The sequence below is a fragment of the Oryza glaberrima genome, chromosome 5 (genome assembly GCF_000147395.1).
Source record: "Oryza glaberrima chromosome 5, OglaRS2, whole genome shotgun sequence".
In the NCBI taxonomy this organism is placed as follows: domain Eukaryota; kingdom Viridiplantae; phylum Streptophyta; class Magnoliopsida; order Poales; family Poaceae; genus Oryza; species Oryza glaberrima.
The window spans coordinates 1,969,599-2,111,869 of NC_068330.1; the positions used below are offsets into that span (position 1 = coordinate 1,969,599).

At 41.6% G+C, this 142,271-nt stretch overlaps 11 protein-coding genes, 3 long non-coding RNA genes and 1 pseudogene across 29 annotated transcripts; 6 read left to right on the forward strand and 9 right to left on the reverse strand.

Annotated features, from left to right (window-relative positions):
* Window positions 1-34,186: 34,186 nt before the first annotated feature.
* On the reverse strand, window positions 34,187-48,742 carry LOC127773634 (uncharacterized). 2 transcript variants are annotated; one of them, XR_008017604.1, is made up of 4 exons: window positions 48,631-48,742; window positions 44,276-44,369; window positions 39,177-40,017; window positions 34,187-39,091 (listed from the first exon to the last, which is right to left on the reverse strand). It is a non-coding gene; the product is annotated as an uncharacterized LOC127773634 (long non-coding RNA). The 2 variants fall into 2 exon arrangements; XR_008017603.1 differs by having other exon boundaries at window positions 34,187-40,017.
* On the forward strand, window positions 40,725-43,509 carry LOC127773633 (transcription factor MYB61-like). Of its 2 annotated transcripts, XR_008017602.1 has the most exons (4): window positions 40,725-41,163; window positions 41,295-41,424; window positions 41,530-42,759; window positions 43,158-43,509. XR_008017602.1 is itself a non-coding variant. In XM_052299767.1 (3 exons), exons 1-3 carry the CDS (start codon window positions 41,031-41,033, stop codon window positions 42,548-42,550), a joined length of 1,284 nt encoding a protein of 427 aa, XP_052155727.1. In that variant the 5' UTR covers window positions 40,725-41,030; the 3' UTR covers window positions 42,551-43,073. The 2 variants fall into 2 exon arrangements, 1 of the variants encoding a protein (XP_052155727.1); XM_052299767.1 differs by lacking the exon at window positions 43,158-43,509 and having other exon boundaries at window positions 41,530-43,073.
* Window positions 48,743-52,746: 4,004 nt separating the features above from the next.
* LOC127774359 (uncharacterized) lies at window positions 52,747-55,121 on the forward strand. The gene is made up of 2 exons (XM_052300585.1): window positions 52,747-53,636; window positions 54,639-55,121. Exons 1-2 carry the CDS (start codon window positions 52,859-52,861, stop codon window positions 54,725-54,727), a joined length of 867 nt encoding a protein of 288 aa, XP_052156545.1. The 5' UTR covers window positions 52,747-52,858; the 3' UTR covers window positions 54,728-55,121.
* A 2,888-nt stretch (window positions 55,122-58,009) lies between these two features.
* On the forward strand, window positions 58,010-61,140 carry LOC127773851 (RNA-binding protein Y14A). The gene is made up of 4 exons (XM_052300049.1): window positions 58,010-58,383; window positions 59,578-59,714; window positions 60,007-60,152; window positions 60,807-61,140. The coding sequence occupies exons 1-4, from the start codon at window positions 58,104-58,106 to the stop codon at window positions 60,847-60,849; spliced, it is 606 nt and encodes a 201-aa protein (XP_052156009.1). The 5' UTR covers window positions 58,010-58,103; the 3' UTR covers window positions 60,850-61,140.
* A 44-nt stretch (window positions 61,141-61,184) lies between these two features.
* LOC127773850 (uncharacterized) lies at window positions 61,185-66,614 on the reverse strand. Its single transcript, XM_052300048.1, has 8 exons — window positions 66,442-66,614; window positions 65,675-65,778; window positions 64,899-64,971; window positions 63,840-64,102; window positions 63,299-63,415; window positions 63,022-63,070; window positions 62,123-62,427; window positions 61,185-62,027 (listed from the first exon to the last, which is right to left on the reverse strand). Exons 2-7 carry the CDS (start codon window positions 65,762-65,764, stop codon window positions 62,198-62,200), a joined length of 822 nt encoding a protein of 273 aa, XP_052156008.1. The 5' UTR covers window positions 65,765-65,778; window positions 66,442-66,614; the 3' UTR covers window positions 61,185-62,027; window positions 62,123-62,197.
* A 6,176-nt stretch (window positions 66,615-72,790) lies between these two features.
* On the reverse strand, window positions 72,791-74,227 carry LOC127775065 (glucose and ribitol dehydrogenase homolog). Its single transcript, XM_052301380.1, has 2 exons — window positions 73,871-74,227; window positions 72,791-73,800 (listed from the first exon to the last, which is right to left on the reverse strand). The coding sequence occupies exons 1-2, from the start codon at window positions 74,225-74,227 to the stop codon at window positions 73,015-73,017; spliced, it is 1,143 nt and encodes a 380-aa protein (XP_052157340.1). The 3' UTR covers window positions 72,791-73,014.
* Window positions 74,228-78,367: 4,140 nt separating this feature from the next.
* On the reverse strand, window positions 78,368-87,845 carry LOC127773168 (uncharacterized). 2 transcript variants are annotated; one of them, XM_052299200.1, is made up of 5 exons: window positions 87,556-87,845; window positions 79,838-81,887; window positions 79,584-79,652; window positions 79,034-79,482; window positions 78,368-78,666 (listed from the first exon to the last, which is right to left on the reverse strand). In XM_052299200.1, exons 1-5 carry the CDS (start codon window positions 87,792-87,794, stop codon window positions 78,618-78,620), a joined length of 2,856 nt encoding a protein of 951 aa, XP_052155160.1. In that variant the 5' UTR covers window positions 87,795-87,845; the 3' UTR covers window positions 78,368-78,617. The 2 variants fall into 2 exon arrangements, with proteins under 2 accessions (XP_052155160.1, XP_052155159.1); XM_052299199.1 differs by lacking the exon at window positions 78,368-78,666 and having other exon boundaries at window positions 78,964-79,482.
* On the forward strand, window positions 81,426-84,821 carry LOC127773170 (uncharacterized). Its single transcript, XR_008017521.1, has 4 exons — window positions 81,426-81,694; window positions 83,764-83,932; window positions 84,171-84,242; window positions 84,591-84,821. It is a non-coding gene; the product is annotated as an uncharacterized LOC127773170 (long non-coding RNA).
* Window positions 87,846-89,548: 1,703 nt separating the features above from the next.
* Window positions 89,549-100,593, forward strand: LOC127773171 (uncharacterized). Its single transcript, XR_008017522.1, has 4 exons — window positions 89,549-89,826; window positions 98,053-98,131; window positions 98,418-98,492; window positions 100,202-100,593. It is a non-coding gene; the product is annotated as an uncharacterized LOC127773171 (long non-coding RNA).
* LOC127773169 (uncharacterized) lies at window positions 91,223-99,099 on the reverse strand (annotated as a pseudogene).
* A 2,597-nt stretch (window positions 100,594-103,190) lies between the features above and the next one.
* Window positions 103,191-104,901, reverse strand: LOC127774815 (benzyl alcohol O-benzoyltransferase-like). Its single transcript, XM_052301107.1, has one exon. It carries the CDS (start codon window positions 104,874-104,876, stop codon window positions 103,542-103,544), a length of 1,335 nt encoding a protein of 444 aa, XP_052157067.1. The 5' UTR covers window positions 104,877-104,901; the 3' UTR covers window positions 103,191-103,541.
* A 2,074-nt stretch (window positions 104,902-106,975) lies between these two features.
* On the reverse strand, window positions 106,976-110,304 carry LOC127773307 (uncharacterized). The gene is made up of 4 exons (XM_052299356.1): window positions 110,015-110,304; window positions 109,787-109,891; window positions 108,691-108,817; window positions 106,976-107,714 (listed from the first exon to the last, which is right to left on the reverse strand). The coding sequence occupies exons 1-4, from the start codon at window positions 110,231-110,233 to the stop codon at window positions 107,497-107,499; spliced, it is 669 nt and encodes a 222-aa protein (XP_052155316.1). The 5' UTR covers window positions 110,234-110,304; the 3' UTR covers window positions 106,976-107,496.
* Window positions 110,305-110,562: 258 nt separating this feature from the next.
* LOC127773305 (putative E3 ubiquitin-protein ligase RF298) lies at window positions 110,563-115,621 on the reverse strand. 4 transcript variants are annotated; one of them, XM_052299354.1, is made up of 4 exons: window positions 115,440-115,621; window positions 115,165-115,233; window positions 112,944-115,031; window positions 110,563-111,587 (listed from the first exon to the last, which is right to left on the reverse strand). In XM_052299354.1, the coding sequence occupies exons 3-4, from the start codon at window positions 115,017-115,019 to the stop codon at window positions 111,057-111,059; spliced, it is 2,607 nt and encodes an 868-aa protein (XP_052155314.1). In that variant the 5' UTR covers window positions 115,020-115,031; window positions 115,165-115,233; window positions 115,440-115,621; the 3' UTR covers window positions 110,563-111,056. The 4 variants fall into 4 exon arrangements, with proteins under 4 accessions (XP_052155314.1, XP_052155312.1, XP_052155315.1 ...); XM_052299352.1 differs by having other exon boundaries at window positions 112,944-115,034; XM_052299355.1 differs by lacking the exon at window positions 115,440-115,621 and having other exon boundaries at window positions 115,165-115,416.
* Window positions 115,622-122,255: 6,634 nt separating this feature from the next.
* Window positions 122,256-131,157, forward strand: LOC127773714 (phosphoglycerate mutase-like protein AT74H). Of its 10 annotated transcripts, XM_052299858.1 has the most exons (6): window positions 122,256-122,499; window positions 124,122-124,218; window positions 124,861-124,976; window positions 127,457-128,611; window positions 129,114-129,863; window positions 129,964-131,157. In XM_052299858.1, the coding sequence occupies exons 5-6, from the start codon at window positions 129,323-129,325 to the stop codon at window positions 130,395-130,397; spliced, it is 975 nt and encodes a 324-aa protein (XP_052155818.1). In that variant the 5' UTR covers window positions 122,256-122,499; window positions 124,122-124,218; window positions 124,861-124,976; window positions 127,457-128,611; window positions 129,114-129,322; the 3' UTR covers window positions 130,398-131,157. The 10 variants fall into 10 exon arrangements, with proteins under 10 accessions (XP_052155818.1, XP_052155814.1, XP_052155816.1 ...); XM_052299854.1 differs by lacking the exon at window positions 127,457-128,611; XM_052299856.1 differs by lacking the exon at window positions 127,457-128,611 and having other exon boundaries at window positions 124,866-124,976.
* Window positions 131,158-134,664: 3,507 nt separating this feature from the next.
* Window positions 134,665-135,744, reverse strand: LOC127773362 (S-adenosylmethionine decarboxylase proenzyme 4-like). The gene has a single exon (XM_052299426.1). It carries the CDS (start codon window positions 135,742-135,744, stop codon window positions 134,665-134,667), a length of 1,080 nt encoding a protein of 359 aa, XP_052155386.1.
* Window positions 135,745-142,271: the final 6,527 nt, after the last annotated feature.

A 142,271-nucleotide genomic window follows, 5' to 3' on the forward strand; every position in this document is an offset into this window, starting at 1 on the left:
CTAGCTACTATACACAAGTACTATAGCTAAGCTAGCTGATCTCTCTTCAGAACTCAACATCATTCCATCATATCCATCCTATCAGTGTTCTTGTTGCAGGTAGGTAGTTCTTTTTTTTTCTTTTTTCTTCTGAAGTTGGTCCAATTAGTTCCTTCTGAAATTAATCACTGATCACTGTTGATTTGATGACACAATGCATACATCTGCAGTTAGGTTTTTGATTTGTGGAATGCATGGGCTTTTGAAGTTGTGTGTGTGTGTGTGTGTGTGTATATATATATATATATATATATATATATATATATATATATATATATATATATATATATATATATATATATATATATATATATGTATGTATGTATGTATGTATGTATGTATATGTATATGTAGGGTACAAGGACAGCTCTGAAATCCATTTGCTTTTAGGGCTTTTGGCGCCATGCGAGTAATGCCGTGGGCCTTTCTAGCTCTAGGTACAACATCGATGTGAGAACGAACTCTCATGGGGAATTGAAGGGACGACGGACCATTGAGCCATGCAATTAACCAGTAATATAATGTGTGATTGATAATAATATATGGTCACTAATATCTCAAATTATATTGAGTGTCTCGGCTGCACTGCTACAATAATGCTATATATTAATTATATGGTCCTAATTAATTCTCAGCTGGCGTCATCAGTATTTGGATATTTTTTTTGGGAAAAGAATCATGACCTTAATTTTCTAAATCATAACCAATATAAGTGAAATATTGTTCCATATTATGTCCTTCTCCATTAACCTAAAATTTCCAGTAAGTGTGTTATATTTATAAAACTCAATATGGTATCAGAGTTAATTAAGGTAGTAAATTGACTGTAATACAGTAGCATAATATACTCGCTACATTATTCTGGTATTTAATATTTTGTTCCCCCACCAAATTAAGGCTTGTTTGGATATTTGTATTAGGAATTAGAAATAAAAGGGTAATCCCTTCTGATGAGGAATAACTAGTTGTTAACTGATCAACGCCCTTGCATATGAATCTCGATCATCAGCTCGTAGGAAATTAAAATTATCCCCTTCTTATAACTAAGTTATTGCTGTCTTGTGATGAAATATTCATATATACAGTTCAATGGAGCTACTCCTACATGATATGGCCGGGAGGGGATCGAATCAATTATTCGATTCGGTGGCCTGACCATGCCTCTCTTGTCCGATGCTAATCCATGGTTTTGGTTGATGATGACGGCGACTAATTGGCCATTAGTATTGTTATGCCACTGTTGAAGATTCTCATGAGGGGATGGGGTTTTCAACAAAGCAAATGAGTAGCTGAGCTGGAAAGCAAAAAAAACCAACAATGGTCTCTCAATATAATGCAAGGATGAGTAGTATACTAGTGGTGTGCATGCAGGACCAATATGTACACTAAGGGCAGGCAGGCAACCCTATAGCATCTAATCTTGATCATCAGCATGCATGGATGGATGTGATTTTGGATTGGATTGGATTGGATTGGGGATTGGACTGAAGGATGGATGGCTCTTGAGGGCATACATACATATGCTAAAAGCTTAGCTAGCTGTTCATCATGCATGTTGTTAATGTGTAATATGAGAGGAGAGGGGTGTACAGTATAGTAGGGACACCATGGATGAGGAATTCTTCCTTGTCTGGAGGCTAGCCAGCTACTTGCAAATGCTTTGTGATCAATTCCATCCATTCGAGGGCACCATGCATGCACCATCAGGACCATTTCATTTGCATTGCATATATTGCATGCATGACTTTGATCTATCATCCTAACTTTATTTTTTTTTCTTTATGAGCTTGCTAGCTTGGAAGAAAGAAAGATGCATGGTTTTTCTTTTCTTTTCTTCTTCCTTTTCCTTTTCTTTTGGGTTGAGTAGTTGTAGTACTGTTATTTGTCATCGGATTTTGCAAAGGACCATGCATGTATATACTCCCTCCGTCTTAAAATAAATAAATCTAGTATAAAATGTAACATAATCTTGTATAACAAATCTGAACAAATTTATATCTAGATTGTAAATGTCTGTCATGTCATGTATAGTAGGGATTGCAATCAGATAAGGCAATGCAATGCACGCAATTAAAGTGTCCAAGTGTAGATGGGGAGATGATTATTGTGCCGGCAGCAAACTGGAAATTAATTAAAGTGTTTTTAGGCACCCCTGCATGCGTGTGACAGTACACATCTGGCACACTAAAAGATCAATCAGTTAGTAACTAGTACAAAATTCAGGCTTCGAGTTGCAATTTGCATAAACTTTTTTGTGGTAATTAAGCCATGACACAGGCATATGTTTTTTCTTTTTTTTCAGTGTGAGCACCCAGTGCATTCACATTACTAGTTAGTAGTAATTAACTTGCTTAGCTTGTCACTGTCTCTCACGGTTAGATCACTGTACATGCATTGCAAAATCAACCATAAATACAGTGATCGCTGCATTTTGGATTGATGATCAAGAAGACTTTTTTGTACGTGTACGGCACACTTGAAACGTGTGATCGATTTCGATATGATGATGCATATGCATGCCTGATAAACTTTTATCTGTCAGTATCAATAACACTGCGCCCTGGTAAACTCCTTCGAGTTTGACATGTGTACTTCTGAAAATTTTCATAGATAACCTTACTAAAACTAGAATCTGTTCATATGTACTGTAGTCTCAAATTAACCTTTCCTTTAATTTTGATCTGGAATTAGAAGGCGACAATTCATGCATGGCATGAATAATTAATTAATTGATATCAAGAGAGAAGCTGGTCCAGTTAACTTTCTTCACCAGGAGACTTTTGCAGTGATGGAACAGAAGAATATATCACACTCCACTAAGGCAAAAAAAAGCTTAGCTTTCCATGTAGCTAGGCCATATATATTTTTAATTTTTTGTGTGCAATGCAATGAACAGCACAGGGTACTGGGTGCCTACACATGCACGTAGGGTAAGGGACAAATCAAACTAGAAGGATGCTACCACATGATGCTTTACATACACACACATGAATTTCTCTCCCTTTTGATATGCATATCATGTCTGCCTAGTTAGTTATCTATCCATGCTTGTATGGTCCATACACATCTCTTATGGTATATATGGACAGGGATTCGAATTCTTTGCAGTACTGCACGTGCAATAGTTACCGCTGACATGTAGATCCATGTCTACCTATCAGTCATTATAATTACAAAGACAGTAGTACTGCAGAGGATCCATATTCGAATCATTGGTATCTATATATACACAGGAACAAATCTACATTATAAGAGGGGTGCTCAGAAACCCAGTCAAGAAAATTTTTTAGCTATAGTTTTATCGATTTTCACTATATGTGCACCCTCTAATCAGTGCAAACTTAATCACCCGCATCAGTCTAAACTTGGTACAATGCAAAAGTACAGCAAAAAGTGACACCTCCTTCGTTTTGTTCTAGCTTTACCCCTGCATACACATGCACATATTTGCAGCACAAACACACATATTCAAAGTGAATTTTGTGTCTTCTCTGAATATATATCACCATCTTTTTTACTTTATATGAGCGGAGCCCCACTTATATTGATCATATCAGAGATAGGGCACATTCTACAGATCGAATTAAACTACTAGTTGCATGGATAAAAGATGCTTTAATTTGTGCTCGCATGAATGACCAAGAGCTAGCTATAGGATGCATGACAAGGTATGGATGAGGGATACGTGTACGTATAGTATAGCACCGTCTTGTACATGCAGTATATACAGCTAGTATAGCGTCAGCTAGTATACGTACATAAAATGCATGTGCAGGTGAGGTCCATATATGCATGCAGAGGTCAACGTTACGACCGTACGAGTCCAAAACCTGTACCAACCGACCGAGAAGAGATCAAGATAATTATGCAGCGATTTGAAGTTAGTTAATGAATAATTGAAGTTAGTTATATGTATATTTTACAGAAGAAGATTCGGTACGTACGTCGTTTGTGCAAATTAATGGAGAATAGGCTTAGTTTTAGCTGCGGTTTGGTTGGACTAATAATTAATTGTCGTCGTCGAGATCTGCCGTGTCAGTTTTTCATCGATTCTGATTGAGCAAAGCAAAGCACGATCCTACCTAACACAACTACATGCCGGCTAGTATGTCTCTAGAGATGTGATTTGATTATTTCATCTCGATGATATCATCACACCTATGTTCTAGAAACACATGTTGATTACTCCTACATATTAGTGCTAACACAGTGACGAAATTAGCTAGAGGCATGCAGGCACCAAGTGTGTTAGCTAGCTAGCTAGCTAGGTCTGTTACTTATAAGTCAGATCAGATCGACCACTAAATATTCTCTGATCAGTTGTAGTTGAGAACACAATTGATTAAACAAAATGACTACTCCCTCTGTTTCAAAATGTTGGACACCGTTGACTTTTTAGCACATGTTTAACCGTTCGTCTTATTCAAAAACTTTCGTGAGATATGTAAAATTATATGCCTATATAAAAATATATTTAACAATGAATCAAATGATAGGAAAAGAATTAATAATTACTTAAATTTTTTAATAAGACGAACGGTCAAATATGTGATAAAAAGTCAACGGCGTCAAACATTTCGAAACGGAGCGAGTAATTAAGCCGCCCTCATTGACATCTCTTAATCCATCTCTCACATATTGTTCAATTTACACTAACCAATGTGAAAACAGAAAGAAATGGAGGAGTGCTATTCAACATGTATAATCGGGCAAAGCTTTTCCCAGCATATATAGTTTGGCACTTAAGAATTTCAGTGGCAGAGTTTTATTTCCATCACAGCACTTATATATGATTTTTTTTTCAACCACTATAAAAATGGGATTGCTAGCCTTCCTTAGACATAACATTGGTGTGGATTTTCGCATCAAAATCATTCACCAATGGAGATACGCGTCGCAGTTCGTGCTTTTACCCCTTCTCATCTAGCTCCGATGAGATAGCAGTGACTAGATCAGTTAGGCTCCCAGGTTAGAGACGTGTGGGAGGAGAAAGGGAAGCGTTTACTATCCTTAGAGGGATGACCGTAGGAGGCGACGGCTTGGCCGATGGTGCAGGGGCGGAGCCCAATGGACAATGGGGATTCCCAGACAGCCGACCCAATTTCTAAATTTACTGTTTACCGCTAAGTTTCACCATAGGGGCACCCCCTTGGCCCAACTCAGTGTACCCCCCGTTGGCCCATACGCAGAGGAGAAGGCTGAGAATAGGCTGCTCGCTGAGATCGCTAGCACTCGTCCTCGATGCCCTCGATGCCAGGACCGACGCCTCGATCGCTTCGCTCGCAGAGACCCATCTCTCTTTCTCTTCTTTTCCTTTTTTCTAATCGCCATCAGGACCGCTCGCCGACTCGTGTTAACGCCCTCAGGCAACAGATCCGCCATCATCCAATCACCGTCGACATCTTCTCTTACGTGTAGCTGGAGGAACCGATCGATCAGCATGGCAAGAAGCAGTTCAATCTACTTGCTAAGATTTGCTCATCTAAATATGCCACAAAAATTAAAGGTATCGATTTTTCTCCTCTTATTTCTGATCTAGTTAGTTTGATTAATTTGTTCCAAGCAAATCTCAAAGTTAAATAGCGTTGTTTGAACTAAGTGACTGTTTATAATTATTTTTTTTTCATATTAGGGTTTGAACAATTCAGGATACATTTATCATAGATCGATTGTTTTTTTTTATAATTTTTTATGTTTCCCTCCATGGCTTCCTTCATCTTTTATTTTGGTAACATCTTTTCCTCGCTGCTCACTGATGTTGTAGTTAAAAGTTGTCTAGGAATAGTTAAATACCATTATCTAGAGTGTTATGCCCCCCTCAATTGTGCTCCAGCTTCGCCACTGCGATGGTGGGTGGCGGAACGAGTGGGTGGCAATGTGGCGGCGACGCCGATGAATCTGTGGGGTTGGCAATGAGGCGGTGGGCCAATAACGACGATAGAGGCAAAGTGGAGCGAGTAGTTAGGAGACGGAGTTGCGGTGATGTTTCCACTGGTAAAAAAGATGACGGGACGGGAACACCTCACCACCGCTAGCCTGACAAGGAAGAGTGGCGAGGAGGGGAAGGGAGGTATATATAGCAGTGGCAGGCCTCGCAGGCGCCACGTTTCGCTTTTTGGTACTGGCGAGGCTGAACGGCGACGTGGTGGTGGCGGGGAAGTAGCTAGGTGGATCAAGAGCAGCAATTCAAGTGAGGGAATCAGAGGAAGAGTGAGTGAATTAGGTTAAGGGTTGTAAAAAATTTAAAGCAGATTCGAGCGGTCCAAATGAGGTGGGATTTTTTCGATCATGCTGGTCTAGACGTCGAAGAGGACGCACGTCAAGACCTTCGTGAACAACAGTCCGGGTCTCCGGGACCAGCCATGGAATTATTTAGCAACACTTTCATGCATCTCAATTCGTAATATAGTGTCATTATATATAGTGAACACACAAACTGTACATGTATGTACTCATTTTCGGTGGTAGAGAATAAGTTGTTGGGTAGTACCCATGCATCCATCCATCCATGCATTATCGACGACGATCCATGGTTCATGCATTTCAACTAGCTAGCTAGAAAGAGTACTGCTAACTAGACCCATAGAGTGTGGATGAGCGAGTGTGGTCGCCGGCCGACAGTCCAAGGCGACGGACAGAGACCGCCCAGCCGGCCAAGATCGTCGCCGACGACGCGCATGGAATCATTACACATGCATACATGGGACACACATTACTTATCCATGCGATCAATCAGAGGAAGACGTAGGTGTGGTTTCCGTTTAGAGCATAATTAATTGAGTTCTAATTATTGGAAACTTAAAAAATGAATTTATCTGGTATTTTAAGGCATTTTTTGTGTAGAAATTTTTTTAGACGAACTACACCATTCAGCAGTTTGAAAAACATGTTAATTAATAGAAACCGAGGTAAAATCTATTCTCTCTCCGTCCTATAATAATAGTTCATTTTTAACTTCTCTTGTTCATCCCAATATAAGTTAATTTTTTAAGTAACCATTGCATCTGAGTTTGTGAAAGTAGGAGACGAATGTATTGGGAATAGATAAAATGAAAAATAATTGGGTTTTGATTGTGTAGGGGTATTCTAGTCGTTTGGTGTTATATTAGTGTGTGTGCGCGCGCGCGCGCGTGTATATATGTATATATATATATGTATATATATATATATATATGAGATGAGTGAAATTTAAATTTATTTTCAGACACAAGGAATATTCTCTCTTCGGGTTGATAATACTTGTCCTACACGGTCTCCAAAAAATAACTTTGACAACTATTTTCTATTATAATATATGATTTTTATTGAAGTATTTTTTTAAAACTAATCTACACATATAGTTTTCATATTTTTAAGATAAATATTTTAGAAATTATTTATAGTCAAAGATTTTAAAGTTTGATTTTACCTTTGTTCAAAACGACTAATATTATCAGCCCGGAGGGAGTAGGTACCTTAATCAGGCAAGAACATGTCCTTACAAGATTGGAAATTAACTAACCAACCTACCTCATCATACATATACATCATACTCCGTATCATATCATATCTATCGTAGCTGGTCAAATGAAACGATCGCCCGGTTTTGCAGGGCTAGATACCAGCTTGCTGCCGCTTCACCTGCAATAAATCGATCGATCGTCGTCGTACAATATCTGAAATGATGATGATGCCATCCATGGCTAGCTAGCTAGGGGCATCTGATCATAGGCTGATCGATGACACGTCGGATAGATGCCGGAGGAGGAGGCCGGCCGGCGACCGTCGCTGTCGATCGGCGGCAGGACCACGGCGGCCGGCCGCGTGCATGCATGCATATGCATATGCTCGCTCACATGCATCGCCGTCGCCGGTCGCCGTCGTCGCAGCTGTAGCGACGTCGACGTCCGTACGTACCTGGCAGCTGGGCGCCCTCCCCACATCGATCGCCATCTTTTTAATCGGTCCATATGTTATTTCTAAATCCAATTATTGTACTAGCTTTTACTTATTACTCCCCCTCTGTTTCAAGTTATAATTAAGGCGTCAAAACTACTTTAAATTTGACTAAACGTGTAGAAAAAAATACTTCCTCCGTTTCATAATGTAAGTCTTTCTAGCATTGTCCATATTTATATAGATGTTAATGAATCTAGACACATTCATATAAATGTTAATGAATCTAGACAAACATATAAATGTTAATGAATCTAGACAAACATATATATCTAGATTCATTAACAATAATATGAATGTGGACAATACTAGAAAGTCTTACATTATGAAACGAAGAGAGTAATAATATTTTCAACCAAAGACAAATTTATTATGAAAATATATTTAATTATTGATTTAATGAAACCACTTTGGTATTATAAATATAACTATATTTGTATAAATTTAGTTAAACTTGAAGTAGTTTGATTTGACCAAAGTCAAAACGTCTTATAACCTGAAATAGAGTATTTGTTAATAGCTCTTGTTAATATTTTAGGATCCAGAGTATGCTATATAATATGATGGGGTCTACTCCCTCCGTTTCACAATGTAAGTCATTCTAGCATTTTTCATATTCATATTGATGTTAGTGAATCTGGATATATATATCTATCTAGATTCATTAACAATAATATGAATGTGGGAAATGATAGAATGTCTTACATTGTGAAACGGAGGAAGTACTAGATTTTAATTAGGCTCTAGAAATTTTTTTGATTTTTTTGTCACCTATAATTAATTATGCATGCTAAGCCTAGAATTTCAACACTATGCATGCAACATATAGTTTTAGTTTGTTTTAATTATAGTTTTATTATTCTACATGGTTTTACTTAATTTTAATCTAAGTTTGAACAGTTTTACGCTGCCCCAGTAAACCTCAACACTGTCGAGTTGTGACGAACATCAGTGTTAGTTTTAGAGCTAGAACTGATAGGGGAGTGAGGGCCATCAGTGTTAGATGTGAGAACGGGCAATGATGGGTTTCCATATATATAGTAAAGAAAGACACTGAGCAAGTCACAAACATTTATCATATTCAAAGAATTATAAACATTAAATCACAAATCCAACAAAAACTAAAGCCGCAACATGCCGCCAAAGGAGAAGTAGGTGCTAGAGGCCGAGGCCACCGCTGCTCGCGGTGGTGGTGCACCAACCTCTACATCCACCTAGGCATGCACACATGCATTCTGTACTTCCGCCCTATTAATGTTTCCTTGGTGCAACTATTGCTATTGTTGATAACGGTGAGATGGAGATTGTCGGATCGAGGTCTGGTAGCCCTCAAGCTCATCGTAGCTAGATTTGGGGAGAGGTGGCGCGCGGTACCTATCGCGCCAGGGAGAAAGGGAGGGAGTCACCACTCATTATAGAGAAGAGATCACCGCTTGCCAGGAAGAGGAGGATCGAGTAGGTTGAGAGCGAGAGGGAGACACAAAGAGAGGGGTAGGGGGAGATAGAGGATTTAAAGATCCCTTTTCCCTGCTCAATGCGGCTCGGCTCGATTTTCCTTTTGCCGATTCATTTACAAACCGGCATTGATGTGGGCAGCCCTAATGGGCGATCGATTGCCCTGCCAATGGGGGTAGCAATCAGATTCGCTACCCCCCTCCCTCCCTCCACCTTTTTCTTTTTTTTGGCACTTTATTACTTTCCTATTTTAGTAAATTTATACACTTAAAGTTTATACATCTCAAGTTTACACATCTAAAGTTTAGAGACTAAAAGTTTATAAGTCAAAAGTTTATATATCTGATTCAAACTTGAATTTAAATTCAAATATTTTTTTATATATAGTATTTCTATACATCTAAAGTTTATACACCTAAAGTTTATGTACCCGTTTCAAATTTGAATTTGAATTATATCCGATTCAAATTTGAATTTGAATTCAAATATTTTCTATATATATAGTATTTCTATACATCTAAAGTTTATAGACCTAAAGTTTATAACTCAAAAGTTTACATACCCGATTTAAATTTGAATTTGAATTCAAATTTTATATATAGTATTTCTATATATAAATTTCTCTAACTTTTTGTTTTTTAATTTTTTTTTTGTGGTTTACTGTAGTATGAAGAGAAGGGAGGAGAGGAGTAGTATAGAGGAGGGGGTAGGCGGGTGATCGCTGGGCGGACGGGGGAGCGATCACCCGTCCATTAGCATTTCCGCATTGATGTCCCTTGCATCATTGGTAGTTTCTTTTTATTAACAGGTACTAATATGGTCTCATTGGTACCTGTTTTTCCATCCGAAGCACGCACTAATCAACGCTGAGAAGTATGAAACCTCTATTTGGACCTATGTTTAATCTTAAAATCGTTTCATTTTTCTAAATTAGCATGGCGATTTTTAGATTATCATCAAAGTGAACATGATGATTTCTTTTCACCTCTCATAGTTGTTTGATACGATAGAATAATGTGAACATAATCCCCAAATTTTACCAAGCTAGCCACACTCCTGTTTATTTTTTTTTAAAAAAAAACTTCTTGTAATGTATCTGGATTTGCAATGGCACCACTGGTGGAGAAACCATTTTTGATCGGTTGACCAAATTCCACAATAGTCCCGGTTGCAATAAAAACCGGGACTAAAGATGATCTTTAGTCCCGGTTAAAAAAATTTTGATCTTTAGTCCCGGTTGGTAACACTACCAACCGGGACTAAAGATCATTTTTAGTCCCGGTTCAAAGAAGTTGGTGGGTACAGTTAAGCTCCAATTATCTTTAGTCCTGGTTGGTATAAACAACCAGAACTAAAGATCTATTTTTAGTCCCGGTTCTTTATACCAACCGGGACCAAAATAAACTGTCGATATCTCCTCGGTATCCCCTCCCCTTTTTTCTCTCCTTCGTTAAAAACCACCGAGACTTAGTCTCGGTATCCGCCTCCTCCCCTTCTTCCTTCTTCCTCTCCCCTTCCTCCCCCTTCCGGCCTTCCCCTCTCCTCCGATCCCCCTCCCCGCCTCCTCCTCCTCCTCCTTCCCCTCTCTGCTGCGGCCGGGCGGCGGCGACAAAGCGAGCCGGCCGCGCGGCGGCCGGGCGGCAGACAGTGGCGGCAGCCGTGCGGCAGTGGCAGAGCGAGGCCGCCGTGCGGCGGACGGGTGGCGGTGGTGGCCGGTGGGGCCGCGCCCGGCGGCGGCTGGCAGGCGGCCGGCGGCAACGGCAGCCCATTTGCACATTTGTGTGGATAATTTTGTGATTCATTGCACGTTTGTATGGATCTGTGATGTATTTGATATGTTTGTAATTTTTGTAGGATTTGTGATGTATTTGATTTGGGTGTATAAGTAACTTTAAGATTTATGATGTTACTTTGATTTGGGAATTTGGGTTTGATTTGGGATATATATCCCACTCAATTCGGGAGAAAATAAAAAAGAAAAAAAAAAGAAAAGGGGACCATCTCACTACCGCTTCCCTCTTTTTAGTCCCGGTTAGTGTTATCAACCGTGACTAAAGATCCCCTCTCTTTAGTCCCGGTTAATAACACCAACCGGGACTAAAGATCGATCTTTAGTCCTGGGTATTTGAACCGGGACAAAAGATAGCGATATTTAGTCCCGGATTAGTAGTCCCGGTTTAAAAACGGAGACTACATGGGGTTATAAACCAGGACTAAAAAACACTTCTCCACCGGGGCACGTACGGTGAGTCCGGCCTGGCCACTCGATATATATGGATGGTGTATGCAATTGCGTGCATGACGTCATGCGTGCGTCGTGCATCTATCGTTAATCATGCACTAATTAATCAATGAATGAATCATCCTCTAATTAATATATCCCTACCAATTTTATGAATATTAATCTAGATAAATGCTTAACTACATTTATTATCAGGAGTTGTTTTTAGTTGTAACTAACCAATTCAATCCTACCATCAAGTTTTGCTATTTAGTTCTCAAAAAAAGTTTTGTTATTTATCGATTGATCGAAATTTCAAATCCATCGGCTACGGGAGATTTTCTAAATCTTGATATCCAAATCCAACCGCTCACTAAGGTCATCATGGACGGTTCACTTCTTATTCCCACAACCCCACTCCAAACCAAATTTAAATGACAGTGGTACTTAAAGTATCATTTGAAAAATAAAATTCTTAAGTTGACCAACAACGAGGACGGGACGAAAAAAAATCCAAGTCCCCCCTCTCCCCTCCTCTCTTTCTACCTTCTCCTCCCTTTGTGCATGCCCTCACCTTCCCTCCATCCTTATCTAGCTGGCTCCACCCGCCACCACACTGCCCACTCTTTAAGAGTCCATCTTGTGCACTCTGCTGTTGTGCTCACTCGAAAAGGCTACCTCTTTACTAATAGAGAGGTCGGGGCAACCCTGGCCTCATTCCTGGTGAATTCAACTGGTCGGAGACAAGGAACCACTACTAGGAGAACGGTTTTTTACGGTCGAATCTGATTTTCGCGTGTGGGTGGGTGGCCCGCACGCATCCAAGGGTATGCGAAAATCGTGATTTTTGCGTGCAGGTGCTTACCTGCAAGGGAAAATAAAAATCCGAAAAAAAATAAAATTTCAAAAAACGAATCCGCGGCGGCGCCGCCGCTCCCGGCCGCTGCCACCTCCTCCTCCTCCTCCTCGTCGTCGTCGTCGTCGTCCTCCTCATCGTCGTCGTCAGCCAACGACGCCGCTCCTACCCTCGTCGACGTGGTGGCAGCCTCTGCGCCACCCGCCGCTGGCATCTGAGCTCCCCTCCGACCACACCGCCGCCGACGCCCCTCCCCTCCGCTGGATCTGGGGAGGGAAGGAAGGGGAGGGGAGGGGAGCCAGATCCGGGGGGGGGAGGACCGCATCGCCGCCGACGCCTCTTCCCTCCCCCGGATCTAGGGAGGGAAGGAAGGGAGGGGAGGGGAGCTGGATCCCGTGGGGGAGAGAGCAGCCGGCCGCCGGATCCGTGTGGGGACAGCCGGCGCCCCCGGATCCGTGCGGGGGGTGGCTGCCGCCCGCCGGATCCCGCTCGCTGTCACCGCGCGCCACCGTCGCCGCCTATGCTGTTGGGACGAGGAGAGGGGAGGAGAGAAGAGGAGAGGAGAGGACGGGGAAAATGAGGAGAGGAGAGGAGGGAAGAAAAAGAGATAGAGAGGAGAGGAGAGAAAAGAGGGGGAAAATTTAAAGTGGGTAGGAGGGAAAGAGAGGGTGGGTACTTTTGTGTGCGGCTCTCTTAACAGGTCCGCATGTGAAAATAAACTCATTTTCGCGTGCGGTCCAAAATGAGCCTATTTTTATAGACGCGACCAGTTATGGTCCGTCTGCAATCTAAATGAGTCCGTGTCCAGAAAAATCGTCTGTGTAATAGTGAACGCGAGATATTGTTGGATCTGCATGACAGAGGTGGCGGCCCTACTAGTTCTTTTAGCGATGATAGTGTTGAGGAGGCATAGAAGGCCAAGAGCGGGTGGAAGAGCGATGGCAAAGACGAGTGGGATAATTGACGATGTCCTCGAGCAGAGTAGGTGTGATCGGATCAGGCAATGGGGCCTCAAGCTCTACCGCAGTAGATAAGTTGCAGGGATTGATGTAAGCTAGAGTTAGGGATAAGCAAAATCATTTATATATGGTTGTGAATTAATAGAACTATAGAAGCTTTGATCTAAACAGTAAAATTTAGATTGAATTGTCATGAAAAAAATGATTGATAACTTAATTTTAAAATATCAACCGATTGAAAAATAGAAGAGCCTAATATATATCCATCCATACGACTATTATGACTTTACTGAATTTGTAATCACTTTAATGGAATGTCTTATAAAGTTTTATTTTTTCGCGAGGGGAATGTATATTAATTACGGTAACCAATTTAAGCATGGTCGAACCTAAACCTTGGCGACGATGAAAATAACATATTAATTGTAGGTAGAAAAATATAATTAAATACGTGGTGAAAATTAACGTGCTTTATTGCCTTCATATGTGTACGTTCCTGCATATACATGCATGGTTTATGGGGATACTGCTGCAGGATATATATACTGAAAGGGGATTGAAGGCGATACATATTAATTTCAACCTAAAAAATTGTAAGTTTTTTAATTTATTACAAATTTAGCTGTAATTAATTAATTTCGATAAATTTTTCAAGAATTTCTTTATAAGAAAATAATATTACTTCAGTGCTATGAGGAGACTGGGTCACTATCATTATATAGTTCCTAAACCATATCCACGTAGCACATATTTCGTTTTTCTAAAAACGAAGGGGAAATTTATCTCAATAAAAAAATATACTTCAGGACTTGAATTATTAGTTTGCACTGTAACTTTATTAAGGTTTTACAGTACTTCACTGTTCATACACGATCACGTGCTTCTTTATACATACATACATATATATATATATATATATATACATATATAGATATACTTATATATACATATACATATATAGATATATATACATATACATATATAGATATACATATATACATATGCATAATTAATTACTCTCTTCGTCTCATTTTAAGAGCGGTCGTGAGTTTCGTGTTCAAGGTTTAACCATCTATTTTATTTGAAAATCTTTTATGATTAGTATTTTTATTGGTGTTAGGTGATAAAACATGAATAATACTTTATTCGTGACTTATTTTTTTATACTCTTTCTCAAATAAGACGGACACTTAAATATGAGACAACTCATAACTGCACTTACAATAGGACGGATGGAGTATTAATTGCACGGTTGAAGCAGTTAGGGTCAGAGAAGGTACGTTGGCGTGGGCATTCCGTACACATGCATGCTGCCAGCCTAGCTTTAGGTTACACCGAAAGTTTGCAACTAATGTGACAGTACAAGTATGTATATACTGTATACGTACTCTCCGTGTCATAAAATATATGTATTGCCAGCAATCATAAATAGCTATATTTTAAAATGGAGTAGGACTACTTTCTCCGTTCTCAAATAAAAGTATTTCTAAAACTCAAATTTTATACATAATATAAATATTTCTGAGACATTGATCAATTTCGATGCACGATCGAGAATGCAAATAATTCTAACTAATACTAAGATATATATATATACTTAGGAGGAGAATCCAAACAATTCAAAATTTGACAATAAGATGACTGAAAGGATCTTCCCCCTTCCTCAATCGTTGAAACCTAGAAATGTTTATATTTAACGGACGAACGGTATATAATTCAACTTAATAAATATCGCCCATATTGGTCAATATATATATATATATATATAGATCACCGAACAGACAAACTATGTAAGAATATGCATGCATAATCCTTAAGAAAATGAGGTATTTGTTGTATTCTACACTATTTATTTTAAATACATACTCCCTCCGTTTCACAATGTAAGACTTTCTATCATTGGCCAAATTCATACAGATACTAATGAATCTAGTCATTATATATATATATATATATATATATATATATATATATATATATATATATATATATATATATATATATATATATATGAAAGAGCATTTATGCCCCTAGTCGGTTTTGGTTTATTGATGACAAACGATTAATGGACTAATGGATTTATTGAGTGTATAAGCAAGTGATTAGTCCGATGAAGAAGCTAGGAAATGGACTTATCGATGGATGAGAATTAAAGAGAAGATATTGAAGATGCGGGTATGAAGTGACTACCTATGGCAAGACGGTGAAGCGCAAGCGATGCTCAGTTGCGATGGACCATGTGGTGATGAAGGGCAAGCAAGGGGCTTGGCGCCGACGAACCAAAACCGGTGGTGAAGAGCAAGTGAAGACTGTGTTGTGATGAACCGTGCGAGGCCATTTGAAGCCATGGATTATCCACATCAATCATTTGAGAAATGGAAGATGAAATGTTAAAGATCAAGAAGATGAGATCTTCCCGATGATCAAATGACCTTGACGTTGGTAACCCTCCAAGTGAAGAAACAATATGGTGTGAAGGTACTCCTATTGGTATAACTTTGCCTTTCAAATTTGAGTTTAGGATGCCGTACTATTAAGAGGGATACCACATGCATATAATTGGTTGAATTCTAATGCTCAAAATGCTTCATCTTTGTGTGAGTTGAAAAACCTAAGCCAAAATTTCAATCCCGAGTTGTTTCACTTGTCACAACTCTTACACCGGGTTTCTTTGCAAGTTTTTCAACATCTCTTGAAGGTTTTGGACCATGTTTTATGTTGGGTTTGATAGCCCACAAAACTAGCTTTCCATAGAGTCCAAGATCTTCGAAATCGGAGTTCAGAGTAAAAAGTTATTGCTTTTTTTACTTGAGCAACATTAGACTATCTGATTTGAAATCAGACTATCCGATGTATCGGACTATCCGATTTTTCACAGAACTGCACTCTCTGTCTTGATTTGAAAAAATCCTATCGAGTGAGTTTTTCTAAGTATCGGAGCATCCGATGTCGGATCAGATAGTCCGATGACACAGAGACTCCGAAATTTCATGGAACTTGAATCTCTGTTTGAGGACGAAGTTTTTGCTTCTAAAATATCAGATACTCCGATTTAACATCAGATAGTCCGATGTCTCGGAAAGTCTGAAATTTCATGGAACTTCGTTCTCTGTTTCTCGTTGCCTTGGAGGTTTAACATATCGGACTATCCGATCTTGTATCGGACTATCCGACGTGGGCTGAAAGATTCCCCTCCAACGGTCACATTTTGGGGGATCTATATAAACCCCCCACCAACCCTTTTCTAGGGTTGCCCAAACTCATTTTATTAAAATCTTGTTTTGGGTTGAGCTTTGTGCTAAGTGCTTTGGATCTTTGAGCTCTCTCCCTCTCTATCTCAAATCCCCCTTGTTCTTTATGACTTGGATCTTTGTGTGTGGATTTAGAGTTTGGGAGTCTAGTGTGTGTTTCTCTTGATCTTGAGCACTAGGATTTGTCCAAGAGTAGTGTGGTGTTTATTACTCTTGGAGGTTGAGGACTCTTAAACGGCTAGGTGTCGTTCTTGGGGCACCGATCTAGGTGTGGTTGGCCAAGAGAAGTTTGTGAAGGCCGGATCTCGCCTCCGCAAGGAAAGAGATACCCTTAGTGGAAGGAGGAGTGCATTTGTGCAACCTCACGAGGATAGGGTTGAAAAATACCCGGCTCTTTGCGAGCCCCTCAACGGAGACTAGAATCCCCTCAAGGATTTGAACTTCGGGAAATACATCGGCGCATAAACCTCGGTGATATCCTCACTCTCTTTACCTTCTTGTTGCATTGCTTTGTGCCATGCTAATATTGTTATTGGTTGAGCTCACCTCTTTGCTTGTGGATTGAATCTAGATCTCTTAGGTTGTTCTCTTGTTTGTATTGTTGTTGTGCAGGTCAGATAGTCTGATCTCAGTTCAGACTATCCGATCACATAGGACTATCCGACCTGATATCAGACAATCCGACCCTGTTTAGTTTTAGCTTCCGTATTTATTTTAAAAAAAACGCCTATTCACCCCCCTCTAGGCGACATCAAGGTTCTTTCAATATATATATATATATATATATATATATATATATATTCATTAGCATCTATATGAATGTGGACAATGCTAGGAAGTCTTACATTGTGAAACAGAGGTAGTAATATTTAATGTGTACATTAATAATTAAAACACCACCATTTGTCCTAAAAATAAAATCGTGTAGGTGAAAATTAGTGATTTTTTTCATAAAACAATGATAAAACATATGCATCAATTGAATATTATGTTAATAATGTCCCAGTTGTACAAGTACTTGTAATATGCAAACAGCATACAGTTAATTAGTTTACCGTTATTATACCGTTAACTATATACGAATACAGGGATTACGTAAATTAAAGACATGTACGGATTACCAACTTCATAGTATCATAGTATTATACTATAAGCGACCTAGTTGTATATAGCTAGTCACCTTGCACTTAACTATACATAACTAACTGTCTATTTATTGAAGTGCCTCACTAATTTGGTTAGTTGCATTGCTTACTAGTAATTAATACGAGTTGGTTACTTAGCTTGGTTAGCTAGCTGTTGCTAGCTATATATAGACGTGTGCTAATTAAATGGCCTGCTTGATCAAGCTACAATCATGTCTCTCTAAGTGCAGTCACATGTGGATTGGATTATATGCATAATATTGTACTATCACCACCAACAATTTGTAGCTAGCTCTAGCTAGCATACTATCACCACCATCAGGGAAAATGTTTAGCATGCATGAAAGTCTACATATATAATCTGGGTGATCAGATTAATTGACAAGCTAGGAGAGCTTATATATGTACAAGCCTAGCTATTAACTGCTTGGTGGAACAAAAACAAAAAAGGCTATATAAACAGTGGATCAATTAGTGTACTATTTAGTTATACATCATGCTATTAGTAAAACTGAGTGGGCCATGAAAGGTTGTTGTCTGTCTTGTGTTTTTCCAAGGAAAAAACAACACAACATATGAGTGTCACAATAACTGAAGAAAGAAAAAGGAGGAAAGAGAGAGCCAGGGGACAGCATTGGACATTGGACATGAAAGATACATGGACCATCCATTCAAGTAGCTAGCTAGAGCTTGTAATGTACTACCTACGTCCTAAAATATAAGAAGTTTTAAGCTTGAATACATGTATTAAAATTAAAAAGTAGATAGAATTAAATAAGAAAATGTTATGATTCATTGAGAAGAGTAAGTAGATAGAGAATTCAAATGGCGAAATATTATGATCGGTTGAAAAAATTATAGATAAAGAGATTACCATATTTTAGATTAAATTTTAAATGACAGAAGTTATTATATTTTGAGACGGAGGAAGTACTAATCCTACCAGCTAGATCAGTCTGGCCTTTCATTTATGGAGTACTTAGCTTGTCCATGGAGCTAGGTTACCTAAACCGATCAGGCAATGCAAGTACATATATGCATGATAGACTGTTAAAAGTTTGGTTGTCTTTCCATGGACAATTGGACATGCATCCATAGCACGGCCGGCAGATGACCATGTAACCTGCTCCAAAGTACACGTACGCCAACTAGAACTAGACTTACTTGAAGGAAAATATCACGAGTTGGGTGCCAACTATAACTCTCACAAGCTAAGTCACGAGCTTGTACTCTCCTGCTGGCCCGGCCCACACCTCTGTAGGGTCAACTGATGACTCAACAGGTTTTCATTAGTACTGATCTCTCTTCAAACTTGCATTGAAATGAGCAATAATTCATTGAACTAACTAGCTATAGAGTACTCAATCTGTTAAAGAAGAAATTAAACCAACTTTTAAGAATGAACATGGATAATTGAGAAAATGAAGGAAGTATATATTTTAGCATAAAGTGTGAGAAAGATAAATACTATAGTCCTTCTCTATCAAATACATACGAGGCAAAGCTTTTATCCTTTTTTAAAAGAATAAATACTACTATAGTCCTTCTGTCACGCAAAATGTAAATTTTCAACACTCAAAATTTGTTGAAAAAGTTTATTTATTGGAGTTGTTACCCTACTCCCTCATTACGCAAGTCCACATGCATGCTCAATTGATGGTCACCAGCTAATTAAGGCCAGTTTAGCATGACTTCAGCTTCTCAATATAACTCTTAGAGTGAAGCCTTGGAGCGGTCTGATAATCTCGCGCCACACCTTTAGATTTTTTTAGACTACTTCAGTCCACTTCATTTCTTTTTCGATAGAGTTAAAATCATGAGGTTGGACTCTAGCTCTATATAAGAGATATAGCTAGAGCTAGAGCCCTCTCCCGAGCTGAAACCCTATCAAACAAACCACTTATCTCAATATCAAAGAGGGCAGGGTACTCAAGTTATTTATATTTAATTAGCACTAATTATATATCACAAATTTGTTAAAAACAAACTATTTGTGGGAGGGAGATAAAATACATTATTGCATGGGTCGATTTATGTATTGTATATGGGTGGAACAGGAGTTGGATAAGAAGCAACAAACTATAGCCGATGATGAATGAATGTACTGTTTGGGGGACGATATACATATCTCGAGCTGATCATCAAATGCATGCATGCGTATGATTGATCGATCGTCGTCCAACACGCGCGGTTGTTAAGGGATTTGTTCGCCGTCATTCCATCTCAAAGGGCCCACCCTGTATATATGCTGCCATACATGCTAATTAATTATATAATTCCTTAATTATTCGCCTCTGGAAGTTTATATATGTGACATAATAATGTCAATGTGTGTAGTATACTTGATTAGGATATTTTTTTTCTAGTTAAATTAGTGGTGAATAAAAAAATCACATGAAAGATAATCATAGAAGAACAAAGTACTGCTAAACATGTACTTTCCTAACAACCATTGCTATTGCGGACGCCGACAAACAGTTAGTAATTAACTATACATATATATGTAGCCGTATATATAGATGCATCCAAAGTTAGAGACAGTATGATAATTAAGAAATTAAATTAAGTATAGTTGATTAACAAGGCGTATATATCCGGATGCCGGCAGTGCACATGGGCATGGAGAGATTGGACATTGATCTGTTTGATCGGTCCAGCTACTCATGACAGATCAATTAGTGAGAGGTGCACTCGGCTTAATTAAATGGGTTAATTCGGTATTGATCATGCATTGTTGAGTGTTGACTGGATAATTAATGGTGGAAATGTCAATCACACGTACACAGAGACTGACAGACAGCAGACAACAACCAACCGGCTAAAATGCATGGTTCCATTGGATCAAATAGTGCAGCCGGCTGGCCATTATTAATTAAGGCTAGCTAGCTGTGATTATTGGTTGATGGACATGTAATAAAGCAATTAATTAGCTACAGCAGTGCACACTTAGCTACAGTGTAGGGCATCCATTGCTAGGTGGCTAGGGTATTAGCTTAGCTTAGGCTAGCTTGATTGATGTGCAATTTCCGGGTCCCTCTTCAATATTCATTCTCTCTATCGATTGAATTGAACCAGCTATAGTATATTAGAGAGATGCAACGTATTGCAAGTATATTTCAAATATTTGTTGGTATAAATAATGCATTGTGTAGAGGTTAACTCACTACCACAGAATCCCAATTAGGTGCCGGCCGGTTGGGAAACCCCTTTAGGTGCCAGTTTTTCCAACCAGCATCAGGAAGGCGGAACAGATTGGCACCTTTAAGGCGCAGACGAGAAAAAAAAAAGGGGGCAAAAATACCTCAAATCCATGAACACATGAACACATCTAGATCAAACAATACATATCGAGCTCTCATCAGATCAACAAATCACAAATCAGAAATCAAATATCAACAAATCACAAATCATCCGCCGCCCTTTCTCCTGCTGGATCTGGCGAAGGGAGAGCGCCTTCGGCCGACCGCTGCTCCTCCCGCCGCTGACCCACGCTGCTACAGCGGAGGGGAGGGCGTTGTCGGGCCGCGGCCGCCCTTCCTTCTGCCGGATCTGGTGAAGGGAGAGCGCCTCCGGCTGGCCGCTGCTCCTCCCGCCGCACTCCGGTGATGCTGCCCCACGCCGCTACAGCGGAGGGGAGGGCGTTGTTGGGCCGCGGCCGCCCTTCCTCCCGCTGGATCTGGTGGAGGAAGGACGCCTCCGGGCGGCCGTCGCTCCTCCCGCTGCACGCCGCTGCTGCGGAGGGAGGGCGCCTCTGGGCGGCCGCCGCTCCTCCCGCTGCACGCCGCTGCCGCGGAGGGAGAGCGTCTCTGGGCGACCGCCGCTCCTCCCGCGGTCCTACCACACGCCGCTGATGCCGCCGTATGCCGCTGCCGCGGAGGGAGGGCCCCTCCGGGAGGCCGCCGCTCCTCCCGCCGCCGGGAGAGGAGAAAGAGAAGAGAAGGTGAAGAGAAGAGAAAGTGCGGTAGAGAGAGAGACTGAGGATAAGAACAAATGACCGAGAGAGAGAGAGAGAGGCGCTCTCCTCCCTATCTGCTCAGTCAAGCGATGAGACCGAGAGAGACACGCCTCGGCGTCTCGGCTCACGTCTCGGTTTTTAAAAGATGTCGGTTTTTTTAAAAACCCAACCCATTTAACTTATTATAGGTGTTGGTTCTTCAAAAAATCGACACCTATAGTATAGGTGTTTTTGGACCGCGGATGTGGGAAAAGGTCTATAGGTGTCGGTTTTAGTACTTCCGGCACCTATAGTGCCAACACCTATTTGATGTTTTGTAGTAGTGACTGTTTTAATTAAAGTTAAATCTAATAAAGTGACAACAAGTTATTAGAAATGACAATCCATGTTTTTTTTAAAGAAAGTGTCGAATGATGTATAGAGAATGACTAGAGCAAGCTTTCCAAACCCACCTACACTTTTTTTTTAAAGAATTCTCTATACATTACTCGACACATTTTGAGAGGGAAATCACATGATTTTCCAATCGTTTGATATGCTCGAAAGCTCGTTCTTTGTGTTCGTCTATAGCAAGCTCTGAACTCTTGCAAAGAACATAAGAATTAGGTTTGGGGTGGTGACCATGAGGAGAGTTTGGGGGCGGGAAGTGGAGGGTGCTCCCCGGCTTATATATAGGGATGGCCATGGTGGTGGCGGGCTAGCTACCAGGTGAGGTGGTGGTGGCATTGCCTCAATCACAAGAGAGGACAGTGAGCCAGTGTTGGTGGACAATGGTTGGGGTGTGGAATCCAGAGTGGTTAGGCAACAAGGGCGGCAATGTTGCTCCTCACTGCTGAAGATGAGGAAGAAAGCGTGGCTGGGGCACTCGGCGCCGCCGCTTGGAGGGTAGCGGAGAAAGGGGAAAGAGAGGAAGAGGGAGGGGGTCTCACCGGTGTTGGTGAGGTCAGGGCCAAGGGTGGCACATGGGAGAGGGATGCAATGGCAACGCAGCAGGTGTCGAGAGGAAAAAGAAGATGGGATAGGGTTGAGGACATTGCACAAATCTTAATGAGTGATACGGCCATAGAATCTTGTTGTGGGGAGAAGAAGAAACACATAGAAACAACTCTATATACAACTTCCACATAAATCTCTCTATAATCTCTAGGACTTAGGTGTTTCCTAAGTTATTTTTCCTCCTCCTCTCTTCTTTTTCTCCACTCTCCTCCAAACCTATACCTTTCCATACATAGGTAGAACGTCAAAAACGGAGTTTGAATGTGACTTGGGCGACATTTTTAGAACAAACTTCTCTTCGAGCCCGAGGTAAACTCCAACTTGATATGTGTTGGGCCTTCATCTTGTCTTGAACACCCATGATGACCTTGTCCATCTCCTAGCATCTCTCTTTGGTCTTTTCCATTATTCTTAATCATAATTAAATCATTAGGTAGCATTTTATCCTCAAATACACATGAAGAAGTACTTAGAAACGAGCTCATCTATAAATGCAATTGTCAGACAATTATATCCTAGTAGATAGTGATTATACAAAATATAATTATGTCTATGACAATATTAGCTAATGTTTGTATGTCATATCCTATTCTACTTTAAATTCTATTATATATACAAAATAAATTTGTATCTGTACAAAATTTAATATTTCTATGCAAAATTATGTGGAAACATCCATTAGTTTTGATTCAACAATGGGACTAAGGTAGTACGACATGAATATAACAAAGGCAGCCATCATTGCTGATTCGCCGGTCTAGACTCCTAGTAGATCGGACGTACAATATATGTCTGGCTGTCTCCCTAGTTGTAGAGAACTTTTATTATTTTTTACCTTTTTAAATTTAAACTTTTAAAATATAAACACTCGAAAAACTTGTTTCCAAATTTAAACCTTATAATTTCTAGTTAAGCCATTTTAATTGGTGTGGTATAACAACATTGCTGAGCCGATATAACTTAAAAATGGAAAATACATAGTTTAATCTGTAGTGTAAACTACCGTTTGAATAAAAAAGGACGTTTAAGATTTATCCACATAATCATAAGTAAAACTTACTCTAACTTTAATTATGAGTAAAATGTTTATAAAATCATGACACGACAAATTAGCAATACAACTTATCACTCTAGTAAAAGATCATGATGTGACAAGAACTTTTTCATGGCATGCATGGCAAGTTAAATATTCCGATCCCATGCTATGAACAGTGCACAGTACTATAGTACTTGCCATGCAATTCTTTATATCGTGACAGTGTTGCCTGCTAGGTCATCTCGGTTGCTTGAAAAAAATACCTTGTTTAATAAAAAAATAGAGAATTTACTTTTAAATTTTAAATTAATAAAAGTTCAAATAATAAAACAAATTCCCTAGCTAGTGTTAATTAGAATCCCCACACACATATATTCATATGTTGTTTCCTCTTATAAACATCGATAACAATTATCTGCAATACTCTTTCTCCTTCAACTAGAAAAAGAAACTTTTTCTGATTTTATATATATATATATATATATATATATATATATATATATATATATATATATATATATATATATATATATATATATTCACCTAGAAAAGATAATCCAATGTGTGACGCTAAAAGCTGGCGTGTTGGCGTGGCCCTATATTATTGTACATGCCATAGGACGATTGACGAGGCCAATGGGCAATGGCACCTTTAATTAGCTGGCCGGCCGGCTAGGAAGCGTCCTATATATTGGAAGAAGCAGCACTTTGTTAATCATGCCTATCTACTTTGCATTTCTAACATGGCGGCTCTATAAAATTTAATTTCACGTAGCTAGCCACATATATCTAGATAGGATTCTACATCATTCTTATCCACACTTTATATGGCCGTTAAAAATTATCATAATTAATTCAATACATATTTAAATAGAGAGAGGATGCTAGCCGGCCTTCTGTGACCGGATGGCATACATATATAGCCAGGGATTTTTTAATTTTAAAAATAAATGATTTTAAAATTTATTTTCAAGATCTAAATTTTTTGGCCACACTAGCAGGACTGACGTGGCAAAACAATACTCTCACGCTACCCTCACTAGTGTGGCAAGACAAAAATGTCGCGCCCGCTGTATATAGCGTGTCAGTGTTGTTTTTCCAAAACAAGTGATAGCATGATCAAAAGGTTTATATTCTGTAGATAAGTTTTGGAAGGATCTATTTTTAAAATTTAAAAAGAAGTTCAAAAAATAAAAAGAATTCCATAGCTAGGTGTGTTTAATATGGTTTTACACCTAGTTCATCATGATTAAGTTTAGTTGTGAGACGTGGATGCTAAGTGTTAGTCTCTAGCAAAAAGTATAAAAGAATACTTAAGAGACCATGCCTGCTTTAGAGGCATATATATGGATTAAATAGGAAAAAGCAGCTGATTATGCTAGTAGCCTAGCTAGTACTGCTAGTGATCGATGGAAAGGCGATCAAATCGATCGTGCAAATATCGATCTGGTCTTTGCAAACGATGATGAATCAAGAGAATCGAATCGTTGAGCCCTAGATCGATCGAGAGCTAGCCTTTTTGCGATGATTGGAAGGCATTTGTAAATGGGGAAGCCTTTTTCTCCCTTTTCTTTTTTTTGTGACAGTTCGTTGCTGCTTTATAGCTCTTGCGCAGGTTCTTCCTGTCGGTGCACGCACACCTACGTCGTACATTACATTTTACAGCAAATCACAATATCGACATCTCCGGCCCCTGTACGTGCTGGGGCTCCTCATCGGTCGATCTCTCCCTTTCGTTAATCGCATGATTAACTTTAATTTGTTAGCAGTTTTCATATCCCCTTGTTGGCTAGCGAAAAGACAAGAATGTAATCCAGCGTCAACAGATTTCATGAAATGTGCACATGTGTATGCCTACTATGTGTTTGGATATTTTTTTTAAGATAATGGAAGCTTTATGCCTATGCGTGTGTGAGTTGGTTATGTGCATTTTAATTATACAGAGGCTGAAAGTATTAGTAGGTTAAATGTCTTTGGACTTTGGTGTGACGCTAAAATCAATAATTAATAATTCATTTTTGAACAATTAATATATTTTGAAAATATTTTGATGCAAATATATTATATACTATAAATATCGGTATATATATTTTAATATATTGGAGGTTAAGTTATAACTTTTTTAAAGTAAAGGTGAGTTATACAAGTTTGACAACACATTTTGTAAATAAATCATGTGTTTCTTCTCGGTGGAGAATCTTCAGTACAGCCCCCATTTTAAGCCCGTGAAGATCAAACGTTTGCTGAGAACAATAAAATACGTTCAACTCTAGCAACAACTTTTATTTCTTGTTCTCTTCAATTTCAATATGCATTATATGTTACGTATAGTTTGGCATCACAATAATTAAACATGAATATTTCCAATGCATGGGATTCAACTATATTGGAATTTGTAATTTCAAACACCACAATTTAAATCTTTGAGTGAAAAAAAACAACCATGCCTTGAACTAGCGGCCCATGGCGTGGCCTGGCCAGAGCTCAGGAATGATTTGAAGGACGACAGGAAGAGCGGCAGACACTAGGGCTTGGGGGGCTGTTGAAGACAACGGCAGTGTGATGGGTGAGCTCAGAGTGGTGGCTGAGGAGGTGATGAGCTTAGGAGACAATTGGAGATGGCATGACAGCGTTCCTAGCTCGTCCGCCCAAGAATGCATATGGGCAGCCAAGCGGGATGACAACGGGCAGCTGAGTTAGGGTTCCGGTGATGGCGGAACAACGACAACAAAGTTCGTGTGGCCTGGAGAAGGTGCAGGGTAGGACTGGAAGGGTGGTGCGTGACTGCCATGAAAACAATTGGAGGAGGGCTGACGGTCTAGCTGCACCCGTATATAATTAAGGATGGATGGAAGGGCGCCACCAACGAAAATATCTTTCCCCCAAAAAAAAAGTATAGATGTGAGCTGTGGTTTAGAGCTCTCATGTCTAGGGGTTGTAAGAGCAAGGCTAATAATACAGTCGACTTGTTAGCTATAAGATTGTTTACAGCCTTTTCTTAGCCCACACATATAATAGTTAGCTATTTACAATTAATATATATAGGGTCTACTTGTCTCTCTCACCGAATTTCTTGATTCTTGAGTACAAGTCGGTTGTAAGTTTACAGCCCGCTTCTCCTCTCTCTCCTCTCTTCTCTCCTCCACCTCAGCATTTAGCCGACTTACAGCCCTCTATTAGGGCATGTACAAAGGTAGAGTCAGGTATGAGCTCTACGTTATCTAGAGACTAGCATCCTACAACAGTTGGAGACAATATGGTCTCTAATCATTAATGTATCAAAAATAAATTTCTTACTCTTCTTTCCTTTCTTTCACCACCATGCAATAAAAAATACTCTAATAAATGTTAAGAGTCAACTCTGAGCTGTTGTCATGCATAACAACCATATTTCTCTTTCCTCTTTTCTCTTTCTTCCATGTCATCCAATTTACTTGCATGGCAATAGAGAGACTACTAATAAAGATCGTTGTACATGCCCTTATACATGCTCTAAGAGGAAATTTAGGGGCCTTTCTATACTGGGATCTTCGGTAGGGGATTTGCTGGATTTTTTTTCCTTAATCCAAAGAACTATTTATGGTTGTATCTATGGCCTGCTAGAGTAAGAACGTCAATCTTTGAATGAGAAATAAGCAAATAAAAAAACTAAATTATAGATCGATGCTAATTATAACACGCCTAATATTTTTTTTAATGTTGAAATCACTACTAGTGTACCATATATATCAGAAACTAGCTAAGAATCTTTATAAATAATTGAATTATGTGACAACCGAAACATATATTTTCTATCTCTATCCTTTAAGACAACCGAAACATATTTTTGATTGCTTTCTGATTTTCTGATTAAGATGGCAGTGTGCTAGTATATAATATATATTATTCTGTTAATTATCACTGGACCGACAAAAGCAGTTCTGGTCGGCGCTGTCGTCCGTTGAAGGAATCTAAATGTTTTTTTCCTGAAAAAAAATGAGCAAAGAAGATACATGCATGGTTCCATATATTCCAATGACACGGTACCAAATCGAATCATGCATTATTCGTGGTATATATTTTATATATGTGCCGTCGTGTTCATCGAATTGAGCATGAGATGATTTTTTTTTTATATATAACGTCAATTATATTGACCAACACAGCCAATTCGGTGCCGCCGGTGATTGACTCCATCAATATATTCATATCTTCCTCCTTTATTTTGTATATATTTCTGCCAATATCTTTACATAGATATGCATTTAGGTCCAGATCAAACATGCTTGTCAAGAAAGATTAATTGCTTTCTATTCTTTTGTTGGTGGTGTTATGTTGTCTTTTTATCTTTCATTAAATATTTTCATGCTTGAACTTCAAATCAAGAATTGTGGTTGTAGTTTCTGTTGAAGCAAAGGCTTAGGTTTAATATCCATTACTAAAAATGCAAGATTAATTGTAAATAGGAAAATAATGTAAGCATTCATTTCTAGCTTTGATATTTGTCCACAAATATAAACATTTCTAGAGTAATATATACTTTCCCAATCCAATGATCACCTCTCAAGATTTACTGCAATTATCTGTATCATTGGGAGTGAAGGCAATAGAATTTTACGTACCTTAAACATTAATGTTTGCTGGAACTCCTATAAATATAATAATATTTATGAACTGAGGGAGTACACATACCAGAATCTAGCTAGGACCCATCGATAAACCCAAATTGTTGTTTAATTTTAAAATAATTTCAAACCATCTTTCATGCATGCTGGTTCACACCTTTAATTTGTACTAGAATAGTACAAGTAGGGTAGCTAATATAGTACGTACAAGAAGTTGTTGTCTTTGGTATTGACAGTACGAGGGGGGCAGCACGACCCACACACCCAAATGGTTGACGTTGGCCCTTTGTTCTTGTTGTTGTTTGCCATCCCTTAACGACAAATGGTCGTTATTACTACATAACTACTACCGATTATTGGTTGAGTTAGTAATTAAATGATAATTAAGTGTATACTATCTCCGTTCGTCCCAAAATATATACTAGTAAACTCGTAGATATATCTAGTACTACGAATCTGAATAGAACTACCTGGATTCGTAGTATAAGAATATATCTAATTCGATTCTAGATTGCTATCTATACTAGTAGTGGTGGTTCTCACCCTTATCACTACATCTGGGCCTTACAATATATACTATTACATCACCACCTTTCAACAAGTCCTTTTCTCATTTCACTTTTGGCTCCTCCTAAATTTGAAAATCACCTACTTGTTCAATAAAAAAAACATGATATTACTTAGACTAAACAAGTGCTTATTAGTTGATTTAATAAGTTAGAAACTCAATTTGTTTTTCATTGCAACGCACGGGTTCTATACTAGTATTTTAAAATGGAGCAAGTAATTATATATGAACACTGCTTGTATGTATAATGTGCCATTATATTGCCGGACGATCGATGGATGGTATGATATATGACAGGCCAGGGAGAGAAATATATATATTTGGTCATATTAGTTTGATGTGTCTTGTATACGAGGACACATGCAAAAGGAAATCAACATCAATTTAATTGTATAAATGGAGAGAAAGCAACACACGCTTTTTAAAATTTGGACGTGGTGGCTACGTTTCTACGTACTACGTAGTATATAGATATATATACGTGTGCATGTTATTTTCCCCTTTTCAAAGTTCGAGTTTGTTGAGCTTTCAATTTACACCTGAACATGAATTGTTGGTAATGTTAGCAACCTTCCAAGATACTAGGCAAATTTATAACCAAAATTGTGGTGGTGGTGAGGGCTCTATAACAAGGTTAATTAGGATATATCGATGATCTCCGTCTTTCTAAGCGTGTGTTAATATAAGGGAGGCGTATTAGTTGTGTGCGCGTGGTGTGCAGACGCGATGCATATTTTTTTAATATAATTGAAAGAAAATTCAATCAAGTAATTCATTAACTAATTATACTGTTGTGTGCAATACAATACAAGTTACTGATATTATTGGCAATTAATCATCGGTTTGTGTACGTGTGTACTTGCATACGTACATACTCAGTGAGTTAGTGGTTAGAACGTACAACACATACATAACTGATTAATCATGCTAATTAATCATCACTACACTGTATGCAATGCAAAGATGTGCTTTGTGTATACGAACAAGCATGCCGGACAAACGACGAACTATAGCACAAATCAATCAAAGAGCCTGATCATGTATACGTACATATATATATGGCTGCATGCTGTCCCTGGGGCCGGTATAATATAATCTAACAGCGTCGTACGTATGCTGCTGGATTCATCAAATAATTTAGATACTATCGATGATCGATCGAGTTATATATTCGTTCTCTTAAATTCGTAAGCAGGCAAAAGTGGATTGTGCAAACAGTTGTATGTCCCCTACCTCCTCGTTAATGCATGTGATATTCACGTTGATTTGTTGCAATCCCAGACAGTTTTATTTTGGCAATGTGTGCTACAAATTAAATGGAGCTTCAATTCATGCATGCATCTCCCACAGCTGCAAATGGAGCCATGAACCATACCGATTTTGCTTCACAGTGGAAATAATGGTACCGTATATTAGGGAGCTTCTAGCAGCTACAGCTACTCTCAAAATCTTCAATCGTTATAGTTCTTTTAAAACGGTCAATATTTTCATCCAGATTTGGAGAATATATGTAGCTATAAAAATTCAGAAAATCAGATGTTTTTGTTTTGTCAATATATTCCCATTGCTCTATAAGATGTTTTAGTTTTGTTATAATTCAAGACTTCTTTACCTTTAGCCAAGTTTACATTAAAAATACACCAACATCTACAATATATCAAATTAGTCACATTAAAAGACACTATAAAATATATCTTAATATATAGTGTATTTATTTATTATTGTAGCTGATAATTATTTTTTACAAACTTAGTCAAAGTTAAAAGAACTTCAACTTATGACAAAATTAAATTAAAACACCTTATATGGAGGGTTGTATATTGTTTTCATGTCTAACTAATAATTCTAAATTTTGAATCAGTAAATACCTACTTCCTCCGTTTAACAATGCAAGTCATTCTAACATTTTCCATATTCTTATTAATGTTAATGAATCTAAATAGATATATATGTCTAGATTCATTAATATCAATATAAATGTGGGAAATGCTAGAATGATTTACATTGTGAAACGGAGGGAGTAGTTGATATTGATTGTTTGAAATATACAGCTCCTTCGGATATATTTTAAATGATTTAGTTAAACATGAGCAGGTAACAGTTACCATCGATGGAGCGTGACCGGGCCAGACGTACTGACGTACCCATCCGGAACGAGCAGTGTAATGCAAGAAAGTCCTGTAGTTTGGTTTCTAGAAGGAAAAAAGAACGAATGTTAGTTGTTTTCTAGCCAGCTATTAATTTCATTTTTTTTCCTTTTAATAACATTCTTTACTTTCCAAGAGACACTGGTAAATATTTTTCTACACGATCGGTAACCTATTTATATAGGCAATTTTAAATCCGCCTCTAGTCAAAGAGCTTGTAGAGAGATTTAGGTATTTGTGTAGGCATTCATGGTGACTGCTTCCTCCTCGGCCTCCACACTAGGGCCACCTCTACATCATCTTTCTCAGCTCTCACCCTCATCGCTACTCCAGTCATCATCATCATATCGTTCTCCTCCTCCTCTAACAGCGGATCCTCATCAGAGTCCTTCACCGGGGACCTGTTGTACCACCACTTGTCATCGCTATCCTAATCATCGGAAAGCATTTCACATGGCAATGGTGGCAGCGACAACGAGGAGGAGGAGGTGGTGTCCCCGTCAGAGGTCCCCCGCCGTTGTTCTCCTCCTCCTCAGTGGTGGAAGTGTACTATGGCTGGCACGTCGAGTCCATCATGGCCACAGATAGAGAAGAATGCAAAGAGGGAGAGCACGTTGAGAAAAAAACACACAGTGTTCTCTATTTATTAGAAAATAGACAGCGTGGGAGGTGAGGAGGCGTGGCGTAGTAGTGCAGGATGTATCTGGTGATTCACTTCCGAAGTAGTGGATATAGTTTAAGTAGTAGCGTGAGGGAGACGAAAAGAACAGACACAAACAGGCATTTAAGAGTACATACCGCTTGAAAAATGTCTTCAACATAGATGGGCGCAACTTAATTGCATCGAGCGTATAAATGAATCATTTTTGTAGGCCAACTCTTAGGACAGCCACGTGAGAAAATTGTGTTACCATGGGTATATATGTGTGGTATTTTGTTTACACAAGTGAAATTCTTTCTATTTACATATATAGGTGCCTGTTTTAGGCGACCGTCCGTGGTATTTTATTTATATATATGATGAAGCTTTCGACCCTATATATATACCATGTTAAATTTAAAGTAGACGGCTTTTAATTATTTTTGTGCGCTTATAAAATTAGGGGTCGGGAACCAACGAAAATCATTTTTCTACTGTTGAATTGCTAGGGATAAATACAGCTTGTTCCCCAGAATACATGTAATCATGCATGAATAATGCAGAATTTATAGTGGGTCGATATCCAGAGCTGGCGTCATTTATTTGCAAAGCATCCATATCCAGTAGTCATATATATGCATATGCATGCATGCTAAAACACCACACTTGGGCAGAAATTGATAAAAACGACGTCTGAACAGCAGCTAGTGTAGGTGTACGTACATGCACGTATGCATGCCATGTATTTATGTACGTAGATATATACGCTCATACAATACGGACAGTTGTGCCTAGCTAGCTATAGCTAGCGTACATCTGTGGATAGGATAGGCCAAACGAAACGAATGGACCGTATGATATGCATGTGACATGCATGAATGTATATACAGTAGATAGGGCATGCACCAGCTGTATATTATACTCCATCCATAATTTAATATATGACGCAGTTGACTTTTTAACCAACGTTTGATCATTCGTTTGATTAAAAAAGATTTATGTAATCATCATTTATTTTATTGTGATTTAATTTATCATCAAATGTTTTCTTTAAGCATGACATAAATATTTTTATATATGCACGACAATTTTGAATAAGACGAATGGTCAAATGTTGGTTAAAAAATTAATGGCATCATACATTAAAATATAGAGGGAATATATAAATTAAGCATAATAATGATATATATAGCTGGGGTATATACGTAAAGTTTAAGGTATTTATACGGGCAGCAGCCAGCAGGTATGTACTGCCAATATATATACGGGTGTCATGAAAGGTGCAGCCAGGAGTACTTATGACGTACAGTGTCACGCGTGCTAATACGTTGCCCTTTAATTTGGTGTCCCTACCTTTCTATAATTTCCTCCTTGGAAAGTTGGAAACAAATTCAATTAGCAAAAGAAATAATAGCAAACCACTACTACGGTAATAGTTTTCAGAAGCTGCTAAAATGCATTTTTCATAGGCAGCTCGGTTTTACCATCACTAACAAAAGGCCTATGCAGGCAATATGCCGTCTATGAGAGCAAGTATAAATAGTGAGCTAAGCCTACCGTAAACTTACGTGGAGGAGAAAGGTAACAAAAAAAAATCGAGGGTATTGGCTCTCATGCAAAAGCTAACTTAACACAAGCTGCAAGATAAATAAATTGAATGTATAAGTGAGAGATAGAGAGAGGAGAAGAAAATTATAGCTAACCTTATATCTAATCTATTATATATGTTAGTTTTAAGATGAGCTAATAGTAAAAAGTGAGTTCTACTATTATCCTTGCTCTTAATTTCCACGTATAGCCAGCTTAAAAGGACGACTGATTTTTTTCCTAAAAAAAACTCTCACCTTAATTATGTTTATTAGCTTTATTAGCCACAACAACAAAAAAGACTTGGGAGTTATTTTGGTCGTGGTCTATTTTGAAACATTGGTTTTTAAATCACCAATGACACAGATATAAGACTTTTACTCATAGATTATTTTTAGTTGCTTTGGTTATTTTTCCACGACTTATATATAGGCCGAAGCTTTGCAATACGTCGTCAAAATTTCTCTCATGTGTTGTCAATATTGGTTACCCTGCAAAAAATATGCAAATGATACAATTCGATTCGGTGCAATATGAAATGCAAAAAAGTTTTCTAGATACTGCTCCCTCCATATTTTAATATATGACGTCGTTGACTTTTTAACCAACGTTTGACCATTCGTTTTATTCAAATTTTTTATACGAATATAAAAATAATTATATCATGCTTAAAGAACATTTGATGTTAAATCAAGTTATAATAAAATAAATGATAATTACATAAATTTTCTGAATAAGACGATAGGTCAAACGTTTGTCAAAAAGTTAACGGCGTCATACATTAAAAGAAAGTACAATAATATGGACATGTACGTACGTACGCATATATATATACGGCAACCTTAAATAGCAAGAAAAAGCATCTTGTACTCTGGTACTTAGCAGCAGTAGAGGCCTTTTTCTTTTAGGCTGCATTCATGCATGCAAGGCCAGTGCAGTGGGGGACCCTAAATATATGGAAGGTGCCATTTCACATCTCGTAGGGTCCGGAGATTAATTATTATAATGTGATCGGACCCCCTTAATCAATTGATGGCTTGTCAACTAGGGTGACCAGAGCTTTGCCTTAATCCCAACCATAATTAAGCACAGGTTTTAATTTTTCTTTTGATTAATTAGTTAAATGATTGATTAAGCAACGCAATCGATCTCTGAGAACGTATCATACACACTCCATTTTTGTGTGGACTACATGTGTGTGTAGAAGATAAACCCAGTACGATCCCTCTGTTCACAAAATAGATATGGCCGTTTTAGAATACGTACAGACAAACTCAAAATCTTTAATTAACTCACTATATATAATAATTACTCCTTCCGTCCCTAAATATAAGGGATTTTAGTTGGATACGTCACATCCAACCAAAATCCCTCATATTCAGGGACGGATATTCAGGGACGGAGTGAGTATCAAAAGTTGACATGTAATAAAGTTGAAATTAATAAATTTATTTACAACATAAAAAAATATTTGCGTGTAGTTCAGTAATTTCTATAATAAACATATAATCAGAAAATATAGCGTTCAAACATGTGCATTAGAGACTGTGTTGATGTCCTTAAACATCAAGTAAAGTTTTTTTTTAGAGAAGGTAATGTATTTTTCTAATTTACCCGGTCTCTACATCCAACCAGATGTATGCATCCATTTAAATTAGGAACTTAGCCCCTTAAACAAGCTAATCTGAAATTTGTTTCTACGGATATTTTAACTTATGACTTTGAGGTGGTGCTACTCAAGTCACTGCTACCACTAAATAACAAGTAAAAAAGAGAACGGAGGGACCGAAAGCAAGGAGTGATAGTGTAAGCTCTGTTTGGTCCTGCATCAATTAATTAGTTTTTGTTCACAAAGAGGGGCCAGCCATGGGATATATGAAAGTGATGCCATTCGTGGAAATGGAGCCCCCCGGCCATATTGTCATGTCCTCGCAAGCTAAAAGTATAGGGTAATTTGCACTCAAACACAAAACAAAACTTATTGGCCATTGATTGAATTCAATTGCATGCATATATGCACTGACGGCCCTTTTCCACAAGCAAAACATGGAGCTGTTGTGCAAACGATAGATCAGAGCATGTCGTTCTTGACACGTCAATTTAATCTGCATAACATGTGGACCATCCATGAAACAAACGGTACCAGTACTTTTATATACACGAGGAGAAAGAGAGATGCCTGCTGGCCTGTCGGTAGGTATTACAATATCTCATAATTAACGATTAATATAAATAATTGCCTCAAAAAAAAACTTTTCGATCGATCTTCTGGTTAGTTTGACAAATTAATTATGAAAAGAAAAAACACATGCCATGCACGGTTTAATCAATCACCTTTCATATTTGACCACTATACTTATCTTTTTCCTTTTCTTAATCATTTCATTTCTTGTCATCACTCATCACCGACTTGAAATACATAATGCAACTTGTTTTAGTGTAAAAAACATGTGTTTGCATGAATGATATCGCAAAGAATCCAGCTCTGGCGATTGGATGTCTGACTTCTGGGAGTGAAAAGAACAGAAAAGGAGAGGAGAGAATAATAGGAAGAAAATTTAGTTGGGACGCAGGCAACTTTCATGCTACACGAATATACTACACTGAAGAAAGTGATGTCTCATGAAAGCTAGTTTTTTGTTAAAAAAAAATTATACTACATGGATTGTATGAAAGGAATTAAGTTGTTCATGCAGCAGCTAGCAGCCTGCCGTTGGTTTTCTTTTGCAGGAAAAGGACGAGGACGAGAGCATGGCACGACTGCATGCAAATCGTCCTGGGATTACTTGTTTAATCGTGTGACATTTTGGTTGGTAAAGGACAGCTACAAATGGTTGGAAAATCTTGATGCAATCCTGATTAGCACACACATGAGGTGATTATTATATATATAAGTTATTCTACTTGGCCACTTGATCGTTCTTCCAAAAAGGATTGCATATAGGCAGATATGCATGTAGAGATTGTAAAGAGAGAAAAAAAAAGATGTTGCTCACAAAATACAATATGCAAAAATAATATGGTTCCGCTTGATTAAAAATAAGCTAGTTGAGCTTGCCCGTTAATTAAGTAAGGTCATGTTTAGCACAGCTATAGATCCCATATCAAGATTGAATTTAAATTTTATACACTAAATTACAATGGTATAAAAATTTATATTCATCTAAAACATGAATAAAATGGTTCATCCAAATATTATTAATGTAATAACACGATACACCAAGCTGATCCATAAATTTGTAAAGCTAGGAATACCTAATTTTAAAAAATCTTGAACCAAATTAAGAGGCTAGTAACCATCAAGCAAATCCGGAAGAAATATATTTCAAGAAGCAGGCAAGCTAAACCTGCTACGTACTAACACGTAGCAAGCAACGACGACTAGAGTGGTTCTGTCATCTTGTCAAGCCGTCAAGATTAATTGCTAGCACATGCAAGAGAGAATTAGCAGCTAGGATTATTATTGATTAGTTGGGTCAAGAGGCACAGGAGTTAACACGAAACACTCGGAGACCGGCTGCGACCCACCATCGAGATCGAGTACTCTACGTTGACACACACACGTACGACGTATAATACACACGAGATATACGCACGTAACGACGTACTAGTGTATGGACATACGTACGTGCAGGGTGCAGCACACACCACACACTTAAATTCAGTCCAGTACAGATGACAGCTAGCCACACGGGAAAAGAGAAGAAGAAGAAGAAAAGTTGTGACAGTGACGAAACGCGACTCGCAGGGATACTCATGTCCAGCAAAAATCCACCTTTTTATAATTAATTTTCCTCATCGTCAGCTGACCACGCAAAAATAATCAACCATTTTCTTTATGTAATATATGCACCCAAAGATCACTATTGTAGTCTTCTATAAGAAAATATGTATAATTTATATTTTATAAGTGATGAAACAAAGACTATTGGCAGTGACAGCAGAGAATAAATAAATATGCATACGCACGAATGGCTATTAATCATCATTTGGCTGATATATAGTCATGCATATATAAACATGAAACGAGTGCAAAAAACATAAAGTATATATTATTATTATTGAGAAATAATTAAATATTTAAAATCTATGGAAAAAAAATTGGCACAAGAGCTATAGAAGTGCGCATCGAGTTGGCTGGCACACATGGAGGTGAGGTAAGGCAGGGTTGTGCTGTATAGTGGTCCTGGCTATGCTAATTCGCTGCACTCACTCGATCGAAATTAGGAAGAGATTATGGATTGGACTGGAAAATTATTTGGAAGAGATTACAAGGGATTAAATTAAATTAAATTCAATGAAATTGGACCCTCCATCCATCTCATCCATCGGATGGGTGCCCTACCGACGCCGGCCCGGCCCTCTTGTCCTACACCACCACCAGTGCACGCACCATACTGTCTAGTGTACTCCTCCTCCCTTTTCTCTCTCTCTAACACCTCATCTTGACACGTCTTTCTCTCTCTAAACACACGCAAAGAGAGAGAGAGAGGGAAAGTACTAGTACTACACTACTACGACGCACTGTTAGCTTCACACATAGGGTCCACGACGAGACAACGCCGACGACGACGGTGGTATACGTACCACGGCTCTATTTAAAAGCTTCCGACTGCTACAGTTTTTCTCTAAACAATATATTTTTCATTTCGATTTTGAGAAATTATAGTTAATAACTACAAAATCTAGAAAATAAATCAGAAATCAAAAAGCCAAGTTTCTCGGTTTCTCCGTATTTTTAGAAACCGGCTATTAATCCGTTGTTGTTTTCTAGAATCTTAAGCTTTCCAAAGAGGGTCTGTATAACTAACGAACCATGGGGTTGGGGTAGGGTAGGAGTGGCGTCCTTGTTGTCATCTTTTATCCCTCTTGAATTCCGGGGGTGTACCCATGACTCCCTCCTTTCATCCATCATCAAGCCCACCACCACCACCAATTTAAGGACACTCTCTCATATAATGCTTATATATGATCCTAATCATAATGATAACAATATTATCATTGGGTAAATCATATCAATAGTAGTAGTAGTATCATGTACATGTAGTATATTGGTGCAGCACCATATTGTGTTGTAGTGTAGTGAAGCTGGACTGGACCTATGTTTTATATGGGGACCCCAAGAGAAAAAGATGCCTCGTTTCGTTTGTCAAACTCACCTTTCCTTTCCTCTCGTGATCTTCTAATGCCAGCCTTGCTGCTGCTAATCGCCATGCTGCCCTTGTGCTGCTGCCACCCCCTAGCTACCCTCCTCTCTCTCTCTCTCTCTCCCTCTCTCTCTCATCCACTTTTAACTGAATATTAATAGTATCTTTACCTAGATAATGTAATTAAACCTACTACCTCCGTCTAAAAAAAATACATTTCTAGCTACGCATCTAGATGTAATCTTTTCGGAACGGAGGTAGTCCTACTTGACACAAACAGAGTTATATGGACACAATAATTGAGCGAAAAAACATGGTATTTATTCTGCAATATACTAATAAGTATATAATTAGATTATTACCTGCATATATATTCATCTGCTGTCCTGTGAGCTGCAACTGTACAATTCTGACTTGTGCCCAAGAACGAGGGGAAGAGAGATGAGATGAATGAAACGGACCTGTGCCAATTGCCAAAGCAGAGAAGGTCAGGCTGTCACCAGAAAGTCCTTTTTCCCCGGCTAGCTCCTGCATGCAGCTGATGAGCGTCCTGCATGGAGAAGAAAAGAACAGATGGTGACACTGAATTCCAAGAGTGAGTATCACTTTTATTTTAATTGATACATACTACATACATACAGACACCGGCGATGTGCTAATTGCTCCAAAAATCTCCAGAAAAAACATATAGTACAAATGCATATATACCACAACAGACAATGCAAGCCTCCAGAACGGATGGGATCCGTCTGCATGAGGAATCAAAGGACAAGGATGATCAGCTGGAAACCAGATTATAAAATCATCAATCAATGCCTTTTGATTCGCCGCGCGCTTGTTTAATGTTTAATGGGGGGGATGAGTATCCGCTGTCACATGGGCACAGGAGGGGGGATGGATGCCATTACAATCCTAATCATGGAATCATGGATTAAACTTTTCCCCCTTTTCCTTTCATCAGGATACCAGGCCATAATACTTGCATTGACTAGCTCATTTGGGATGAATACTATAACTCCAAATGTTTTTGTCTCTGTCCTCCAGGCCCTTGCATCTTTTCTTTTCTTTTTTTCCAGTACTTCTAAATTCCAAGAAACACAACCGGCCTCTCCACAATGATCAATCGATCGACCGATCGGTGTTCCCATTGACGGCAGAGACAGTCAGCAGACAAATCATTATTCCTGTACCTGCGCAATTATCTGTGCAATTATGGGGAAGCTCACCGTTCTGAAGAAGAACTGATCACCACAGACACGCTCAACGTGCTTCATCTCGGATTGGAGAAGCAGATACGGATTTCCGAATGAAAATTGCTAGGGTATCTAGCTGCATGCCCATGGTAAACAAAGGGGAGAAGATGCCCTCTGTCCTGGAATACCAACATCTGATGCCACCACTTCTTTTTCCCCAGGACCCCAACTGTGATGATTGACGGGGAGCTTTTCCACAGAGACAAGTGATCCAGTGACTTACCTGAAAAGCAAGAGAAATAAAGGACAATACTTAGGTCTGACACATAAAATCTTGCAGGTGGGAGAAAATGAGGTGCACATGCACGCACGCACGCACAGCACAACACAGCACAGCAGCTAACAAAATTGGGACTTAATTGGCAACAGAAGAAAGGTGGACATGGCCTCCCAGTCCCAGCACTCCAGCAGTAGTCTGCTGCTTTCTTTGCCCCTGCATGAAACACTCGTGATGTACAAGTAGCTGCAGGAAAGAAAATAAAAGGAGAGGAAAAAAGGATTTAAAAGAGAGAAAATTTCTGATTTCTAGTAGAAAATGGTGTACTGGCTGGGTCGCAGTCAATCAACATGGGAGCAAGAACATCAGTCCTTGTCCTAATAATGTAAACCCTGATGGACTGGTTTTACTTTCACTTGCTGACTGATTCTCATCAAACAAGTACACTGGAAATGGGAAACGAGATAAAAGGAAAAAAAAAAGGCGAAGAAGGAAGAAGTTGGAACAGTTTTTTGTACAAGGCCGCGACAATTAAAATATCGGTGGAGACGGACGGCAACCCCACCAGTTTTGGCACCGGACATAGATTCTTAGGAGATGACGAGACAGACCCCCCACACGCACAGCCAGGAAGCAACCAAGGCAAGGGGTTAAACCTCCCTTCTCACAACCACCACCACCACCACCACCACCTTTAAAAGAAGGTGCTAAAGGGGGTGTCCTGCAAAGAAAAGGAGAGGAGTGCCCCCTAACCTTTCCCTGCTTTCCACTGAAATCTCCTATCCGCAACCATACAGTTGCTCAATTCTGGTCTCAGCCAAAGCCCCAATCATTCATCGTTATATAGGTCACTATACCCTCCCTTGCATTTCCCACCACCACCCCTTGAAGCCATGAATCGCTGAAGAAGTCGTCTGCGCTACTGCTACCACCGGGGAAGGATTAGCTGCGCAGAATTGTGCGAGCGAAGCCTGCCAGCCGTGCGAATTTCAAGCTCCAAGGTCCTGCATTGCACTGAAATGGGGAGGCATTCTTGCTGCTACAAGCAGAAATTGAGGAAGGGGCTCTGGTCCCCTGAGGAGGATGAGAAGCTCATGAATCACATAACCAAGCATGGCCATGGCTGCTGGAGTTCTGTTCCTAAACTTGCAGGTGAGCTCAAACAAGTCTTCTGCATTTCCTCGTTTATACCAGCTTCCGATTCTTCTCTTATCTCTTCTCCAACAATTCTACTCCCTGAATTGGTCCAAAATTCTAAATTTCTTCCTGGTGAATTGTTGCAGGGCTCCAAAGGTGCGGCAAGAGCTGCAGGCTGAGGTGGATAAACTATCTGAGGCCTGACCTCAAGAGAGGTGCATTCTCTCAGGAGGAAGAAGACCTCATCATTGAGCTCCATGCTGTCCTTGGGAACAGGTAAACTTCAATCTCAATTGGCAGTACCAAAATTCAGGACTAGTAACTGCAAGGCAACACTTTGATACATCAACTAACACAGCCCTTCTATTTTTCCATGAGAAGGTGGTCTCAGATTGCAGCTCAGCTGCCTGGGAGGACTGACAACGAGATCAAGAATCTCTGGAATTCTTGCATCAAGAAGAAGCTCCGGCAGAAAGGCATTGATCCCAACACCCACAAGCCCCTCACCGAGGCTGATCGCAGGGGAGCAGCACCCACAGTCAGCACCGAGAGGACCTCAGGGTCCAGCGACGTCAACCCGTCAAGTGCTGGTGCTCTAGGGAACTTGAGCCACCTCCTCAGCGAGACAGCACAATCATCAATGCTGCTGCCGGTGTATGATAAGAATCACCCTGAAACTGCAAGCTTGCCACGCCCTAAGGTGCCACCAAAGGAGTTGTTTCTTGACCAGCTTACTGCCGGTCACGAGAGCCCATCAAGTTGCCGCTCATCAGGTCCAACCCTGTATTTTCCTTTCCAGCAACCATTAGGCTACAGTAATGAATGTGGCACTGGGGATGGTGCGAGTATGAATTCACTCTGGTTCAACCAGAATGATTTCAACTGCAGCACAATTTCCACCGTGATGCCACCAGTTTCACCATCAGCCCTCTCAACATCAATGGGGCTGAATCTTCCCCCAGAAAATCCTCGTCACAGAGGCACTGGCATTGGCAACACCCCGTTCTACTGGGATGGTTCCAATCCTAGCAGCAGCGGCAGTACTGGGAGCAGCGGAAGCAACAGTATGGGATTCGAGCCACAGAGCACAACCTCAATTTTGGAGAACAGTGTATTCCCATGGACAGATATCGGACAAGAGAAAGATACCAGAGTTCACTTAGTGGAGGAACTCAAGTGGCCTGATTTGCTCCATGGAACCTTTGCTGAGGCGACGACAGCCATGCAGAACCAGAGCCAATCATTATACGATGATGTGATCAAGGCAGAGAGCCAATTCAACATGGAAGGGATATGTGCCTCTTGGTTCCAGAATCAGCAACCACAACAACAGCTGCAAGCAGCATCAGACATGTATGATAAAGACTTGCAAAGATTGCCCTTGTCTTTTGAACATATCTAGGTGCAATGCTACGCCATGCATGGAACAGAGCAGAGATCAGAAGAAGCAGAAACTTGTAACTCTCGCATATTGATTGGCAGGCAAAACACTGAAGTGTTTGATGTTTTGACACAGAATCGACCTCAACACTTTCTCCTCACTTAAAGATCCTACAGTGTCATGGAAAAGACAGCTCTGGCCTTACGAGTGGCAGAAGAAGGGATAGAAAAGTACGTTCTAGAGTCTCCCTCTTTTCTCTTGAAATTTGCTGTTTTTTGTACACGACAACTCAACTTTTGGATACTTGAGTTTTGGTTCACTCTGTTTATCAAATAAATATAGACACGCATGGGCAAAACATGTGTCGGTAGCTCTCACAAACCATACAAGTAGTCCCAAGCTTTTCAACTGCTACCATGCACGTACATGCAAATTAATTATTGCATGTTGTATTTTTATTTCTTTTGAGAAGTTGCCGACAAAGTGCAGTTGTATATTTGTAAAGGAAAAAAATTGGAACATTGACCCAAGAGTTATTTTCACCTCCTCTCCCTTTCCAGTTTCTGTCTTAACTTTTTATGTGAAGAATCCAAAGCTACTTGATCACTTTCTACTTGAATACAAGCAGGGAAAAGGATTGGTCGATTTGATAGGTCCAAAGAGGTAATCATCCTCCAGAGAAAGTAAACACATTTGACAAAAGAAGAGGAGGAAATTATTAATGAATATCCACCTACCATATGGATGGGTAATATATGAAACATCAATGTGTGGCGGGCACTCAAGATATGCTTATCTATGTGTGTACATCACTTGTTTGTGTACCAAAACTATGGTACATTACTTATTTGTAAACCATGGAAAATGTATGTCTGCCTTACAAAGGCCAGGAGTTTAATTGTTCAGCACCTAAGAGATTTTGCATGCTTCTTTGGTTTATCCCATAATGAATATGGACTTGCAGCACTTCTTAATCTAGGTTTGAGTTAAGATTCATTATGAACTTGCGGCACTTCTTAATCTAGGTTTGAGTTAAGAAGGCTAATAGACATAAGAGCCTAGTCTCAACATCTTCGCCCTGAGGGACAATGTGTAAAGGAGGAGCTACTTGCTGGCTGTGTGAGGGGATGCCTCATCCCTCGGGCGTTTGTAAAAGGGAATTATTGATTGCTCTAGGAATAATTGGAATTCAGTTCATAAGGATTTGGGTCAAAATGCCCCTATCCATACAGTCCCTCAAGTTAGTTTTTGAATATAGAAGGCTCAGTAGCCCTCAGTGCTCAATAAAGCTAAGAACTCCTAAAATGATAAACAAACGAGGAAAAGGAAAGGCTATGCCACTATTTTCTTTGGCCTGTCAGGTGGGCTCCTTTTTCTCTGACTACTCAAAAATTAAATCAGCATCATATTGGTTTGTTTCTATGCATGGCAGTAGTCCTAATTAAAATAAAGTTGTCTAATCAGGTTCCTAGGCCCCAAATTAGCTTTAGAAGTTACATATTTTATTTTTATGTGACATAATTAATGGAGTGTGGCCATGTGCACGAAAATGCTGGCATAAGGTGGTCAGTCCTTGCATTTTCACAAATGAAATGAGACCAATAATGCTGATAAGGACCATTAGCACTAAAAAGCAATTAGAGAGGTCCAATAATTCTGTTTCGTAGCCGTGAATTACCTGTCTACATCTTGGTTCTGGTAAATAACTAAACACAAATTACACTTGCTAAGAGCATGGTTACATACCCTGATGTGTCAACTTATGTGGCATATGTGCTTTAATTTCCTTTGTTTATATCCTGTGTCTGCTTGGACATATGAGCTGTATAATTGGATGTATCTGCATGTTTTGAATGAATATATCAGTTGAAAGAAAGCCAAAAAAGTACGAAGGGAAGTAGAGGTAGCGGGACACGAAAATAGTAACTGTTGTAATGGAGTAGTGCTAACACTCTTCCAGATGAAACAGACATTTGGTTTAATATTTTGATATTTAGTTTCAACTTTGCAAACAAAACTGCAATAACTGGATACCTAACACCATCATTAGAAAATTAACGATAACAGATGAGGAATAATATCACAAATTACTCGAGTAACAGTAAGTTAGCTACAGTTAGGCCCAAGATATAATAACTTTTGTGCTATTAGGACGTCCAAGTGGAGCAAGGATTATCCAACAAATAATTCATCTTTTCCAGTTGACAGGACCCTAAATGAAATTCATTATGATCAAACTTGAACTTTAAATACATGAAGCTCAAGTCGGCGAAATATCCTTACTTTTTGTACAAACAAAAAAATTTGGGAAAACCAAACAATTTAACCACCACTTGTTTCTTTTTAACAGGAACTAGGGTATAGTGATACAACATTACCAGGAAAGAACCAAAAGGGTAAGACAAGAATCTATTCCTGCATGCTAACTGTGTTTCTGAATGTTTCTTTCTTCTCTCTTTGACATCAGCGTGACGATAAGAATATGAAAGCAAATTGGAGCAGCTTTAAGTTTGCATCACTATAACCAAGAAAGAAGCTCCCGTCTAGTGTTGAGGGTATAGATGGAACAATTTTGCACTTGAATATATAGTACACTACATTTGTGAATAACACCATTCAAAAAATGCCTTATATTTTTCTTAGTGGGGGGAATACATGCTTGAGACTTGGTTGCACGAGTTTCATCAGTTGTTGACCTGAGAATTCACACATATTCAGATGGCACGTCTTTGTATTGTGTGATTAGCCAAATCCCATACTCCATAACCTCAATGGATAAGTTTGGCTTATATTGAAGATCAGATAGAGGGAAAAGAATAACATTTGCAGAACTAAATCCCAACAGTATACACCCAATCACTAACAGTAGAGAAGTAAATCGTAAACCAAAAGGAATGACCCGAGACTGTAAGACAGGAGGAAACAGCAAAGCAAACAGCTAGTTGGTTGGGATGATCCACAAGCGCATGTGGATAGAATCATCAACCAAGAGAGAACAAATTGACAACTAAACATAGCTGAACTCAGAAGCAAGCGAGGATATAGGTGGCTTGTGGACCTAGGTGTATGCAATATACAATTCAGTCTACGCAGATCAGGGTTCTTTTTCTCCTTTCTGAGTTTCATTTCGCCTTTGATCCTCATCTTTCTAGTTGAATTGGGACAACAGGATGTAAGGAGTGTGGCTCAAGATTTTTATCATTTAAAGGCTGCATTCAAGCATGAAGCTGAAGCCCAACATGTCGAGGCCATGTTCTTCTTTGTGGAAAGTGATTCAGGAATTTTTCTTGAGGGCCTGCTTTGCGAATTGTGAGATCATGGCCCAGGGCACGGGAGTCATCTTCCTTAATGACAGAATCAATAATCCAACTCGAGAAGATTTGGAGGATCTCCAACAGTGAATGGAAAACCTGCACTTTCATAACGTGACTTACGTCTACAAAAAACAAACTGGTAATTTCTGAAAAGAGAAGTGCAGTGGTTGATTATCTTGACATTCATTTATGTCTGTTTCCAGAATGAGGTTGACGTAGCAATATTTGAGAAGAATACCAACACTAAAAGATTTGAAGCTTCACATTTTCAGGAGTAGAAAAACTGGGAAAATATTCTTTAAGAGAATAAAACTGAGACTTAATTAAACAGGCATCACCCAACCAGCCACCAGTGAAGCATGCATGTGAAGTATCAAGCATTATCAATCTTTCACAATTAGTTGGATTCAAGCTTCAAGTAAAACTGAGACACAAGTTTACCTTAGTGGGACATGCATGTGAAGTACCAAGCATCATTAATCTTTCACAATCAGTTGGATTCAAACTCCAAGTTAAAAAGGAAGATATGCAAGAAATCACTTGACTCACTTCATCTCTTTTCCTATTTAGCTACAGCAAACTGACCAAAGGCAACAGACAATCCAAAGGAAAATGGGAGAAAAAGGACCACAGACTGCTCGATTGCTACTTTGCAAGACGATCCGTTGTGACATCCATCTCCCACACAGCTACACTCCTAAAACTGTATCATGTACACATAAACCAAGCTCCACTTGATATATCTATCACACACTTCACCATCTCAATGTCATTGGCGGGATTGTTTCGAATCGCCGGAACCCTCGAGCGTTCGGTTCATTCCAGATTTCGGGTTTTATCACACAACCAGAACAATGCACAACTATTTTGCAAAACCCCAGGGCAACTCTCTTCCCGAAACAAAAGCAAAGCATCTAATGATGAATACCATATGAAGTAGCAAAATGCGTCAATCGCAGCAATCCCACACTTACCATGATCTGCGAGAAGGAGAGAGAGGGCACGCATGCAGCGCCATGGCGAATCGATGAGGTGGGCGGCGGGAGACCACAGAAGGGAGGGTTGAGGGGGCAGCGAGGCCGGCGAGGAGGGGCGCGGGAGGCCGGCGATGGGACGGCAAAGGGGTGGGCGGCGCGAGGAGGGGAGGGGAGGGGAGAAGGAGACGGCGGCGAGCCGGCGAGTCCCCGGCGGCGGCAGGGATGATGGCGGCGGCGTGTTCAGGAGTCGAGGGCTCGAGGAGGCCCATCCAAATCATAGCCCAGATTGAAAGCCAGAGCCCAAACCGTTAGCCACAGGCCCACGAGTCCAGTTTCTGGGCCCTTTGTTATTTTCTCCATTTTCTTAATTGGAATAAGTTCACTTGAGATCCCTTAACTTGTCCACGAATCCAACTTTCATCCTTCAACTGGAAAACCATATACAACGGGTACCTCAACTATCAAAACCAGTGCAAAGCAGGTCCCTCAGAGGTTTTGATGGTGGTTTTGGCTAATGTGGTGCCTACGTGACCGGTTTAACTTGGTCCCCGTCCTACGTGACGGCGATGTGGCACTAGAAGCAAAATATAAAAAATAAAGTAAAAAAATATGAGGCCCACATGTCTGTCATATAAAAGGGAAAAACAGTGGGACCCACCATCCTCTCTATCCACGGACGACGAGAGAGGAGCGACCGGCGCGTTCTTCTCTCTCCTTCCCGGCCATCCTTCCTCGCTGGCGAGCGCGCACGGATAAGGAAAAAGCCCAAAAAGGCTGACAGCATGGACAGATATTGACGTATGCCCGCCACATAATTAAAGGTATCAAGAATTTTTCAGAGAAGGCAGTGAGGCTGTGTTGCCAGAAAGAAAATTAAAGTATTAAACGTAGACTAATAACAAAACAAATTACAGATTTCGCATGTAAACTGTGATACGAATTTATTAAGTCTAATTAATCCGTTATTAGCAAATGTTTACTGTAGCACCATAATGTCAAATTATGGCGCAATTAGGCTCAAAAGATTCGTCTCGTAATTTACATACAAACTATGTAATTGGTTTTTTTTCGTCTACATTTAATGTTCCACTCATGTGTCCAAATATTTGATGTGACTTTTTTTGCCAAAATTTTTTTGGAATCTAAACACAGCCTGAGGGAAGATGAGCTGACAACATCAAGCATGAGAAATCATTAAATCAAGAAGACTGTGACCACACGAGGTTAAGGATAATTAATTATTTTTCAGAAAAACAAAGGATAAATTGCATTCAACTACTGGTGGTGCTAGGCTGCTAGCATGAAAAGTTAAAACAAAGCGAACACTTTGAATTATTAGATCCAAAAACGGCATCGCACCAACAGGCTGTGCTAACGATGTTCGTTCCTGAAACGAGAACAGGGACATTTCGCAATTTGTTGATCTCCGTTCAGGCAACAGCAGAATGAATTCGAAATGATGGTTTATAGTGACACCCTTGTGGATGGATTGATGGTTAGTAACCAAATTCGAGAAGACGAGAAGCATATGCAATTGCCATGGCAATAATAACAACATCCACAAGCATCTGGTGACTAATGATGAGCATAGCAACAGCAGCAGTAGTGATTAGTGAGTGAATCCATCCATCGGCCACCACAGAAATAAATAAAGAAAAAAAAACCATCTCCTTCGGCAGCGGCAGCGGAGCCAAACAGATGTAGCGCCGCCGGATTCCCACGCTCGGCCGGGGGCGTGAGAGCGAGAGAGAGCAATCGATTTCAAATCAACGCCGCGGAGAGGGGAGAGAGGAAGGAGAAAACCCCGTACCTCGGCCGGTGGGTGGGAGGAAGGCGGCGAGTCGCGCGTGCTGCGGCATTCGGTGGCGGCGGCGGCGCGCGCGCTCCCCTCTCCTCCGGCGCCGCACCGGCGGTTGTGTTGCGTCCCCTCGAAGCGGAGGAAGCAGGAAGGAGAAGGGAGGCGTCGGTTTCGTGAGATTCGGGGTCGGCGTCTCGGCCCACGACGAGATGGGCCACAAAGCCCACGTAGAAAAAACGTTGGGCCAGGCCCACAATGAGCTACCTACCCCGCCTCGCGTCGTGGAACGCGTGTTCTTACCGCCGTGGCATTCCCACTGACGTAACTCTACTTTGGTTACAACCAAACCCAACCTGTCACGTGTCACTTACTACTCCAGTAGTAGTCTCTCTGGACGTGAACAGTGAACGTGTCGCACTGAACACCCAATTCTCCGATCGAGCTAACTAGCTGACGCCAAGCAAACACGACGCTGCATGCATATGCAGACTCGGGCCTTGTTTGAATTCTCCGAGTTATTAAATATCCCTTCAAAATCTTACTATTTAGAAGTATTAAACGTAGATTATCGATAAAACTGACTTCATAACCCCTAGGCTATTTTGCGAGATGAATCTAATAATGTATATTAATCTATGATTACCTACTGATTACTGTAACATCACTATAGCAAATCATGGATTAATATACCTCGTTAGATTAGTCTCGCAAAATAACCTAAGAGTTATGGAATCAGTAATCTATGTTTAATACTTCTAAATAGCAAGTTTTCCGTGGGCTATTTAATAGCCCTTCGGGGCCTCGGTCGACACAAAATCATCAGGAATGGGCGACGTCATCTGCACTACCAAATACACGGTCTTAAAAATAAAAAAAATTCCGACAAGAGAAGCGTGTGCAATTCACGATTCGGAACGCATGCACACGTGTCAGGGCTCCAGCAGACAAACATACCAAAAAAAATTACCAAGACGCCGCATACGACCGACTCACTAACAATGTCGTACTCCCTCCGTCCCAAAATATACTCCCTCCATTTCAAAATGTTTGACACTGTTAATTTTTTAGCATATATTTGACCGTTCGTCTTATTCAAAAACTTTCGTAAAATATGTAAAATTATATGCCTACATAAAAATATATTTAACAATGAATCAAATGATAGGAAAAGAATTAATAATTACTTAAATTTTTTGAATAAGACGAATGGTTAAATATGTGCTAAAAAGTCAATGGCGTTAAATATTTCAAAACGGAGGGAGTAGTAATCTTACACTGGATAGGATACATTCTAGTATAACAAATTTAGATAGGAGTATATCCAGATTCATTATACTAAAAATATGTCAAATTCAATATAATATTGTATATTTTGAAACGGAGGGGTACCACGTATCTCGCGTCGTGGCCTTGTACTACGCATGTATCAATACAAATGCTGATATGACGCATGTGGGCCCATGCCCATTAGGCTTAATCACCTCCGCCTAATCTTAATCCAGCCCAACCCCACCGGAAGAGACGTCAGCGTCTCAGGAGACGTTAATTAAGCCATTAAATCCTCCCCTTTTGTCGGGGAAACTATAGCTTAACCGCGTCGACGCCGACCCCACCCCCCACCTGGCACGTCTCAGGTTCCGCCACGTCACCTACGTGGACCCCACACCAGCCCGCCTCTCCCGGCCGGGCTGTACGCGTGTGCACGCACCGCGAGGTGGGCCCCACGTGGGCCCATGGGCCGGCTACTACCACCCGCGCGCGCACGCACCGTTCAACCTCGCTCCGTCGTGGCACCTGTGCTCCTCACCCTTTTCCCTTTCCCTTTTGCTATCATCTCTTTTTTTTATATATACTCTGATGATGGTGCTAATAACTTTGTAGGGGATAATAGTTAATGTGGGTGGTTAAATTAATTTTTATTCCCTCGATCTTATCCAGATATGTGTTGTAGATCGCTTTCGGGTTAATCCCAAATGTGATCCTGCCGATTCGTGAATGCAACAGTTTTTTTGGTTTATATCGGTGTTGCTAATTTTGGAGGTGACGGAGGGTTTGCACGATGATAATGTGTGATGAAGTAGGGATGTAATAGCCTCTCATGATGCATCATAATTCCTTATAAATGCACACGAATCAATAATCATTAGTTTTATGATTTGCTACCGTAGAGAGGTGACAACCTACAAGGCTAAGTTAGGTCACAAATACCGGTTTTATTTGTCGGAAATATTGGTATCTATGTGCAATCGATGGTGGTTCTCGGGGAATATAGGCCGACTGGCATACAATATCAATTTATAATAGATAAAAAAAACATAAGGCAATAATTGTGTTGCTATATATGGCCACTACTTAATACTTGTCGAGGAGTGATCCTCTCTAGCGGGAGATCGTGAGACCCCCTTTCGTGAGTTCGGCCGGGGGAAAAAGCTCGCCTCTGAAAATCACGTATCCGCCCCCAAGGCTGCTAGCTAGTGTATACACAACAAGATTATACAGGTTCGGGCCGCTATGAAATGTAATACCCTACTCCTGTGTACGGGATTTAGACTGAGAGTTACAAAAGTTCCTAAACTCCGGAGAGCGCTCTTGCTTCCCTTCTCCTAGAGCTTATGTTTTCTGAGAGTCGTCCCCTTTCTCGGTGGGCAAGGTCCTCCTTTTATACCTCAAGGGGATACCACATGCACCGCCTCTACCTACTCTTCTATCGGGTGGGGGCCCACCCTACCTTGACCGGATCTCGACCCGTGCCTTCGCCTGGAAGCTAAACCACAGTTTGTCCTTGAGCGGGGCCTAGCGCCGTTCCTCGTCTGACACGGGGGACAGCCCTATTATTCCCTCATTAATGGGTGAAGACTTGTGATGGCTGCCCTCTCGTGGGGAGAACTCCGAATGACCCTCCGATGGAACGGGTCATACCTACCTCCACTCCGCCGGAAGCAGATGCGACGTGGGAGCACGGCCGTCCGTCCAGTCAGACGTGACTGGCGATAGGCCGGTCACAGATCGGTCAATCCTGACCGTCGCGCGCCAGTCGGTCACGCCGCACATCTGCCTCCACTGCATTGAATGCGGCAGGGGGGCAGTTGGGGCGTTGCGCGCATTAAAGGAGGTTCAGCCTGGCCCCCCTCCCCGCTTGCTCCCCCGCCAACTGGCGGCTGGGCGAGGGCTTCAGGGCAAAGCGGTGTAAGGGCCCGAGGGGCATGACTTGGCACCCCGAGTCCCCCCCCCCCCCCCCCCCCCGCCGCTCCTGCGATTCGCGGAGTGCGAGGGTAGGCCAGACTGTAGGGTCACGCGGCAGGATGGGAAGGTAAATTCCCCTCACTTCGCATACCCCCGGGCCCATATCTCCGACAATACTAAACAAACACTAGTAAGCATACAAGGAGTATATATATTGGATATGTCTTGGGAATTTCTGCCTAGCTACTTTCATGGCATTAATTTGTAACTTTTATAATTTTAGATCACATTTCGCATTTATCAACATTGACATACATAGACCAGACCATACACGTAACATCATATCATAGTATATTTTTAGGACAAAAGTTTTTTACGGGGTGTCAAACTAGACACTCTGACAGGTGTTGTGTCAGGTATACATGTGAAACTGACAATTTTTTTTATATATAATAACAAATAAATACTCCCTTTGTTTCATATTATAAATCGCATTGATTTTTTTTCTAGTCAAATTTTGTTAGGTTTTACTAAATTTATAGAAAAATTAGTAACATTTTAAACACTAAATTACTTCCATTAAATCTAGCATTGAATATTTTTTTTTGATAATGTGTTTGTTTTGTGTTAAAAATGCTAGTATATTTTTATATAAACTAAGTCAGACGTAAAAAAGTTTAACAAGAAAAAAAATCGAAAAGACTTATAATATAAAACGGAGGAGTAGCATATTAATTATACACCCTACTAATTAATCCCCATCATGTAGATACATATCCATCGAGTGTATGTATAGTATAGCTTGTGGCTTAGATTGTTTTATGCCGACTGTGCCAGATTGAGCCGGCTACTGTTGATAGTAGCTTGCCATACATACCATGCCGCTCTTGACTCTTGACAGTTTAATTAGCTAGCACCTGTCGCCATTGCCATGCCTCCCTAGCTACCTAAGCTTAGCTCACATTCTTCTCGCTTTCTCACGCCCTATATATACAAACAACTCTTGCTTCCCACAATCTCCACTACTATCTCATCGATCGATCTTGGCTAGCTAGCTATGGCGACCACGACGACGACGGAGTCGCTGCTGCCGATCGGCCGCGTCGAGGCGGCGGCGGCGGAGGAGGAGGTGGTGCTCGGCGCCGGAGACGACGACAGTGACGTGGAGAGTGGTGGTGAGTCGTCGTTTAGCAGGGAGGTCAGGAAGCGTGTGTCACGCCTCTCCGTCGAGGGCGGCGGCGGCGGCGTGAGGGATCGCCGGGGTAGCAGTGGAGGTGGCCGGAGGGTGCTGCCGCCGCCGCACGCGTGGCTGGCGGTGGAGGAGACGGCGGCGAGGAAGAGCTACGGGAGCGACCCGGAGGAGCAGTGGATGCGGGTGCTGCAGGGGGGAGCTTACGGCGGCGGCGGGGTGGCGGCGGCGGCGGCGGCGCAGAGGCAGGTGCAGCGGCGGAGCAGCTTCAGCGTGGTGCGGCGGGAGAGGGCCGCGAGGGAGGCGTGGCTGGACAGGGCGTGGGAGATGAAGCGGAGCTGGCACGAGCGGAACGGCGGCGCGCCCGACGCCGACACGCCGGTGGTGGTGGTCGTCGGGAAGGGCCCCCCGTCGTCGCCGACGTCACACGCCGCCGGCTCTGTCGGCGGCGGCGGTGTCGCCATGGACATGGAGGAGGTCCGCGCCTGCAGGGACCTCGGCCTGGAGCTCCCCTCCGACTGCACCGTGGAGATACAATGCTACGGCCTCTCCGCCACCAGCAGCCCCACCCACACCAACTCCGGCAGCTGCAGCAGCGGCGCCGCCTCCCCCTCCGCCGCCGCCGCCTGCTCCCTCCCCAGTCCCGGTACGTCCTCTCTCCAACAAAGTATTTTCTACGCCTATAAGTATCTGATTTAAATAGTTTTATAAACAATTTAAAAAATTTAATAAGATAGAATTATGATAATACAAGACACTATATAAACTGTAGACATAAATTCAATCTACACACGAAGAAACAAAAATAATTAATTTTATTTGCGTTGTACAGGTAATATTTATTGCCTAATTTTATTATTTTTTTTCCTCTAATTATAGATTAAATTTAATTTTACATGTTTTCTGTAGACTTATCTCATTTCAATTGATGTTACTTTTTTTTGAAAAGAAATTCTATAACTATCTGAGTTGTATATATGTAAAAATAACGGATGCCACATGGTATATCTAGGTATAGCTTGCACCACCATGCACGTCCATGCATGGCGTCAACTCCAAACAAACAAAAAATCTACATACACATGCATATCTCGATGATCACCCTGCATGCCTTGCCGGACATGGCATGGCCAGCTCGACGGCGACGACGAGCCTCGAGTAGCTAGTCTTCGTCTGGTCAAGTAGGGCACCGGATGGATCGATTTCATCCATAGACTAATCCCAATTCAGGAGTAATCGATCTCTTGGTTACTGTCACAATCAAATTAATTACTCGATCGATTAGCTTAACTAATTAACCAACCAACCAGAGGCAGTAATATATAAGCGTCCGTCGCCATCGCCGTCGTCGTCCGGCTAATAATCTCTCCGTGCCGCTTCTTCTCCGGCGAGCCTGCCTCCTCCACGTTGTTACCTCCGCTGCCGTCCGATGCATCCATCCATCCATCGCCATCCAACCACCCGTATCACTGCTCATCATCACGAGAGCATATGTAGTAATTAACGACCTGAAAACAACCTGGGAAATTAAATTAATTGATTGATTATTATTAAACGGATCAATTAATTAGCACTTGAAATTTAGTTATTTGATTGTTTAATTAGCTGCTGATAATTAGTAATATTTGTGTGGTGATTATATTAACAGGAGCGGATGATCCGATGGATGTGAAGGCGAGGCTCAAGGTGTGGGCGCAGGCGGTGGCGCTGGCATCAACCACGCACCTTGGATCCTGATATGATTCAACGGTTGAGATGCAAAAGCTAGCTCTGGCTATATATGCCTTTGCCTCTTAATTCTAAGTTAATTTCATCTATTTTTTAGCCCTATATATACGAAGAGAGGGGTTTAATTTTCTCACCTTATATATATTCCACATGTGTCACTTCTCTGGTTTTTTTTTGGTATACCATCATGTGTGTGCATGTGTTGTCAACTTCTTCTTTGAGTCTTTTCACTTTTTCTCTATCGTGAAATGTAAAATATACTGTACGTGAGTGTGTGTGTGTGTTCGTCGAACTTATGATGTAAGGATCGGAGTCTTTTCAAGTTATGGGATGATAAAAATCTCACATGTGTACTCCGAATTCTTGATTATATATATAATTCACATGGGAATCTATCTTATATCTCCCAGTACAAATATGTCAGGATGTCTTACCATTGATTTATTCTTGTTCCATATCTTCAATCTTATATGTTATATATTATGACATAGTGTGTATTCTATGGTTGTTGATAAGAACCTAAATTGACTATTGTTAGGATGTACTTCGGTTTGACAAAGATACATGGGAGGGCGATGTATTTGTATGCTCAATGAGTTCACTGACTTTCCTAGCATAGGAAGTCATAGATGTCTCTTTTCTTCGAGAGTGTAGGATACTAAGTAGGGAATTAGTATTAACTGTTCAGAAAGAAGCAACATATTCCAATCCAAAAGGCTATGAGTTTTTAACACGATACAGAGACTAGTTGTTGCGCAAAGATGGAATTCTCAGTGGAAGTAGGACCATGGTTTTTAAGATATTGCTATGGCATCGCTAAGACGTCGTGGTGATTTGTTAGCTCCAAGGTGTCCACCACCTTGGCTAGCTCAAATATGGAGACACCCAATTCCCAATACCACATCGAGAGAGAGGGGGGAGGGGGGCTGTCTCCAATCCACATGGTTCCTGTCATCACCGCTTAAGACTACATCACATTTATGTCTCCATTGCCTCCCTACTGGCATCACCCCATTACTTAGCAAGGTAGTGCTCGATCTCCCGCTTCCTTTCTATACCCACCTCATCTACCTCCCATTTCCTTCCTCTGCTCTCCTTCTCTACCACCTACTTTTTTTTCTAGGTTCCTCTACTCTCATTTCTTTCCTCCTCTACCTCCCGTTAATTTCCTTCCTCTACTCTCCTCATCTACCACCCACTGGGTTAATTGGATCCATGCCACTATAAATATACCAAATTAGAAAAATACCACTACTATTCGCGATATTGGTCGGGTGCCACTACAATTTTGAAAAATTGGATCCATACCACTCTGTCACGTTTTCCATCTACTCCCGTTTGACGCTGTCTCTCCGCGTCGCGCCTGGTTCGCCTTCTCGCACCACCTGAGATGGACGGCGAGTACTTCCCTGATGACGTGTGCCGTGGGACGCGTGGGCGGAGGTCATGCTGCGGCGGAGGTTCGCCGTGGCGGAGGACGAGGAGGACGATGCACATACACCACCCTTTCCCGTCTCCGGCTGCCGCCCTTTCTCGCATCCACGCATCAAGACTTGGCGTGGCGGCGGCGGCGGAGATGGAGGTGGACCACGCGGAACTCGACAGCGCGCGGTGCCGATGCCGTGAGTACCTGCTCGTGCTCGAGGAGGAGCATCGCAAGATCCATGTGTTCCAATGGGAGCTTCCCCACAAGATCCACCTTCCCGCTTGAGCCACCCCTATATATACGCTCATCTCGCCATCGCAACCTCGTCACCAAGGCAAACTCTAGCCTGCAACCAAAGCATTGGAGAGCAATGGGGACGACGACGAGAGGGCCAGTGACAATGAGGCTCTACTGCTTCTATGCGGCTGCTCTTTTCATTCTCTGCTTCCTGCTCCCTGCCGCTGTTGCTGAGGAGATGAGGAGCCAAATGGACGGCGACGGCAGCGAGGAGACGATCAGCGACCATGGCCCACCTCCACTCACCTACTACTACTACGACGACGCCTCGGCAACGATGATGACCTTTGAAGCTTTGCGCGGTCGGCGGCACCGCCTCCGCCATCGGCCCCTTCTTCCCGTCCCACACGGCGACGGTTGCGTCCAAACCCTGGGCCCTGGCCACCACCGCCTTCGATCTCCACGATGCCATCGTCGATGGCGAGGCTGGCCTCTTTCGAGTGGAGCAGCGGCGTCGTCGTCTTCGTCCAGGCACGGGATAATGCAAGTGACGCTACGGAAAGACGTTTGTCAACGGGGAGCGGATGGAAAACACGACGGAGTGGCATGGATCCAATTTACTAAAATTACAGTGGCATCCAACCGATATCGTGAATATTAGTGGTATTTTTCTAATTTAGTATATTTGTAGTGGCATGGATCCAATTAACCCCATCTTTATTGGCTTCCTCTACTCCCTTATGCTCTCCTCCTCTACCTCTAGATCTATATATTGTCTGCTATCAGCTTATCAATGCCTACAACAAACTTCATTTTGCTACCTTAGCTTCCTTGGTTTTCTCCTATGGCGATAGCTGTGGACATATGTTGGATCTATGCCTTTAGGGTAGAAATGCTTAGCCAACTATTGGACTATTCTTCAAAAAAGACCATTGGACTTTTGTTGGGCTATAGGTGTGGTTTTGATGGGCTATTTTGCCATTTTGCATTTTCTACATACCAATTTATTTCCTATTTATCCTTTGTTCTCTAGCATAGCATTGTCTTAGGACATCGCTACGGTTTACGCCATAACCACAAATAGCCCAAGACGAGTACGCAACACCTTAACTCGCAATACCACCTTAAGCCCTTGACAAGCTTTTAAAACTTTTTTATAATTAATCTCTAGTTATATGGTATATTAAAAGTATAAATTTAAGAATAAAAGTATAAATTTAAGAATAAAAGTATAAATTTAAAACTACATATAAAATGCCTTTTAGACATGTTATATGGTATAATATTTTCCGTCCTTGTCCTAAATGAGTACTAATTTTGATTTACGTCGTTAACGTTTTGACAAACGTTTAACCATTTATTTTATTAAAAATAAATAATAATATTATTTATTTTGTTATGATTTTGTTCCTTATATTTTTAACATATTGCAATATTTTTTTATTTAAATAAAACGGAAAACCAGAGCGAGTACATCTGTCTGTGGAGTTGGGGATCCAAGATGAAAACAATCCAGATTCCTCATCATCATACAGAACAGAAAAGAGAAAAAAAAAATAAAGGGGGCAAAAACAGACTGGAATTAGGATATGTTTATGTTTAGTACTATAAAGGACAAGTGAAGGGTCTTTCTTGAGAAAAAAAATCCGACCTTTGCATCGTGCGAGCCTCAAACCCGCGAACCCCCAAACCCTAGTTTCCCCAACCGCGGCGGCGGCGGCGATGGCTGCGGTGACCAACGCCGATGTGGAGGCGGTCGACTTCGACCCCGATGACGACGACCTCATGGACGAGGACGCCGCCGACCCCACGCCGGCGCCCGCCCCGCGCCTCCGCTCCACCATCGCGGGCGGCGGCGGCGGCGGCGACGACGGGCAACGCAAGACCAAGGGCCGCGGGTTCCGCGACGACGCCGCGCCCCGCGACTCCCGCTTAGCCGGCGCCGGGCGCGCCTCCGACTTCGACTCCCTCGGCTCCGACGGTGGCCCTGGCCCCGTCCGATGTACGTCTCTCTGATTTCCTTTTTTTTTTTTTTCCTAATTTGCGATGGTAGATTTGTTAGGCATAGTGGTGTAATCTAGTGTGGGATCCTAGCTTCGGCTTGGTTCCCGTCTCGATCCGTTGATTCTTGCTGTTAGATGGACTGGTTTGGATGTCAATCTTGTGCTAAAAGATGAGATCTTCGATCTAATAATTCGAGTGCCTAATTGATTGCAACTTGTTTCTGAGAGGAGATGGTTGAGCTCTTTGATGCGAAAGGTTTGCCTCCTTGTGACAAACGACGGTCTGGAGGTGATTTATTTGGGCGATTTTTGTCGCTGTTATAGGCTCTTTTTGAGTTATTCCTATTGCTAAGCATGTCATATCCTTCTGATTTAAGTAAAGTAGATCCACATCATGCCCTTCATCTCGTTAGAAGGGGTGAGAGTTGTGACCGATGTTGAGTTAAAAGCTTTCGGATGCGTTGTCCTGGTTAGTTGGTTAGGGTCTCAGATAGCTGTAGGCTATATGATTTGTTGTCCAGTTGCAACTTACTAGTAATTTTTACTGTATCAGCTTGAGCCTGTGCCATGTAGTAGCTTCTGGCATGTGTGTCGAGCACTGGAGGTTTATTTGTTGTGTTTCTCTTCTGAGCAATTTGTAGTTAAGGAACTGATTCAAAAGATCTAGACTTAGCCAAGAGAGATAAGAATGTGGACTTTTACACTCCTGTAAGTTGGGGTGTTAGCTGCAGTTTTTGTTTGAAGTCTTTGATATTAGAGTTGGCATCTGGACCCTCTTTTTGGTTATTTCTGTTTCTTTCCTTCAGTTGATGTCTCTTATCTGTTTTAATGTTTTCAAATAATCACGGTTGTGCTAACAATTTGCTCTCTCTCCAGTTAGTTTCCAGTGCCTGAATTTTCCTAATCTTGCAAACTTTTGACCATGTTATTTTCAACATCAGTGGAGGTTCAATTTCTGGTTGAATCATGGTTATTTCATGTTTGCATGTCAGTCATGTTCTGTTGGAAATAAAACAAATAGCCAGCTCATATTTAAAGCTTTATTTTCTATAAAGTATCATCTAATGAAACTGTAATGGTGGACATTTAAATTGTGATCTCTTATGCTATTTGTTTCTTCATGGAAGATTCCATTGTTTGAAGATAATTCGTGGCATTGTCTGAGCCCATGCATATTTTGCCTCTTGTTACAGCCATTGAAGGATGGATTGTGCTAGTCACTGGGGTTCATGAAGAAGCTCAGGAAGATGATCTTCACAATATTTTCCGGGACTTTGGGCAGGTCAAGAACTTGCATTTGAATTTGGATCGCCGAACTGGATTCGTGAAGGTTTGTCTTTTTCAATACTGCAATGTGTCTAGCCCTGTTGCAGCCTTGTAAAATTACTTTTAGTCATAGTTTTTAGGAAATTCTCTTAAATGAGATTCCAGAAAATGTTCCATGATAACGAATAAAACAATCTGCAGAAAGTAGCTCAGTATTTCAGAGGTCCCTTATCTAATATTGCAAATTGCTACCTTCACTATGCACCATCTTTAGTTTAGAAGAAAATATTATGTTGCATGTTCTCTTAAGAACATTTTAATCTCTTGATTCTATCTTCACGTTTTTTCCTTTCCAGGGATATGCTCTTATTGAGTATGAAACTTTCGAGGAAGCTCAGGCTGCAATAAAAGCATTGGATGGAACTGAGCTTCTAACACAAATCATAAGTGTTGATTGGGCATTTAGTAATGGCCCTGTCAAGCGCAGGAATATTCGGAAGAGGTATGTTTTATGTTAGCTTGTATGCCCCTTTTATTTTGTTATGGCAGAACAATCACACTGTCAGAGGGTTAGGTTTTGTCACATAATCTCTTTTTGAGAGTGAGTATGGCACTTGTTGTAAACTATTCTTTATACCATTTAATCATCCTACAAATTTCTGTGAGGTGGAAAATAGCATGGGAGGAAAGTTGTTTGGCCTTTTTCTTTGTAACTAAAAGTAATACATGCCATAACCATCCCTTGTTTTATTTAATCGGTCTCTGAAAATTATTTGTTCATTTTAACTCTCAACTATGTGCTCAGAAATATATTTGATCTCACTGGCCTGTCCAATTATCATATATGGATAGTATGGCTACTGATTGGTATTTCAGAATATCGAAGTAATTCATTTATCATTACAATACATATGGTCATTGTTCTGACCTAGTGGCAATGTGATAATGTGAAATCCTAAATATTGATTTCTTTTTGTTTCATTTTTTTTCTAATTACACATGTAAAGATTTACACTGTTTCTATTTCCCTACTATCAAATACTTCTGTTGAAGTCGGAACCACTGACAAGATACATTCACAGGCAACATGTTGTAAGCATTGGATATCCTCACATGTATGAAATTATAATCTTATTTGGTCACTTGTTCTTGTCAGATCACCAAGACGCTCCAGATCCCCACCGAGGAGAAGATACTGAGTGCTCCCCACCATGTGATGATGGTGCTTTAGAATGCAAGAATTGCTTGTAGGATTCCGGTTGTTTGCTTGGCCTCCTACCGTAGTTTGATTATCAATATTAGCTCGTCTGCTATTTTCAGTCGATGGCTGTGATAGTTCTGTGGCATTGTAACTCTTTTCAGTATATGGATGGAGCTGTGTTTACTGTTCCAAGTTTGGCACGCTAGTTGCCGTGGATTGTAACCGCTGATGTTGGATCTTTGTGATGAGATGTTTGTTGCTTGGGGTGTTTACATCGTGTTGTGTCACAGCTATGCTTGCGTTCCTTATTCCTTCATCATGAAATATGATCATTGAGCAATTTAATGAGCTTGAGAGAGTGAAGTATTGTGCTCATATGTGGGTAGGAACTTACGATGCTGCATCAGCGCTTCCTTTTCTTTTCCCTCCCACTGTTATTGGATCAACAAGCTGACTAATTTATTTGGCTAGCTGTTGAATGCTTGACAGGTTTATATATTTTTTTTCAGATTATTTATCGGATTGTTGAAACAGATTATTTGCACTACTTTTTTCACAAAAAATATTTTTTTTTCTTTTAAACTTTCCTCTATTGTGTTGGTTCGATCGGTTCTAAATCAGTTGTTAAGTTTATTTATCAATTTTTTAATGTATCCCTATGATAATCACGTAGTCGGTTGGTATGTTTTACTTGATAATTTCATTCCTTGTATGGCCTGGTGACAGAACCAGTTTCCTAATTATTAAGAAAATGCAAAAACTAGGAATTTTCCCTCTAATCATCGTTCATGTCAGCAGTTTGTGTTGCAACGTGTCTGAAATTTCAGAGCTGTATAAATCTCATTGATCAGTCAAATGAACTGCCCCTAAAAGTAGCGGCAACGCTGCAAACATTGCAGCCTGCCAACGTAGCACTTCAGTCATGAAAACAACATCGTGTAAAGCATATATCCATTTCATGGGATGAAGTACTGGCTGAATGCTGATGTATCTCCAAGACTCCAACATCATTATATTTCTTATATTTATATAGTGTTGTGTCTCGTGATGGATCCTTCTCCACAAATGGTTGAGGGGGTAGCCAGTTCAGATCTTTGGAAGAGACTCAGCGGCTATAGTACTGTTTGAGATCCTATCCAGCTCTGAAACATTTGTGCTATTGGACATGTCTATCACCTGCAACGATGCCACAAGTGGGTCAGCAAGATAACGCACTTACAGGCCATTTAAGTGGTTAAATAGCTTATAAGTGGATTTGTGGGTTGGCGCACCTGTATCCCTAATTGTCTGCTGGAACTGCGGGTACCTGGTTAACTGTACAAGTCACAGCTGCTTGTGCACCATGACTATGGCCCAGTGGAAATGGATACCGGGCTGGATCTCGAAATCCCCTTGGTTGTGGCAATGGTAGCTGTCTGACTGTTAATCCTAGAACTGGAGGTTGTATCTGATGTAATTTCCAGGTTTGAGCCTGGAGCTTCTTGAGACGAATTTGATGCTCTTTTCAAGGATTTCTGCGCTTCCTCTTCATCGTCATCAGATGTCGACTCTTCATCTGAACCACTCATCTCTGTGTCTGCAATCCATAATTTGCGTAAACAAAGATTGAGACATCATAGCAGAGAGCATAACTTCTAGAATCACATTATGAAGAAATCTATGCAAAGCTTGAAGGAAAAGGAATATTTAAGTGAATCAAATTAATTGAATGTCCCAGCTTTGTTCAGACAAAGAAAAAACTAGAGTTCCATTATTGACAAAACTTTGGCAAATATCATGGTTATTGTTTATATTTTATCAATTGAAATACCAGGGACACCTCTTAAAGAGGAAAAAAGAATCATACAAGATTTGCCTCAAACTTAAAGTTTCAACGTCAAGGTCAAATGTCTAATAGGAAGAACATATCCTTTTGTAGAATATGAAATGTAATTTGCTTGAAAAGTTGTCATGATGTTTCCTTCAAATTCCAAGGATAAACAATCTAATCATGATACAATCCTTATTGCGATGCATAACTTATTAGTTTTTTTTTTTCACTTTCTTTTTTGTTCTTGTCTTACAAGAAATGGAAGAGGATCGTAAACCACCAAAGAATATTAAAATCTCAGAATGCCACATTTTTATTAATTGACACAGCCATATTGAATCCACAAAAGATCAGCTGTACCAGATTTATGATGAATCAGACGAGCAGCATGCCAGCACCGTCCATTTGCCTGATGCCATAAATGAATATATCATTAGATGCATATATATAAATTTAGCTGAAACTGTTTTAAGCTATAAGAACTGCTTCAGCTCAGAAATAGACTCATCAAAAAGCCCAAACTGACCAAGAATCACTCCAGATCATTATATATACATTGGTCCTAAACTACAAAATAAATACGAAGAAATCAACAAAGGTATTGAGAGTCCTTCCCATCAGGACATTAGGTAGATACCTGTGAAAGAGGTACAGTCCAACCTTTCTCCAGGCACCAATCAAGAGCAGGCCTGATGTCCTTGCAGTAAGCAGTATAACTCCCCCCTTCACCTATAGGAGGTTTCAACAGCTGTACCTGCAAGTAGATGGCCAAGCAGAGAGATCAATATATTGTTTCGGGTATGTTCCAACAAAAGTATGTTACATCTTCCTAGTTTCTGCAATTCTTGGTGGGGGAGTACAAGAAATACTAATAGATCTCCACTTCGAAAAGGCCGGACAGTTGAAAAGTATACATAAGGAATTGTAAAACCTCTCTTGACATTTAAGATGCAAATCAACAATCGATTGCAAACTTCAGAGTTAAAATTGACAGTGAATTATTTGGACTTTATTACTTTCATTATCTAGTATTAGACAAATAGACACAAATTTGTTGGATTACACAAGGTAAATTTATATTAGCACTAATATATTTATCACGTGCGGACAACAACTGAATTCATATCTTACAAGGGCAGCAACAAATTTATTGGTTTTGCAAATTATTAAATGTTTACCTTAACCATATCTTCACTAAGTAACTTAGTAACTTTCGCAGTCCAGTAAGAACCTTCAGACAACCACTCAACCAGATCACCTACTTTCGGGGTATCACAAACAGATACTATCACATTACTCTTTGGAAATTGCTCGGGAACTTGATCCCCCCAATACAACTCAGGATAGGAAGGACGAAGCATGCATTCTCTTTCTCTAACCACATTTGAGTTCCTTTTGCCATACGCTGGGTTCTTTTCAAAGACTTCAGTCCATGTTTTCTCTGCAAAAGAAGGGCATGGGGAGTAATGACGTGAGGTGTATACAAAACTAATTTCCTAGTCATGATGAGTTTCTGTTCTCCCAATATTTGCTTGTGCCTTGTCAGCATACAAGGACAAAATGGATGAGATAAAAAATATATAGGCCTCAAGAATGTGCCTATATCTTCACAAGGTTACAAATGTCTACTTGTAATGCCCCTTCTATGGTTCAAGATAAGCATTTGCGCATGACATCATTAGACAAGCCCTTGCAACTGTTATTATATACAACCACTATTCAAGGAAGAGAAGAAAACATAAGTATATTAACTATTAAACCATGCTAATACTGATTTATGTGACACTATAGCTCCTGGTAGTTTACACAAACAACTTATTTAACCCTCAACCCAAGATAATACTGGTTTATGTAATATGGAGGATTGATCAGTTAATCACCACCAAACATAAAACAAAAGAGGGTTACAAGATAGTGGAGACCATACAAACCAAACTGTAAACCATTATCAGTAGACAGAAGAAAACATGTGTTCCCCAATAGAGAAGATGTTGAGAAGTGTCAGACAAATTCAAATGCAAAATATCCTTCATTTGCACATGTATGTTAGCTCTGTTCAACTTCCCTATTCACTAAAACATAATGAAATGTAAGTTTCCTGTTCAATAGCCTTAAATTACAATCTGTATAACAGATTCTTTCAAGTCAAGGCACAGATCGCCAATTGTGTAAAAGCATTTTTCCAAAAAGAAAAACAACTCCCGAATAAATGATAGCTCAGATAATGATTTGCTTACCTTCGTCTGGGTAATCAAGATACTCCAGTAAATACTGAAAGGACCCTGTTTCTGTGACACGCATATCATTAATCTGAAAAGAAATAAGATGACTTGTTTTTAGCTCAGCAATATGCTCTATTATGGAAAATGGACTGCCATCTATCGAACTTATCTAGTACACCAATTTGTGCAAAGTGAACGACCATACAACCAATTTGGTCCCTGTATTACTAAGATCAAACCACAGATACTGCACTAAATGTGAGTAAATTGGACATTGCACCAATTAGTCTTACATAGGCAGAAAACACCATATGTAGCCAATATATATACTCATAGCACCATGCCTCCACTGATCACATCAATCTGGCATGTTGACATAATGCGTGCACGCACAAACTCCAGGCAAGCATCATATTGGCCAGTAGTCAGCAATGCTGGTAAGGAAACAAAACGATTTTGTTTTGATTAAAAGTCACTCACAAGGGGCTCAGTCAACTCCTCCAGTGGCAAGTGGCCTGGCTGTTATAAGTCATCTCTGTTTTCTAGTAGAATAGCCAACATGACTGGATAAAGACACAAACTCCATCAATTTTTACATTAGAGTTCTGTTTGGGACTGAAATTCTAGGTGGTTCCATGCTAACCATAAAGCATATGCCATCCAACACTGTATCAAGCGACAAGCAGGCGATACAAAGGTGTTTCACATGACATGTTAATATAGGTGTCATATGCCACAATGTGCAATGAACTCCTGAGAAAAATAATAAGATAACTTCACAGCTGCCTCACCTTACAGTGAAACCAAGCACATTTGTAACCATCAATGAAGGACTTTGACTCTGCGAAATCGCCCTTTTTAAATGGAAGAATCAGATCCATGCCCAACCACAAATCTACAAGCAAAGAATTGCGGTTAGCACAACGTGAGCTGATTAAACATGACAGAAGAACATCGCTTCTTCCGGTTTACTTGTTAGCACAGCTACCGCCAACAGTTGAGGCATTTTAGCAGCATGAAACTTGAAGATTGTCAGCACAAACAAAAGGCTAGCATGTGACTTCATGGTGGTGAAACTACCAGATTCTTTCGGCTTCCACTCGATTGCCCCAAAATTGTTGCAAATCCATAACAAACAAGATATTCCTACAGCATTAATTCCAAACGACACCATCGACGAGCACGATAAACACTTTTCCCTTCTCTCACCCTAATTTATTTTTCGAAAAAAAGGTTGGTCGTCGGTTTCCCCCGGTTCAAGGACGACCGATGACGGGTTCAGCTGCGCCGGCGGCGAGAGAGGCGGTGGCGGCGACCTAGGCTTCGAGGAGGGGCGGGGGGGGGGGGGGGGGGGCGAGCATCAGGGTGTCGAGAGGAAGCGGACGGAGGCGGCGGCGGCGGCGGAACAGTGGCGCGACGTGCGGGCAGGTGGGCGACCGAGATAGGGCGCGGCTCCGGCGAGGGGGGCGGCGGCCGCGGCGGCGAGAACCGGAGGCGATGAGGACGGGGGAAGGAGAGGGAGAAACAGAGGCATTGGGATGGGGGAACCCACTCCTACCTTCGATTGTGCGAGAGGATGATCGATGGCGACGGATTTTCGGGGAGGTGGCGGCGCCGGCGGCCGGCGGCTAGGGTTCCGGCTGTGCCACGAGGATGCTGGCCGCCCCCGCCCTCGCCGGCGGCAGCTGCAGCGGAAGAAGGAAAAACAGAGAAGGAAAAGAGAGAGGGAGGGAGAAAAGCTGGTTTTCAATTTTAGGTTCGAGTAAATTTCATTTTAATACTACTAAGGGTTTGTTATTTTAACCGCTCTTCTAATCCGAAGTTTTCACGATCCAATTTTTCAAACTGCTAAACCGTGTATTTTTTATAAAAAAATATAAAATATATTTTAAAATATCATATTAGTCATTTTCAAGTTTCTTTAAGCTAATGCTTAATTAATGATGCGTCAATGGATCGCTCTGCTTTAAGGCTGTGTTCGGGTCTTCATATTCCCAACCTAATTATGCGTCAATGGGCTCTACTTTAAGGCTGTGTTCTGGTCTTATGTTCCCAACCTCCCTCCCTCGTTTTCCGCGCGCATGCTTTTCAAACTGTTAAATGGTGCGTTTTTTGTAAAAAGTTTCTATACGAAAGTTGCTTAAAAAATCATATTGATCCATTTTTGAAAAAAAATTAGCTAATACTTAATTAATCACACAATAATACGAGCTTCGTAGAAGCCTCCTCCCGAACACAGCCTTAAATGTGGGGACAAGGGAGGTGGAGGTTAGGACAAGGGAGGTGAAGCTCCTAACCTCCACCTCCAAAGGTAGGCCTATAGCTTCTAACTACTGCAGCTTCTCGGATTATGGAGGTGAAGCTCCTAGCCTCCACCTCCAAAGAACACAGCCTTAAATGTGGGGACAAGGGAGGTGAAGCTCCTAACCTCCACCTCCAAAGGTAGACCTATAGCTTCTAACTATTGCAGCTTCTCGGATTAGGGAGGTGAAGCTCCTAACCTCCACCTCCAAAGGTAGGTAGCATAGAGGCCTATAGCTTCTAGCTACTGTAGCTTCTCCTAAAATCAGAAGCTCCCCAATCAGTTTATCTTTTGTTCCAGGTTAGCTTCTCCTAAAATCAGAAGCTCCCCAAACAGTTCAGTTTTGTTCCACGTTTTAAGATGTAGGTGTAAATTCTAAAAAATGAACTATAAAACATAAGCTGGGAAACCTAGCTTTTCTAAATTCTCGGAAGCTGGCGGCTACCAACCAGAAACTAGCTTTTCCAAATTCTCGGAAGCTGTCGGCTACCAATCAGCTGCTTCTCAAAATATTAAAACTCCCACAAACAGACCCTAGGTATTGTGCTGTAAAGTTGCACAAAACAATATGGGTTTCGGCATGTCACTTAACCTCGCTTAACCTTGGCACAAAACAATACGGAGCATGTTGATGGCCCAAACTAGATAAAATATAACAAGACCATCATTTTTGTGTCCTTTTGCCTTTTTGTTTGCTATTATGATATTTGCTACTATGATAAATACGTTGTTTTGAAAAAGTCCCTCTAGTTTCTAATTTGTTGAACAAACAAAATACGAAGAACTTATAGGAGAGTGTAAAATGAGACAGATTATTAGCGAGTGATTAACCAATGGTTTTTTGTCGGAAAGATATTAACTAACTTAGAAGATGAATTTATTTGATTATTTTTTTTGAAAAAATCTATATAAGAAAGTTTCCGCACAAAACATATCGCTTAATAGATTGGAAACCATACTATAGAAAACATGATAGCAGATTAAATAAAAAAAACCTAGTAAAAACGGTACCGAGTAGCATTTATGGTCAAAGGCGCTAAAAAGGGTACCTAGTAGCATTTATGGTCAAAAGCGCTAAAAAGGAGATAGCAGCCCAAACAAAAACTAGTTAAAAAAAATACCTAGTAGCGTTTATGGTCAAAGGCACTAAAAACGGTGTTTAAGTAGCATTTATGATCAAAAGGTACTCTTAATATGGCTCATAAAATTCTCAATCACCCATACGAAGTTCTATATTTTTCTCAACTTATTTTCTCGATTTTCATCTCCTTCACTAACCCTCTATCTCCACAATCTTCCCACCCTCTCCTATGCGTCTCTCTCTTTCTACACAATCTTCCCACACTCTCCACAATCTTTCTACCCTCTCCTACACCATTTTTGTCTCTCTCTTTCTCCACAATCTTCCCACACTCTCCAATTTTCATCCCCTTCCCTAACTCTCTTTCTCCACAATCTTTCTACCCTCTCCTACACCTTCCCTAACTCTCTTTCATCCCCTTCCCTAACTCTCTTTCTCCACAATCTTTCTACCCTCTCCTACACCTTCCCTAACTCTCTTTCTCCACAATCTTTCTACCCTCTCCTACACCATTTTTGTCTCTCTCTTTCTCCACAATCTTCCCACACTCTCCAATTTTCATCCCCTTCCCTAACTCTCTTTCTCCATAATCTTCCCACCCTCTCCTACACCATTTTGTCTCTCTCTTTCTCCACAATCTTTCCGAGAAACACCCACACCATTGTGTCTCTCTCTTTCTCCACAATCTTCCCGATTGTGTCTCTCTCTTTCTCCACAATCTTCCCGAGAAACTGGCTTTGTCATTTTGTCTCTCTTTCTCCACAATCTTCCCGAGAAACTAGCTAGAGCATTATTGCTTGCATATGCATAAACTAGGAGTTTGAGGCATCAGGGATTTGATGTACACGCCAATAGAGCCAATAGGTACCTCCTCTTCTCTGGGTTGTTCTTCACTACGAAGAGTTGGACCCGGGTTGTTCTTCACTATGAAGAGTTGATCCATTGATAAAGTCGACCCGTAGATAAAGTCCATCCTCTTCTCTTCTGGGTTGTTCTTCACTATAAAGAGTTAGTCCATCCTCTTCTCTAGGTTGTTCTGTACTCTTCTCTGGCTTGTTATGTACCGTGAAGTCCTCCTCTTCTCTGGGTTGTTCTGTACTGTGAACTCCTCCTCTTCTCTGGGTTGTTCTTCACTGTGAAGAATTGGAGCCGTACATAAAGTCTTGATACGTTGTTCTTCACTGTGAAGAGTTGGAGCCTCATAAAGGTATGTATGGCAACCTTTTACATGGATAATATTGGGCGACCCGTAGATAAAGTCCATTCTCTTCTCTTCTGGGTTGTTCTTCACTAGTTAGTCCATCCTCTTCTCTAGGTTGTTCTGTACTCTTCTCTGGCTTGTTATGTACCGTGAAGTCCTCCTCTTCTCTGGGTTGTTCTGTACTGTGAACTCCTCCTCTTCTCTGGGTTGTTCTTCACTGTGAAGAATTGGAGCCGTACATAAAGTCTTGATACGTTGTTCTTCACTGTGAAGAGTTGGAGCCTCATAAAGGTATGTATGGCAACCTTTTACATGGATAATATTGGGCAACAACATTTAGGAAAATTAGGCGTCAGGTGCCCATTTTGTTTCTCTTTTTATCTTACACCCTTTTAGGCAATAAATCTAAGACCGACACTTTTTCCTACACCCTTTTAGGCAATAAATCCAAGACCGATACTGACTCTCGTATGATATAGTATGATATCATATATATTGATATATATGTTGTATGGCTATTATGTGCAAATTCAATAGTAGTGATAGGCCAAAAAGGATGAATCTAGCATCGGTACTAAATGCTCTATATCCTATGAATATAGATAAGACGAATTTAATCATAATATTATTATATTTTATAAATTTATTTTGATACAAATTTAATGATTTAATCTTTAAATTTTGGTTAATCTTATCTAAAGTATAGAATTTTACACAGCAAAGGAGAAATTGTGGTATGTTGTGGTGATAGTACGCACCCCGCACCGGTTACGGGATAAAATTTCATCCTCGAATAAACCTCTAATTAGTATCTATGCATCTTTTGATCATATCACACAGTTTTTTAATCTTTGAATTTAAATCTAATAGACATAGTAAAAGGCAAAAAGCAACTAAGAAACACCATAAATCCAATCTAAATTTCAAAACTTACATGCGAAGATTCAAAAATTGCACTGTTAACTTACAAAAGTTGCAATGTAAGTTTCATAAATTATGCTGTAACTTATAAGAAAATACACTCTAAATTTGAGTAAGAAAATCGAGTGAGAGATAAAGAAAAAAAATCTTTCGAGTGAGATATAGCAAAATCGTTGTAAGAAAGTTGGTTTTTAGCACATACAAACACAAAACAATAATCCTATTATCATAAATCAATGTATGCATATAAGAAATCTCAACCATCCGTTTTCATTAATAACCTAATGGAGCGACTCTTCCATTGTTTTTCAATCACGTTGGCTAGTTTTATAGTGAGGGTTTCTTAACCGGCGCTCTTTTCGAGCTTGTATCTCGCCACGTGTCGCTCAACTAAATGATGTTGAGAGCAGCCAATCAGCTGGCACGAAACCAACCTCTGAAACCAACCATTATGAGATAGAATCCAACCATTATGAGATAGAATCCGAATGTATCATGAGATAAAATCCGAATGTTTTGCCTTTTGTCCGAATAATGTATCATGAGATAGAATTAATAACCTAATGGAGCGACTCTTCCATCGTTTTTCAATCACGCTGGCTAGTTTTATAGAGGGTTTCTTAACTGGCGCTCTTTTCGAGCTTGTATCTCGCCACGTGTCGCTCAACTAAATGATGTTGAGAGCAGCCAATCAGCTGGCACGAAACCAACCATTATGAGATAGAATCCAACCATTATGAGATAGAATCCGAATGTATCATGAGATAGAATCCGAATTTTTTGCCTTTTGTCCGAATAATGTATCATAATAATGTATAATGAGATAGAGTCAGAATGTTTTGCCTTTTGTTTGCTTCTCTGTATTTCTTTTAGTATGGAATTTCTTTTAGTATGGAATGTTATGCCTTTTGTTTGCTTCTCTTTTAGTATGGAATGGTTTGCTTCCCGTTATGCCTTTTGTATGCTTCTCAATTTCTTTTATTATGGATATTCTCTAGATTTATCTCAAAGAGGATAGATCATTGGGAAGTATCTAGAAATTGGATTTATCTTAAAGATGATAGATCATTGGGAAGTCTCTAGAAATTGGATTTGCGTCTTTTCTTTTCTTTTGGTTTATTTTCTCTTATGCATAATTCCTTAGATTTATCTCAAAATTTAACACTGCCATGTGGCTCATTGGGAAATATCTAGAAATTGGATTTGTGTCTTTTCCTTTTGGTTATTTCCTCTTATGCATAATTTCTTTAGATTTATCTCAAAATTTAACACCGCCATGTGGCCCAACAAGATGCATAATTTTCTTAGATTTATCTCAAAATTTAACACCGCCATGTGGCCCAATAAGATGGCTCGAGACAAATCAGCTTTGGAAAATATATCTGAATAAGATTAATTTAGTCATAAATATTATTAGATTTTACAAATTTATTTTATAAAATTAATGATTTGATCTTTAAAAATTGGTGAATCTCATCTAAAGTGTATAAAATTTTACGTAGAAAACATAAAAAGACAAAACAATGATCCTATGAAGATAAATCAATATATCTACATAAGAAAGCAACACCAACAATTGGAGATTCCGAATAACAAATCAGTCTTTGGTACAAAGGCCAGACGTATTCATCTTGTAAAAACCAAAATCACTCAAAACTAGATAAATTAGATCCAAGCCAACTATAGATATAGGAAATCATCATCCGAAAGAAATCAAAACCAAGGTGAATAAATCAACAACAAACCAAAGAAATCAACACAAAACATAGGTACTCACCTACTCGAACGAACTCCTTCGACGACAATGCCAAATGAAGAACAAATCGGCGAGAGGTTTTGCTCTTAGATTTAAAGGCTGGCGGCTAGGGTTTCCTCCTCCTTTGGAAACCGAAACACCCGAGAGATGCGGTTGATCTTCCGTTTGATTTGTATTTTTATATCCGTATTTGTAATAAAGCGGCGTGATTAATTAGCTCTTTATTAATTCCATGGCCCAGATGAAACTACAAGACCGGCCCAAAATACAAGATTCAATGCTGAATCGGCCCAATATTACACGGCCTTAATTCGCCAGCTGGGCCAGTAAATGAATATATTTCAAGTCAAGAATTTGGACGAATTATATCCAGAGAAGTACGTATTTTGGTAACAATTTGACAAATTTTTATTGAGAGAAAAATTTTGGTAATAATAACAATTTTGTAGGAAAATCACTTGTAGAACATTTAAGTGGCAAACATTACCATTATTTATTTGTACTTGCCATGAAACTGCTGCGAAATTTTCTTAAATAGGATGAATTTAATCACCTTTTTTTGTGAGGGTTTTTAGAGTACAAATCAAGTTTGTGTAAAATAGGAAGGAAATGCAAGATCACAGGTAGTGATGAGATGGGACGTTTTTATTTATCTTCTTCCTTGCAGATTGAGTTGCAGGCTTAGTACACAGACAACAACTGCAACTCTACTCATCACAGTATCACAGGATCACAAGCTACTACTGACTGACACGTGGTGGACTCGCACTGCAAACACGTGGGCACATGCCCACAGCAAAAGCCAAGACAGACACGGCGGCCGGCGACGGCGAGCTCGCCCGCCGGCGGCGAGATGGGACAAGTGAAAAACTAGCCATTGACGATGACGCCGCCGTTGACGTGCAGCATCTGGCCGGACATGTAGGAGGCGTCGTCGCTGGCGAGGAAGACGAAGCTGGGCGCCACCTCCGACGGCTGGCCGGCGCGGCCCATGGGCACCTGGGAGCCGAACTGCCTCACCTTCTCCTCCGCGAACGACGCCGGGATCAGCGGCGTCCAGATCGGCCCCGGCGCGACGCCGTTCACCCGGATCCCCTCCTCCGCCAGCTGCAGCGCCAGCGCCCTCGTGAACGCCACGATGGCGCCCTTGGTCGCCGTGTAGTCCAGCAGCGTCTTGTTCCCCTTGTACGCGTTGATCGACGACGTGTTGATGATGCTGCACCCGCCGGCGCCGGCGCCGCCGCGGCGATCGCGCATCCGCTTCACGGCGTGCTTCGACATGAAGAAGTAGGAGAAGATGTTGGTGCGGAACACGCGTTCCAGGTCGTCCTCGGTGATGTCGGTGATGGAGGGGCGCTCGTACTGCTCGGCGGCGTTGTTGACGAGGATGTCGATGGCGCCGCCGTACGCGCCGGCGACCTCGTCGACCACCTTGCGGCAGTTGTCGTCGTACCCGAGGTCGGCGGGGATCGCCATGGGGTCCTTGGCGCCGGTGCGCGCCCTGATGTCGCGCAGCGCGCGGAGCGTCTCCTCCGCGTCCTTCTCCTCCTGCCCCTTCACGTACGTGAACGCCACCGTCGCGCCCTCCAGCGCGAAGCACAGGCACACCGCCCGCCCGATGCCGGAGTCGCCGCCGGTCACGATCGCCACCTTGTCCTGCACCGACGAACGACGACATGAACGCGACATGAACGGAGAAGAACAGCAAATCAAGTAGTAAACTGACCTTCAGCTTGTTGGCTGGCTTGTAGCTCTGGATGATGGCCTCGGGGCGGGGATCCATGGCGTGCTCCTTCCCCGGCTGCGTCTCCTGCTTCTGCGGAGGGAACTGCTGCGACGCCATGCTTCTCCTGCTGCTGCCGCTGCTCCGGCGAGCCGCCGCCGCCGCCGCCCTGTCGCTAACAAACAAAGAAGAACAAGAAACCGCAGGACGCAGCAACAGCACCGGCGCCGGAGAAGACGACGACGCGGGTGCGAGGGCTCGTCGGAGGTGAAGAAGAAGAGGCGGCGGGCTACTTGCTCTGGCGAGGGAGAGCGCGCGCATGCGATGCGGCGTACGTGGCGCGGCGAGGTGGGTGGTCATCGCGGGGGAGACGAGGCTGGGATTATAAAAGAGGAGGAGGAGCTCGCCGGGGGGCGGCGCGTGGCGGGGCGACGTGGCGGCGGGTGTCGCGGCGGCCGTGGCCACGCGTCGTCGTCCTCGGGGGTTGGGCTGGCACACGCCGCCGCTTAGCCACAGCGGTAGGCCTCGCCTAAAAGCTTCGATGGAGCTCACTAGAAGAAGAAATAGTAGAGACATCTGGGCCTTTATGGGCCGCAACGTGGATCCTTAACACGTTTGATCGCGCGGAAATAAGTTCACTTCATGACCCTCAACTGTGATCGAAATCTAATCATGACCCTAAACCATAAACGATATCTCAACCCCCAAATTTCTAAAACCGGTGCAATTTGACTCCCTGCGCGGTTTTGGGAGGCGGTTTTGCTGACGTGGCGCCTACGTGGCAATATTGACCGAGTCTTCGATCCACGTGGCCTTGACGTGGCACTTACATGGCATTACAATTGTGGGACCCGTTTGTCATTCACACACATAAAAAAAAATTGTGGGTCCCACTGACATGTGGACCCCACATGTCATCCTCCTTCCTTCTTCCTCCTCCCTTTCTCCCTTCTCTCTCTCTCCCCCCTTCTTCCCCCACGTCTCCCACAGGCGGTGATGGGCGATGGCGCCGGGCGACGAGGAGGCCAAACGGCGGCGGCCACTCGGCTAGAGCGGCGGCGGCGCTAGAGGCAGGTCGAGCGGAGGTGACGGCGTCGGGCGACAGGGCGGCACAAACGACGGAGGCCTCCAGGCGCCGCGCAACAGCCTCGACCTCGATGCCAACCTCCTCCGCGGCGACATCCAGATCGGCGTCCAGATCGAGCCGGCCTCTGGCGCTCTCGCGCGCCCCAGGCCGTCCGCGCCACCCTCCGAGGCCGACACGCCGCGCACACCTAGCCTCGCCGCGCGCCTCATGGGCGGAGGCCGCTCGGCTCGAGCGGAGGCGACGCCGCCGGGCGACGGGGCATCCCAAACGGCGGCGGCCACCCGGCTCGAGCGGCGGTGGCGCCAGAGGAGGATCGAGCGGAGGCGATAGCGATGGGCGCCAGGGAGGCCCGAGCGGAGGCAGCGACGACGGCGGCGGGCAGGCCTTCCTCCGTGCCGTCCTCTCCTTGCTAGTTGCCGGCGCCCGAAGCTCAGCCTTCACTGCCCCCCGGCCGCTCGCTCTCACTGTCCCCGCGTGCCACCGCCCGAAGGGGAAGAAGGGGAGAGAAAGAGAGAGAAGGGAGAGAGGGAGGAAGGAGGAGTACGGCGGCGGCGGCGACTCGCCGCTCCTGCCCTCGCCCGTCCTGTCGTCATCGCTCCGGCCCTCACTTGCGCGCCGCCGCCGCTCGTTCTTGCCGCCCGCCGCCCACTGAAGGGGAAGATGGGAAGAGAAAGACAGAGAAGGGAGAGAAGGAGGAGGAAGAAGGGCTGACATGTGGATCCCACATGTCGTGGGCCCACATTTCTTTTTTGTGTGAATGACTAATGGGCCCCACGCATATTTTTATTTCTACCACCACGTAGGTGCCACGTTAACGCCACGTGGAACAAAACTCGGTCAATATTGCCACGTAGGTGCCACGTGGCACCACGTTAGCAAAAACGCCTCCCAAAACTGTCCAAGGAGTCAAATTGCACCGATTTTAGAAGTTTAGGGGTTGATATATCTGGTTTTGTGGTTTAGGGTAATGGATTAGATTTCGATCACAGGTAAGGGTGACGAAGTGATTATTCCGATCGTGCGTGATTTTATTGGTGGGCCTTTATTAGTAACTTTTTTTTCTTTAACTAAGCCTTAAAATTTGCTCGGATGAAGAGTTAAATTGGGAGTACCTATTCATTTTTCAAAAGATTTTTTATGACCATATCACACAGATTTTTAATTTTTGGATTAAAATCCAATAGACACAGTAAAAGATAAAAAGCAACTAAGAAACACCATAATGGACAATAAATTACCATATCTTCAAGAAAAAGACCAAATCCAATATAAAATTTAAAACTTACATGTAAAGATTAAAAAATTACACTGCAAAAATTACATGTAAGTTTCATAAGTTACACTGTAATTTACAAGAAAATACATTGTAAATTTGAGTGAGAAAATCGAGTGAGATAAGAAAAAAAATCTTTCGAGTGAGATATAGCTAAATCGGTTAAATTTAAGATCTTAAGGTGCTACTCGAATAATGTAATCATTAGGTAGCACACTATTCATTCTGCTCCGTTCCGAACATGTCGCTCGCCGAGGCTTCAGCTATGACAGTGACTGTTGCAACCCATTGTTACCTGCTGCTTGCAGAGGGCTTATTCGGAACGCATCATTGAAAAAAAAATACAGAAACATAAAAAAACATAGAAATATGATAAAAATATAAATGCATGTGTTTCTCACTTAAAATTTGTAGCACGGGAAAAATTCCTTGGGCATTCATGTGACTACTTCATACTCCCCTGTCCCAAAAAAAACCAACTTAGATGCGGATGGGTCACCACCTATGCCAACTTAGGCGCTCCGATTCAATCAGATGATTTCGTACGCTCTCTCATCCTCCATCCCTCTCCCCCTCCTCCCTGCATTTTTGCCTTTTTCTTTTTTATTATTTTGTGTGTGTGCCTGGTTGGAGTTAGTTAATCTAACCTAATGTATGAATTCTAAATAGCGCGAGAGTGGGAATCCATCTGAGGATTTCTGCTATGAATCCGAATGCGATGCGTGTAAATCAACTTTTGGGATGGTCTCGTTGGTTTATTAGGTCGATTAGTAGCTGGTTTAGGGAGTATCTGGTGCGAATTTGCTTTAGAGATCTGTTTACAGAATGCGTTGAATACTATATTGGGAGGAGGTACACCAAAATTACGACCTACCTTTAAACCCTCGCTAAATCTTTTCCATCTAGATCTTGAGCTAGAGAGCCTGTTTCATGGTAGCAAAGCCTCTTCTATATATGTTCTGATTTATCCCATTGTGATTTCAATCTGGTTGTGTATGCTCTTCCTTACCAATTAAATTCCATTCAAGCGAATATCTTTATCACAACAGTAGCAAAAAGCTTAATCTTCGCTTGTAATGCATGTTGTGTCTCAATTGATTTGTTCCTTTTTCATTAACCAATAATATTGTCGATATGAGTCAGCGGCCAAGGTTTCTGATTCTTAGAGAAGAATACATACAATTTTCAAAAAGCTACGAGCTTCATGCAACTAAGCTAATTTGATTACCCACAGGCTCCTGTCCTGTGCTTTTATAAAGATTCAGTTTTATTTAAGTAGTAGTTTCTCATTTTTGTCACTCTTCTGATTATCCATTTATATTTTTTCATTTGGTTCTTTCCCTTTATGCAAAAGAATGCCATCACCCTTCTTCTTTTGGGCACACGCAGTTGGGATGGTAGTCTGGAGTTCCTGAAAATTATAGTATCCATATGATCCTATAGTTCATATAAGTGCTAAATATGGTCGATATGAAATAAGGTAGACGCACTACTTATGAACCATTTATTGAGTTGTGTTTGAAAGTCTGGCTTGTTACCCTTCAAAATTCCTAATGTTTCTTGCCTTCCAAAATTGTGTGTGCACAAGCTGCAAACCAAATGGGTTCTATACCCTGAATGTTGTGATAGCTGTCAATAACTGCTTCTAAGAAAATTGAGGCCGACTCTGACGAATTAGCTAGGTCTAGAAGTCCTAATTTCTCCCATAAGACTGTAGCAGCCTTGCATCATAGAATAATATGGTCTTCTGTTTCTATTGCTGGGCAGAGCAGATGTCACAGTGAGGGTTGTTGTCCCAGTTCTTATTTACCATGTTGCCTTTAGTGTTTAATTTATCCCTAAAAGCCACTAGTTACGAACCATGTACCAACATAAGCCACTTTGAGAAACCGTCTATGGTATCTTTATAGATAGCGGTGAGTCGGTCTATGTTACGAGGTTATGGATATGGTCTATGTTATGAGGTTATGGACATGACATTCTGTAGTAGTGTGATGTGATGCATATTTAACAGACAAATCATACGAGCATACAAGAAACACATGATACATGCACTACCTTGCACAACACTTGTAGCATCCCATGGTGATCTGATGGTATCTTTGCGCTTGGGGCAATGACGCAGCTAGTGGGGAAATTATTGTAGTCACACAAAATTGTTACACTGGGTTTAAAAACACAACCATTCTGACACATTATCCCAATGAAAACACAAGCACTCAGACATGGATTTTGGTTGGCACAAACACGAAAGGATGATGATAATGTTGGTGGTTAGAAAGAACCAAGCAAATGAAAACTCAAGCACTCAGACATGAATTTTGGTTGGGACAAACACAAAAAGATGATGCCTATATTGGTGGTCAAAAAGTACCAAGCAGATGACTGTTTTAAGCAATTAAAACAGATATGCGGCTTGCATGTTCTCCATAGCGGTATCTGTAAGAACAAGTAAGAAAGTCATTTTAGATGAAATCATAGCCAGCTTGGGAAATTTGACACATCATATTAAGTCTTTTACTGTTTACTACTTCCTCCGTTTCACAATGTAAGTCATTCTAGCATTTCCTACATTCATATTGTTGTTAATGAATCTAGATAGATATATATGCCTAGATTCATTAACATTAATATGAATGTGGAAAATGCTAGAATGACTTACATTGTGAAACGGAGGGAGTACATGGCAGAGCCCTTGACAATTGGCAGATTAAAGACAAACATTTAAGTTTGGATTTACGAATTCTCCTTGAGGAGTCTAAGTATGTTTGAACTGACATTTTGACTAAAAGGGCAAAAACAATACCTTCTTTCGAAATCGGGGATTTTCTTAAGCTTTTCTTGTAATTTAGTTGCGAGGGAAGAGATGCATTCGGTAGTTCTTTCCGTAGGAATCCCGATACCGCAGTGAAACAGCTTGAAGCTCTCAAGTTTTCTAGCAGTCCTTGCCACTTCATTCAGTTCCTCATATACTCCACATTGTAGGAGTATTTCCCAGTAGCTGTTGTTTTCTTCGACCATCCAAGTAATTAATTCAAGTGTGGATACCCTTATGCATGGAAAATCAGTACTTGGAGACATGTACACTTCTAATATCCTCTTAAGCTTCTTGATCAATGTGTCCGCAGTAAGATTGGCATATTTCAGTGCAGTGGAGAAATCACTTCTTTTGTTCGGGGACCTACAAATCTGCACTGCGAGGCCTATAAAGCTCTCTAGTACTTTGCCTTGTTTGATCCACATGTCATCCTTCACCTACATATATATCCAAAGAAAATTGTTTGTGAATTGGGAAGTTAGACTAGGTGCAAATGAAGTAGTCAGGAGGTAAGGGAAAACAACTACTATTTTCTTACATGGTCCAGATTTTCTGCTGATGATGGATCCTCCAAAGTTGCCACTGCATCTACGACTGCTTTGAGCACCTATATAATTCAATTTTCAGAGAGATATATTGATCGTTGTTACCATATTGCTTTAGTCAATGAATATAGTTGCGGGGAAGGAAAATGGTGATGATGCGTTAATTCTGAGCCTATGCATATATACATAATATATATATTGAGTAGACTACATCCAAAGAGAATGGCTAGAACTAAAACGAAATTACCTTTGGCAGTGCTGCATCTATCAATTTCATGTACTCATCAAATTCTTTTGGTCCTGAATAGGCACGCAAATTCTGCAGGAGTTTTGCATGCATACCTGTTGCCTGTTCTTCACCCTCAGCCAATATTATTTTTTTGACTCTGCGCAATGTTTCTGGGTCCAGATTACGTCGTCCTTCAAATTGTGCCAGCGCCCTTCTCTTCTCTTTGTCTCCATCTTGAGAAGAGAGTGCATTCACTATCTTGTTCAACTCTTCTTTATTGATCCCTTGTAGGAAAGCTTCAACATTGCTCGCACATTCTGTGGTGAGCAAAATTAATGCTTTAGCAGCTGCGTCAGAGTGATTCACCCGTGGCGCGAAAAGTGCATCTTCCACATCAAGGCTCTGTACAAAATTCCATATCCATGGCTGGTGAAGTTGATCAAAATCAAGTTCTTCAATGAAGGCTGAAATTGGTAGTGAAAAGCTTTGATCTTCCACGGTACGATTTTCCTCAATGAAAAGCTGGATTTGGTTTAACAATTGCTCATCACCAGTGCACTCCAGAACCAACAGCTTGGCAGCTACTTTAGTTATATTTACGTATGGTGTCTTGGAAAGTAGACAATCCTTAAGTTTCTTGATGATCTCAGGAAACTTGCCGATATATTCTCGGCCTTCCTTATCCACTGCTAAGCATGATATGACTCTTGTTGCCTGGACATGGTCCAAGATCATCCCAGTGTTGGTCAGGAAATGCACATGCTTTGATGTTTCTTTTCTGAGTTTCTCCCCAGCCTCATCCGGTGCAGCGACCAGCTTGCTCAAGATGTTGAGTGCCATGCCAACAATAATTTCTTGGTCAAGCTTGTCGATGAAAGGAAGAGGAATCTCGTTTTCTGTTTGAAGCAAAGGGATAATCTCCTGTTCAATCCAAGAATCAGAAATGGTACTAGTGTTACTCCTCATGCTGCGGCCATGACCATGACCATGACAACACGGGATGGTGAGGTCTATGATGGTGGACAATAGATCACCACCGCTCTCGTCGTTGGTGGCTTTCCTACAGTTTTCTGGGTTGTCCGTGAGCTTGTCCAGGATACGCAGGCCAAACCAGACCAAGTCAGAATCCATGTTGCACTTGCACACCCTCTTGTTGTTGGACTTGGATGTGCTGAGCAGGGAAGAAGATATGGCATAGAGGATCTGAGGATAACTCTGAACCAGAAGATCTGGACTAAGTTTCAGCACCACTCTTGCGGTATGGCCTCTGATATCCTCCTCCTCCGTGGTCTTGTTTTTGTGGCTCTTGTCGTAACCTAGCATGTTAACCAGCTTCCCCAGCTCGTCGGGTTCCATGAAAGCTCGAAGCTTCCTAAGGGCTAGGCTTCTGAACTCCATCGACCTGAGGATGCGGTCCATGGCACCGACACCAAGTAACTTGTCATCGGCCATGTTGGATACCGCTAGATTCTTGGCGAAGGTGACCAGGTGCGTTTGCAAGGTTGCTTTCACATTCCCGGCAATGAATTCCAGGTAATTGCACCTCTTGTAATTCAAAATTATCTTGAGGCCGGAGGGGTCAAATAGTTTGTACTTGATCCCGGCATTGAACAGAAAATAATAGCTCAGTGGGTTGAGCAGTATGGTGACGAACATGATTCCCTGGGCAAACACCAAGCTGTAGAAGATGTTGAGGGACCACGTGATGTTCTGGTTTTGGTCATTCATGATGTCCCCGGGATTCAAGTAGTCTTGCTTCTTGAGACGCTTCCAGGATAGGGCTAAGACAGTGACCACAGCGGCCACCCTGGCCAACCACACGGCGGCAAGGATGGTCATCCCGAGCAAGGCTTGGCACCCATAGATGCTGCACAGGTACCATATTTTCTCCTCTTTGTGCCTTCTTCCTCCTCTGGTCCTTCTTGTGGGTTCTTGCTGCTGCTGCTGTGTTCCTCTGCGCCTCCACCAACTTAATCCCTTCAAAGTTGAGGTCCTTTTGTACTTCATTAGTGCTTCTGGTGCGCGCAGGAAAATTTGCTGTGCAGGATCCTCGTAACCACCCAAAAACCTGTCAATGAATTGTACTGCGGTGAGCTTCATATAACACTAATACAAAAAGAGTCATCCTAGCCCTTCTTAATAATTAAACTACCAATTCATACAAAGAACCCGCAATGTCACTATCTGCCGGGTTTTATAGGAAAACCACTGAAATACGTACTGACTGCTTTTATTTTCTCAAGAACCCTGGTGACAGTGATATAAAAGTGATACAATTTTTCGGTGAATAAAAACCTTTTGTATAAACAATATTTTAATTTGTATAAATCTATCTAGGAAAAGTTCTACTTTATCCCCTGAAGTATTAATGTTGGTCTACTTAACCCCATAAAGTAGGAAACAGGGTATTCTATCCCTTGAAATATAGAAACATGTTCAAATAACCCCATAGTGTGTTTTTATAGGTGGTTTTGGCCACGTGACATAGTGATAGACTTGGTTAAGTTTTTTTTAACAAGTTGAACATATCGAGAATGCTGTACATTAGTGCTAGTATGTTATTTTTAGGTTTGCTGATTAGTGAGTGAAAAGAGCTATTAGTGAGTGAAATGGGCCGCTCGGCCCGAGCACGACCAGGCCTGGGCCCGAGATCAGTCGGGCCGACACGACCCGACCTACAGCCGGGCTGAACCGTGCCCGCCCACGGGCTGCATCAATGGCCCAGGCACGGCCTAATAAGACTCAGGCCGTGCTGGGCCGGCTCCAAGGCACGAAAGCCCACCGTACTCCTTGAAATAAGTCTATTTCGCCTCCCTCATCTCCTTGGGTCGTGTCTTATATGGCTGGAATAAGTCTATTTTGCATCCCTCATCTCTTTGGGATGTACCTTACATGGCTGAAATAAGTCTATTTTGCCTCCCCGACCATTGAACCATGCCATGCCGGGCCGGCCTTCCGTGCCGAGGCAGAGGCCTAGGCATGGGCTCTACACTAGTCGGGTCGTGCCGTGCCTGGGCCAGGCCAAACCCGTGCTGTGGGCCGGGCCGTCGGGCCCAGGCCTTTTGGCCATCTATACATGCAGGAGAAGCAATCACAAGGCATGCAGGACATTCACATTTCTCGGCATTAAATTTTGGGGAAACGATCAATTTATTCGAAAATGGAAATTATCAACATCTTTTACAGTTTGTGTGTTGATGTCTGATGGTGCTAGCGTCAACCAATGGCATTGTAAAACACTTGAAATTTTGTTTCAGTGGTTTTGGCATCACAACATGAGTTATATTTCCCTAATTGCTTCAGCGGCTGATTAGAGTTGCAAGATTAGATTTATAATATTGTAGAGGGAATCTTTGGGGGTGCTAACGCTCATGATCGAAGTCCATCACCATGCAGTCAACTGCCATCCCACCATGTGCTGCGAAGTCTTCTGCAGTTCGCTTGACGATGTTGTTTCATCCTTTTGGGCTTTCCACTTTTTAAATTACTAATTATCTAGGGGTTCAGAGGATTCTTTGTTTCTTTCGGAAGATGACTCTACCAAAATTTAGATAGCTGCTTGTGCAATTGTGTAGCATCAACACATGAACATGTGGATCGATCTACTGCATTGCGTGCTTTGTATATGCTCTTTCTAGCTCTGTTACAAGTAGTACTGAAATTATCAGTTTTAAAACTCATGCCATATACTCCCTCCGTTTCACAATGTAAGTCATTCTAACATTTCCCACATTCATATTGATGTTAATGCTAGAATGACTTACATTGTGAAACGGAGGAAGTATTCCATTACAGGAACAATAAGGCATGACAATGAATTCATGTGCCGGAACTAATTGTCTGGATTCAGCTAGGCTGGATAGATGAGAGTTTGTTTTACTCACACAGTTTCCAATAAGCTAGCTACCTTTATATAAGACTAAAAAATTGCTGTTGTGTTGCAGGGTGCCTTGCCTCCGACTCCGAAAGCAGTGGCAATGGTGCACGAGGGACACAGGTAAGGTGATGTTACAGCCATGCAACTCCCTGCTGCCCAACGGGGAGTGGGAGAGGAGAGCTATATATGGAGATCGGGCATTATCCTAGCGAGCGGCTACCTGCTGCTCAGTTCAGGTATCTTTGTATATTCTGAATTTGCAAAGAAGAAGGAACAAATAGGGTCTAATTAGCTTCTCAGTTCAGGCATGAACTGACTTCAAGTTTATTTAATTGGTGGATTATCCTTGCAACACTTGCCAGCTGCCAGTTTCCATTATTTTTCTAATCCTTTTTTATTCGAAGTTGGAATTAGTTTCTGTCAGCAAATCTAACGTTTATCCAGAAGCTAATGTGGCTTCCTTTGTTTGACCAGTCCCACAAATGAATTAGAAAGATTGGTGGATCAATTAAATTTAGGGAATCTAGCGTTCGCGAAAAAATTTAGGTAATCTTCTTGCTCCTGACAGAATATATATCTATCCATTATTATCCATAATCATCGCAAGCATTTTTTAAGTAGCATAGATTATGTGATGCCTATTATTGCCTAATTGTGATCAAACTCGTTATATAAGATGCATGAGTTCTGTTAAAATTAGCTATAACATTTTTATAGCTCATTCTTACATAGCCTGTACACATTTTTTTTTTCTTTACCAACATAGCTAACAGTACATTTTCCTTGTTATATTTAGCTTTTGCCCTCTACTTTCATTGCGTTTAGCCTCTCCAACCGATATTTCCAGAAACTGTCATGTAAATTTGCTGATCTATTTTCTCTTTATGCACGTAGGGACTAGGGACATCCTCAGTCTGCCATGGAACAGAAGAGATCAGCATGGTCAGGATCAGAAGATGACGAGTCAGTACTGCAAACTCCCGTGCAGCTAACCGTGAGAACGATTACAGTGATCGACGGTGATAGCAGCGGAGATGGTGATCAAAATGCAGGACAAGTTTATATAGATACAGAGTTTGGATAATTCGATGTTGAGATGGAACATAAAGCTAATTCAATGTCGAGAAGGAGCTTAAACTATAATTTGCTGTTTGGAATATACTTGCATTGCATCAATGAGAATCTCAATTGGTATATGTGCTACTTCGCTTTTGCCCGTCGAATGTTTATGAGATCTCATAAAAAAACATTGTACATCGTTGGGTTTTATAGCAAAATTTGATCATATACCCTCTATTTATTGGATTGAAATTGAGGATTTAGGCCGTGTTTAGTTACTTTTCAGAAAAAATTTTGAAGTATACGGACAACATTTAAAGTATTAAATGTAGACTAATAACAAAACAAATTATAGATTTCGCCTATAAACTACGAGACAAATCTATTAAGCCTAATTAATCTGTCATTAGCAAATGTTTACTGTAGCATTATATTGTGAAATCATGGCGTAATTAGGCTCAAAATATTCGTCTCGTAATTTACATGCAAACTGTAATTGGTTTTTTTGTCCAAATTTAATGCTTCATGTATATGTTTAAATATTTGATGTGACGGAATTTTTGGAAGCTTAAACTGAACTAAACACAGGCTTACCCTCCTAACCCACATGTGATCCAAGAAAACCCCACATGTCACTGACACGAGACGTCTGAACCATGATCCAATATCCCACTTTCTCTATGACTTTTACTGTCACATGGATTGGTCGAAAGTGAATATCTAGTAACTTTGTGCAGATTGCAGTGGAGTCACTAACCGTGTGTTAGTGATACGTGGGTACGTCTTATTTTACTATGACCCACGTGTCAATAACATAACTATAGTATTAATTTAATGATATAACCGTAAACTGAACGAGGTTAGTGAGAGAAGCCTCATCATCTGGATTGGCCTCGATATGGAAACGGAAAAAAGTTTCTCGTGTGTTATATACCCCTTGTTTTCCGAGAATGCTCTGCGTCGGATGCCTGACGCTCTAGCAAAATATCGGATTCTCATCATCACGCGCATAATCATGTCCACTGTATTGCCTCCATGCATATCACTTTAGAGCAAGTTTAATAGTAGAGCTCACTATTTACTATTAGTCAATATTAAAGCTAACATATATAGTAGGTTGGCTATAAGGTTATCTTTATTTTCTTCATCCTCTCTTTCTCTCACCATGAATTTAATGCATATTTCTTAGAGTTTGTGTGCAGTTAGCTCTTGCATGAGAGCCAACACTCCCCACTTTTGTTTATCTCTCTCTTCCACATAAGCATATAGCTTGCTTATAGCCTAGTATTATCCTTGCTCTTATCTAACCATGCACGCATACATCTCTATATATTTAAATGATTTTTTCCCTAAATTACTTCTCCAATCTACAATCTGGTCATACCATTAAATTTATTGCAATCAAATGTTTACAACAAGATTACACGTAGCTATTTGTAAATGTTGCACGTGTTGTTATTTGAATGTTCCAATTAGTATTTTATAATGTGTCAAAAGTAACAACTTAATGTTTTATACAATGTTATAAAAATATTTTAATAATAGTACATATTTACAAATATATTGTATCTTTTATATATTTTTTTATGTCTCACGAGAATCAATGTTTTATATAATGGTTGTTCGTATTGCAGTTAGTATTTTTTTGAATGCTATATTTCTCTGAATCATTTTATAGAGTGAGTTGGAATATTTAGCAAACGGTAAAACAATTTTCTATAAGTGGTGAAATAACGCTTGATTTTCCATATCAAAATACAACCGTCTGAGATCTTGTTATAAAGATTTAACTGCAACAAGTTTAATGGTGAAAATCGGATAATTAATTTAGAAGAAAAAATATTTAAAGAAATGAAAAGTATGGTTGAGATAAGGGCTACAACCATACAGCCATGCGTGCACAAGCATATAGGCTTCTTACACATGCTAATTTACTGGAGTAGAAACAGTAGATATAGTACAGTCACGACGCATAGACTAGTAGGAGAGGAGCGGAGTGTCCGATTTTTTTTTCTAAAAATCCGGCACCTATTGGTAGTTGCGTCGCTCCTTTGCCCTTTACCTTGTTACAGAGTTTTATAAGCTAGTTTAATAATATACAAACTTTGACTGATCATCTTACTTCTTACTTTTTTTAAGAAATATACTTAAAAAGATGTATTATCAAAGTATACTTTACATGCTTAGATATAATATTATACTATCTTATCTCTAATAAGTTCATCAAAACATCATAACTAAAAGTTCCCACTGGTCAAATTGAGATAAAGTCATCCCACTAGTTATATACTTCCTCCATTTTAAAATTTTACACCGTTGACTTTGTAGTACGTCTTTAACCATTCGTCTTATTTAAAAAATTTAAGTAACTATTTATTCTTTTCATATCATTTGATTCATTGTTAAATATACTTTCATGTACATATATAGTTTTACATATTTCACAAATTATTTTGAATAAGACGAACGATCAAACATGTGCTAAAAAGTCAACGGTGTCAAACATTTTGAAATGGAGGGAATATTAATTAACAGTGTCAAATAAAAAAAGAACGGAAGGAGTAATTACTGCTTAACCAGTATTCTAAACCGAAATTAAAGTTGGTTTATTCAAGCTAATACTCCGGAGGAGGATGTACTTAATTAATTATACTTTTTTTAAGAGAAGGATTGTTTTTACCCGGCCTCTATATCCAACTAGGGACTTAGCCCTTAAATAACCCAATCTAAAATTCGCTCCTATTAACTCAGGATCTTAAGGTGCTAATCAGGTCACTGCAACTTAATTAATTATACTTACCCGATGGATTGGACGAAGGCGATGACGGTGACGTACCAAAAGTCCTTCTTCTTGATGAGGGTGGAGAATCCACCGAGCAGGACGACGGTCGCCCAGATGGTGGCCAGCGTGCCGATGGTATTCATCGCCTTGTACAAGAAAGCAGTGCAGAGGAGGACGGTGTTGAGGAAATCTTCCGGCAGCAACATCTTCACTTTCGACTCCTCCTTCGTCTCACCATCCGCAGCAGATGAATCCATATTGGTCGTCGATCGTACGTTGGCTATGGCTATTACCCTAAACTAGGCACAGTGTTTGTGTTGCACTAATGGCCAGTAGTTTTGTGTGTCGCTAGCCTTTTTAAGGCAATGAAAGCTTGGCCAGGCGATCTTTTGTTTCTTACAAGCTATTTAGAATAATAAGTACTCCTTCCATATTAAAATATGTATGACGCCGTTCACTTTTTAATCAACATTTGACCATTCGTTTTATTCAAAAAATAATGTAATTATCATTTATTTTATTGTGGCTTGATTTATCATCAAATATTCTTTAAGTATAACATAAATATTTTTATATTTGCACAAAAAATTTGAATAAGACGAATGGTCAAACGTTGTTCGAAAAATCAACGGTGTCATATATTAAAATACAGAGAGAGTCGTACCTAGGAACAAGGAAACACAAGTGGTACGGTCATGAAATTGTGGGTGTATGATTTAACCCGTCTGAATTTAAATCCTGATATTTATTCCCAATGCTCGTAAACGTATGTAATGGTCGTGAAATACCTTATCTTTTCGCTTATACTTATCAGCCAAAATATAAATTTTCAACCTTAAAATTGGAGCTGATTTTAAAGTTTTTTTCATTGAAGTTTATTTTTCAGCCTTTTCTTTTAGATTGCTAAAAGCACGTATATAAAAATTTTATTCACAGATTACATTTCACTTACAAATCTATCGTTTGGCTTATTTCACGAATAAGTGAAACAATGGGACCGTTAATTAGATCATCTATGTGTATTCTCTTTAAACATGTGTTTTCATCGGAAACTTAATTAGTGAGGTTAGGGATGTATAGTTGGTTTTATTCTTTTTGAACGTGTGTTAGAAGCCCCATTCACGGTCACGGATGTGTGAATATGGTGTTACATGTGTAGTGGTGTGTGCGTGTGTGAATTTACCATGTAATTGTAAAAAAAATATACCAAAAACAATATGAAAGCAAGGTGTTGTCAAGGAGACAGACAGACTTTTTTTTTGCTTTTAAGAAAAGACCGAAGAGCCCTGCTTTTAATAAAGCACACATACAGAGACATTAAATCTTCAACGATAAAATTAAAGAAATAACCAAAGGAGTTTGGTAACTTTAAGCCTTCCATAAGCCTTGCATGCTTTAGTTCTTATTCCGACGTGATATATGCAGGTGCCTCCACGCCTTTTTTTTCTTTTCTTTTAAAAATAAAGAAAATATGGACAGATTTACCACGGTCCCCATCCAACCAAACCGCGAGAATTAGCTGTTAGGAGCACATCATTAGGGTGTCATCTAAGAAATGGAACTATTCCATTCAGCGGCTCACAACTCGGTCTTTTATCTACTCCTCCATTGTAAAATAAATCAATCTAAAATTAGACGGGATGTTACCTTATACAATGAATTTGGATATGCTCTTATTCAGATTCATTTTACTGGGTAATGTCCCATCCAATCCTAGAGTGGTTTATTTTGAGATAGATATACACCGCAAGAATGCGTATTTATTGTAGGATATAAAAAAAAAAGTTGCACATCTAACACATGGGCCCTGCCATTTTTACTATTCTGTGTGTGTAACTAACATGTGGCCCCAACAATTTTTATTATTTTTCAGGATCGAATTGACATGTAAACGTCATGTCAATACTACATAGGGCGAAGGCCTAGTCAAATGAGCTACATCAGTCAAAACTGGCGACAATACTACTACCAGAGCTCGTTTGCATTGGTTTTCAGTAAGTTGGGGGATGCGTTCGGTCCAGGGACGAATTTTGGACTCGACGACAAAGTAAGGGACCTAAGTGAACTAATTTCTTCCTTTAAATCAAAGTGGGCCTTACCTGCTACTAATTAACACCCAGACCGGCCCATGGGCCTCCCAAATCCCCTCCCTACTGCGGCGAATCCAAATGGAGCAGGCTCGAGTTCCTCCAATCCATGGGAAGGCGCCGCGACGGCGACGGCGGAGAAAGCGGGGTGGCCGACGGCCGATGAGCGTGGCGACCGGGCGGATGGAGCCTGCACTAGCTCGTACGCTCTCTCATCCTCTCCTCCTCGCTGCATTTTTGCCCCCTTTTTATTTTTGGGCGAGTTACCGATTTGGTTCCAAGCTAGATTGGAGGATGCTGCTGGGTTGGAAAGTTTGTGCCTGGTTGTAGTTAGTTAATCTAACCTAATGTATGAAATTCTAAATAGCGGAGGAGGGGAAAATCTATCTGAGGATTTCTGCGCGCTATGAATGCGATGCGTGTAAATCAACTTTTGGATGGTCTCCTTGGTTTATTAGGTGGCTTAATCACTGGTTTAGGGAATATCTGGTGCGGATTAGCTTTACGGCTCTGTTTGGATCATGCTTGAATATTATACTGCGAATTTGCTTGATCGCCTCATTCTTTAGGGCACACGCAGTTGAACATGGTCGATATGAAACAAGGTAGATGTTAGACTTAATCTTGTTGTTTATTATGTGAGTTGTGATTAGTGCGTGCATGAGTTAGCTTGATCAAGAAAATCCATGATCTGCATGTAAGTGCTTGCATGTAGGAAGTTATATGTGGATATCGGCTGGGAGTAGTGGCCGAGTCAAGTAGCTGGAGTAGTGGCATGGATTGTGGATCGGTGAGCTGTGTTGCATGTGTGTTAGTGCATTTGCATGCAAAGAGATATGGCCTGCATGCATAGAGACGTGATTAGTGGTTAATTAGTGGCTAAGTCATGTGAGTGGTGGCCGGTTAGTGCGGCAAAAACGTGGCTAGTGTGCTGCTGCGCGTGTGTGCTATTTAAGCATGTAATCAGTGTGCGATTAATGTGTGGAGAATAGAAAGTGAAGTGTGTGGTGGTTCACTGGTGTGCAGTGACAAGAAATTTCCTTGAGTCTCTTTGTTTCATTGCGTGTTGTTCATCTTCTTCCTCTGTCATTGCCTCCTGTGTGTGTGTGTTTCATCGAGACAAAGAGAGAGAGAGAGAGCTGTGAGAGAGCTGTGTGTGTGCAAGTGAGTGTTTGGGCTAACAGTAGACACACTAGTTACAATGTCGGTGAGTTCATCAATGATATGAGGTTATTGATATGGTGTTTTGTGATGGATATTTTGCAGAAAAAAAAATCATACGAACATACAAGAAACTTGCACAACCTTGTAGCATGCCATGGTGATTTGATGGTATCCATGGAAATTATTATAGTCTCACAAAATTCTGACACTGGGTTTAAAAACACAACCATTCCGACACACTATCCAAATGAAAACACAAGCACTCAGACACGAATTTTGGTTGGCACAAACACAAAAGGATGGTGATGATGTTGGTGGTCAGAAATAACCAAGCAAATGAAAACACAAGCACTCAAACACGAAATTTGGTTGGCACAAACACAAAAGGATGATGATGGTGTTGGTGGTCAGAAAGAACCAAGCAAATGACTGTTCTAAGCAATTAAAACAGATATGCTGCTTGCATGTTCTCCATAGCAGATGTATCTGCAAGAACAAGTAAGGAAGTCATTTTAGATGAAATCACAGCCAACTTGGGAACTGTTTACTACTCCCTCCATCCCAAAATATAAGGTATTTTGACCGAATGAGATATATTCTAATACTAAAAATCTGGAACAGACTCTCCCATCCGGTCAAAATACCTTATATTTTGTAACGAAGGGAGTACATGGCAGAGTCCTTGACAATTGGCAGATTAAAGACAAACATTTAAGTTTGGGTTTACGAATTCTCCAAGAGGAGTCTAAGTATGTTTGAACTGATGTTTTAACTAAAAGGGCATAAACAGTACCTTTTCTCAAAATTGGGGCTTTGCTGAAGCTTTTCTTGTAATTCAGTTGCGCGGGAAGAGATGCATTCAATTGGACCATCCGTAGGAATCCCAACACCGCAGTGAAACAGCTTGAAGCTCTCAAGTTTTCTAGCAGTCCTTGCCACTTCATTCAGTTCCTCATATATTCCACATTTTAGGAGTATTTCTCTGTAGCTGCTGTTTTCTTCGACCATCCAAGTAATTAACTCAAGTGTGGATACCCTTATGCATGGAAAATCAGTACTTGGAGACCTGTAGACTTCTAATATCTTCTTAAGCTTCTTGATGAATGTGTGCACAGTAAGATTGGCATCTTTTAGTGCAGTGGAGAAATCACTCGTTGCGTTCGGGGACCTACAAATCTGCACTGCGAGGCCTATAAAACTCTCTAGTACTTTGCCTTGTTTGATCCACAGGTCATCCTTTACCTACATATATATCCAAAGAAAATTGTTTCTTTTGTGAATTGGGAAGTTAGACTAGGTGCAAATGAAGTAGTCAGTAGGTAAGGGAAAACAGCTACTATTTTCTTACATGGTTCAGATTTTCTGATGATGATGGATCCTCCAAAGTCGCCACTGCATCTACGACTGCTTTGAGCACCTATATAATTAAATTTTCAGATAGATATATCGATCATTGTCACCATATTGCTTAGTCAATGAATATTGTCGTGATAAAGTAAAATGGTGATGAGGCATTATTCTGAGCTGATGCATACATACAAAATATATATGTTGAGTAGATTACATCCAAAGATGATGGCTAGAATTAAAACAAAATTACCTTTGGCAGTGCTGCATCTATTAATTTCATGTACTCATCAAATTCTTTTGGTCCTGAGTAGGCACGCAAATTCTGCAGGAGTTTTGCATGCATACTTGTTGCCTGTTCTTCACCCTCAGCCAAGATTATTTTTTTGACTATGCGCAATGTTTCTGGGTCCAGATTATGTCGTCCTTCAAATTGTGCCAGCGCCCTTCTCTTTTCTTTATCTCTGTCTTCTGAAGAGAGCACATTCACTATCTTGTTCAACTCCTTTTCATTGATCCCTTTTAGGAAAGCTTCAACATTGTTTTCACATCCTGTAGTGAGCAGAATTAATGCTTTAGCAGCTGCTTCAGAGTGATTCACCCGTGGCGAGGAAAGTACATCTTCCAGATCAAGTCTCTGTACCACTCTCTGGGGAAGTTGATCAAGATAAAGTTCTTCTATGAAGGCTGAAATTGGTAGTGAAAAGCTTTGATCTTCTACAGTACGATTTTCCTCGATGAAAAGCAGAACACGGTTTTAATAATTCCTCACTGGTGTACTCCATAAGCAACAACTTGGCAGCTACTTTCGTCATATTTACATATGGTGTCTTGGAAAGTAGACAATCCTTAAGTTTCTTGATGATCTCAGGCAACTTGCCAATGTCTTGCCGTGCTTCCTTATCCACAGCTAAGCATGATATGACTCTTGTTGCTTCGACATGCTCCATGATCATCCCAGTGTTTGTCAGGAAGTGCAAGTCTTTTGAGGTTTCTTTCCTTAGTTTTTCCCCAGCCTCACCCGGCACAGCGACCAGCTTGCTCAAGATGTTGAGTGCCATGCCAACAATAATTTCTTGGTCAATCTTGTTGATGAAAGGAAGAGGAATATCATCTTCTTTTTGAAGCAAAGGAATAATCTCTTGTTCAATCCAAGAGTCAGAAATGGTAGTGTTACTCCTTACGCTGTTGCCATGACCATGTCCACAAAGGTTGGCTAGGTCTATAATCGTAGGCAATAATAGATCACTGTCATCGTCTTTGGCTTTCCTGCAATTTTCTGGGTTGTCCGTGAGCTTGTCCAGGATGTGCAGGCCAAACCAGACTAAGTCAGAGTCCATGTTGCACTTGCACACCCTCTTGTTGGATGTGCTGAGCAGGGAAGAGGAAATGAGATAGAGGATTTGAGGATAACTCTGAAGCATAAGGTCAGGACTGAATTTGAGCACAACTCTTGCAGCATGGCCTCTGATGATATTCTGTTCCTCCTCCATGGTACTGACGAAGCCTAGCATATCGATCAGCTTCCCCAAATCGTCGGGTTCCATGGAAGCTCGAAGCCTCCTAAGGGCCAGGCTTCTAAACTCCACTGACATGAGGATGCGGTCCATGGCCCGAACACCAGCTAACTGGTCATCGATCGTGTTGGACACTGCCAAATTCTTGGCAAAGGTGACCAGGTGCATGTTGAGGGTGGCACGTACATTGCCAGCAATGAACCCCAGGTAATTGTACTTCTTGTAACGGTAGATTATCTTGAGACCAGAGGGCTCAAATAGCTTGTACTTCCTTCGGACCTTAAGCACAAAATAAACAGTCAGTGGGTTCAGTAGCATGCAGATGAAGATGATTCCCTGGGCAAGCACCAGACTGTAGAAGATATTGAGGGACCACCTGATGTTCTGGTGGTCACCTTTCTCATCGTCCCCGGATTCCAGATAGTCTTGCTTCTCGAGACGCTTCGAGGATAGAGCTATGCAGGTGGCCACAGCGGCGACCTTGCCCAACCACATGGCGACGTAGATGGCAATCCCAAGGAAGGCTTGGAACCCATAGATGTCGTCGCACCACTTCCGTGCTTTCTCCTCTTCTTGTTTTCTTCTTTTGGGCCTTCCTCTGGGTTGTTGTTGCTGCTGCTGCTGTGTTCCTCTGCGCCTCCACCAACTCTTTCGTCGCTCCCAAGCTTCGGCCTCCCTGTTCTTTATTAGTGCTTCTGGTGCGTGCAAGAAAATTTGATGTGCAGGATCCTCGTAACCACCCAAAATCCTGTCAATGCATTGCAATGTATACTTCTGTGAGCTTCACATATCACTATCACTGTTAGGAAAAGAGTCATCCCGACCTTTCTTAAGCTACCAGTTCATAGGAAGAACCCATAATATCACTACCGGTTTTAATCATAAGGAGAACCATTGAAATCCCTACCGGTTCTTCTCAAGAACCGATAGTGATATAAAAGTTATATATATAATTTCCAGCGGAAAAAGTTATATACATTTTTTATATGAACAATATTTTAAATTGTACAAATCATTCATAGCGGATAAATTTACATAAATTTTGATAAAAAATGATTTAGTTTGTACAGTACAAGTTTCAGTTTCATATTTTGATAAGTTTAGTCTAACTTTAGTTTCATATTTTGTATAGTACAAGGACATTTTGCTCCAGTTACTCATAACTCCTTTTAGCAAAATCATGTTGGTCTCCTTTTTGTCTAGGGAAACTATATATTTTGCTCTAGTTTTGTATCAATTGACAATTTTGCTTGATAACATATCTTTTATTAGTTAAGAATGTTCAGAGAAATCTCCTGTGTCAGTTTACTTGAGCAATATCCTTTCTTTAAATGAGAAGCAATATTATATGCATTCTCAATATCTACTGCCTCCATCCCGTAATATAAGGGATCCAAGCATTTGAATTTTGTCCTACAATGTAAGGAATTCTAGAGTACTTGTTGTCCAACCAATCAACTCTCATTCAAATTTCTCACTTTATTACCCCCCCCCCCCCCCCCCCCCCCGCCCCCAAACCACCTTTCCACTCTCCCCATGTCTCTCATTTAAGGTGTTACAGTCTTTCTCATTCGTCCTTAATTTTTTTTCAAAACAAGCAACTATGTATACTATGTTTTGTTCACATTGAACATGGACAGTTTTGTTTAGGAAATTAGAATTGTTTTGTTCACATGGAACATGAGTAGTTTTGTTAGGAAACCTCAATCATCTAGATAATTTCTGCAAGTAAAAGCCCTGGGTTGATTTTTGATAGAGAAAGCAGATAGTACCTAGTTTTTTAAGTTATGTATAAATTAGCATACAAGTATTATATGCTAGTTCATAGTTAGCTAATTCTTGGTTTGAGGATATAGATTAGCATATAAGTATTATTTGTTAGTTTTGTATGCATGGTTTCATTAATTTCACCTACCATTTTGTATGTAGTTTCCATTAATTTAGTTGTTTCAACCTACCATATTGTTATGTTTGATATTTCACTGCATGCAGAACTTTTAAGGCGGCATTATCTGTTTGTAGGTCTGAACTTGCAATTCCCGAGGTTTTGTTAGAATTTGGTAAGAATCTAGAAGGCTAGAAATCCATCTCTTAATTTGCTTTGTCCTGTGAACATGGCTTTCTTTGTTATTGGCTGTACATATTTACATTTTTCATACTGAACTATCTGACTCAGTCAGTACTACTCTATGACATGTATGCCCTTTTATTCAAATGTGCTCCAAAAGACATATTGTTTCATCAAATAATCAACATTATGTTTGTTGATCTTTGATTTTGTTTTTACTATGTGACATAATGACCAATGGAGTTCACCCATAAAGCATATAGGTGGTTATCTTTTGGTTTTGTTCATGTCATATTTATGTATTTAGTTTGTTCCTATTTATATTTTTTTAGATAATGGATTAAAAAACCTGGCCTCAACATCCGTGAAAAGGATGTACACATCCAATTTTCCTATTTAAATGAAGCTTACTTTTTTCTCGGATATGCATTTTTTCCAATATATGTTTGTCTAGTGGTGTTTAGTTGTGCTATCAGTGAGGTTGTGAGTGGTATATAATTGAGAGTTGGCACTTGTGTACTCTGCTAGTTCTGTTCTGTCTGAATACATGTGTGATTGACAGCATGGTCTTTTTGTAACATATTTGAATATTGCAGTGTTTTATTTAAGTTCAATTATAGTACTTAGTTCGGATGACTTCTCTGAGGTTAATTTCACTGATAACAATTTCATTTTACCTCCATTTACTAATAGCAATGTAAATTTTAAAAGTTCTCTTTTACGAAGCATTCAGTACCATGCCTAGATGTTCAAGTCTCTGAATAGGCACATTATATATCCATTTGTTTGCTTAGATTCAGATTTTCTAAATTTTGTTTCAAGGAGCTGGCATTCTCTGTTTCTAGACTTGAATTTACTGAGTAATATTTTCAGCTTTTGAGCTAACGATACCTGCAAGTGAATGGGGGCCTCTACAAGTTAACAAGTCGATTGGAATGTGCTGTTTTTTTGCTGTCATGTTTATGTATCTAGAGCTTCTTTTTTCAAAAGAACTTTTCAGATTTTCTCTGAACATGATGATGATTTGTGTTTGTACTAATGACTAGCTAATTTTCTTAGAGTTGATGATCACATTTGCACTTTTTTTTTGTGGTTATTTGTTGTCTCTCACACGGTGATTTAGTTTTTTAGTTGTATATGTTCTGTGGAGGAAATAATATTGATAATGTGGTGCTGAGTCTGGAAAGCCTTAGACTACCTGCAGTTGCCATTCGCATCGAAGAAAGGCATCAATCCTGGGTTGTTTTTTTATGGATGCCATCACCCTTTACTTTTATGCTATGTTTCTGTGTCTTGTGCGTAGTTGTGAATTCTAAGTTTCCATTCCAATGCTTGACAGGAGTGATTTGGCAAACTAATTGTGAAACTGAGCAGCAAAGCACTGCATGTCATTGTGATCACTGTGTTCATGGATTTTATCACCATCACAGGGTAACTATCAAAACTATGGCAATCAAGAGTTTGTTTCCTATGATGTGCTGATTTTAAGAGTAAATTACTCTTAAAATCAGTGATGGTGACAGGGTAATTTACTCTTAAAATCAGCCCATCATAGATTGTGCGATGCATCGTGTTGCATGATCAATGATTTTTTTTTCATAATCATTGAAGCTCCATTCTTTTTGGTTAGATATTTCATTTCATACAGAAGCTTGTAAGCCTAGAAATGATTTTTGAGATAACGAACGGAAACGATTTGGTATCGTGAAATACCAGTACCTCACCGGAGCAAATCACATGATTTTTAGTCAGAATTTTGGAAAAAAAAAGGAAAGGAGATTTGGAGGGAGAGACGTCCCTCCAAACTTTTTTTAAGAAGAAATTATGTGTGATGGGGATTGAACACGGGACCTTAGAGTTGAAAACCACATACCTTTTGCCACTGTACTATTAGGTGCATCTCGTCAGAACTTTTGTAACATCCAGAACTTTTGTAAGACTAGATGTTTTTAGTGTATGAGTGGTGAACTAGTACAATCTCTGAATTTAATCGCTAACATTTTTTGTAATGTTAGTCCTATGTGTTTCTCTAGTTACAGCATTAGTATGCCCTGTTTACTGATGGAACTTGCAGAAAAGTTCAGACATACTACTACAATTGAATATTTCCTTGAATCAGCATGGCACAGATTCATCAGAGCTTATATAACTCTAGGTTTCTTTTTAGTTCAGAAATCTAGTGTGGCTGTGTACTTTTGGTTTGGACATTTTTTTTTGTCACTGTACAAGCTGCTGATTCAGTTTGGATTATCTGTGTAACGACCTTTTTTTTAGTTATGCTTTGTATTTTGGTGGTCAGCATCCTAATGAAGTCACCTTGTTTTGGTTCTAGGCCTTAAATGAACAAACGTCATATTGCAGACTCTTCTATGCAACGGCACATACACATCAGCTTGCCACTACATCCAGAGGTTTCTGAATTGCGGCTAATTTGATGATTTGATTGGTGCTAGAATTCATTCAAGTTATGATCTTGAGCAATGTTCTGCCGCAAATACTTCAAAAATGTTCTTGTAGATATGCCTGGGCTCACATTCTTCACGGACATACGCAATTTCGCTTCTATTCTGGGCCGAGATTTATTGTCAGGGGCTAGCCTGGCTTGTGCTTTCACTGCTTTGTAGTTTCTTGTGACATTTCATTGACCAGTGCCTTTTTTTTTCGCACCTGCTAATTTCTGATTTTTTTTTCCACTAGGCGCATGCAATGTCAAATGATGGGCTTGGGCCGCCTTTTCTATTGGATCAATGCTGTGTGGTCTATGCAATTCAGGTAATGTACTGCATAATATTTTCCTGTTGGACTCGATAGTTTTGATGAATTATAATTCACATGTGAAACATACTGCTTGGCATTTTCGTTGGGTGGACCTTTTGAACTTAACTGCATCTTAATGTTGTATAGAATAAAGTTTGGATACTGTGATGGTGTTTATAGACAATATTTCTTTATCTCAGTTTAAAGAAAATTGGGGGTGGGGGGAACGATTTCAACCACTAGAGGCCTAAAGAACACAAAAACCAAACAAATGGAGCATGGGATGAAAAATACAAAACAGCACGTATTATGGATTCAAGCAATACAGGGAGAGGGAGGCATGTCTCCAAAAAAATTGATGTGCTATTTTTTAAAGTAGGTTGAGCTTTTTTTTTTTTTACTGAGGAAGTACTCTTTAGGGTCAGTACTTTAAAATTTGTGTAATTCAGACAAGTTAGAAGCGATCGAAGGTAGAGTGAAAAAATATATATACATACCCGATGGATTGGACGAAGGCGATGACGGTGACGTACCAGAAATCCTGCTTCTTGACGAGGGTGGAGAATCCACCGAGCAGAACGACGGTCGCCCAGATAGTGGCCAGTGTGCCGAGGCCATTCATCACCCTGTACACGAAAGCAGTGCAGAGTAGGTGTTGGAATTAATGAATGGGCCTTAGTCCACTCGAAGATTAATTCTTTGGAAAATCACAAAAGCCCACCTCATGGGTTGGCATGCATGTGGAGTTTAGTACCACCTTGCTTATTCTAGGAGAAGGGGACCTCCTTAAAAGGGAGGATGCCTTCCTAGCCATTTGAAGCATGTGTGGTGGAGAGAAGAGGGGAAACACACGCGCGCGCTCGCTCGCCTCGCCTCGCCGGGCAGGCGCGCGTGCACGACATACGCGTCGAATGGTTCGAAAAATTGGCTCCTCACCCTTGCGCGGCGCGCGTGCACGACATACGCGTCGAATGGTTCGAAAAATTGGCTCCTCACCCTTGCGCGGCGCGCGTGCACGACATACGCGTCGAATGGTTCGAAAAATTGGCTCCTCACCCTTGCGCAGATGCAGCCTCCTTTTGCAGTTTTGTTTTGCTGCAAATTCGGATTCGTTTTTGTTTTGGAAACGTTCCGAAAAATCCGGTGCGTGCAAACGGCATGGAGTCCGGATAAGTTACGCGCGACTTATCCGGTTACGCGCAGTAGAGATCGTGCGGGCGCCCTGATCAAGCGACCCTTCTCTATATAAATCGACCCGCCGTCTTCACGCAACACACGCGAAATCAATCTAGGGTTTGCCTCCTACTATGTACTGCGCCATCGCTCGTAGACTACTCCATCTCGCTCGCCGGCGTGCACCGGCGATCGGGAGAGCAGGTCTCCGGAACCTCTGTCTTCGACGTCCTGCACCGGGAGAAGGCGGCAATAAGGTTTTTGGGAAGCGCTTCGCGCGACTGCTCCCTGTTCGTTCGCGACGGCTCGTCTTCCTCTTCGCTCGCGTGTTTCGTGCCTTCGTAGACGCCTGCGAAAAGTTTCGACCAAGCAGCCGGTCTTTCCGTCACCTCGGTACGTGTTCAATATGTTGCGCATATTTGATCTGTTCATGTTATACTGTGTAGTTTACATGTGTAGATCTAATGATGCGTTCATGCTAGTTTTCATCTGTAATGTCATGATTTATTTATGGAATAGATTAAATCATTATATGCCTATAATCTCAACAGTAGGAAGATGTTGAACTTCTCTTCCGGCAGCGGGCTCTCCTTCCTCGACCTCCTCTTCTCATCACCATCCAAAGCAGATGTTGATTCATCCATGGTGTAATTTCTTTCAATTACCCTAGCAGGCTACACACTACACGACTGTGTCAGCTGATAGCAATCTACTACTATATATATAGGGGCCAATCTCTTTGGTACGTACCATCGGAAGAAAAAAAGCCATCGAATGTGCTATACTCCCTTCGTCTTATTTTAAATGTCGGACACGGAAACCCACAATTGCATTTAAAATGTGATGGAGGGAGTAGCGGTTATTGATATGGATGCTCGGCTATGCTCCACGTGTCATTCTCATGTATAATAGTATTTTGTATTTTATGTATTTAAAATTTGTACCGCGATATAAAATTTTTGGAGCATTGATTTCAATGTACGAAAAACTATATATCTTTGGCCAATGAGTTGCTTGGAAGGAAATCTAAACGATTTAAAACTTGATCACCGAAGTGACTAAGAGAAAATCTTTAATCTCTATCTTAATTTTTTTTCCGGCAAGCTGCATGCCCAGTAGATCTTTTGTTCCTCGCAAGCTATTTAGAATAATACCTCGGACTGTAAGCAAGCAAGGTGCCGTTAAGGAGACAATCTTTTTCTTTTCCTTTTTAAGAGAAAAGGCCTGGAGCCCTGCTTTTAAGAAAGCACAACCCAGCCTCATTAATAACTAATCTTCAACGAGAAAAGAAATAACCAAAGGCGTTTGCTAACTTTAAGGCTCCATAAGCCTTGCATGCTTTGCTTCTTATTCCACCGTGAATTATATACAGATGCCTCGAACAACATTTTTATGTAACTTTAAAAAATGTTATGGACAGATTTACCAAGGCCCCCATCCGACCGAACAAAAATAACCATTCCAGTCAAATATTATTTGTGTGATTCTTTTTATCTCCTAAAATTGGCCGGTCGTTTCGGTCATAACCGTACGTAGGTCGACTGAACCAAAATGTCCATAACGGCATATACTCCTCCAGTTTGATAACAATTATTGTTTTGGATAAAGATGCACTCTTCAAAAAATAACTTTAACCACTATTTTCTACTATATGATTGGTACGCTCAAACATTTTTCTTAATACTAACCTATACATATGATCTCCATATTTCTAAGACAAGTATTTTTAGAAATTACTAGGAGGATACCCATGCGTTACAATGGAAAAACTAAAATAACAGTTATTAGATCATCAGGATACAAGCCCAACTAAAAACTTTTCTTCACTTAGAGGTAAAAAAAAAGGATTTCAAACAAAATGATAAAATTTTAGTAATAATTAGTAGGGAAAGAATACATTACGCATTCCCGGTTTCACCATCGGAAGAAGGGAACATTTTTGCCTTTGGCTTTAAAGAGAAGAAAATAATTGCCCCTAAAATTTCTATGAAATTGAGAAAAATGCTACCATTTGTGTTCTTTTGGGACCGTGCACCGTGCAAATTCCTATGCAGACAAAATTGTTAACGCAATTTGAATATCTATTTATCTCAATTGCATCATACACAACGTGGCAAAAGATAATGTCTACCTGCAACATCACAATCTTGCCATAGTAGTAACAGAAAAAATATACAAAGATCAAATAAGTAGGAGGAACAGAAAATTCGGTTATTTTGGGCTGCATCAGCAGTAATCATACAGAAGTATAATGCCAGAGTCTCATGTTCAGATTTTTCTTACTGATAACTCCAAATCTTCTGGCCTGCATGTTCTGTCAATCCTATGTGGGTGATCTATTGCGCAATGCATTCTAGTCCCTAATATGAGACTAGATTTCAGGAGTGCACTCAGTTATGAAAAAAAAAAACTAAATCGTGAATGTCAATCTCACGGATATCTCCAAAATTGTAGGGCTCTTTTAAAAAACGCGAATATTAGGGAATGAACTAATATCAAATAATTAGAAGGGGTACCCAGGTCATCTACCCTACCACCTTGTGGAAATAGCCGGAAGACCCCTGGTATTTCTTACTGTGGGGCTCTTTTAAGAACCAAAGACATCCAACAGAGATATTGTGAAATAGTGATGTGAAATTCAATAGGCGGACACCGATCTTCTTCCTCGATTGGCACAGCCGCTCAAGTGCATATGCCTGTGTTAGCTGCTCCGATGAGGAAGTAGTAACTGCAACTTATGTCAAAGAAGAAATATCATGAATATATACCCAAAAAAAACTTAATTATGTGATTGAAAAAAATGTATTGATGTATGTTACAGTATTTAAGTTCATTCCAAAAACAATATTCATCACTGTATTATACAGTTTTTAAAAAACAAATGCTTCTATGATGTACTCCCTTCGTCCCTAAATATTTAAAGCCGTTGACTTTTTTAAACATGTTGTGAAATATGTAAAACTATATGTATACATAAAAGTATATTTAACAATAAATCAAATGATAGGAAAAGAATTAATAATTACTTAAATTTTTTGAATAAGACGAACGGTCAAACATGTTTAAAATAGTCAACGTCGTAAATATTTAGGGACAGAGGGAGTAGTTATTGAAATCAACCTCAAAGGCATCATCCTTGTTATAGTCGCATATTTGCTTTTATCATCTTTACCACTTGATTAGCAAATTTATCTCAGGATCTTGCTGCAACATTTCATAATAATTCATAGCAAAGGATTCTTGTAGGACGAATTCCATAGGATGACTCAGTAAACAATGCTTCACACCGAGCTTATAATGGGAAACGAGATATAAATCATTGTTAATTGTCGTTAACTCATTATTCCTGGAAAAGACTGAATTGGTATGACAAGCAGGAACCATTGATACCCAAAAGTAAAAAAAAAAAAGAAAAAAAAAAGGTGTACCACATCACCTTCAATTACTAGGTATTAAGTGATCAGATCCCAGATTTAACTAAATGAAGCACAAGGATGCTTTTAGGTACAGGTAATTCATAGACACAATACCTTCAAATATTGCAAGGAGCAACAGCAGGTTGAACAGCTTTCTCCTAGTTGAAAGTCCAAATCTCAACCTTTCTGTGCCAGGCCCTCTTCGCGAGAACCAGATGGGCCTAGTTGGGCCGAGTGTACAGCTTCTCCATTGTGTCGATGAATTTATATTTGCTTGTTTGTGGATTGACTTGTATCATTACAATTTATATAGCTTCTAAAATTTTGTGGAATTTGTATACAACTATTTGAACCTCGTACATACTAGGTGTACAAAACTCTCTTGCTTCGTGGACCCATGTCTGAACTATTATGGGCCAATTGGCGATCCGAATTCCTTGTGGTCCTAAATGGACCAGGCCCACTTAAGGATGGATTAGTTGGGCCGCGTGTACAGCTTCTCCATCTCCGACGCGAACCGCTCCATTGCCGGCGGCGGCAGCGACACCAGCGCGCCCACCGCGCTCTCCCCGCCGCCGCCGCCGTTCTTGACGGCGACGAGGAAGGCCAGCCCGAACACCACGTCGGCGCCGCCTCCGTACGCCGGCTCGCCCCACCCCAAGTCCAGCCGGTGGAACCCGGCGTGCCGGTGGTCCGACACGACGAACACGTTCGACAGCGCCAGCAGCGGCCGCCCGCGCAGGACGAGCATATCGGCGGCGGACCGCGCGTACTCCGCCGTCACCGCCGCCTTCGCCTCCCGCACCATCTCCGCCGCGTCGCCCAGCGACCCGCGCCGCAGCAGCGCCTCGCCGGTGGTGATCGCCGTCGGGGCGACGCACGCGTTGCCGTAGTAGCCGCCGGGGAGGTTCAGCTCGGCGACGCCCCTGAGGTTCGCGATCACCACCAGGCGCGCGTCCTCGCCGTCGGGGAGCTCCAGCGCCGCCGTGCGGGCTCGCCAGAGGAACGCCGTGAGCGCCTCGAACGTCGTCGCCGTGCCGCGGAGGCGCGGCGGGAGGCCTTCCCTGATCGCGGCGACGTCGGCGGCCGTGAAGGTGAAGGTGCGTGTCACGAGGTCGCCGGGCGGCGGCGGCGGCGGCACGACGTCGAACTCGCGGTGAGGAAACGACGGCGCCGGTGGGCTACGCGCGTCGAGGAGCTCGCGGCACCATGCAGGCCGCACCGTCGGGGCGGGGAGCCCGCGCGCGAGCTCGCCGACGGCGAGCAGGAACTGCGCGGCGCCGATGGCGTCGCACATGGTGTGGTTGACGCGGACCGCGAGGACGAAGCCGCCGCAGAGCAGCCGGGTCACCTGCACGAGCAGCAACGGCGAGCCGAGCACGCCGCCGCCGGAGCCCTCGACGTCGAGCAGCAGCTGGTCCATGGACGGGAACGGCGGCCTCAACTCACCGCCGCCGTCACCGTCCTCCTCCAGCTCCTCCAGCCGCACGTCGGCGTCGGCCTCGACGAACAGCACGCCCTCGCCGGTGCAGTCAACGACAAGCTTCCGCTCCTCCACCTCCCGGACGCGCCCGGCGAGCGGGTAGTACGGCACCAGCGCCTCGCCGAGCGCGCGCCGGACGACGCCCGCCGCGTCGTGCTCGCCGCCGGCGCGGTAGAAGAAAGCGAACTTGACCTGGACACGCAGCGTCTCGTGGTCGTCGAGGTCGGACAGCCGCTTGGTCTCGCGAGGTGTCGGCGCGGCGGGGCCGACGAGCTCGGGCTCTCGCCGGCGCACGTTGAAGCGAAGCTGCTGCTTCTCCATGGCCATGGCCGGCGTTTGCAATAATATTGGTAATTAGCTACAAACAAGTAGTGATAGTACTTGCTCCAAAGTTCTGGCTCTCAAATATACTCCCTCCGTCTCTAAATAATTGACGCCGTTGACTTTTTTAAACATATTTGACCTTTCGTGTTATTTAAAAAATTTAAGTAATTATTATTTTTTTTCTATCATTTGATTCATTGTTAAATATACTTTTATGTATATATATAGTTTTGCATATTTCACAAATTTTTTTGAATAAGACGAACGGCCAAACATATTTAAAAAAGTCAACGACGTCTAACATTTAGGGATGGAGGGAGTATTGAATTTTGGAATAAGGAGAAAGTTAGTTTTATGATCCTTCCACTCTCTGACTTTCAAATACTCCTATATTATTGGAGTATGAAAAATCAACTTTTCGCCAAACTTGTAAAAGGTTTACAAGTCAGAGCATAGAATACACCAACTTTGCACATCAATATATTGAAAAATCAACTCTAATTCTATAAACATTTTACACCGTTTAACTTGAAATCGGGTAAAATAGTACGCCTACGAAACCACACTTGCACACAGCACACACAAAATTTCTACGGAAAACGCATCTTCATGCACGTAATTATTAGCCATGCGTAGTAATTTCACCACCATATTCTTCCTCATATGCATAAGGATATGTTCTTTCTAGATTATGGATGGTTATGAGTTTGTGGTCATTATTGAAGGAAACTAACGAATAAATCAATTGTGTCGAGATCGATCATCAATCGGTATACTCAATTCGAGGGTCATTAAAAAAAGGCAAAGTATGCTTTGACATTTCGAAATAACCAGTAAGTAGTGTACTTCGTGAGTGGATCCAACATGGGTGCGGAGGGAGCTAAGGTGTGTTCTTTTGGAGGGGTCCCTATGGAGAAGAAGAGAGATGAGAAGTTGTCTAAGTGGAAGAAGAGGGGGGAGGAAGAAGAGTAGGGGGGATGAAGGAGAAAGAAGAAGATCCCCCCCCCCAACACATCTTTTTAGCTTGATGCTTAGATCCGCCCCTGGTATCCTTCACCCAAGTTAATTGAATCGTTTGTCTAAATATACACTTGTTAAAAGGCTTCTTGAAAGTTTATTATGAAAAGTGGCATAATCATATTCATTATCAAAAAACAAAAATCACTACGCGAGGCTTCATGAGTGTAAGATGGTGAAATTTTATGGTAGAGAAATTTTTTTTCTATATTTTGGTAGAATTCTGACAGGTGATCTAAATCCTCTGAATGTTCTGATGTATGTTTTATCTTTTCTCTATGTCTAAAGCAATACATAAAAATTTACTATATTTATTCAACCACTTTGTTTTGAGCAATCCATGTGGTTTTGTTTCTCACGGGACCCAAACAGCTTGTAACAGCTGAGATTGAGGAGATATGTAAAACGAGGTGAGCCATTAGCGCATGATTAGTTAAGTATTAACTATTTTAATTTTACAAATGGATTAATATGATTTTTTAAAATAACTTTCCTATAGAAAACACATCATTTAGTAGTTTGGGAAGCGTGCGCGCGGAAAACGAAGTGTTTTCTCCTCAATCTCCCAGCAATGGTATAAAGAGTACATGTTTTCGTTATTCTTGTGATCTTGATAGATTACTAGAGTCAGAGATGCTTATCTCCAATATCTTGGGGAAACTGAGATGCCGGTCTTGTATTGGATAGTTGGATTGAGATGCTTTGATTAAGTATTGCATTTGAAATGTCAGTTTAGCCGTCACATTTCTACAGGACGGACAAGGACCAGAAGAAAACTGCACGATCTGTTAGAAAAGCAGTAGCATTATTGTACTCTTCAAACGGCCAAATTTGAACATTGCAAGGTGAACTTTCAGAGGGGCAATGTAAGCTTGAGATGCTAGATGTAAATCATTTTCAGCCCTTATCTTTTATGGTTGGTTATCCACTGGATTATTGCCGTGGATGATTTGCCTCTTCCATACAGTTAAGTAGATAATTCATCAGCTTCCATCCGAGAATAATCTATTTAGAACGCAGCATAAGAAGGATGCTATTGCAAGCCTTTTAAGGGTGAGATGGAAAGTGGAAAGTTCATGCCAAAATTCCTATGAACAATTTTCATGTTAGGTAGTGGAAAACAAACTAATCCAGAGTTGGTGGAGAAACAAAACATTACAACAGTACAATCCAGTGAGGAAGCCTGATGCTAACAGAGGTCAGACTCCTAATAAGTTTTCAAAAAAAAAAGGGGGACTCCTAATAGTACAACAAAAAAGTTCAGGTGATAGTCACACAACCTGATTGGAACATATATCGGGGGCCACACATAAATTTCAGAGCAAAACGCAGAACTTTGGCTTTACCCGTGGTTTGAAGGTATTCTCTTAATCATTGCCACAAGAATTTGGTTTGAAAGGGTGCTATTATGCTCCTTACCGAGTCGCGAAACTGCAACTTTGACCATAAAAATGGAGTTCTCTGAAATTTACTCTACATATATTTGTGCCACCCTGGCAAAGAGAAACCAGTGCTGGATATTGTGCTGTATGTGGTATTGCAAATTAGCTTCATCCCTCAACCAATGCAGAGACTGGATTGGTAAGCAAAGAAGAGATGGGATACTCTAGTCTGACAGCATCGTGCCTAAAACATTTGATTCCTGATGCTCGCTACTTCCATTTTCCTCAAATATGTCACAGGCATTTTCTCTTCGCATCTTCCGTTCTTCAATCACTTCTTCAATTGAGTCTGTACAGTAGAGTCCCCTAGATTGGCCCTTTGGTTTATCAGCTACAACGAATTTATTACCTTCTCGCCCTCGTTCTGGAAAGCCAGCCCAGACTGCAGAAAATCATAAAGAATCAGCCATGACAGTGAGATGCAATTGACAAATACAAAAAACTGGGTGCAATCACTCCACACGCACAAAATATGGACTAGAAAATCGTAATGAAGTTCAAAGCAGTAAACTTTTCAACTAACAATAAAAGTCAAAAGTATTTCACTCAGCTATTGTCTCAAAATATTCTGACTATGCAAAGCCTCAGCTTGCTTAAAATTTTGAGGATATGGCCCCAACTGGCAAGAAAGATAGGCCAAATAGTAGAGAAACCCAGAAAAGCATCATTGCACAAGAAGATAGTATTTTGAACTTTTGAAGTACCGGAATTACAAAACTATTCCAAATATTGAGCATCAAAGCTTCATTGCACTGAGGTTGCTTCTAGGTAAGGAAGATATATTTACAAACCAAGAACTCCGACATAATAATAAATAGTAAAGGCCAAACTACACATCGGATGATTTTTTAGATTAATACTCCCTCAGTTTCATAATGTAAAACTTTATAGCATTGTCCACATTCATATAAATGTTAATGAATCTAGGCACACATATATATCTAGATTCATTAACATCTATATAAATGTGGGCAATGCTAGAAAGTCTTACATTATGAAACGGAGGGAGTAGCTCAAAACTCCAGAGAAGTTCTAGTACATTAGGAAATAGAATAAAAGGGGAATATCAAATTTGATTTGAGCAACAAATAAATTCCCCAAAAGAAGATTTTGGACTAGACATATGGCATGCCTTTCTGTTACTATATCCCAAGTATTTCCAGAAAAACATGTTTGGCAGAGAGAGAATAGATTATTTAGACGAGGAACATGGAAACTTGATATTCTACAATTCTACAGAAAGGTGAGGTTAAAAGACAACAAAGGAAATTTAATGTGAGTATTTGTTATTTACATTTTTTTACATTTTGTTCGACTAACTTGACCTGTGTTGCATTAATTGAAGGATGTCACCTTACCTCCAAAGTGATGAAGAACAATCGACGCTGCAACTGTAACATTCAATGATGCGGTTCCACCACCATACTGAGGGATGTAGACAAAAAAGTCGCAGATCTCGCACTCCTTCTGCGAGAGTCCTGTACCCTACTAGATGCAATAAAAAATAGGAAATTATAATATAAAGGGCATGCAAATTGCTCTTGTTTATTCAAAGGAATTACATCCCACTTCAGTTTTATCCTAGTCATCCATTGAATAAGATCTACAAACTGGAGAAAATGAATTTAACAGTATAACACCATATATTTAAATATAGTACAATGAAGTATTGCCCTAGCAAGTAATGGTCACCTTGAGTTGAAACAAAGCCTGCAGTTCACACGTGTATCAAGTCTAAAAGGTCTCACACTTTCACTATTATGCTAGTGCTAGCAACTCATGCCAATCTTTCCTCACCCCTCCTGTACTGGCACTGGCCTTTTTTTTCTTTTGAGAAAACTAGAATAGCTATCACAAACTGATGTTTAGAAAAAATACATTGGGGACACTGGAACAGTCCCCCATACAGACAGAAAAGCCTAAAAATTATGGAAGACATTGATGACATTAGATCTGCATTCATTACTCATCAGGGGTGAACAATAATCCACATCCATTGAGCAACAGCTGAATAGCTCAAGGCACCGCCATCAATTTGACATAATTGAAATTTCCTCACCCAAATGCCCCGAAAAGGGTGGAACCGTGACAGCAACAGTATTTTCTGCGGTATCAGGTAGTCAATCACATTTGTTATGGTATTTCCATAATTTTGTCATTGTGACGGCACCAATATACTTCTCTCCTCTTTTTCACTAGCGGTTTTTATTGTGTTTTAGTAAACATTACGACGCTCATAAAACTCAAGTGGAGCTAACATCCACTCAGGATTCCAAGGGATCACAAAAAAGGGTCAAAATTCCAACAGAATTTGGACGTGTAAGTAAATTGGCAACTGATACACATATCTGCCTGCAAACTAGTACTAATTCCACAGAGTCAATTGAATTTGTGTCATACAAGCAGAAGTACTCAAAATTAATGAGGAATCATGAGAAAATCCGACCCACCCACCTCATTGCCGAAGAGGAAGGCGGTGCTCCGGCGGAACGGGTGGGCCGTCACCGGCAGCGCGTCGTGGGTGATCTCCACGCCGCAAATGTCACACCCCCTCTCGTCCTGCACACACACGCGCGTATGTCAGGCAGCAGGAATGGAAGGGAGAGGATTAGGGTTTAGGGTTTAGGGTTTAGAGAGAGAGGGAGGGCTGGGTTGGTAGCTCGGATATCGGGGTTGGTGGACCTTGAGGTAGGCGCGGGCGAGGGGGAGGGAGGCGAAGTGGCGGAAGCGGAGGTGGGAGGTGGCGCCGTGGCTGCCGAAGGCGCTGACGTCGCGGCGGCCGACGACCACCACCTCCGCCACCCCGAACGCCGTCGCGCTCCGCGCCAGCGTCCCCACGTTGTGCCGCTTCGCCACGTTGTGCACCACCACCACGCTCTCCACCGCCGCCGCCGCCGCCATGGCCGCCACTCTTTTCTCCTTTATTTTCCTTTTTTTTTTGGCTTTTAATTCGCTCTTTTTTTCTCGCTGTGATGTGAAGAAGGGTGGAAATGGACTAGGGAAAATACTACGCGTGAGCCATTCCACTGACATGTGGGGTTCACCTGGAGGGTCCATGGAAAGGAAGACACCGTGCCTTCGTCGTAGGCCAGAGATCGTCTGAAAATTGAAGACAATGAAACTCTTGATGCTGCTGCGTTGAGTGTTTATGATGCAAACTCTCATTTGCAACGCAGGAAATTTCACAGTATTTCATATAAGAAATTTCATAGGAATCTGTTTGTTTATTTACCACCAAAATTGGGAGAAGAGCTCTTGGAACACAATGAGGCCAATGGCGAATCGGACAAAGCCACATAGTACAACCAGACTTATTCACATCATCCATGAACCGAAACCTCAGTTCAGTGAGGATTCCAGGATAAATGGAATAGCTCAGAAGCATCAAAATTCAAACACATTTTGATACTCTTACCTGACAAGAACTAGTTCTGATTGCCTGCAATGCTCAGCGAAAAAAAGATAAACCAAAAGGAAAAGCATTCAGAAGACAACGCTCTGTACATCATGTATAACCAACACCCATCCCATTATCCATTATCTCTGCGGGGTTTTGATTGATGTGCGACCAACCATGTATATTATTCTCAAAGTTTAACCACTCTCACCACCACTCATTATTCCATCCAATCTTCCATCCATCCATCCAAGGCAAGCTCAGCAAATCAATCAAAAAAACAAATAAAAAGAGAAAACAAAATGGTGTATATGAAGAAGAAGAAGTCTAGCAACCGGCGAGGCGGGCGCACACCCTGCGCTGGATGGGGGTCCGGCACGACGGGCACTCCTTCATCCCTTGCTTGTCATGGAGGTCATTGCATTTCGCGCAGACCACCTGGTGCGCGCAAGGGAGGAAGACGACCGACATCTCCTCGCTCAGGCACATGACGCACTCCCGGTCACGCTGTATGTCGTCAAAATCGAAATCCTGGGGTACCGCTGCTATATTGGCCAAAATTTGAGCGCTGCCGTTCTTTCTCCCTTCAGAAAGGCGCAACGCGTTGGTTCTGTTGTCTGCTCCCCACTTGGGAGGGGCACCAACCTTCAACGAGTCCAAGGATACCTTCAGCTGCGAAATCTGCTGCTCGAGAGCACGTATCTGGCTCTTGTATCTTTGCGTATCGTTCTCCGCTTTGAGATGCAGGAAGTTCTCTTCCGACCTCAGTGATGTCTCAATCTGATCCCTCTCTTTCTTCTCTAAGCTTACACGGGCAATTGCCTCAATCTTTCCAGCCTCTTCTTGCCTCCACCTTGCCTGGAAGTATTGAAGATCATAGAAAGACCAAAGATATACAAGTTTAGTGAAGACAGCAATGTAAAGGGATGAATGAATGAATGATGTTGTAGAGAGCCGCGGCACAAGAAGGAGGGACGCATTAAAAAAAGCAAAATTATAATATTTACAGAACAGTCTTACCTAACCCACAATATTAATCATCACTGAGCTTCTACTTCAGCAAAAACATGGTATTTGCAATCAACTCAATATGAATTCATGAAAGTAATGAAATGTAGACTGCAAGCGCATAAGTTCCATTTTTATGAATCCTCTAGCAGAAACTAACAACATAGCCAAATGACAGATTTTGTCCAAAAACCATGATAGTGCACTCAAGACAGTTTAAAGCAGTCTACTCTATCCAAAGCAACAATTTCTATCATTGATCATTGCCACGACTCACTTACAAAATATTTTTCATGATTTCCGCCTTAAGCAGAAATATGTACCTGGCGTCTGAAAGACAGTGAAGATACGGAAGGTTATCATTGCATGGCATATTCGACAAATTTAAGATTGGCAAAGTGCAGATGTGCCAGTGAATAAATAGCATTGTTTTTGTACATTCAAGCTTTGGAACTTATTGAATACCATTTATAAAGATATATCATCACATGAAATCTTTATTTAACATTGTCAACATTTGACAAATCACTAACTAGTACTTGACTGGAAGGATAAAATGCAATACCATGTAAAGTTCACAATTAGTATTTCCTTAAAAAGTTGTGTGTAAAACATTGCAACGTATTCATGATATACAAAGCATGCTAGAGTTGTCTTAATTAGGACATCCAATTTAGCTACCAAAATTTCTACCTTTTGGGCATCCCCAACCCCTTAGGAGTGAGATTCAGGAAAGTAAATTAAAAAAAAATGTCACATGAAGCTTAACTAACAATAAAACCATGACATGTGCATATCTGTTAATTGCCCAGAAACATCACCATATATTAAAGAAAATACTGCATAAATGGAGACATCACCGTCTATTAACTTCTTTGACAAGCTCTAAGCACTGTTAAAAATACTGTTATCCATATATTTTACAAGCTTCTCACTCTCTCAGTGCCACCTTACATCAGATTTATTCAAAGAGCTACTACACCCAAAAGAGTAAGAACTAGGTCAACTGTTCATCTATACACAATTAAAGTCAACTATTCTAGGTGGCAATGCAATTCTAACAACTCAAGATTGTTCAGATATTTCAATTTTACAGAAACCACATGAATTAAAGGTTGATCATATATAACTAATATGATTCAATTGTATAAACTTCCCTTCAAAAGATTATGAAGAGGTAAAGATAAAGGCTAAACCAATAAATACCTGGATTTGATCCTTCTGCTCTTTAGCATGATGAAGTTGCTGGTGGACCTGAGATAGCTTGTTCCTTTGAGCAGCAAGATCCTCTTGCAACAGGGCTCTTTCAGATTCCCAATGCTGAGACCTTTTATGACTGTTCTCATCCTTCTTTGAAAGCTCCAAAATATTTGTTGCAGACACTAGTGCATGCCGCTTTGCAGCTTCCATCTGTATCCTGAGCTGTTCATTCTCGGCTTCACGTCTACGAGCAGAAGATTCTGCCTTTTCCAGCTGGGTGTTCGCCCTAGAAATCGCAGATTCCATCTCTAAAAGCTTCTTCCGAGTGCTCTCTTCCAGATTGTGCCTCTCTTCTTGGAGGCGGTCCGCTTCTTCCTTCTCTTTCCTAAGTGAATGAAGCTCTTCCTTCTCCTTGGCAAGTCGACGAGTGACTTGCATCACCTTCTGCTGAGCCCAGTCTGTCCAATCCCTCATATGTGCTTGCAACTCTTTCTGCCGCTGGACAAGAATCAAGACCATTTCATCCTTCTTATCTTGTGGGATCCAAACCTTCTGATCCTCATCATATGATAAGTTGATTTTGCTGCTAGAGTCCATACCCTCTGTATTGGCATCATGATTCGAAGATGGAGCAGGACTGTCATTTGAGGACGGCAATGGCAACGACAATGAGAGATCTGTGCTAGCAGCTGGTAATGGGTTCAAGTTACTACTCAGCTTGGCATCAAATGATGGATTGGAGGGAAGGGCAGCACCAGTAAAAGAAAGGTCAGGTGGTACTTCCGGTCCCTTCATGCTTGCAGAAAACCCTTTGCCTACTTTGGATGAGGCCTTCAAACTGATAGTAGTAGAATCTGAAAACGACCTGCACTTCCTGTCCAGCACTGCGCTACCCGAAGAGCTATGCTTGCTTGACCTAAGAGATCCTTTAGAACCCAGTGCTCGGGAACTCTTATCAAAACTCATCAACTTCTGCCGATGCAAGGAATCCCGCTTAGAACTCCCCCTCTTACTAGGGATTGGCTTATCATCTTTCACAGGTTGTGTCGCAGCAGCAACGAATGGTTGCTCCTCTGAATGATCAGGCACAGGATTTGAGTTTTCTTTTGGCTTAAGATTCGGGATTTCACTCTGCGCCTTACCTGAGACAGAGGGTTTACTGCTCGGTACATTCAGGTTTGCTGGTGTTGCGGATGAATCAGCCTTGGCAGTATTGTAAGAATTGGGTGGCACTGGGGTAAGTTTTCCACGAAATGTGACGCCAGTCTGTGGGTTGGTAATAGATACTGATAAATCCGAACTTGGATTATTAGGTTCATAGTTTCCAACAACTGGCTGGGCAATCACTTGCGTATCCACTGCTGGGAGGGAAGCCGGATTGTAGTCCATGGCACAGGCATTGGCCACATTCATATCCGATATAAGCAAGCAGAACATCACATCACCTGTAGTGTAGAACGGCTGAGCCTGATTGACCAACGCAATCATGCCACCGAGCACTGCCTGCTCAATCTTCCTCATGTCTTCCTCAGAGGCGCCCTCACTCAACATGTCCCCCTCGGTCTTGAGCACCTCGACCGCCGCCTCGCCGAACCCAGCAAGGCTCTCCCTCCAATTGTACTGCGTGGCAGCCCGCAGGACGGCGGCACGCGCGGTGGGCTCGGAGTAACCCATCGCGATGATCACGCCTACGGCATTGTCGAACGTCGCGTCCAGGCCCTTGAGAAGGATCTCCTCGAGCAGCGCCTCGTTGGGGTCATTCCAATTCACATATCTCTGGCACTCCAGTAGCTCCTCCGCCGTGGGGTGAATATCCTTGCAATCGCACGAGCCCGGGATGAGGTCCAGGTTGACGCCCTCGGCGGCCACCGCGGCGGCGGCCGCCGCCGCCGCGATGGCTGCCTTCTCCGGCGACATGAACTCGAAGCCCACGCAGTCGGCCGTCAGTGGGTACTCCAGCCCGAATGACCCCAGCTCGGCGGACGGCGGCTCGGCGCGGTACTTGCGCTTGTTCCGGCTCGCCGCCTTCTCCTGCGCCGCCGCCGCTGGCCCCAACGGTGGATGCGCCGCGAGAGTGGACATCACGATAGATAGCTGCTGCAAAAAAAAAAAAAAAATCCCCCCGACCCAACAACAAATTCATCAGAGAAATCACACCGCGCAATCTCAATATAGCACAAGAAAACAAACAAAAAAATTCCCCGGATACGGAGAATTTGCGACTCACCTCTGGTTCCTTCCTGCGCGTGCGTGCACCGAATCAGGGAAGAGAGAGAGATAGAAAAAAAAATAAACCCTGAAAAAACAAAGAGAGGGGAAAAATGATACAGTAACAATCGGGAAGCACCACCGAATCAAGAACCAGGAGAAACTCCCCGGCGCGCCCCCACCGCCCAGTCCCAGGATCAGATGGGGGGAGGAGGGGCTCGTTCTTGATCCGATCGGGTGTGGGCGGGGGGAGGTGCGACCCGGGAGACGGGGGCGGCGGATCGAGGCGCGTACCCGGGGGGGGGGTCGTCGGCGGGGATCGAAGCGGAGTCGATCAGAGGAGTGGAGAAGAGAGAGAGAGAGAGTATGGCTAGAGAGAGAGAGGAGGAGGAAGAAGAAGAAGAAGGGGGAAGGAGGAGGAGGAAGGAGATGAGGAGGAGGCGCTTGTCTCTCCTCTTCTCTAGGCCTGATGGATGGAGAGAGAGAGAGAGAGAGCACACACAGCACAGCAGTTACGGTTGTTTTTTTTTTTTTACCATTTCTTTTCTCTCGTTTTCTGCTGGGTGCTGACCCCACCAATGGTTAGGTGCCACGTGTACCGTGTTCTTCGGGTGAGGGCTGACGTGGCCGGTGGCGGTCGATGTGGAATAAACCAGGGAAGGGAGATATGTGTTGTTCTTGGTTAGAGAATGCGAGATGTTTGGAGATGGTTAGGTTGGTTTTGCTTTGTTTGGTGAGTGGATTGTTGTTTTTATTTAGCATGGGTTTTACTAGTGATAGATTAGCATTCAGTGATTACGGTGTAAATTGGCTAAAAATTGGAAATTGCCCTTCGATATGGTGTTTAGAGATGGATGACGATCGAGTAAATATTGAATGAAATAGCGGGAAAATAGAATTGCACAAGGCAAATTCTGTGAACAATTGAATTACCTACATAATTCCTAATGAACGGGATTGCTATATATTATTCGACTGATATATATGGGGATGAAATCTTACAGATTTTGGACCATTGGATCCATGCCAAGATTCGTGCACCACCTTCTCTCCTCCAACTCCGGCGGGCTCCCCTTCTTCTCCGGCGCCGGCGACACCCCAACTCCGGTAGGGAGACGGGTTAGGGTTTGGGGTTGGGGTGAGGGTAGGAGGTGGGTTGGGGGAGGGGGAAGAGGGGGGCTTCCTCGGGGCTTAGAGGGATGGCCGTGGGCGGCGGAGGACCGGCAGTGGGCGGTGGACTTCGGCGGGCGGCGAGGCGGCGGCGCCGCCGCCGGAGCCGCGGGGATGGAGGAGGGCGGTGGGCCGGCGTCGGTGGCGGGGGCAAAGCAAGAGTGAGGTTAGGAGGTGGTGGGCAGTGGTTGCAGATCCGGCGGCGGGGAGCCACCGGAGACGGGGGAAAACGGCGGCGCGGGAGCACCTCGCCGTCGCCGCCATGAGGAGAAAGAGAGGGGGGAAGGGGAGGGGGAAAGGGAAGGGTGAGGGGGCTCGCCGGGGGGGCCTCGCCGGCGCCGTTGACTCTTTCCGGCCAGCCGGCGAGGCAGGCAGCGGCGCGGTGGGGCGGTGGTGACGGTGGAATCGCGCAACGGCGCGAGGACGGGAGTGGTGGCGGCGTTCTGAACGGGGGAGGAGAGGAGTTAGGGTTAGGGGGTCTGCACGAATCTTTAAGCGTATCCAGTGGTCCAAAATTCGAATGATAGGAGGTGGGATTTTCTGTCACAAGATATATAGACAACCCCTTTAATGAAAGTGAAGGTTTATCCTAGAACCATGTTTTTTTTTGCGGGGAAGAACCATGCAAATTGTTATTCAACAATATGTAATATGTGATGTTCAAATATCATTTTGTTACTATTAGTTACACATCACTCTAGCATTGCTTTTACCCCATTAATCCATATAGTAAACTCTGCGCTGGTAAAGTTTTGAAGTCATATGCTCCCATCGAAACATACAACAACTAAACTTAGCTTACACATCATCATCCAACATAGATAATACACACAGCCTCATCACTAGGAGTATCACCACATCAGGCGGAACAGCCACATTAGCTCTACATCTTGCTATCTATTGCAATTGTGGTATGAGATATATTGCAATTGTGGTATGAGTAAGTGATTTGATATCTTCCTTATTTATTTAGTAGTACTATGTCACTAGATAGAGCAACTAATGAATAGCTGAATAGCAAAATAGTGTTTTATATCTTCACAACTGTTACTAATCCAAGTTCTAGAAGGAATTTAGTATTAATTTTTTTCATGAAGCAAGTAATGACTTGTTGCCAAACAAATGCTCTCAATGGGATTATCTCGTTTCTTTAAGTTTACCGTTTTACTTGATAGAATAAGAAATATAACTATGGGGTGTTTAGATCCCACCCCAAAATTTTATACCCTGTCACATCGAATGTTTGAACACATGTATAAAGTATTAAATATAGGCTAAAAAAATAATTAATTGCACAGATTGTGACTAATTTGCGAGACGAATCTTTTAAGCCTAATTGTTCCATGATTTGACAATGTGGTGCTACAGTAAATATGTGCTAATGACGGATTAATTAAACTTAATAAATTCGTCCCGCGGTTTACTGACGGATTCTGTAATTAGTTTTTTTATTAGTGTCCGAAAACCCATGCGACACCATATATAATACCTGATGTGACACGCTAAAACTTTAAACCCTTGGATCTAAACACCCCATATGATTGTCTTAAATCAATTGACATTAGCCCAATCAAACCTCATAATTAGAGCAAGGACAAAGGGAAGAAAATGTGTTCATTTGTTTGTATGATTCCACATCTAGCATACCTAATCAAAAGAACATTATTCTATTCTTTTTATGCACACCGTGACCGCAAATAAGGTAACTTCAAAGGTACTATGAGAAATCTAAAAAAAGGCAATTTTTATTGAAGATGACGAGGTAATACCGTAATACACACTTTTGCATCCATTAAGTAAGAAGAGCTTGGGCTAAAAACAATTATTGCAAGGTCAAAGCTCGCCTCATTCATCTTGATACTTATAAGGGAATGGACAACAAAGTCTAACACTTTCGAGAGTACGTGTTTTGGAAGATAGAGAAAAGAAAATACAACAAGGTTGGTCCATTTACCCCAATACTAATGGGATTTTATTTGGTTGACATGCCTAACCAAAGCATCAATCCATGTTCATGTGTGCCTAAATCTATTTGGTTCATTCTTATTGATCGGCCTTAGCTAATACTAGCAGTAAAAAAAATTTAGATATGATGTGACCATCAAGTATAGGCATACAACCAAGCATGAGAAATATAAAGCATTGCCAAAGAGGATGAATGGAGGATCTACAAGATATTCAAGTCCAACGAGTTTTAGAATCCAGTTCGGCCTCCAGAGACATCACTAACTTCAAACGGACCTATCGCCTTCATGCCAACTGCGATTTGCGTGATCTTGGACTTGATGGAAATATTATCTCGTCATCTTTCAAACGCATCCAGTCTCATATCCAAATTCATCTCGAGTCAACGAGAATCATCAAAACAAAACAGTGCTATTGCTGAAATGGAGCTTGGGCCTTTGGTCTTGTAATAGACTAGGGCCATCTCAGAAGTGTCTCCCTCCACCTCCCCGAATTAGTACTTAACCCTAGCTCTAGTTTCCTCTATGAATGTCTATTTACACCGTCTAGAACAATTGGGTTTTGTTTAGTTGAATTATGCCAAGTGCTATTCACCTTGTCTCTAGTTCTTGCTTGATTAGAGCACCCTAGGAGATACGCTACTACATCCTCCGTTTGCAATTTGGCGTATAGGAGTGCAAAAACCGTCTCCAGGAGATGCGCCATCCAATCCGGCAAAAGTGGCGGATGCGCCAAAAAGGGAGAGAGAAAACCCAAAAATAGCGTGTCTCTCTCCTCACGCCAAATCACAACGACCGAGCTCCCGCCCCCATCCGGAATTCCGCGACATCCCCTCCCCCGCAACCTCCACTCCATCGTCGTCATCGCCAGCCAGCGAAGGGGAGTGCGCCATGCCCGTTTTTGATTTTTTTTTTGCAATGGAGGGTGGAGAGAAAGGGGTGTAGCCGTGGAGTGAGGGTGGAGGGGGATAAGCATACCAGATCAGGGAGGAGAGCGCCGGCAGCGCCCACCGCAGTCGCCCTGCCTACTGCCGCCGCCTGCCGCCGTTGCCCCTCGCCCGGGCGCCGCTGGATTTAGCGGTGGAGGATTGGAGTAGATGCGGAGGCCCGGCCGCCACCGCTGCCCGCCGCCGCAACACCTCCGCCCGCGCCTGCGACACGGTCGCCTGCGCCCGATCGCTCATCCGCCCGGTGACCCTACCGCCCGCGGCCGCGACCCCGCCGCTCGCGCCTCGCCCGCCCGCGCATGCGACCCCGCCACCGCCCCTCACCAGCTCGCTCACGAGAAGAATAGCAGTAGAGAGAGTAGTAGTGAAGGTTAGTTGAAAGATGTTATAAAAAATAGGAGGATGCGATATGGATGATGTGATATAGATGATCTGTTGGAGTGGGAAGGGATATGAACGAGGAATCTTTTTTGGATGGGCATCCATATGGGCATATAGAGGATGATATTTGGATGATCTGCTAGGGATGCTCTTAGTCGACGACTATAGATTGGCACCCCCCCCAATAGTTGGTGTGTTGATTTACCTGGTCGAGCAAATATACCACTTCAATCGCAACTATTTCTTTGTGCTTAATCACCTATTCATAATATTTAGATTGCATCTTATCTTGTTCTTGCAGTGTTCTCTCGTTTGCATTGCAAGGATCCTCAACCGCGTGCAACTATTTCTTTGTGCTTAATCACCTATTCACAATATTTAGATTGCATCTTATCGTGTTCTTGCAGTGTTCTCTCGTTTGCATTGCAGAGATCCTCAACCACGTGCCACGGTTGATACGACATCGTTTATGGTGTAGCGATTGCATGGCGATCTAGACTTGTTCTGATTGGTAGCCATGTCGTAAACGTCACACTCGATCAAAGCGAAAGTTATCCCCTACCAGAAGATCAGGCCACGAGAGAGAGCACGTCATCAAGATACGTCAGTATCATAATTGATAAGTAGAATGAGAGGCCATGCTTACTTGGGAGAGATACATATGTCAACTAATGCAACCCATTTTTTCACATATTTGGAGTACAATTTAACATCTTTTTCCCTCTTTGAAATCTCTACCATCTGGTTTATTCACCTAACGTTGAAATGAACGAGGAAAATTGGGCTTGTGAGGCAAGCCTTAGAAAAAGCATGCCCTTGAAAAGACCATGCTTGATCTCTACACAACATGAGACCTAAGAAAAAGACTTTGCAACTTAAAAGGGTGTGTTCAGGAGGAGTTGGGAACTTCTCATCACCACACGAAAACATGATAGCTCATTAACACATGGTTAATTAAGTGTACTAGCTAAAAGAACTTGAAAAATGAGTTAATATGATTTTTAAAAACAACTTTCATATAGAATTCTTTTTTTAAACGCACACCGTTTAGCAGTTCAGAAAGTGTATGCATAGAAAAATGATATAGTAGAAGTTGGGAAAGAGTAGTGCCGAACTAAGTGCAAATCATGTTTTGAATAATAATACGATTATCATCTTAAGTAAAAACGATTTTGCTAGAGATCAATCAAAAGACCTTTTTCTTAGCCATCACAGGTGGGAAATCAATCCCACGACCTCTTGGTTGATGCCACGCGGTTGTAACCAGATGAGCAAGCTATCAATCCTATCGTGTTTAATATACTCCCTCCCATTCATAATGTAAGTCATTTTAGCATTTTTCATATTCATATTTATCTAGATTTATTAACATTAATATGAATGTGGGAAATACTAGAATGACTTACATTGTGAAACAGAGGAAGTACAACCGATGTACGATGCCATTATAATATAATTAAACTGTAATTATATTCGTGTGATTTTTACATTGAAAAAAATATTTTGAACGATATCTAGTAGCCCCAAGTAAAAAATATATTTAGACCCGAAACTTACCATTCAAGCCAAGGCCGTGTTTAGTTCCCCTAAATTCCCAACTTTCCATCACATCACATCGCATCGAAAACTTTCCTATACACATAAACTATCAACTTTTTCTCCAAACTATCAACTTTCTCCCAACTTCCCAACTTTTCCACCGTCTAAACACAGCCCAAAAATAAAAGAGTTAATTTCACAAAATTATAGGTACTTTGTATAATATATCACAAAACTACATATTTAAGAGTTTGTTTCACAAAACTACAGATTCATTGTCTCCGTTTATCACAAAACTATAGGTACCTGTACAATATATCACAAAACTACAGATTTAAAAACTTGTTTCACAAAACTATAGATTTAGTGTATCCGTTTATCACAGAACTACACATTTAGTGTCTTCATTTATTACAAAGCTACATATTTAGTGTCTTCATTTATTACAAAACTACTCCCTCCATCTACTTTTGATAGTCATATTTCTAAATCTGAAAAATCTATTTTTGATAGGCATATTTCAACCCAACGACCTATCCTCTTAATGACTTTCTCGGATTTAATGCATGACTCTCCATTATTCCACACAAGATTGGCTACATGGGCATCGAGAAATGTAAATATTAATGAATCGCTTGTTTACGAGGAATAACTAGTAGCATGTTTAAATGGATGATAAGTAGAATTACTTATCCTTGTCTGTGTGTCAAGATGAAATATGACTATCAAAAGTAGATAGAGGGAGTACATGTTTAGTGTCTTCGTTATCACAGAACTACAATTTTTGCATTAAAACCTGTAGTTTTGTGATAACGAAGACAGTAAACCTATAGTTCTATGACAAATGAAGAAATTAAATATGTAGTCTTGTGAAACAAGTTTTAAATCTATAGTTTTGTGATATATTGTGTAAAGTACCTGTAGTTTTATGAAATAAGTTTTTAAATCTGTAGTTTTGTGATAAATGGTACAAAGTATTTGTATTTTTTTTGAAATTTACTCAAAATAAAACCTGAGTAAGAAGATCAGCCCGGCCCGGACCAGCCCAGCCGGTCCACAAACATGCAATACCACATTTCCCTTTTCTTAATTTTTCTAACACGAAAAAAGGCCCCGAATGGGTGGGAGGGGCCCGCTCGTCTTCTCCAGTAACGCAGGAGGGAGGAGCTCGTGGCGGCGGCGCCGCCACCGCACCGGCCGGCGGTGGGGACGCACGGCGAGGGACCCGGTCAATTTTTCCCAAAACAAAAAGCGTTCAAATCCTCACCACCTCCCATCTCTCTCTCTCTTGACCTCACGAATCCCCTTTGCCGCGAGCGACCCGCGACCTCCCTCCCTCCGCGGCCACACGAGGTACGCGCGCTTTCCCCCTTACCATCTCGAGATAATCCCCGAATCGATTGATTTCGACGCCGATTTGCGGCGATTTCCACAGGCAGGTTTGCTCGCGTCCCTCTCTGCTCTCGATTGATTCGTTGGGGGTTCGGGGGGTTGAGTGCTCGATCGTTTTGGTTGCGTGAGTCGCGGTCGGATTTAGGGTAGTATTGCTTGGCGATTCGTTTGCGCGGACTGGATGGGGGCTTTGATTGGATGGGGAGGTGGGAAAATCGCTATGCATGCTTGTTGATTGGAATTGGATTTTCCATGTGTGGGCGTTGCTTGTTTACATTGGGATTGATTTGCAGAGTTGGACTTCATCTGATTGCGTTGGAAGCAAGCGAATGTGTCGTGAGATTGAATAATGTGATATCCATTTTCAGATGTTAGGTGCCATGTGTTAAAAACACCCTCGGGTCGTAGGTTTGATCTCCATTTATGATTTGAGTGAGCCGGGGAGCCACAGCTTAAGATGCCATATGTGTCATATGTTGTTTGGGGAGAGAACGGAATTGGATTGATAGGTTTTACATACAACACCACATTGCTGAATTTATAAAATGTACAGTAGCGAAGGAAGCAAAACAATGTATGATACATACCCCCCTGGTGTCATTTTCCATGACATGCTGCCTAAGTTTTTCCTTGTCGTTTTGCATCACCGGGATAGTTGTTCCCATCTTGTGCATAGGTAGCCGCCTGAAAATCACAAATTATCAGTTTGCGCCTGGCAAGTAAGTCAACCACCAACAAAATTTCCTATCTAGAAATCTGACAGCGATATTCTTCCTGAACCTGAAGGGCTAGGAATAATATGTCTGCAGTACTGCAATAATCATAAACTCAGGTTAAACTAGTTGTGTTTTGGGCATATTGCACCTGGGATTATTCCAATATATTGCCAAAATTTTAAAATGACATGTTTCGGTTATTTTTCCTTGTTTTTGGAGGAAATAGGTGGAGGATACCTTTAGATCAGCAGAATCCCCCTTTGGGAGCTAAAAACTGAGGAGTCTATGTGAAAAGAAAGATTACTGGGAAAATCGTAAAAACTTAGACATGTTAGTATGTTCAGCGTCCTTCATAGAACCATACCATCTGTTTCATCTTAAGCTTCAATGGTCATGTAAAAGGTCCTTTGAATGACTGCAAGCACCTTCCATAGGAAGCATTCTGATGTTGGTTTCAGATCATGTTCATATGATGGAGGTTAAAAGCAATCCATACTTTATCAATCCAGTAGAACAATGAAGTAGTTTTTAATTTTTGGAATATTCAGAATTGGCAGTCCATATATGTTGAGAATTTTCTCAATATGGAACGAAGATTCCAATTTCCTAATCCAGTGCTGGTGCTCTACAGTTGACTTCAAATCCCACTGAATTATTTGTGAGCAATAAGTCAGTGCTAGTTCCTTGCTAAGCCCTTTCTAGTGTTGAAATTTTAGTGTTTAATTCTGTCAACTTCTAGGGAGGGAGGATGATGTTTTTAAGAAATAAAAAATGGAGAAAAATACTCTTGATTTCACCACTTCCTTTTTCAATCTTGCATATCTCCTGCAGTAAGCATCATCTCCTGCACATATGCTGCTTTTCCAGGATTCTACCTTTTCTTCCGCAGCTGTGCATCTACCGCCATGGAGCACTGAAGCCCCAAGCATCCAAATCACATTGAAATCCTTCCATTTAGATCACCGTAAGTGATAACTGTTGAAACTTACGCTCACCAAGTCAACCACGCGCATAATAGCTGCCCTGTAAAGCAATGTTTTGTTTGTTAAATCCCATTGGAAGTCCATGCTCTCTGCAACAATATCCTGGTAGACATGTTGCCTCCTGTTGATCCAGTTGAGCGCAGAAAACACAATCAACATTCCCATCACATCCTGCTCGGCTTTTTCTTGGTTGCAAGGACTAACCGCTGAAGGATCTGATCATTAATTGGAACTGGAAGGCCCCATCATTTCTATACTTCTTCAGGGATGTATTCATATCATTATATCAAATTTAAAAACCTATATGGTAAATCTACATATTCTGCAGGCTGTATTCATAGGAATTACAACAAGCTGTGCAATATATCCGGAAAACATTCCTTGTTTTCTTAGTGGTCCGCTGATATGGCCATACATACCTCATAGGAAATTAGGTGGATAAATTTAGAACATTCAATTATTTTAGTCTCAAAGATGGGAATAGATTTGCAAAATGCAGCTAGTGTTGCACTACCTCTTAGTGTTAACATAGCATTCTGAAAATAAGAAGATTATTGAGTATTGACACTACTATTAGCATTTGTTGATAATATTATATGAATTTCTTTCTTTCTTTTTATCAGTGTAGATATTTGCATCATCTGGACTCAAGACTCCATTCCATTTTGTAGTGGCCTTTTGCTTTCAACTCAATCTCAAGAGTGTAATTAACTTGGAAATAAAGACAGGTGACTTATTGGTAAGCATTATGTCCTGCTTTTGCACTTTTCTTGTTTAATTATTACCATTTGTTTCTCCAGTTATTTTGTGCATTTGACTGTTTTAGTGGCTTCCATAGTCCCTCATATTTGTGCTGCTTGCGTTCTAGTGTCCCTTACGTTTTATAGTTTGGCATTGTGGAATTATAACTCTCGAGCACCATTTCAATGATATGCCGCTAAAGTACTTGTATGTGCAGTTCTAGACTGTAACCAGATAATCCTGCTTTAAAAAACTAAGTTAAATTGCCATAAAAAACAATGTTCTGATTTTAGGTTGGTTCTAATTTTCTATTGAGCTACAATTTGGTATTGTGGGGCTTGTTTGGTTTGATACCAACTTATTGCCCTACCAAAATTTTGATAACTTCAATAGTAGCAAGTGCATGTTTGGTTTGCTACCAAATTTTACCCGCATTAGTTCAAATTCAATACTACCCAATTTGGTAGTGCCAAAACTTGCCAAGGTTTTGGCACTACCAAGATTTTGGTAGGGCAAAATTGATTCCAAACCAAACAAGCCCGTGGTTTATGAGCCCTACAATTAATACTTAATGTAGGAGGATACCTAACATGCAATCTATTTATACAGTTCTACTATTTTATTGGAGAAGAACCATGTAACTATGTAGTGGTGAAGGCAGGGAGCCAATTGCTATTTGATAGTGCAACTACATTACAGAACTCCTCAAATTAAACTACTTGAACATATACTACATAAATTGATGTTACTAGGCTGTTCAGATTTACCTTTGGGGATTTCTGGTTGAGAGTTGTGTCATAGGAAAAACTGTGGGAAGAGGAGCTCAAGGAATGAGAAAGGGGAGTTAAGTGTGGTAGGAAGAAGGGAAGAAAATGGCATGAGCGTAAATGAGGGGTTTTGGATAGGGACATAGTTTGGCTGCACCATCATCGAATACTATCACTCTTTGGTGCACATAATACTGGCATATGCTAGTCTGCAATGGATATGCATTTTATGGTAGGAAGGTGCGTGAATGTGAGTGGCTGACACTAAAATCTTGTGAGGGTGACAGAAAAATATTCAACATATGACTCGTAGAAATAAGCAATGAGAAAAGACCTTCTAGCAGATATCACAGCTTGCATCTTTATGAAAACTTTAATCTGCTATTTGAGTTGTGTTATGCCATATTTCTCCAGTAGCACGAAGATGGTGTTGAGATATATTTGACTTGATATTGCTCAGTGGTCAGCACCAATAGAAACAAATATTGCATACTCCTGATCCTTTCCCCAATCATTATGCCCTTTTTGAGTGCATTACCAGTCAGACTTAAGTGCTTGCATGATCCATAAAATCTGGTTATATTCATGTGTAGGGGCCAATGGACTCCCACTTGGCCATTCACTTACAGTTGTCTATTAAAAGTCATTATAAATGATATGATGAATTGCATTGGGTGCATTGAAGGCTATAGTATAGTGCTTGATGTGTGTCATCTCTCTCTACCAACAGAGAAAAACAGAGCTAATGTTCCTTTTTAGGCTTATGTACTCTTTGTTTGCTGCCATGAAAGCCAAAGTTTGCCAAGGGAAATTTTGTTATCACCGCCCAAATTTGGCCTTTGTTTTGATGCCACATATCAGGAAGGTTCCGTACAAATGGTTTTGGTTACTCTGTTTAGTTCACTCTTGAGTTTTGACTCCAAACTACCAAGATCAGGACAGCCTTTCATGCGCAATTTTAGCTTTGAAACCAAATATACCCTTGATGCCTCGAGAAGATTGGTCTCCCTGATCAATTGGAACTCTTTATGCTATTCTCACCCTTTTTTCTGGCCTCCCATCACAATGGCTCATTTTGCTCAAGGTCTGTTGAATGCAACAACTTAAAATCATAATGGACCATCCACATATTTTTTTTTTTCGTGTCCATCAAGAAATGAACAAAAGAGTCCGAGTGATAACCACACCAAAAGACAAGATTGATCTAAACCCTACCAAGCGCTAGCTGAGTAGGATCCAGTACAATAAAGCAACCGGAGTTTCATAAACATTAAAGTGTGTTTAGCGTGTCAAAACGCTAAACGTACTTTTTTGTTGAACTGTTCAGTGCTTTGCTGGCCTTTGATTCTATGTTACTTCTCGAGAAGACATGGGCTGTTCATTTCGTACCATGAGGCCCCAAACCTAGAAGCCTAGATGCATCGAACATGCAGACTTCCATTGTTAGATCGCATCAGTATTCACACCAGAGTCACGTGAAAACCAGCTTTGTCCGATTAAATTGATTTTAGCACTGTTCGAGGCCCATAAATCATTTTGTCATTCCTTCTGCACTGCTTATCTTCTTTCTTGTAGATTGCTAGTTAAATCCATGTAGACATCACTGCATCAGATGCTGGTTTCGGTCGCTTTCATCAGAAACAAAAAAAATGATCCTTTGCTCTTTGAAGTGTTAAAAATTGCAATAACATTCCAGTCTTTACTTAAACAGATATTCAGGGAGGTAAAGTAGCCCAAAACATGGGATAAAAAGTGAGCTGAAACTTCTCTGCAATCCGAGCTGTATCCATTATCTTATTTGGTAGTGGTACCGTGGATTGGGGGCTTGGAACACCACATGAGATGTTCTTCTTCCTTAGGGGAGAAGACTGTGTCCTCAAGACTGAAAAGCTTTGTGAACCTTTTGGGAGCATGTGATGGATGTCCTCTAAACACCCTAGCTTAACCATGGCCTACAAATACAATATTTGATTTCTTATTGTGATCTGTCCCAGAAACATGCTTGCACCGGCATGCTAGTGTTGCTTCTGTGTGAATACCAAATCTTTGTCAAAAAAAAAGAAAGAAGCAAAGCTTTAAAGCAATCTATATTCCTTATTGCTAGTAGCTTTGAGCAAATTGAGCTGGACATCATCATCACTCATAGCTCCCCCTTAAACAATGTTTTGTTTGCATCCTATGCACTCCTAGTAGTGTACACGTTGCTTTACTTCATGGTTGTTACCATCTTTCTGGAAAAGCAAAGCTTCCTTTGTGTGCCTGTTACTACTTGTTAACACAAGTTAACACTGTCAAGTTGCAGATACATTTTTTTTTTTTTTACTTTGCATCATCTTTTGACTGTCACTGTGCCCCCTTAGCTAGATATCTGGACACTGTTGGCCATTGATGCTACATATCAGATTCAGGTCAGTATCAGTATAGGTAGGTGGTATGCCATCGACGAGTAGGGTTCTTACGTCCAAAGGGTGTGTTAGGAGGTGTGCTACCATCAGCCACATGGATAAATTCCTGGAAGAAGCCGGAATGCATCACCATCAGAGTACCGAGTGCCACCAATGCCATGATAGGATGAACCCAAGACGTGTAGTACTAGTTGCACCGTAGCAGCAGCACATAGCAAGGCCGTGTGGTTGGCGATCGATTGCCGTGTGGGTGTGCGCGTGTGTGCGCCCTGATAAGATCATAAGATAATGCACCGACTCTTGCAGAAGAACAGGAGAGTTGCTTGGCTGATTCCGGTTGGAGGATAGTAGTGATGATTTTCCATTAGGATTTAGGAATCGTGCGCCGACTAGTGGACTAGTAATGCTTCACGGAGAGGAGAAGCAGAAGCAGAAGCAGCAGCATGGGTGGTGCCGGTGATGTAAGTACGATACGCTAAGCATCCTATCGCAAGTTCGAAGCACCTTTGCACCGCGTTTTGTGAGGCCCCACACTAAAAGAAATCATGTCATGTGCCCCCCGTGTTTGCTTTAATTTGATGGGCCCTTAGGTCCTTTTTTTTATTAAGATACATATTTTTATCTTAATTTTAATTTGAGTACTCCTAGCTGCTAGACAGTATATTTTGTAAAAAAGTTACTTTAAAATATCAACTAAATCAAAATTTCAAGTATAAAATAATTAAAACATAATTAATCGTATGCTAATATATTTTTTTCGTGTCCACACCCCATCTTTATATGCTATTTTCTCGAACGGGGCCTTAATAAGAAACTTAGAAACTTGCTCTTCCTATTTCTGCTAAAATTTGTACTGTTTGTTCCTTTGAGAAATCCATTACTAATTCATTTCTGTAGAACATCCAGACAAGAGGTTACTGAAATGTAGCATAACGAATCTTCAATCCGTTTGTATATGTGCAGTGAAACCAGCAGGTGGAGGAGGTGGCTGCCGCTTGTTTCCAATACAGCAGAGAGAGAGAGAGAGAGCAGAAGAGCCCCCAATCAAATCCAGCTGACGCGGTGTCCATCAATTAATAACAGAAAGAAGAAGAGGATCCGGTTGCCACCCAACCACCTCCCCCCTCCCCCTCCCTTGTTTATATAAACCCGACCGCACCCTGGCGCCAGCCATGTCATCATCATCCACCCCCACCGGAGCAGCAGCCGACGATCTCGCCGCCGCCAACGCCAACGCCAAGGAGTGCGTGTTCTGCGAGATGACGCGGCAGCACCACCCGCAATGCGCGCGGCGGCTCCCGAAGCGGATCATCCTGGTGCGCCACGGCGAGAGCCAGGGGAACCTCGACATGTCCGCCTACACCACCACGCCCGACTACCGCATCCCGCTCACCCCGCTCGGCGTCGACCAGGCCCGCGCCGCCGGGAAGGGCATCCTCGACGTCGTCTCCTCCGCCGCCAACTGGAAGGTCTACTTCTACGTCTCCCCCTACGAGCGCACCCGCGCCACGCTCCGCGAGATCGGCGCCGCCTTCCCCCGCCACCGCGTCATCGGCGCCCGCGAGGAGTGCCGCGTCCGCGAGCAGGACTTCGGCAACTTCCAGGTCGAGGAGCGCATGCGCGCCGTCAAGGAGACCCGCGACCGCTTCGGCCGCTTCTTCTTCCGCTTCCCCGAGGGCGAGTCCGCCGCCGACGTCTTCGACCGCGTCGCCAGTATGTCCCCATCTCATTTCAATTCAATTCCATTCTCCCATTCTTCTTGCAATTCAAAACGATTTCTGATGAAATTCAATTCAATTCAATTCTTGTTCAGGTTTCTTGGAGTCGCTGTGGAGGGATATAGACATGGGGAGGCTGGAGCAGGACGCGAGCTGCGAGACCAACCTGGTGATCGTCTCCCATGGCCTCACCTCGCGGGTCTTCCTCATGAAGTGGTTCAAGTGGACGGTGGACCAGTTCGAGCGCCTCAACAACTTCGACAACTGCGAGTTCAGGGTCATGCAGCTCGGGCCCGCCGGCGAGTACAGCCTCCTCATCCACCACACCAAGGAGGAGCTCCAGCGCTGGGGCCTCTCCCCGGAGATGATCGCCGACCAGCAGTGGCGCGCCTCCGCCAACCGCCGCAGCTGGGCCGACGAGTGCTCCTCCTTCCTCGCCACCTTCTTCGACCACTGGAACGAAGACGACAATGACGACGACGACGATGGCAAGGAGGAAAATGGCAAGACCAACAAGTTGCTCGAGTAATAATCTTGCCGCTTGCCTCTACTTGCTCTTTCTTTAGAAATTCCGTTTAAAATTCTTTGGAATTTGATTCGATTGGTACTACTAGTGTATTTCTCCATTGGGGCGATGCAATGTAGTCCCCTTTGCTGATTCTTTTCTGTTTGATCTGTAGCCTGTTCATACATAGTTGCTAGATACTACATTGATAAATACTATATATGATTTGGGGAAATGAAGCAAACGATTTGACTATCAAAAGGAATCATTGCCTATATTCTGATAAACACATAGGATAAATCTCGAGGCTTTGTTCTGAATCTCATTCCTATTACTTGACTGTCATTAAAGGGGATCTTTGCCTCTCTTCTGTAACTAAACACAGCCCCTTTTGTTTCACCTAACTTTGTTTAACTACTAATAATAGATAGGTCACATTAATTCGAGCTTTTGTTGACAGTGATATATGAGATTATGGATTTCTCTGTGAAAAACACTTTACTTTTGGGGCAAATGCAGCATGTTGTTAGCAGATCACCTGGGAAGGCCAGATACGCCTCCATGCTTTCGTTCAATTTGGTTCTTGTTTTCCCTGATTATTTTACTCCTAGATATGGCCATGGCCTCTTTACTATTTTTTGTCGGGGTGACCGAAGGAGGTCATCCAATGTAATTAAGATGGAGGAAACCTCTTTACTATTACAATGTGCTTTGTTTAGCTAATAAAGATAGGTAATATTTTACATCTTCGGTTTACAATTTGTTTTTACAAGGTTATGTATTTTTGTCAAAAAAAGGGGGGGGGGGGGGGGGGAACTTAACATTTCGTGTGGTTGCATTCTTCCTTTTTGTGACGGGAGAAAAATGGTAGTATCTGTTATTCATGTATAGCTAGACACACACTCCAGTTTTCACATGCATATGTCATCAGAAACAGGTGCAAATGCAAAGATTCCTTCCTTGCTACTAGTTGGCATGTTCATCCTTGACTACACACTATACATCTAGATGTTGCAATTTCGTGCAGTGCACTACAAGTAGGAGTACTTCTTTTCTCCCTTTTTCTTGTTATTTTATCTTTTATTTTATTTTCTAAAAAAATCAGAAGTACTAGAATTGTGGAACCACAAACAGAGCACTGTCCTTCCTGGCTGGTCCAGCAAACTTGCCCATCTGACAATCTGAGTACTAGGATCCATGTGATCCTATTCTAATCAATGGCTATCAGCCTATCACATCTAAAAGAAGGGAGAAAAAAAAATCAGGCTCCCTTTGAATCATAGGATTTAGGTAGGAATTTTATAGGATTCAAATTCTATAGGAAATTTTCCTATTTGGCCCTTTAATTTAAAGGATTGAAGATTTTTAAATCCTATGAAATTCCTATGGAATGGCACATTGCATGTGGATTTTGGAGGAAATATAGCAAGAGCTTCAACCTCTTGGAAAATTTCCTTTGAGTTCATCTCTCTCATCCGATTCCTGCGTTTTTCCTGCGCTCTAATCAAACGACCATTCCTGTGTTTTGCAATCCTCTGTTTTACACTTCAATTCCTATCATAATTCTGTGTTTTTCCTATTCCTCCATTTTTTCAACCCTGCGATTCAAAGGGGCCCTCAATGGATTGCAGCTAAGGGCCCCTTTGAATTGAAGGATTGAGTAAACGTAGGATTAGGAAAAACATATGATTTTGATAGGAATGTAAGTGTAAAATAGAGGATTGCAAAACGTAGGAAAAACACAGGAATGACCGTTTGATTGAACCGCAGAAAAACGTAGGAATTGGATGAGAGAGATAGACTCAAAGGAAAATTACCAAGAGGTTGAAGCTCTTGCTAAATTTCCTCCAAAATCTCTATAGGATTGTCCATTCCATAGGAATTTGAAAGGATTGGATAGGATTCAATCCTTTGTTTCAAAGGGCTTTATAGGAAATTTTCCTATAGGATTGAAATCCTCCAAAATTCCTATGAATTTTCTTTGAATCAAAGTTGATTTTAGATATTTCCAATGTAGTTTTATTTTCATCATTAGTTTTTAAGTAGCTAAGTTTACGCGTAAAAAAGTTATTTTTTAATCGTTAATAAGTCATTTTGACTTGTAATCAACTCATGTCCAACTGATGGGTCCTTCATGTCCTGCAAAGTGTGCTGCAGTATGAACTTCAGATGTTCGTCTCCTTGTATAAGTTCCCATGAACTGCATATGAGCATATCAGCAGTCTGAATATTTTTTTAGAGCAATTGGGGCGAGATCCCCAAATGCTGGGTGAGGTGTAGTCTTGACCATCTTTTTTTTTTCTTCTAAAGATGGATCAATTCCCATCAGGGCTTGGATTTCATTAATAAGCATGAAACTTGCTGATGATATTTTGTTACATGATGGCAATTCAACAGGGCAGTGACCTACATGTTGTACATTGGAATATAAGAACAACTTGTCCTGACATATGTAGATTGCGCATCTAATTTCGCTAATGTTTGATCCTTTCAGCTGCCATGAACATGCTTCATCACTCATTCACTCCGATGTTTAATATTCCCTCCAGTATTATATTTCCCATTTTTCTAATTCTCTGAAGTCAAAGGGGTGCCATTTTGATTACTACTCACTCCGATCCTATTTACTACTCTCTCCACGGGAAAGTATTTTCTACACCTAGATATTATGACAACTAGGTATATGCATATAGTTTAAATAGCTATATAAAAATTCATAAAATTGATAAGATACTTTATGATAATATAAGATACTATACAAACATACAGGTTTAAATTCGATTTATACATAAAAAAACAAAAACAACAAAATTATTTGCAATGTAGAAGGTACTATTTCATAATAATGTAAGGCATGGTCAAACTTAGTACGGTCTCTAAAACTAATCTTTGACTTATAATTTCTCGTATACTATAAAGTTTGTAGCAACAAAATTATAACCATATGAAAATATATTGAAATACCAATTTAATGTTATTATTTTCAGCAAATAAAATTCAATTTATAATATACTAATCATTAGTCTTTTTTTAAAGTTAAACCTTAAAATGTGTATCTGTTTTACATTATGGAATGGGGCCTAAGTATTTCGATACAGGGGTTGTAATTTCTTTAAGGATGATTTTTTATTTGCCCATGTAAAATACTCTCTTCATGTGGATGAGTCACATCCACCCAAAATCCTTTATATTATGGGACAGGAGAAGTGCACGTGAATCCTTGTTTTCATGTAATGAGTCAATTAGGGATCGGGTCAACTTTCTAGGGTAAATAAAATATAATATTTTTTTTTGTCCCTTCACATTCAGTTGAATATAATTTAGGCCGAGTTTAGTTCCAATCTTTTTCTTCAAACTTTCAACTTTTTAATCACATCAAAACTTTTCTACACACACAAACTTCCAACTTTTCCGTTACATCGTTCCAATTTCAACTAAACTTCTAATTTTAGCGTGAACTAAACACACCCTTAGAGAAGTGTAAAGTGCAATGATTTGTTCGTAACAAATCTACCCCTGCCACCACCATGTATAAAAAAAAGGAGAAAAAGATCATGCATATGATGCATTGAACCTACAGAAAGCTAGCAATCTACTCCCTCCATCTGAAAAAAAGACAACCTCCTAGTACAATGTCTATATTTGTTGTACTAGGAAGGGTCACATCCCATTCTAAGTTATCTTTTTTTATTGGACGGATGGAGTAGATGTCTCATGTGATGTGATGAATCTTTGATCGACAGAAACCTGACATTTTCATATCTGAAACTGTAGTCGACATTCTAGCAGAGACCAAATCTCCTCTCCTTAAAGGCATAATCCTTATGCATGATCACTGCACCCCAAGTGATGCTACCACAGCACGCGCGCCTCCACTGCACACTCCACCACTCCCCAAATTCACCCCCAATCCATTGCATTTTGCACATTTGCATTCTTCCTACTCGATCGATCGCCCATAGTGCCCTTGCCACCACGCCTTAACACTGCATTATTTCCAAATTTTATCTTAATTTTATCACGCGCGCCACCATCCTCGAAAGCAATTAAAAAAACAGAGATAAATTTTACAGTCTTGAGAGGTATGAAAATTTTTAGTGCAAACCGAAGGTATCAAAATTTACGTTAGAAAATATAGTACCTCCCAGTACGTCCTTAAGGATTGTAAAATCACTCAAAGAAATAAAGTGATGCGGTAATTGGGGTGTGCCAATCTTTCGGTGAGTTGCAGAAAACCCTAATTAATGCATTCTTGCTTCCAATAGCACAAAACCCCCCTTATCCCCTCTCTCTAGTTGTCATGCTCATGCTTGGTCGCCGGCGCCGTGAACGTCTGGTAGGTCACGGTGCCGGCGCCGGGGAAGACCTCGGCGGCGCGGCAATGGCACGCCAGGCCAAGCGGCTCCAGGGCTTCGGCCACCGGCGTGCAGAGCGACGACGCGGCGCTGGAGGTGTGGGAGATGGAGACCGAGACGGTGCCCGGGCGGAACGCGGTGACGGCGCGGCGGATGGCGGCGAGCGCGGCGGCGGCGTCGTCGGTGGCGCACTCGAAGCTGGCGTAGCAGTGGCCGTCCTCCGGCGTGACGTGCACGGTGGCGTAGCGCGCGCCGTCGAGCGCGTTCATGGAGTAGCCGCACGGCGCGAACGCGTAGGCGCACACCAGGGAGCGCGGGTCGTTCTCGTCCACCACGCCGCCGATCCCCGACGCCGCCGTCATCTCGTCGCCGATGGCGTGGCTGGTCCGGCCGTCGCCGGGGCGCTGGTAGAACCGCGCGGCCATGCCGCGGTCCAGCTCCGTCATGCACACCTCCGCCGTGAGCCGCGCCGCGCCATCCGCGTCGGATGACGACGCCGACGACGACGCCGAGTAGACGTGCCACCTGTGCGAGGCGCCGGGCGACGACGACGACGACGACGGCATCACGGCGGAGCGGCGGAAGCGGAGGAGCTCACGGGGGAGGGCGGCGTCGAGGTACGCCACCTCGTCGGCAAAGTGGGCGTGCGGGAACGGCTGCGCCTCCGGGAACAGGTACTCGCCGCGGGAGTACCTGCACGACCGGAGCCGGAGCCGGAGCGCGGCGGCGGCGCGGAGCAGCACGGGCACGGCGCGGAGCAGCGGCGTGGTGCCGCACGTCTTGAGCACCACCCGCCCCGGGTACACGAACATGCTCGACTCGGACAGCACGTACGCGTCCGCCGCCGCGTTCCCCGCTGCCGACACCACGGCGCACTGCGCCGCGTCGAGCACCTCCCGCAGCGCCTCCGCCGGCAGCAACCGGAGCCCATGCCGCGCCACCTCGCCGCCGCTCGCCGGGAGCTCGAACACCAGCTCCAGCCGCTTCTCGAAGCCCTCAAACCCGCAAGAAGCCATTGATAACGATGGTGCGCCTTCGTGATCGATCGAGAGCGTGAGGAGCAACGCGGTTCAATTTATAGACGATGCAGATCAAGCTGGTGCCAAGAAGTGGCGGGAGGTTGATGACGATCGATCGATCCGAGGAAGAAGAAGAAGAAGAAGAAGAAGAAGAAATGTAAGTGGTGATGGTGGTGATCGATCGAGTTGAGTTGAGAGGCGGCATGCGCGCATGCATGAGGATGAGGGGGAGGCAATGGTAATGATTGTGAGCATTATGGGGAGGGGAGAGGAGGATCTTGGTGATTAATGAACAACGTTAATGGTGGAAGTGGTGGCAGTGGGGATTTCGAATGAGATTTTTCTTTTTAACGATCAGCACTAGACAGCATGACTATGAGAAACACCCAAGGCTCATCTAGCTAGCTCTACAAAGTGGTAGGCCAGATGATCTGGGTTCGAAGCCTCGCCCCTTTTAATTATTTAATATTAGTCTTTTTCTAATATTCATGTCTTTTACTAGACAGTACGATTATTCATCGAATAGAATATGAACAAAATTACAAGATTAATTAGAGACCTAGAAGACAATAGCTAGGAAAGAAGAAAAAAAATCCACCACCACGCACCGACGTCATCTACACACAGCCAAGGAGAAGGTTTAGCACCGGACCAGTCGGCGCTAAGCGTGACCGACTGCCGCTAAACCAACAAGGGAATGGGAATGACCGCTAAGATTGCCCAAGTCCAAGCTATAACAGCCGAGCATCAAACACAACTCTAGCCACATCTATAAAATTGAGGGGAAGAGGATGAGAGAGAAGAATTGAACCGCTCTCTACGCTAGGCCCTCTAACGTGGCCAACTTGTTTAAACTAGGGCGCCACCACAAGAGGATGAGACATCTAAAGTGAGCTTGCACCAGTTATCTATGATAAGATTTGTCAAGGGGGCTTCCTAGATGACGTCTCCAGGGACAGGAGCGACAATGACATTGCCGCCGCCATCCGTCGAGGGCTTAAGGAGAACTAAGACAAGATTTTCACCCGATAACCCTACAAGAGGAGAGGGGATGGCTCGACAACACCCCGAAGAAGTAAGATGGTGCCCGAAGCGCCAGCCAAGACCGGGCTGGGTTTACACCCGCCGTCCCGCCACCTGCCGATCGAAAGCCATGCTCCATTGCTACAACCACCATCCATCCTCCGTCACGCGTGGGCACCGTTGCACCGCCGGCCCCCGCCGGCCAACCTCCACGCGGCCTCCCACTCTTTGCACCGGACAGCTGTCAGGCCATCACCGTCGCCGACCACCGGCCTTTGCCGCTCCGTCACCCACGCCTGCCACAAGCCGTCGGCCTACGTCGCCCGTGCCCGTCGCAAGCCGCTGGCCTCCGTCGCTGTCTCCTCCGGTCTCTAGATTCGGCAGCAGCTGTGCTGGATCTAGGCGCGGGGGCGCGGGGGGTGCGGGGGTGGATGTGGAGGTGGGGGAGAAAGGGGGGTAGATCTGGCAGCGGTGGTGCCGGGGACACTATCTCGAGCCGCGCCGCCGCCATCCTGGCATGCCGCGCGGTTTCAAGCAGCGGCGAGGTGGGGGAGAAAGATGGAGGGTGGCGGCGGTGTCGGGAAACTAGGGTTTCGCCCCCCGTGTTGTCCGCGCATGCACGATGCCCGGGGGTGGGGTGGACTGCCTTCAATTGAAAAACTCTAGTGGGAATGAGATCAAATTCAACTTATACAAGTTAAAAAATTTAGCTGTGAACATACATACACATTAACTAGTTATGGTTTAATTTCTTGTTTTTGCTACAGTTTGTATGTATAAGATGAATTTTAATATGCATTTTTGTAAAGTGATATATCACGCATTAGTCTATCTTATTATTATTTTTTTATATGAAGACATTTGAAACAAAGTATTGAATTCTATGTTATCTTTTGCAATTCCTATGGAATGGAAAATCCTATAGACATTTTGGAGGAAATTTAGCAAGGAATCCAACCTATTGGAAATTTTCCTCTGAGTCTATCTCTCTTATCCGATTCCTGTATTTTTCTCGCGGTCCAATCAAAGCTATTCTGTGTTTTTCCTATATTTTGCAATCCTCTATTTTGCATTTACATTTCTATTAGAATCGTTTGTTTTTCATGTTCCTGTATTTTTTGCATTCCTACGATTTAAAGGGATACTAAGTAATTTTAGTCCTCGTATATAGTAGCGACAAAATAAAAACACTAATTTTTTATGTCTTTCCTGGTTAGACTGGATAAACTTGTATAGTCGGTCAAGGATTATCCATAGGTTGACCGGTCCGTGCGGTGCCTATATCCTTGATAAAGCAGCTTTATATATAGGATCAAATTGTAATGGAGTAATTTAATTAATACAGGGATGATCGATGTTAGTAGGCAATAGGATGCTCGAAGACGACAAAATGAAGTTGACAGTGAACCTCGCAATAATATTAAGAAATGACCTGAGCATATTATGCAGACATGCAGTCCCCTTCCTCTCTGCGTGATCATGAATCGGCGCACGGTTTAAGTTAATAACAACGAAGCAAACAAAACAAGATTAATTTGCAACCCCATTGGATTATGATACAATTCAATGTACTCCTTTTGGCCTGCATGCAATGAGTGGGCCGACACTTGGAGTAGTGTGCATATGCTGCCAACACCAACAATTGAAATCTTCCTCGATCGTTGCGGGTCCTGTTTGACTTATTTTTATATCCAAGATTTTGTGTACTCAAATACGTTCTTTGTTTTATACTCCCTTCGTTTCACAATGTAATTCTTTCTAGTATAGCCCACATTCTTTTAGATATAGATTCATTAACATCTATATGTATGTGGACAATACTAGAAAGTCTTACATTGTGAAACGGATAAAGTAGTATAATTTGGTTTCACTTTTTCTAAATAAGTTTCATTGAAAAATGTAGCAATATTTATAACACCAAATTAGTTTTATTGAAATTAATATTGAATACATTTTGGTATGTTTGTTTTATGTCAAAAGTATTATTATGTTTTTTTTATAAATTTGATCAAACTTGAAAAAAATAAACTTAAGAAAAAGTCAAAGCAATTTATAATATGAAATAGAGATACATAGTGCATGAATTTGAATTTGTGATTAAGCTGATAATGTCTGAATAAATTATTTCAGACAAAATATAAAATTTTAAAACACTATAATTTAACATATAAAATTCAAAATCAGTGTGGATCTAGCTGAGCCAAACATGACCTTAATTAACAACTTCCAATGGATCAACTCGTTAGCTAAGCTAGTGCTATGCACAGCACTTTTGGGTTAATTCGTGATCGCCATGGCCAACCTGCAGGCTAAACTAGCTAATGATCGAGCGAGAGCATGCATGCACGGAAGTATGATGGAACCCGCCGACTTGCAAATAATTAAACACACTCATGTTTGACTAGAGAATTGTCGTGCTCTGTTTTGTTTGAATCCAGCTTAATTACGTGCAGGAACTTGAATTTTTTCCCCCGAAATTTAAGGCGGATATAGCCGTCTAAATATCGTATATTACTAGCGTGTGTGAATTATGTAATTTGCATTTCTGTTCCGGTGTATGAAAAGGGAATGGCTAAATTTAAGATAATTTCAGTCACCTTCAATCTAGTATTGGTATTGGGAAGGGAGGAGAGGTGAAACTCCCCACTAATAGTAATGACGTCAAAACTCCGACGACATTTAGATTTGGGAAGGTGACTCCCTGGCAGGGGTGGATCTATTGTACTATGGCCAGTGTCAGGCGACACTGACAATTTTCGGCAGAACCTATAGTAAAACTGTTTATCCATATGTTATAGCACCGATAGATACGTCATGACACCAACAAATTGATTTTTTGAATCCGCCACTGCTCCCTGGCAGTGGTAGTATAGCTAGCAATAAGAAGGTTCTCTTTTTCGAAGACGGTAATAATGTCAAAACTCCGGCAGAAAAATCTGAGATTAGGTTTTATGGTAAGAGTCCAAATGGGAGCGGAGGCAAGGGAATTGAGCCGGTTTCCTCAAGCTTAAAGGGATGGCCTTATGCAATGGGCCTAGGGTAGAGGAGGATACGGAGATATCACCACCTAGGTGTGTTCGGACCTCTAGGTTCCCAACCCAAATCTCTCGTTTTTCACGCCTACGCTTTTCAAACTGCTAAATGGTACGTTTTTTTTTGCAAAAAGTTTCTATACGAAAGTTGCTAAAAAAATCAAATTAATCCATTTTTGAAAAAAGAAATTAGCAATACTTAATTAATCACGTGCTAATAGATCGCTTTGTTTTCCGTGCGGAGGCACTATGTTCCCATCATCCACACGCGAACACTAGAGGTGACGGCAACATATCGACTACATGCGTGAGCACGGAGAAGAGGTGACTCTGAAAAACTTAGACAGACAGTCCCTTAATAAAATTCATGGTCCGTTCCCCATTAATCTCTATAGCTAGCTGTAAATTATCTGCAGGAAGCAATATTGTGTCGGTGGCATGTGGCAGCGTGACTGTCATATGTAAATCATCCTCGTACATCGCACAGGCGCAACAGACGTTGGTAGAGGGATTCTAATCATTCGAGTAGGTGCTAAAAAGAGTATCCAAAAAGGAAAAAAGGCAAGCAAGTAGAGACAACATATAGCTAGCCCGGTACAACATGATCATGCAATGTCTGGTACCCTAAGACTGTACTGTTGTCATGAACCAACTTAATTTGCATCTCTACAATGTAGATACAATGCTCATCGATCGATCGGAAGGATCCAAAGATTTTGTCAGCAGATCTGGAGCAGCAGCTTGAGTGGAAGTGTCTATCTCTGATTTGCTGTAATTAGAGAAACAGGTGCAAAGACCGGTCGACATGCCTTGCAGCGCAGATCGATGATTGTATGCAATTCTCATGTCGGGAACACATACGAACAGGCCGGCAGGCCCTAGCTAGCAAAATCATGGGTTTTTACAGTAGATCATGTGTGCTTCACCCTGTACTGTTCTAAAATAATTCAGCTTTTTATATCAATCTAAACACAATCTATATTGAAATTCGATCATCATATCAAATGAAAAGTAATATTTAGTTTAGATTGTAAAGACATATTGGTAGCCATAGCTCTCCCATGATATATGGAGTATAACAAATTCTCACCTATTACCTCTTATCTTAACCAATCATAACTATCTCATTTTATTTCTTCATCTACATTTTCATCGCCAGGACATCTACATTTTTATCACAATTAATCACAACCATTTCTTGTTTAATTCTTGAGACAGAGGGGAACTCTACCATTTTTAAGCAGTGCTGCTATAATTATGTCGACACATTTTTTTGGGTAACCACAGTCGATTTTCTGATCAATTGATCTCCGTTGAGATTGGTGCTACGATTGAAATACCAGTGCACTGACGTCTTTGCGTATTGCAGCGTGAAGCCAAACAATTAAATTTAAATTCCTCATCTCATCGGCATGTATTTTCATGAAAAAAAACGTATTGTAGGGACTTACATACATGCTAACTATTTTTTTTTAATGAAAAAAATATGGTGGTATAAATATCGGTAATCCCTTTTTAAGTTTTTTTTTGGACGAACCTCCACCTCCCCGCTAATAGTCCGCACGTGGGTCCACCACAACTCCACAAGCCTGTTATGGCCCACCCAAAACAGGCAGCACGTCCATTAAGCCACCGTTTCGGCCCAACAATACATGGGCCGCACATCCGCTTCAATTCCGTTCCGGGCCAAACCACAAACGGGCCACACATCTGTTTATTTTTTTCCCACTAATTTATTAAGATCAACTTCGATTCCCAACTACAAGAGATCAAACCGGTCGAAATGATGAATTAGAGCTTTCTCGCCGGCGGCGGCGGCGGCGGCGCCGCTCGCCCTCCCAGCCGTGCCGCCGCCGCCGCCTCCGTCGTCGGCGCCGTCGAGCTCCCGCGCAGGAACCCCAGGAGGAGCTTGCTGCTGGCCTTCACGTCGGAATTATAGCACCTTGATCGTTTGACACTGCATCCCCCATCTTCTTCTTTGTCGATCTGTCGCTCGATCTTGGCAAGAAATCCAAGACTACAACTCTACAAGCAAATTGAGACTTGCTGTCCATTTACAGGACAAGAGAGCTACTCAGTATATATCTAGCCACAGCCATGCCTCCCTAACCTTCCATGTCCATGCAGCAGTCCATTAGCTAATGTTTAATTATATTTTAGGTTGATTTATTTAATTATATTTTAGGTTGATTTATTTTAAGACGGATGAATGGCAGATAAGGCAGGCAGGCAGGCATGCGTGTGCAACCGTTTGCAGCGGCCTTTGTTTCCTATTGAGCTTTGCAGAAAATGAACCAGTTTGTCTATTGCTAACAGATATATGCATGGAAATTTTTGTGGAGCGATTAGATGGAGAAGATGACGCTAATTAAAGGGGAAAATTAACCCGTGCGTTCTTGCGGTTGTGCGTCATGTGACTGTCTCGATCTCGGCGTCACATATCAACCAACAAAAGCAGTTTGTTCTTGA

Coding starts and splice junctions, on each gene's coding strand:
- LOC127773850 (XM_052300048.1), bottom strand. CDS start 65,764: ATGGATCTGATTCTTCCATTTAAAAAGGGCGATTTCGCAGAGTCAAAG. Junction 64,972..65,674: donor GTGCTTGGTTTCACTGTAAG/GTGAGGCAGCTG, acceptor ATTTCTTTTCAG/ATTAATGATATGCGTGTCAC. Junction 63,071..63,298: donor GGACTGTACCTCTTTCACAG/GTATCTACCTAA, acceptor TTATGGCATCAG/GCAAATGGACGGTGCTGGCA.
- LOC127774815 (XM_052301107.1), bottom strand. CDS start 104,876: ATGGCCATGGAGAAGCAGCAGCTTCGCTTCAACGTGCGCCGGCGAGAG.
- LOC127773362 (XM_052299426.1), bottom strand. CDS start 135,744: ATGGCTTCTTGCGGGTTTGAGGGCTTCGAGAAGCGGCTGGAGCTGGTG.
- LOC127774359 (XM_052300585.1), top strand. CDS start 52,859: ATGGCGACCACGACGACGACGGAGTCGCTGCTGCCGATCGGCCGCGTC. Junction 53,637..54,638: donor CTGCTCCCTCCCCAGTCCCG/GTACGTCCTCTC, acceptor TTATATTAACAG/GAGCGGATGATCCGATGGAT.
- LOC127773714 (XM_052299858.1), top strand. CDS start 129,323: ATGTCATCATCATCCACCCCCACCGGAGCAGCAGCCGACGATCTCGCC. Junction 129,864..129,963: donor CGTCTTCGACCGCGTCGCCA/GTATGTCCCCAT, acceptor ATTCTTGTTCAG/GTTTCTTGGAGTCGCTGTGG.
- LOC127773633 (XM_052299767.1), top strand. CDS start 41,031: ATGGGGAGGCATTCTTGCTGCTACAAGCAGAAATTGAGGAAGGGGCTC. Junction 41,164..41,294: donor TTCTGTTCCTAAACTTGCAG/GTGAGCTCAAAC, acceptor GAATTGTTGCAG/GGCTCCAAAGGTGCGGCAAG. Junction 41,425..41,529: donor CATGCTGTCCTTGGGAACAG/GTAAACTTCAAT, acceptor TTCCATGAGAAG/GTGGTCTCAGATTGCAGCTC.
- LOC127773307 (XM_052299356.1), bottom strand. CDS start 110,233: ATGGCGGCGGCGGCGGCGGTGGAGAGCGTGGTGGTGGTGCACAACGTG. Junction 108,818..109,786: donor CCTTCCTCTTCGGCAATGAG/GTGGGTGGGTCG, acceptor TGCATCTAGTAG/GGTACAGGACTCTCGCAGAA. Junction 107,715..108,690: donor TGTTCTTCATCACTTTGGAG/GTAAGGTGACAT, acceptor GATTTTCTGCAG/TCTGGGCTGGCTTTCCAGAA.
- LOC127773851 (XM_052300049.1), top strand. CDS start 58,104: ATGGCTGCGGTGACCAACGCCGATGTGGAGGCGGTCGACTTCGACCCC. Junction 58,384..59,577: donor TGGCCCTGGCCCCGTCCGAT/GTACGTCTCTCT, acceptor CTCTTGTTACAG/CCATTGAAGGATGGATTGTG. Junction 59,715..60,006: donor GCCGAACTGGATTCGTGAAG/GTTTGTCTTTTT, acceptor TTTCCTTTCCAG/GGATATGCTCTTATTGAGTA.
- LOC127773305 (XM_052299354.1), bottom strand. CDS start 115,019: ATGTCCACTCTCGCGGCGCATCCACCGTTGGGGCCAGCGGCGGCGGCG. Junction 111,588..112,943: donor AGCAGAAGGATCAAATCCAG/GTATTTATTGGT, acceptor CAATACTTCCAG/GCAAGGTGGAGGCAAGAAGA.
- LOC127775065 (XM_052301380.1), bottom strand. CDS start 74,227: ATGACCACCCACCTCGCCGCGCCACGTACGCCGCATCGCATGCGCGCG. Junction 73,801..73,870: donor AGCCAGCCAACAAGCTGAAG/GTCAGTTTACTA, acceptor TCGTCGGTGCAG/GACAAGGTGGCGATCGTGAC.
- LOC127773168 (XM_052299199.1), bottom strand. CDS start 87,794: ATGGATTCATCTGCTGCGGATGGTGAGACGAAGGAGGAGTCGAAAGTG. Junction 79,653..79,837: donor TAGATGCAGCACTGCCAAAG/GTAATTTCGTTT, acceptor TGAATTATATAG/GTGCTCAAAGCAGTCGTAGA. Junction 79,483..79,583: donor CAGCAGAAAATCTGGACCAT/GTAAGAAAATAG, acceptor ATATATATGTAG/GTGAAGGATGACATGTGGAT.